We start from the raw sequence: 144,179 nt of genomic DNA on the forward strand, positions 1-144,179 counted from the left end.
TGAAGCCTTTTTCTCTTAACTTCTAACACTCAGCAGTTCCTCTATGTGTAACAAGCTGAGCTATAACAAATGGTCTCAAAGCCTACGATGATATCTAGTGATACATCCTATTGCCACACCCAGCTCTCACAATATTTATGGTTGTCACAGAAAAGTAATACTTATTTCTACTTCATCGGCATACATGGCACTCATGCAAGCACACAAACACAAAATATTCTTTTCTGCATTCTATTACAAATCTTCAGGTGCAGTTGCTAATTATTTACTTGACAAAAAATACAAATAACAGGATCTCACACCAAAAAGAGTGAAGGAAATTTTCACACTGTAAAAGCTCACAACAGTCACTGACCAAGAAGAAATAATTTTAGCTCAAAACTGATTCTTTTAGAGAGTATAAGAGAAAGTGTGTAAGAGAAAGTAGGAGATCTCTTCAAAATCGCTTGCATTTCAGGTTGCACCCTCTTGATGTGTATGCTAGCATAGCAAATGGCAGTCTAATCTCGGTTATCCAGGAGTTCCAAGAAACTCAATCTCATTCTCCATCAGCTCATTGAAGCTCCTGGTTCACGTACCTCACAGCAAGCAACCGTTACTTATTTGCACATTTCCACAGGACCAGAGACAACATAGGTGCATTTGAGCGCAGCTGCACCACAAACTTTCCATGCCAGGTCAGCAATAGCCTTGGGATTTTTTCATTCCATACTAAATAATATAACTCTCTCCCCTCTCCATCTGTTCACTGTTTTGCATTTATTGTTTTACCTATCAAGTTTTTGTTTTATCTAGCTTTTTCTGTTCTTTGTAGTACTACATGGTCAGCAACCTAAAAAGTCATCAGGCTTCCAAACTCTATTAAATAGTGCCCTTATAATACGCTTTTGCTGTGGAAGGAAGTGATGTTTTTACTGCAATAACTCCCAGTCCTTTCAGGTAGGAGCTGTTCATACTACCTCAAGTTCATTAAGACCTGGTCTAACTTCCATTTCATATCACTGTAAATTGAACTAGGCCTTTTGAAAATCTTGTTTAGTTTAAAAAAGAGAATATCAACTTACCACATTTGAAAAGACAAAAAAGCAGCAGAAAGGTATATACCTAACATACTGCACCCCTGCCTTTTCAGCTCTGGAGATGCTAGTAAATAAAAATGTCTCAATTTTTTCAATTGAAGTTATTCTATTAGAATGCCTATTTCAACTCTTGGCAGCTTTGTAGAAAATTTCTGTTCCACAGGCTCTCAAATGGTCATTATGAGGAAGTTTCAGCCACCTCTAAATACCTCGTTTTCTTACTGATCTGACTGAAGACACTAGAGACTAGAAAGGGTACAAAAATGTCTATAAGTTGCACCATCATATTATGGCTGCAGAAAAAAATGGGTGGTTATCATATTAGTGCTCTCCAACCCTGTGTTTTTATATGGGGAGTGGTGGAAAAAGTCTAAAAGAGCCTTCTTACTCCTCCTGTTAAATTATAGTACTGGCAAGCATATACTCTTTGGACAAAGCACACTGGCGTTGTTCACCCTCTAATGCAAATACTGCCTTTGCCAAGAGTGTGAGTGATGGGTTATGACACTGGGACTTCGTCTCTGCTGGCAAAGGCCCCTTCTTGGTCATGTCATTTACATCTAAAGTTTTAAGGAAAATTAGTAATAGTTTGTACAGATGACAAATAAATTAGGATATTATAACTTGCAATTATGCAGAAATAAATTTAGTTAGGAAATTATACTAATAATGCCTCGAACACTTTCTGGCAGAAACACCAGGAGAAACTGTTCCATAACACAGGGATAATTTCTGAACATTACATAATACAGAAAGAAATTCATGACTTGCAGAAAGACACCTCTGCAGAGAGGCTCAAGATGATTTAATTTTGTTCAATGGCAATGGAGCAGCAGCAGTGAGCTCTGCTCTTGGGTTACTACCTCGACAACAGTGACTCTGTGAGCTAAACAGAGCAGAACAGAGCCCTGCTTCTATTGTGCAGGTATTTGCAAAAACAGCTGGTAAAATTATCTACTACCACGGAGAACTGCGAGCAGGTTCAAACTGGGATGTGACAACTTCCTGACTTTTCTTTTTTCTTTTTCCCCTTTTAATAATTCTACACTCAAGGGAATCTCTTTGGCTTTGGTCTCCTACACTATCAACATAATCCCAGAGAAGAAAAGACTAGTATCAGGGAATAGAAACTATATCTGAAATTCTGTTTTAGGGAGCAGATCTAAAGAGAAAGTGTGGCTTTTATTTTCCCCTTCTATTTTTAATGCAAAAAGTCTTCCAGGCAGCTGAAACTTAGAGAAGCGTAATTATACTCAACAGAAAGTTTAAACCAGAAAAGAAAGCTATGTAAAATGGATCATAGTTAGGTAGAGCTCTGAATACCTCACAGCACATATTGAACTATGGAATGGGTTTCCTCAAAACAAAGGGGAAAGTCTGTCACTTCGGATTTGGAAAAATAAACTGTGGGGTTTAGAAAACAATTCTGCAGTGCCAAGAGTAGAAGCTGGAAGGAATAGTCCTAACCTCTCCACTTAACGTCTAATGTTAAGATTGCTTTTATGTGATCATTATGGCATGAAGCACATTGCTTCATTTCTTTCTAAAGGTGTCATCATCTATGTCCTTCTGCCCTAAAAATAGTTTTAGGTATCATTTACCTCTGTGCCAAATGTAAATTAATAGGCATTTAAAAAAATTATGCACTTCTGTTTTATCTTATTTTTTAAGTTATGGTGTTCTTTGGAATTGTGCTATTGACAACGAAGAGAATAAATAAGATCCAGAGAAATTCACTTGATAAAGCTGAAATACAATGAGTGCTTAGAAACATGGGGTTTAAATTAAAGAGAAATCTGAAAGGTGTTTAGATTTTTGCTTTACAAACATGGAGAATAAAGGTGAGGAACTATATTATTTCACATCAATATACCCAATCATTTAAATTTTACAATATGTGGAAAGCACAAGTATTGTTCCAATAAAATAAACAAAGAAATTAATCATCCAGAAAGCATGATTTCGAAACCTTTGTATTCTCCCAATATAATTAATGACAAAACTCTCAGAAGAAAATGTAATAAATTAAGGGTTCCTCACCTACCATTCCTTCAGCTCCCACTTACCTCCTTGTTCACTGTATTCACTTAGGGAAAATAACAGTAGGTGGACCAAAATGAAATAATAAAGTGAATTCATTTTCCCTGCAGTGTTGCCTCAATTTAGGTTGAAATCTTTGTTAACACTTTTGTCTAAAGACAAAAGTAGTTTTTTTTACTTAGAGTTTAAGTTTACATTCTGCTTCCTTTTTGAAATGCTGTTTTATTACAGTATTCTGTTAATTGCTACGTTCTCCTTACCACACTCAGCCAAATGTAGTTTCTACCTCATTTTACTTAAAAGTGACTTGGAAAGTACCCTAGTTTTATATGCTTCTTACCTGAGATGTTTCAGAATCAGCTATTTCTCTTAGAAGACCAGAAGTTTCTGGTTGAACTATGCTCTGCAATGTCCCCTGATGGTTAAATTACTTGCTAATTTCTACTTTGCAGCATTTCTCAGGCTCAGATAATTTCCCCTCAGTTCCCCTCTTCTTTCCAGTTCTTCTCTCTCCTTAATTCCTTCAAGTGAGCCAGAAGCTGCTTAGGCCATGGTTGGGGGGGGAATTTAAAGATAATAATTTAAAAAAAAAAATCAAAACCAACATGGAAAGTGAGGGAGTAGCATATGAAATGGAGAGATTTTAGAATTAAAATTATTATGGAAGGTTATTATAGACCAAAACAATATGAGAAACTGTGGTAAAAGGGAATATATTCAATATTTTTCCATTACATTTAAAAATATTTTATATATATCCATAATCTTCTTAGAAAACAGAAGGCTGTAGTCTTATGAAAAATTAGCAGGATAAATGAAAGGCAAATTTCAATGCCACTGATAGATAAAGTTGTTGCCAACAATGCTGTCATTCACAGACACAGAAATAATAACTGATTAAAAGCTTAATTAAGTATAAAATATTTTCTACTCCTCACTCTGATTTTGTACAAACATCTGCCTTTCTCAACTCGATTTACAACTGAAGACAAAATCAGCCTGTCATCTTTGCCTCCATCATATCCATTAAACCTTCTTGAGACTGGTGATAACAGCTGCCTTTTATTTATCACCTAGCATTTCTTGCTCAGCCCAAACCAAAAGCGTGCGTAAGCCAGCAAGTCCAGCAGACTATTATTCACTGCTAAACTCAAGGCAGCACTGAACCAGTATATAAGAAAAGAAAGTCCTGGGAAGACCAGAAGATCAGAGTATAAAATCCGAAGTAGTAACCAAACGCGGCTGGCAAGACTGTTCTAACAAAAATGCCTTAAACTGATATATTTTTGGGTTAACTGTTGCCGAAAACATCCATAGGAAGGAAGAAGATTACTTCAGTCCCCTCTTTTTTCAAAGAAAAAGGATTTACTACAACAACCAGCACAGTCTCAAAGATCATAGAATCATAGACCAGGTTGCTCAAATCCCCAGCCAGTCTGACCTTGAACACTTCCAGGGAAGGGGCATCTTCTCTGCACAACCTGTGCCAGTGTCTCACAGTAAAAAAAGTCTTCCTTTTGTCTAATCTAAGTCTACCGTCATTGAGTTTAAAAACTTTAATGATTGAATTCATCATCAAAATATTAAAAATAACCTTCAAAACCCACACATTCTGGCTGACTGGATCTGAAAAATGTAACAATAACATGTCACACCAGGACAAATAAAAAAGTTTCATAGGCTTCATGTTTTCCAAGCAAGAATTCTAAATGAGAATCACACACTCTATCACCACTGAATGCTTTCCAGCATGCTGGAAGGCTTCTCATGGGAGATATTTGCTGATATCATAGAAGGCTTTTCTGAAGATTTCCAGCATTCTTATGAGGATTCTAAAGTTCAGCAGTGCTTTAGCAAAGTCAGTCTGTAAATTCCAAGGTTTCTGGGATAAATAAGGGCTTCTGAGGTCTGGAGAGCAGTGAAACTCATGGGAGAAACCAATAAAACTGACAGAATGCCTTATGATCTTTTTATTCCTTGCCCAAATGTCTTGCCTTATTTTAGATAAGGCAAAATGGTAGCTGGAAGAATACAGGCTTAGCATAACTGTGGAAGTACTCACATGTGAATAAAGTGAGGACTAAGAAGGATGTAGTGCATGACATAAGTGACAGCACAGTTTCTCATATATAGCATCTCTTCAGTTTTATAAAAGTTGCCAACTTGAAACTTTAATACAAAAAAATATTAATACCATAAGCTTCTGTCAAACAGACATAGTGAAATGTATCAGATCTGGTCAGGGAAAAAAAAGGGGGGAAAAAATCTCCCCCCAGCAATCTCTCAACCTCTGGACTTCCAACAGAATGACCAGACACAGGAACTTTGTCCATTTCACTGGACAAATTAAAAACCTCTTTCAAAAGGTTTCTCTGAAATACTTCTCACATCTACCAAAAAATTGTTTCCTTAAGATATACTTTTTTTAAGCACACAAATACAAATAACTAATCTAACAAATCATTATCTTAATACTGCCTAAGACTTCAATAAAGACCAATGGGCTCTGTACACTGGTGGGCATGATTGCCTATGTAAGCGTTTCATATAAAGACCCTATTTAAATAAGGAGTTGGATATAGTATCTCCAACAAGAGGTGATTTCTTGATCCAGTTATTTTAGTGAATATAAAATTCTGGCATTCTGCAAGGAACCACTGACAATACAACAGAGACCAGAACGTCTCTCTGCTGGATTCCATAAAACAAAATGAATACAGAACCAATTCACCAACTGAAGCTTATATAGTTCCCAATACCACAAGTAAGTCTAAAATGTACTCTGTGAACTCTAAATATTGCATTTATCCTCAAAATATGTAACATTGCTGCTATGGAGACAGATGACACCAACAAAGTGAAACACATCCTTACTTGGTATATATCTACAGGGGATAAATATTAGTTCCAATACAGGAAAGCCTATACATTTATTTTGCTTATGTAGGATCTCTTAAAGTCTGATTTCGTATTTGCCTAATCTCAACAACACTTTTTTAAAAAATAATTATACTAGAAGAGAGGAAATAATTCTGAAAAAATATTTTGGATTCTCAGATGACATTTGCGTACTCTAATGCAAATTCACACGAGGTAATCTTTAAGGAACAGTGTGCTTCAGATGAAAGCTATGACAAATGTGAAATAACTTTATAATAGTTTTCTCAAATGCAATACTTGACTCTAAAATTAGTTTGATGTTTCTGTAGCATGCAACAGCCTGAGTACAGCAACCTAAAGACCGAACTGAAATCAGGCGCATAACACAAAGTTCTGCTGGTGTAGTGGTATTAAGAGTTTAAAAAAATATATCCCTAAAAACCACAATCCTAATGGACATACATACGGAGCAATCTGCTCTACTCTGCCTTTCTAAAGTACTTAAAGAGACAGTTTTTGCAAACTGCAATGAACTCTTGAAAGCAAATTAGCAAGGCAATATTGGGCTATAGCTGCTGCACATGTTACTTCTCCAAAACTGCTCTGAGGGGTAGAATGATGTTAGATATCTAGTAAATATTTTATTCAGTGTCATAACTCAAGCCAAATAAAGTAAAATTCATCTACTACTGTCAAATACAGTCACTTCTACAATAATTTCTTGGCAGTAAGAAGAGCAGATGCCCTTTTGTCATGCCCAAATTAGTGTTTTCTGTGGGTATATGAAACTTGCAGCTTACTTGCCTATCAAAATAGTGACAGTATTATTCTGGACATGGGGAAAATTTGAATTTGATCTGGCCATGTGCCAAACCATATGAGATCCATGCTGAAACAAACTTAATGAGTATCCAAAACAAGTGGCCAGTAATTGGCAGCTCTGCTTCTGTTGTAGCGAATGCTCATTAGGAAGAAAGACTAAGTCAGCTCCTTCATTTATTCAGTTTTTGACCCATAATTTAAACATGCCAAATCGTTCCATTTCAAAATATAGGACAAAAAGTCTGTATGTTCTCACGTATGGAGGTGGCAGTTCCCAGAATATTTACAAGTGAAGCAGTCAGTTAATATACTTTGCCATGCTTTCAATCATCTGAATTACATCTGACACTAAATAAACAACAATGATAAATAGAGATGAGAAGCTACCTGTTTCAGAGGACGTATGAGCAAGTTTTATCATTTCCCTAAAACGTGTCTGCAAATTTTTTTCTTAAAAAAAGGGTACTGGAAGCCCTGTGCTCACTCAGTGCTCCACAGGGTGCAACCGTTGTGTTGTTTGTGCCCAAGGACCAAGGAAATGCAACACAGGGCAGATGTGCACTGCCGTATTTACCACAAGCCAGATGTAGTCAAACACTTTACCATTCAATAAACATGCTGAATCTAGTGGACAATTTGAAAGGAGCCTGTATCAAGTGGCATTTGGAAAGAAAACTCAGTCAAAAAGCAACCAGATAATGAAGCACGATGTCATACACTCAACAGAAAACAAAACCAGGCCGCTTGTCAAGTGGGAGACAGGCCTCTTGTGGCTTTTAGACAAAAGAGAAGATCTACCCCCACAATTGATGGTGATGCAGAGAAGAACGATAGCAATTTCTGTAACACGCTTCTGCACCAGGACTGATTAAGTGCTGAAAATGGATTTGGAATCAGCTGGTAGTAAAGCAAAGTATGCAATTCCATGGTCCAAAATTAAATAGCTGAAGCACAGTAACAACTTGATTTCCAACAACTTTCAGTGATAAAACACACACATATCACGTGCATAGATTATTTGCCTGTGTGGATCCATCAATGAATGTTCTGTTGGAGAGCCCTTCCCACAGCTTATATCCCAAAACTTCCCCAAAAACATTCCTGTGACTGCTTCGGACAAGCTGCTCTCCTAGAAAATGTTTATGCACGTGCTAAAAACTACTTTACTGTCAGTAAACACACAGGACGTTTAGAGCCTACATCTATGCCAGAGAGTGCTCCATAAGCACCGTACATGCTGCATTTCATTGCTCACAGACTAAAACCTCACAATCATGTGAAATGTAGCTCAAAGAACTGCAGATGGACTGTACTCAAATGTATGAATTTCTGATGCTTTCCATGAGCTAATCAGATCTGTGGGCTGCTATCCAACAGGTTTAGCCAAGCACAAAGCATGAAAAATTTAATCAAGAGACTGTTTCTGTAGCCACTTCAGCTGAGCTACTGAATGCCATCCTCATCACCACAGGAAAAAAAAAAAAAAAAAACACAAACAAAAAAAAACCCCAAAACAAAACAACAAGAAAAAACCCCACAAAACATCAGAAGGGTCAGAATTTTGTTATGTCAAGCTACCCAGCTGCTGCGGACCACGCTGCAGCCCAGCAGGGACCTTCAGGAGACAGAAGCCCAAGAACATCGCAGAAGACATGTCATTCTAACATCCTCCCCCACATCTTCAAATTGTTCAAAACCTTGGTCAAACTTCTTGTGTCAACATGCACTCCTGCTTGAATCTAAGCTCTCTGAAAGCTCGTTATTTCAATTCAATCACAGGAAGGAGAATGACAGTCGCTCCCAAATACACACTGGTAGCACAGGGTGGCTTAAGCAAGCAAAACCAGCCTGTGTCAGTCATTTGCTTGTGAGGCATGACACGAGTGGATTGTACGTACGAAACCTGTGTGGAAGGACTGGGGTTTTGTTGTTGTTTTTAATAAACGGCCTGAGTAATTATCAGTACTTATATTTAAACAGGGTTATATCAACGTCCTTCCTCAGTGAAACCCTCTGGTCTTATTCTGTGAATAAATCTAACACCTACTCTCAGAAGAGCTCTTTGTTTCGATACTTTGTTCGGAGGGGTAGCATAATGCTTCTGGGAAAGCATCTTTTTTTGTGAGGATAAGCTTTGTTGGCACTGTAAAACTTTGGGGACAACTACAGCACGAGTTAAGTTTGTATGATTCACGGGTTCTTTGAAATTCAACAAAGTAAGAATTTGATTCAAAAAAAAATAAACACATTACTGGGTATATAACAGGTATATAAACACAAAATATCATAAGAATAATTGTCGCACTAGATATAATAAGGTTCTAAATATAACAATAAATGACAGTAAGAAACGCACAAAATAATATCTATTGCTAAAATGAAGCAATGACAGCACAGGACAAACACCTGCCACTGATTCTGCACCAACTTATCTAAAAGAGTAGCTGGATGTTTCTTCATCTGCAGACCTATTAGTTCTAAATACAAGTTCAATACAAATACAGAACAACCTCCCAGTAAAATAAATTTTATGCACAGACTACCTCTGTAGACCAGCTGGCTTTTCAGACTACCATTAGTCACAAACATACCATTTGCTTTTGTGCAACTAAACTTTTTATCCTTTATTTGGGGACACAGAACTCAGAATATTGGATTTCAATGACTTATTTTTAGTAGCTTTAAAAAAAATTCAATTACGTTTGCATCACCAGAAACAGAACAAAGAACCCATTTTGTTAAAACTCATAATATGTCTTCTTTTAAGAAGGAAAAAAGCATTAAAACAATTTCTATTGACCTCTTCTATTAAAAGAGACACTGACAAACACAAAGTACTTTCATCTTGAATTACTACCACTCGGTGTTCTAACTCTGACAGAAGTACTATTAGCTGAAAAAGTAAAGTGTTTCAGATATTTACATGTTAAAGTGTAAATGCATTTGCTTACGTAACTCCTCTGTTTTGGTACGTGTGATGTATTAAACATATATTTTCAGATGTAGAACTGACAGGCCGAAGGAACAGGAGTCCTTTCTTCAGCTATGTGAATGCCTTATTACGAACACAAGCACAGGCTTCTCCCCAATTTCCCACCAATATTCTGTTTTCCAGCTTGCAGAGGCCCACAGACAATAAGATAATTGAATTAGCATATACAATGAATCCAAAGGCAGATATCAGTGCCCTTATGTTATTTTCATTATAACAACTTATTTTATATCTATATTTATCACTTTGATTTTTGAAGCATGATCTCAAAAAGAGAAAATGTTTCAAAGAATTACTATAGAGGTTCTAAGAGTTCGTATTTCTTGTAGCTCCCTTATCAAAATAAACACGTAAAAAGTAGTCAGCAAGCACAATTGATGAGAGGTATGACAGCAAAGATATTTAGACCAGATCTGTATCAGAAACTTTTGCCTGAATAGCATCCCGCACAAATACAGGGTAAATAAAGGACATGGCATATTTTGCCATACCTCCAAGAGCAAGTTTTCTACCTACACATTTTCTAAGTCTGCTTCAGGGAGAACTTACCAGTCAAGAATCTATTCAGATTTTATTCAAGAAGCTGCCAACTGGGAATCCAAAAATTTCTCAAAGGGTTATCATCTTTGTTTTTTGAAAGGTGATTTGATAGGATTTTGCATTTCCCTTTGAAGTTCACGACATTCCTGCTTGCCCATTTCTCCACAACACCAAGGTCTCACTGAACAACAGCAAACCCATCCAGTGGATCAACCACTCTTTCCAGTTTTGTATTTGCAAACTTGCTGAGGGCACACTCTGTCCTGTCATCTAGGTCACGACTGAAGATATTTAAACGGTACTGGCCCCAGTATCAACCCCTGGGGCACACCACCAGTGACTGGCCTCCAGCTCAGCGTCATGCTGTTGATCACAACACTTGGAGCCTGGCAGTTCAAGCAGTTTTCAGTCCACCCTGCCGGCCACCTATGCAGCCTCTGTGATTTCAGTAGTAAGATTACCACAGACACAACACCTCAGTGTATCTGTGTATTCAACACAGGATGATTGTAATGGGATTTTGGAACCAAGAGACACGATGAAAGTGATTTCTTCCAGTAGTAGCTACATAAAAATTACATTTGCAATTAAGGGTTTGCCATTCTTGTATGATATTAACTTTCTGGCACTGCTTATTCATTTTCAGTATTTTGTTTGTGCATGGAAGACTCCTGCGCCCTGAGGAGTTGCTGCAAATGAAGAAGGGATTTTTGCCTCAGTAACTATTCAGATTTTGTACTTCTACTAGGAAATGTGTATGATCTAGGAAAAAAACATTTTTCCAGTCATATTTTTTCACCTGAAATCTTAGGCTGTTCTTAAAAACAGGATCTGATTTTCTAATCAAATGATAAATAAGTGAAACCAAATGCTAGCTCCCGAACTCCCAGATTTATTGACAAAAGATTCTTCCAAAATAGAAGAGAGTTTTGTACTAAATCCTTCCCTAACTGTGATATACACTAATCATTTAAATGTCTTGTATTTATTTTTTTCCGAAATTTGTAGCTAATGATCTAGGCTTTGTATACAGAAATTATGTGAAACTACGGGTTGCTCTGAAAGACTGTTTTGAATGCATATCTAGAGCAATTCCTGGTATAAATTAATGCATTTAAATCTCACATGTAACACCCCTAGCTTATTGAGTGTTTCTACTACCTCATCTGAAATACCGTGTGCAGTTTGAGGCACTGCAGTTCAAGTGCAGTGGAAAGAAATAAGAGAAGGCAGAGGTCTAGGGTGCATCTTCTATGGTGCTTTAAAAAAAAGCCAGGTTGGTTAGATCAAAAAAACCCCAAAGAAACAAAAAACGTCAAAACCACTAGCAATGACAATAAAAAAAAAAGGCAGGTATGGTTGTAGTTTTCAAGCACAAAAAAGGCTTCTATAGAGAGGAAGAAACTTCTCTGCTTCCTATACTGTAGTGTGTAAGAGACCAAGTCATGAGTTTCAGTTCCAGCATGAAAGATTCAGCTCAGCCATCGGAAAACACACATTAATGGCTATTCCAGTAAGCAGTGGAATGGCCTGCCTGCGGCTGTTCCGTATATCCTCTTCTGCTTTAGTCTCCCAGCACTCCAGCTCTGTCAAGCAGCAGTTGCAAAGAACTGCTGTTGAGTCTGTGAACATACTCGACGGTGTAACTGTACTACAGTTACACAGCAAAGCCATCCACAAATGTTCAACTAATTCAGGCCTGTGTCACAGGGGCTTGGATTTACGCAGTTGGTCTCTTCCCTAACTTTTCAGTTTGGGTGATGTTTTTGTTTGTTTTTTATTTTGCTGAAGGCCAGGTATGCAAATATTAGAGTACTATAAACATTTTTTTCATAAAGATGGTTCACTCAGTTTTAAAAGCATTATATTATTGTGATATTTAGCTGTTATTTCCTTGGGAAATGTTCAACTTCAAATATATTTCAGCTTAACAAATTCAAATCCCTTTAGTAAACACTCCTTAGAGCTTGTCCATATCTTCTACAAATTTTGTACGCATTTAGAAGTTTTCTCCTTTGTTGTACCTTCATAACTCTTTCTTCAAAATATCTGTAAGTCATACAAAGACGGTATTAATTCAGAAGGGCTTGACACAGTATTTCAGGAAATTTCAGCCTGGATTTCTGTTACATGCCTGATCATATTCAAAAACAGAGTCTACATCAGCTGTGGTTCAGATTATAAATATAATGAATAAAACTGTTTTGACTATGGGCAGCAATGATTGTGAATAATCTCAAATTTACGTAGTATACCATAAGTCACTGCCACCTTTCATTCATGTGAGTATGTACACATTTATTTGTTTATGGAAAATAGTTCTTATAAAAAGGTTCCCATAATGCTGCAGTATATGCTACACAGAGAAATTGCCCCTTTGATCTGCATAAATCTACATGTTCATGATACTTTCTTTAATCTAAAAATCTCCCTCTTCTTTATCACCTGCTGAGAGTTTTCAATTAAAAAGTTACTGGAAAAAAAAATCTGAGTTAAGAGGAAAAAAAAATTGTACATTTAAGAAACTCGGGGAAAATAGCTCTAAGAATTTTCTTCAAAATAGCCATAATTTGATAGTCTATTCTAATTATGAAGACATTACAATAGTTAACCTAATTAATGTTTCCCTAACTATTATAAATAATAATAATTGACTAATAACTATTCACTGGAACAATGTATTGAGAAATTAAAGCACATTTCAAAATAATCTTTAAGAGATCATAGCGGTTTTTTAAAGATCGTAGATACATCCTTTTGTAGCAATAGGGAAAATGGCCTTGAAATTCCATTAAACAGATGTTACGTTTTTGTCTAAACAAGAATGGAAAAGAGCACATATTATATTTGCCATATATCAAGCTTTTGTTTTATTATCCTCTCCCTAAATTTTGTATTTTGCCCACTGAAAGCTGTGCTTGCAGCTCTCACATAGCAGTTTTACTGAGAAGCATCTGAAGTTACCAAAGGTCACTCTCAGGAGGACGTATTACTTAGTGCTTGCAAACAAGACTTCCACTTAATGTATCTCTGCATGAATTTGATCCTACGAACTTTGGTCACGATTCAGCAAAACCTCTAAAGAACACGCGTCATCCTGCTGCCCTTGGTGGAGGCTAAGAACTTACTGCACCCCACTGAGTAAATCCCATTCTGTCTTTTAGAATGAGCAATGGGGTAATCCGGGAGGAACTGCCTCATAAATATAAGGATATTAAAAATAAGCAGGATGACTACACATGTTGTCAAAAATAACAGTAAGCACAAGAACTCTGGTGAGCTAGATCCAGCAAGATGGAAGAACAGTTACCCTGGAATTTATTATTTTAATGTTCTTTTAAAGAAATAATAATTATTTCATTGCCTTTTAGCTTCTGGACCTCTTATATGCACTGGCAACATTCTCAGGTTTTTTTTCTGCCACCACGAGAGTGAAAAGTTTTCATTCGTGAGTGTCAACTGACCCTATCAGGTAATCATTTGAAAGTCCAGAACCTAAGAGAAATATGTGGTGTCACAAGTTCCACCATAAAAAATTAGAAGAGTTAGAAACAGCTATTTACTGAGGGTCATATCAGCATTCAGCCCTAATCAAATGGTATCAGCTATTCAAATGCAGTAGAAATCCACTTAAAGAATATTTCTTTAATCAATGGATTGACAAGGCCCCAAGGAAGCTGCAAAAGGCAATCAGCATATGCTGGCAGGGAACTGGAAATGTAATTACAATCCGAGAAAAGAACATTTCACTGTATCCTTCAAAATGAAGCAAACTCTTGTCATTTGTATGAGGTCCCTCTTACCAATAAAAGACACAGAATCATCATTCTTGCATGTTTTCATGTTAGTCTCTAGTAAATCCACAAGCTTGTGAAATGGGGGGGAAAAAGGAAAATAAGTTTTGAATAAAGGTGTGCTTGAGTTGGAGTTAAATTTGTGAGTCCACAACCCATCTCCCACAATACTTGGGAAAATCTGCCACACAACTTGAACACTCGTAAGACACTTTTTAATTGTGCCACTGCTTTCAATAATACGACATTAAAGAAAAAGATAAAGCTTGTTCATGTTGACAATATGAACTTCCAGTAACTCAGATCCTCTGTATTCAAATACAACGTTCCCCGTTTTATTCCCGATTATTGTATGGCTCATTAATGGAAACAAAGCCCACCATGACATGAAAAAATCACTTCAGTCTGATAAAATGAAGTAAAGCTGAATTCAGCAGCAGAAGTAGCTTAGCATGCTTCTGAGTGAGAAGCTGAACAGTAATTACTTTTATTTATTACAAAACCTATTTTATGATTTTAATACATTTTCAAAAATTACACCTCTGAACAAGAGAGATACTTTCCTACTGAGAGGAAGCCTTTTTTTTTTATTTAGTATTTTCCATCATATCTACTTTGTAGAAATTTTAGGGCAACTAAAATTTCAATTTTCTTCATGTTCAAAACTTAAGTCTAACTAGAATAACCTGCAAACCAGAAATTATTAAACAAGGAACCAGCAAACAAAACAAACAGACCCAGAGGGGAAAAAAAAAGACTTTTTTCACCTAGTTGCTTACAGGTTTTCAGCTATATTTCTGGAGTTAATTTTTAACTAGGCAGATTTAGTATTAGATCCTTTACTGAAAAGTCACTGAAAAACTCGGCATCAAAAATACTGAGGCTATGTATTGAGTTTCAGGAAATAACTGAAGAACAACATCAGATACTCAGTGTTCAGAGAGCACTGGGAATGTTTTAATAGCAAAATATTTCATGCCAAAACTGTCTAGTCAATAAAGCCTAAACTCCAAAAGTTGGTTGTTTTTTTTTTCTTTGTCCCATGCCTCCAGGATGCAAAGTTCAAGGATAACTGGTCCTTCCCAATAGGTTAAACACGTTTTTTTTTTTCCTCCAGTTGCTGCTAGAATGGTTTCCCAGAAAGAGTGATCTGTCACTCACTCTTCAGCACCCACAAATGGACTGGCGCTCTCTCCATCCTCCAACATCTTTTAAGTTCTCCTGCTGCTACACTAAAGAGTCTTCTAGTTAAAACTTCTACTCAAACCTCTTGTTAACCACCACTTAAAAAGCAAGATGTGGCAGACAAACTGTTCCAAAGTCCAAACCAGTCAATTGCTGTGGAGCGATGGAGAACCCATGAGAACATCCCTTGAGCTAACCTGAAACAGGGCAAGGATCCCACCTCGTGGAGCCATAGAAGGGAGTTGGAAAGCCCTTATGGGTCTCAAAGTTACACTCCAAGCCTTCATAGACAGCTTCTGAAGAAGCTTAAAAGGCAGCTACTGATGGAAATGCCATTTCTTGGCAGGTTCCCTGAAAATAAAAAGCAATAGTAAATTTCATTTTCAGTAGCCAGAAAGCAAAAGTCTGATTGCAAAATACCCTAGTGTTGTTTGAGTAGAAATGAGATTTTTATACAAATTAAGTGCTAGTGATGCAAGAATCAATTTCATTCCCTCAATCCCTTATTTTATGCAAATCAGGAATCTTGCTAAGTTTTGCTGTTCTACTTTTCTTTAACAAAAACTTATAAAAAGAACACCCCTTCCTCACATACACACATTTTAATAGCAACAAGATGATTTTGGAACTTGGTTCCCCATTTGTTACCAGGGAAACTGCACTGACTTGGAGAGATTCACAGGCCAATTATTTCCTAATCTGCTTGGTCATAAAAACACAATCTAGCACTCAACTAGTAATATGTATTAAAATGCAAAGTCTGGGATTATCAGTGAGCTCAGTCTTCGTTTTGACCCTGTTTGGTTCTTACATTCACAGCAGTACCCTGCTGTAAAACTGCTGCTAAACCACTGTGATTTGGTGAACAAAGGTCTTGTACCTACTCTGTGCGATGAAGCCAGCAAGGACCAAAATCCTCCCTCCTGAGCACAGAAAAGATTCTCCTGTCTCCAGAGTCAACCTGGGCAGGTGCATCCAGCCCTCATGTCCCTGTACCACATCACCAGTGCTCCTGGACCTGAGGCTAGCAGAAGTTACTCAGTTGGGATCTGAACCTGATGCTACAAAGGTCACTGCTCTATTAGCCTTAACATTTGGGTTTGCTGAAATGAAAACACTCACTTGGCAACCTGCAGAACAGTGAGAGAGAACTTACAAAGTCCTACAAGCCCAACCCTAGCAGCACTGTTTAATCTCCTTTACTGAAGGAGAGCTATCCTTCACTCAGACTTGTGAGTGCACATTCAGTCATTCCCATACTGCCTTAAATTAGTTAATCCATGGACCAGCATGGACAGAGTCGCAGGGGCAGAGCCTGCAGCTGCTGGCAGAAGCCAGAACCACCTGAAAGCTTCTCACAGCTCTGCTGGGTCCCAGCTGCAGTAGCCTTGACCATGCCTTATGCCCGAGATAGTAAGATTAACAACTTTGTACCCTGCCAAGTGCAGCAGAATGTGATATTTACATTAGAGAATGACAAAGGAAGATTACTTCATGTCACAACAACATTATAGAAACCTGTCTGCTCCTAACTCCTTCCGCTCACTCAAGAGAGGATGTGTTATCAGTCTAATCTCGCGGGTAAGTGATACTCCATCTTCGCTTTGATAGAAACTTGTCAGAACCTGACAATGTGCATTTAGCATTTGATTACATCACCCATTGGTCATTAAGGAAACCACAGTTGCATCTTCCTGTTACAGTCTATCTGATTAAGTTATATGATACATCCCCGAGCATTATTCATGTCCATATACACACTAGAAGCTAATTTCCTTTGCTGCATGTCATCCGGTTTTTATTAATGTCTCCTCCAAAATGAACTTTCGAGTTCTATTTTTTCCCTTCTCATACCTTCTCGCAGCTCAGTCTAGATATCACACACACATTTTTATTAATTTATCTGAAGAATATACCAGTATTTAGATATATTAACAAATTTTATTACATACTTTATTATAAGTAGGTTTAGTCTGGGTTTAACTGCTGCTTCTCCTTTGTTCGGCGGTGTTTAATTCACAAGTACTTATTCTGAGCAAATTCGGGTTTGTACCATAAAGGATTGATGCAACTTTTACAACATACTGATTTGCATAAATGTAACTGCTGATATTAGAACAGGAAAGATTAGCCAACGCTTTAGAGCAGCGACTGAGAACATGAATACTGTCACTGTAACGTGCACAGGCTGTAGAAAAAGAGCAGTGTTTTCACTGTAACTCTAATAGTTTAAAAACATAAAACATACACAAAGATGGGAACTTGATATTTCAAATTAAATTAATCTAGTTATTATGTATTTAAATGTACCTGAAAATGCTCAAAAACCTAAACCAGCATCTCCAGTTGCCAGAACTGCAGCACAGCACTATAAAATAGATGACTTAAAGCAAAATATTTACTTTTCTTTCAGCTGAATCCGATTCCTACCACAGATGTGCCAGAACCAGGATCCCTCCCCAGGAGACGTTGGATGCAGTAGCATACTCATGGTAAAACCTGCATCTAACAGGTTGAATCATCCCTGATCAGCACTTGAGAAAAGAATTTGAATGAGAGAGAATTTTGCTCTACTGGTAGGACCATTTTCTTGTCTCTGCTTGCTCTGTGTACTAACACATACACAAAACCAATGAGAAGTTCACACAAACAGTGAGACCAATAGATACAATTTCTTCACATTCGCCCTTGCCAAACCATACATGCTGTAAGTGCCTGCAAACATCCAAATGCATCTGTACATATGCATATAGACAACCCTTAGTTTGACCATATCTCCTAAATTTTGTCTCTTTTGAGCTTCGAGTTTAGATTTGGAGCAGACTCCCTCCATTAACTTGATAATTGACGTCCAGCTTCTTTCTTGCCATGAAAATGGCAGAAATGAGCCATCAGGACAGGTGGAGAATATGGTAAAATAGTCAAGAACTTGACAGAGAAGCCAATCTGTTATTTCCATTATGGGTAGAAGTGAACAGGAGACCAAGGCAAACTTGGAAGGTTCTTGAAAAATAACTTACTAAAAGATAAAAACACTTCTAAGTGATTTCAGTCTTCCAGGATTATTTATACTTCATCTTGGATGTGAGCATGGCTCATTTGAGTCTTCCTTCCATAAATATGCACTTGTCGTTCTAACAGAGATCTTCCTAATCCCTTTGCTATCCTGTTATTTTGGCTAATTCCAGATGCATCAACTACACCTACAAATTCTGTTCCTAATTGCCACTAAAATTATATTTAAAATATGCTAAAATAATAATTGCTAGCAAAACACGTATCAAGCTTATATTATAAAATCGCATACTATTTTTTGACAATTTCACCAAATCGTGCTACACTACACTATTTATAGACATCTACAGGGTTAAAAAATGATTTATATAAGATGACAACAACGAACAATTACTCTAACAGAACCGTGAGGGAATACGGTCTTCAGTGATGAAAACTGTCTGAACCTACTTCATCTCATTAGTGTTAAATTAATTAGGCTTCATTTATTCATATGACGTTAATAATTATATAGAGCCTATAATTGTCAAAGTTTCAGAAATTCTTGGTGCACTTTGGCAGGAGGGAGGGGTTCAGTAGCCCTGTAAAAAAGAATAATATAAAATTCGCAGTCCCACTTTAAAACACCACGCTAATTTTTATTCTCATCCTGAACTTTTAGACTCATAAAAGCTTCAAGCTTTATTTTTCCCCCTACAGTCATAGAACAGTTCAGTTTGAAGTACAAAAAGCACATCCATAATGAAAGGCTTCCATAAGAATTACGCATTCTTCAACTGCATGATTGCTGTATGATTCATTATGTTCAAAACCAACAGAAGATATTACGAGGATACCATTTATTATATGATTACTATTATTGAATTCTTGGTATTTAATCTTTGCGCATTTAGTATTCCACTTTTTATTTAGCTCCTTTCCTCAGAAATACTGCTTGCATGTTACAACAAAAAAGGAAAAAGAAGGGGAGGAACAAGATTAATATTTCTCGGGAATGTGCGCTATTACTTTGATTTGTGAATGCATAGGAATAAAAAAAAATCTTCAGGTACATTGGTCTGTTGGGTATACATGCATTAGAATTTAGCCTAAAGGAGGAAATTAAAAATAAAGTATGAGAATTAAATATGCTTTCAAAAAGGCTTATTTTAGAAAGTCTATGTGAATTATATTTTACACAATATAAAATACCTTTGTGAGATGTTTAAATGTCAGCTAATTCCTGAGAGAAAAAATATTATGATGCTTAAACAGAATGAAGGAAAACAAAAGAGGATTTGATGTATTTGCATGGCAGCACAGAACACCAGAAGCTTTTCTTGACTTGGACTGAAAGAGGGTAGATGCTTACAACCTGCAAAGCTCTGTTTTGCAGAGGAGCAAAAACAATGGCACTGGAGATGTATTTTAGAAAGGGATTCAGGGAAGAGTCTATCATTAAAAACGAGAACAGGCAATCCAGCAGTGCTCTCGTCTGTTAGCCCAAGCACCTATGAATACAGCTGCAGCATTGCCAAGAGAAGTACCAGGAACACACTAGTTGTCACATTATTATATTTCCACTTTGACCCTTGCAGGGGTCTGAAAAATTGACAAAATGGCATCAACTTTTTTAAAAAAAAAATATCTAACCTGTCAATCTCATCAGACAGCTTTCAGTAACAGACTTTTAATTACATGTACGTGCACGTTACACCATCTGACTTGCAAAGGTTCTAGGGGTGAGCATGAGCTGATGTTCCCAGCCATGCAAAAGCCTTTTTTTTTTAGTAGTTGGAGGAACTGAAAAGCAGAATAGATGCTATCACTTGTACAGTATTCATCACAAAGCAAAACTTCTGAATATTATAAATCTGGCTTGAAATACCGGGAAAAAAAAAAAAGGCCAAAAAAAAACCCAAACAAAAAAGCACAACCTAAAAAAACCTCCTTGTTTTTCTGGCAAGTCCTGCATACAAACACAGCCCAAAACACGAGCTGGTGAATGGAACACCACATTTCATTATTCCCATCAACCTTCTGGACAATGTTACATATTCTCAGAGGTACCTTTCACCACATTACAATTAATCAGCAAGGCTATACATATATACATGGAACTCGGATAACATTCCTGAGTGTTGTTTTTGTAATGAAACAAACAGCACGGTATCAAAATAAGATGACAACTAAACTTCTTTTCCACAGCTTTGTCCTGATTTGGAGCAGAAAGATGATCTCAGAAGTGTTTTTCAAGTAAAGAGAATTATCAAATGATTGCCATCTCATAATTTAAATATTTAATTTAGTCTAACTTTTTTCCCTGATTGGCTTGCATTCCAAAATGAGATTGTAAAATTTTTGTATATAAATTTTTGCAAACAATAAGAAAAGGATTTTCACCCAAAAGCATCAAATACAATGTGAACTACTAAAGAATTTGTAAACTAAAGAAAACATTGAAATTGATCTTTAATTAGGGGTGGTTTCAGAGAATTGGCAGTTTTCTGTGAGGATTATTCCCAAAGTCCTAGCCAGCCTAGAGCAAAACAAAACATAGCAAATAAGGACTGAACTGTAAGCCTTCTCAGCCTCACGACAGAGGAAGAGAAGGAGAACAGAAGAAGCAGCACACAGACGGTACTATTTGATAAGATTTCTGGAGAAAGCTATGGATTTGTTTCTCTCAGTAATGGCAAAATTGAAAAGCCTCCACTGGAGGTTGTCTGGCTGAGTTCCTGTAAAAATGATTAATTCAAGACTGCTCAGACGGTATTGTTATTGATGTGTTGGGGCACCAGGAGACTTGGACAGGCGTTCTTTAATTATTTACAATTTAGGCAAATAAATACAATTAAGTAATACGTATCTCTATGAAATTCAAATTGAATCTCAGATGTACCTAAGATCACCTTTGCTTAAAGTTGATCTTTGTTTACAAACTGATGACATTGATAAACTTCTAAAGATCTACTAACATGTTGTTGAAGCTGGAAAGGCTTTAGTTGTAGGAACTTGGAAAATGCTAAGACAATGTTTTGATCAGTATAAAACCCCAATTTTGTCAACAGAAAGTCAGACAAGTTCTGTGACAAAGAGATGACAGAAAATAAAGGAGAAATATCCAAAGGCTGAGAAATCTGGAGTTTGCACGATGCATTTAAAATGTATGCAATTTCTTATTTCCCCTTTTCAAAGTTTTTGGGCATATTTTAGCACCAAGTGAAGAGATTACTTAACCCAGACTGAAGTGCTTTACACAAGCGTATTTATCACTGCAGAGAATCACAAAATCACAGAATCAACCAGGTTGGAAGAGACCTCAGGGATCATTGAGTCCAACCGTTGCCCTGACACCACCCTGTCGACTAGACCACGGCACTAAGTGCCATGTCCAGTCTTTTCTTAAACACATCCAGAGATGGTGACTCCACCACCTCCCTGGGCAGCCCATTCCAATGTCTAATGACCCTTTCTGAGAAGAAATTCTGCCTAATGTCCAACCTGAACCTCCCCTGGTGAAGCTTGAGGCTGTGTCCTCTTGTCCTATCGCTAGTTGCCCGGGAGAAGAGGCCGACTCCCACTTCACTACAACCTCCCTTCAGGTAGTTGTAGACTGCAATAAGGTCACCTCTGAGCTTCCTCTTCTCCAGGCTAAACAACCCCAGCTCCCTCAGCCGTTCCTCGTAGGTCAGACCCTCCAGACCCTTCACCAGCTTGGTCACCCTCCTCTGGACTCGCTCCAACACCTCAACATCTTTCTTGAAGTGCGGGGCCCAGAACTGGACACAGTACTCAAGGTGCGGCCTCACCAGTGCCGAGTACAGAGGGACGATCACTTCCCTAGACCGGCTGGCTACACTATTCCTAATAGAGGCCAGGATGCCATTGGCCTTCTTGGCCACCTGGGCACACTGCTGGCTCATGTTTAGCCAGCTGTCGATCAGCACCCCCAGGTCTCTTTCCACTGGGCCGCTTTCTAACCACTCTTCCCCCAGCCTGTAGCGCTGCATGGGGTTGTTGTGGCCAAAGTGCAAGACCCGGCACTTGTTCTTGTTGAACCTCATGCCGTTGGTCTCGGCCCATCTATCTAACCTGTCCAGATCCCTCTGTAGGGCCTTCCTACCCTCCAGCAGATCGATGCTCCCACCCAGCTTGGTGTCATCTGCAAATTTGCTGAGGGTGCACTCAATCCCTATCATCTATAAAGATATTGAACAGCACCGGCCCCAGAACTGAGCCCTGGGGAACACCGCTAGTGACCGGCCGCCAGTTGGACTTTGCCCCATTCACCACCACTCTCTGGGCTCGGCCATCCAGCCAGTTTTTAACCCATTTAAGAGTCCACCCATCCAAGCCCCGGGCAGCCAGTTTGTCTAGGAGGATGCTGTGGGAGACAGTGTTGAATGCCTTACTGAAATCTAGATAGACTACATCCTTACATGCCTTACTGAAATCTAGACAGAAGCAGAAGTGGTTCCAGTTGAAAAGGGATGGCTGTAACTACATCATGAAAAGTAACAGCATAGAGAAGGTACACAGAAGTATATGCACAGCCACACAATTTCCATCTTTTTCCAGAATAAAGTATAAACATTCACTATCCTGAGTCTGATCCCCCAAAGGATGCAAGACTGACTTAAGGATCATTATTTATTTCACTTGTTTGATGAGGTTTTTTAATCTTTTACTGTTCATATATGCTAGCTCCCTTTGGGTACTCTCAAGACCAAGCAATTTTTTTTTAAATGACAGCTAAAGTTCTTACATTATAACCTGACTCCAGCACATGAGACATTCTGGAAAGCACTAAGCATTGTGAAATCTAAAATGAATTGCCTAAATATTGCAATTTAAGGTTTCTTCAAACACATTTAGCTAAGCAAACTGTTAAAGAGAGATGAGTGTGGTAGAAGGCAGAAGCAGCTCCTTAGAGTAGGGTGGGGTTTTTTTGTCTAGACTCAAAGCCAAAGTTCACTGAGGTCAAAACAAAGCTTTTCTTCAGCTTCCATAGAATTGAATCCAGATTCTACTGAGGCAATTGAAAGAGATTTAAAATACAATACATATAAATACTTTCTTATTTCTCCAACCTTTTCTATTTTGCTGTAAGGCCTCCTCATAACCTTTTGTATGTCATAGTTGACAGAAGAATTAAAGCAAGAAATGGTCTGTTTAGCAAGTTGCAATGGCAGAATATGTATCCTCTCATGCCAATGCAAGTATGATAACTGAACACTGCCATGTGCACTTCCAATCTGGTTGGGCATGAGCTATAGAAAAGTAAATGATAGAAAGACCAAACTGTAGAGGGAATTAAGGAAAAAAATATTCTTAATAAGAAAAACACAAATCAATCATATTAACAGCACAGAAGATATTCTAATTAGGGGGAATTCAGCAATTTCATGCAGCTACTTTGAAGCGAGATTGCCATACAATTTACTCATTCAAACAAGAGACCACCACATGTAGTTCCAGCTATCTTCCTTGTCCTTCCTCAGAGTGCAGGGGATGACTTCTTTCTGCTTTCCCTCTCCCCAATTCCTTTGCTGCTGAGGGTAACTGGAAGCAGCCGGCATTTACAATCAGAGTGCTCTGCGCAGCCACGGAGGGAGGCAACGACAACAAACAATTTGTAACAGTGACAACTGTGGTGGGTGAGTGCCATAAATGCTAAAAAGAATAATGATAGTTTATGGACAAATAAATTGAGACCTATAATGGTGTGAAGTGAGGCATCTCAGGGAAAACAAAGAAAATGAAGTAATTTGAAAACATTGCCCAATTTGTGGGTGCATGGACACGAGCTGAAAGCCCTGCTGGAGAGATGCAAGTCACATGGTTGTAGAGGCACCTCTCGCTTGCTTACTAAAAGCATTGAGTGCAGATGGAATAGACAATTTATGATGATACTTTTCCTGAGCAATCCAACAAGGTGGAGATAGTTTTGTACCTCGGCAATAAGACAGGACACAAAGAAGAGATTCTTTCTACTGCAAACTCTATTCAATAGTTTCCAAGTTGAGATGGAACATACAAGTGCATTTCAGGGGGGTTCTGCTGATCTACACTATGTTTTGAAGTTTCTACAGGCTAGTGGATGACACATTTGATTTTCATACCTTTTAACCTCACCAGAATCTAGGAAAGCTTTACATATCTATTTCCTAGCTACAGTACTCTTAGTTACCAAAATATTGTATTGTAATATTGATATACAGGGCTAGATCTTCAAACGCAGCTCAGAACTAAAGACTGAAGGACCCCATCTGCTGCCCTGATCCTGTGGCTGCTATACGACTTAACTGATGGAGCACAGTTCCATATTCCCATCTCCAGTCCAGTGGAAACTGTGTGCAAGCATGAATGGAGCACACAGTCATAATACAGTTCTTCATAGCACAGGTATCACCTCTACAACTTTTGAGGACCATTTTGTGGTTGTATGATATAAAAGCAGGTACCCTAATGGATCTGAGCTATCACTATGTCTTGGTTTTATCTCTCTCTAAAATAAAGTGTAAAAATGCACCGTCAGCCTGTTCCTTCTGAGATTCTCCTTTTCCATTTCTATCTCTATTTTCAGTGCTTTTCTATATTATACACTATATGTTGAGATATTTTCTGATCAAATTCTTAAACTTTGGAAGATGTAACAGCAACACCACATCTGGGCAAGTTCAGGATTCTTAGCAGCACCTTCAGACTCAGTGGTCAAACAGGATGAGTTGTCAGCTCTGCTAGCTTGCTCAAATGTCATGTCAGTTCTCCTCTGGGACAGATATTCCAGCAGTAGTGCCTTCATGCCACTGTACCAGACAAAATCTTTTTAAAAGATTCTCTCTGATGTGTAACCAAAGGAAAGCACAGGTTCCAAGTTCAGTTAAGCACGTTGTAAACTTAGTAGGTTTAGCTCCAGAAAGCAAACACAAGTGACAGCCTGTAAGTCAAGGTATCACTTTGGAAGGGTTGCTGCAAGAAAAAATACTTGTGAGGCTGGGAAACTATAGATATTGTGGATTTTTCAAGTGAAAATTTGAGCTCCTGAAAAGCACCACTGCCCAAAGCTTTGCTGATAACAGGACAGGTATTAACAACTTGTGCTTTGTCATGCCACCTTATCTGTCCCAGAAATAAAGGAAAAAGGGGGGGAGGGAGGTATTTCCTTTTCCTTTAGTAACATTAAGCCCAACATTGAATTGCATCTTCTATTCACAGCATGCCATCTGGACTTTTAATATGGAACAAATCCTCCACTTAAAGCACTCTCCCTTCTTCAGCCTCGGTACAAAAGTTCATGTCTGGTGATGCTGGATGCACAGAGCTGGCTGCTGTTTATCCCACACACCCAGGAAAGTAACAGTGTCCTCCAGACTTAACTCCCTGCTGAACACAGGTCAACCTGGGTGAGCAAACTGGTGTTAGTTGTGGTCACCAGTTAAGCCTATAAAAATCTTCTACATAGATCAGCATCTGGCAAATGAATTAACGGGCGTGCTACTTAGGAGACAGTACACAATCTTTTTCTACCCCATTAAAAAATCTCCTCCCTTGAGCAAGAGTTTAGTAATTCTGTATTTTGCAGGTCTTTCACTTTCAAATTTTCAAAGGGAGTTTTGAACTCAGTCTATGAAGGATTAACACATGGTTTGAAGACCAACCAGTATTTCCTAGGTCCATGTCGAGAACAGCAGCACAGAGCAATCACTGTTACTGTTGATTTAAATGCCTCATTTATTTCTTCCACATGAAGAACTGTTAAATAAAGCTGTGCTTAACTAATGACTTAACACTAAAGATGTCAGGAATTCTCCTCTCGCACAGAGATAGACTGTTACTGTATACTGTCCCCTACACAACCGTTTTATACAATTGGATCTCTGTCAATACAGTCAATGTATCAGTAAATACATACGATAAAACCAGACCATGGCACATTTAAAAAGAAGAAAACAATAGAAAAATTTTCCACTGCTCTAAAACAAAATATGAGATCAGTATAAAGTCCTTGCATATTAAATTGTGGGTGAAGTCAATTTTTAAAACTCATTCCTTTTTTTTTAAGTGCTGGTAGAAATGTATATTTTAAATACAGGAAGAATAAAGATTAACCATATTATTACTCAGTGAAAAGAGGGTAATATACGTATTTGAAGGAAAACTTTTACTGTGTTATTCAAATCTGTATTTTTCACATATGCATCAATGTACTACTACTTTACATAGCTTAAGTTTTACAGAACTAAGAAGATATAGTTTATACAGATTATGCATGTAAAGTACTGATTACAATTATTCTAAAAGTGTACTAGACATTGAGATCAAAAGCAAGGGGAGCCATGGGCTACTCCCTTGTCATTCCTAGCTGGTATTTATTCAGCCTATTCTTAACCTCCGCAACCCTCCTTGGCTGTGTCCTGCAGCACTACACCATGGTTATCACCAGAAGGCTGGGTTTGCTATTGTGTTTTTTCCTTAATGATAAACTATGAACAGAAAAAATAGTAAATCCATTACTACTTGTCTTATGAACCTTAAACACAGAAACAAATTATTTTCTTCCTCTTTGCAATAGCCTTTCACATACTTGAAAACTGTTACACTGTCTCCCCATGATTTTCTCTTCTAAAGGTTAATACAACTGCAGTTCTTTCCATTCTGGGTTGCTCTTTTCTGGACACCAACCAATAAATCTATATCTGTCTTGAAGGAAAATCATTGTATTTTTACACAGGATCACTTCATGCATTTTTGCAGTCTACAGTGTTTATACAGCCTAATAAGGTATTTACCTTTCTCTCAGCAGCATGACGCTGTTGAAGCACATTCTGCTTGGAGAGCAGGAATTGCAGTTCTGCTCCTTCACTGACCCACGGGGTACTGGCTTACCCAGCCAAACCTCACGTCAGAGGTAAGCACAGGTATAATCAGAAGACTGCAAGCTCTAGACCTATGGCAATGTTTTCTTAGGGGGTTAGTCTTAAATTCAACCTCTGACAGAAGAACGCGCAATTTCTTGCAAATAGAGAAGGAAGAGAAGAGATAATTAGGGAAAATCAGACTAATAGATAAGCAGAGCCCCGAAAACTCTTGGTTTTCCAGTCAGATAATCTCTTTCCATCTGGACTCAGCCCGTCAACCTGAAACAACTCCTTTAAGGCACTGTCTGCACAAGTTATGGTGTCTTTGGATGGGCAGCATTCATGACTGATCACATCCTACTTCCAAATCTGGCCATACATGCAACTGTAACAGGGAAGGTGAAATTATGAATAAACTAAGCTTTATTGAATTTTTTGGGAGGAAAAGGAAATCTGGTGGAAAATTTATTGGCATACAAATTTGTATTTATGCAAATACACATTTTCAGAACTAGCACAAAGAAAGAAAAAGGTGCCCTCAGGGCGGTATCTGTTGTCAGAGGGAATTAGGTGATTTATAGGAGCTCTCATAGCTGGGGCAGGTGGCACAAAGATATTTATAGCCATCTTCCCAGCAGAACAGGTGTGCTTTGTGAATAAAGTTAATTTCACACAATTTCATTAGGCAGATTTTCACAGATAGGGCCATGATTCATCAGATCACTTTTTCTATGATTATATGTATTTAAATGCCTTACTGAATCAGGTTACTGCATTCAGAGTCAAGCTCAATGCTGCAGTCAACAGCAACTCTGTCATTGCCTTCAACAGGAAAGAATTCCACATTATTTCTTCCAAGACCTATTCAAATGTTGTCTCAATACACAGACACATCTGTTCAAACTTTGGTCTTGAAAGAATAAGCATTTTGTATTTTGATTCTGATATTTTTGTTCATGTGCAATGACTAAATGAAGTGTTAGGTACAGGATTAGATGGAATTCACTTCTATAAGCAATCAGGTTAATTTATTCTCTTCTAGGCAACATTTATACTTAAATCTGGCAGAAAGCAGGGTATTTTTAGCAGTTCAAGACACCCAAGGGAGCTTGGAATTTGCTTTATAGCATCTCCATGGTCAGTGACCTGCATATTTGCTCTGTTACTACCTGTGTTCACAACTCTTAACACAGACTGCCTGTATCTCAGAGAGAGCTGCTCCAGAAATGGATGAATCCAAAGGCAGGTTTGGTGACCACTTCACATCACACATGGCAGGGGGAAGCAAAGCATTTTGGTTGCCACACTGCTGTAGCCAGGCGTTTTTAGGAACAATGTGGATTAAAAGAATAAGTACTGCATAGTGCTGGTTCCTTATCCAAATATTTTTGTACTTGTAAGCTAATCTGAGTTGTAAAAAAACCCTCAATTGCCTTGAACAAACATACTGATAACTCTGACACTTTAAAAATTAAAAAAAATATTCTGAAGATTTAAATAATAATTTCCAATTCATTAATAACTTCAATCTTAAATTATTCCTTTCATATTTTTTCCAGCTTCTTACTTATTTGAAAGACAATGGGGAAGTCATCTTCCTCTAAATATTTCCATCTCCTCGCTCATCAGAATGATCTTAAAGCAGTCCTGATAGATTGATAATTTATTTTCTTTTCCATGTGCAGAGAGCTGATATTATAAGGAATGTCTCAACAGATGTCCCCTCTGAAGTTATTCTGGCAGGTTGCACAAGACACAAACTGGAAAACTTACATGTATAGGCCACTGTGCTATATTTCACACAAAGATAAATTTAGATATTTTATACAGAGGTAAAACTAGAGCTGAGATATTACCACTGCAAGGCTTTACCACCATTACAACAGAACTCACAAACCCAAAAACCTCAGCTGGCTGATAGGACCCAGTCCTCTGGAAGGACACCAGTCTGCTCTGCCTCTACCAAACATGGGATCCACCTGTTCTTAACCCATTGGCTCGGCAAGAGCTGCTAAACCGGCACCGATTTCTAAGACAGCTTCTCATGCTGAGACGGCATCCACAGATCCTGTACGTTTGGATATGGAGCTTCACAGGCCAGTTGCCCTCTGGATCCTCCCTGCTGTTTACATACATTTTTTCAGAAAACTGCCCACCTTCTTTTGGACAGTCTGCGCTTCGCATTTAACCCCTTCAGATGTGGTGTATAAAGTCTGTTACAAAGTTTAATTCTTAAAAGTGCAAATAAGAACAACCTATAAGCATGATCACTCCTGTCTCAGTTTAGTCAAGCCTGATGTGAGGGACCTTAATCTCTTCTCAGAGATATTCCCTGCTTTGATTTTTTTTCCTTAAGGCAGATGTATTTTTGCCATTACTTAAAATTTCATCCTTTTTCTCAACCAAGAACAAGATAAATGATCCATCAGGACACCAAGTCATGGAGAGATAATCAGCACAGAAGGATTCTCAGATATTGTAAAAATGGGGGTTACACTACAAGATTAATGTCACAACAAATGGCAGTTTTACCGCTCAAGGTAGACATGGCCACGTGATCACATTTACAGCTCTGATACAAACTCATTCCACTAACAGTCTTACATTTCACACAAAGCCAAGAGTACTGCATGGCACCCCCATCGAGTTTAGGGTTTTCAAATAGCAAATACGAAAGCTTAGAGTCTCTTCAGTTGTGCAATTTATACTGTGTAATAACAGACTCTTGCTACATCAGAGTATCTCACAAGGGTTTAGGAAGGAGTTAAATGATTTCCTATCCATAAGAAAGAGAAAAGTGGTATAGTCATACAGCTAATGGAAGAGCCACAAAAAGACCTCAGTCTCTCAAATGTAGATATGGGCTCCTGCGCCACAAAGTTACCAGTTTCACTAGTTTATTAATTTCACTAGAAGGACTAAATAAAACTTCAGAGATGAGAAGTGATCTCCTTGTACTATTTCCGCATCTTCTGTTCTACTTTTATGTATATACACACCTAAAGTATATTGATTAACTCCTGTTTATAAGACTTCCAGAAGTCTTCAGGATTATTTCAATAGTATCTTGCATTAATAAAATTATTCAAGAGGATAATGGATTGAATTTGCTGTTACTTAAAAACAAGGCAATGCATATTGGATGACACCAAATGAATGACATTAAGAATTCCTTCCTGAATCTAAAGACAGGATAAATAATAATTTAAAAGAGAAAAAAAATAATCACATGCAAAAATGAACTGAGGAGGTACGAAAGACTGGCTTTTTTTTTCATTAACAAGCATTTTCCAGGCCAACAATCATGAAGCTCTAATTCAGATTTACCCAAAGAAAAAATGTGCTTTGATTTTTATTTTCCAAAAATTCGATATTTTCTTTTATAAACTGAAGTATATATTCAAGGGAGGTATCAATGATGAATGAGGATAAGGTGTCTCTACCTTGAGGCACTTCATTTTTGCCATGATTGGTGTGATAATAACAGTGAGAATTGTAGCAATAAATGCAATTCTGTTAAGGCAAAAATGTGATTGCAAACAGTCATTGTACATGCACAATCTCCTACATTTATTCTAACCTTTTCTGTCATATGCTTTAGTGCCAGATTTTCTCTTACTTTCATTACACACTCTTACAGTCTTTTTCTTGCCTAGTCCCCAAAATATCCCTTCTGCTTCCAAGAATAACCAGCACTGAATCCAGCAGCTTGGATTCCAGGCCTTTTCACCTTCTTTCACATTTTCCCTTTTTGTCTACTTCTCATTTTTAATGACATCAGTACTGAGAATTATCAGGTATGTCTTAAAATCCAAGTGAATCTTTCATCAGTCTCTTCTGGACCATCTGATTTCATATTTCATATATTCCAAGATTTTGATAGTTAAGAAGCTTCCCAAGATACAATGTAGTTTTTTAAACTCAATAATTCCCCTGACATGCAGATACTTGAGGCTACTTCTGAAGATACTGTCAGTTTTCCTGATAAATCAAACTTCTAAAAATGAGAGGTCAGAGACAGTTCACAAGATATATATCTCTACAACGTGTAAAAGTTGGACAGGGATACAACTAGGATGGAAAAAGGTTGAGTCATTTTGAAAAAGTAAATAACTAGCAAACGAATAAAACAAGCAAAAACCTAACCAACAGCTCAAGTAATAATGCTTCCAGAGCTTCTGCTCCGTGACATGTCTCCTTCATCTAAATTAAGGCATGAAACCAAATTGCTGAATTTTTTTTAGTTCTGCTTAGTTTTGTTATATTTATACAGCCAGTGCAATATAACTGATAAAATTACAAGCTTCTGAAATTATTATTTCATTTCAAATAATATTTGAGATACGGGTATTCTCACCAATTTTTAAGTGCTTAATCACATTTTTACGAGCAGGTGGTTGTTTCAAACTCATGGCAGATTTCTACATGCAACATACATTTCAGATGCATATAGAACGTGGCAATTCCAGAGGAGTACTTTGTGTTTACAGAAAAGGACAACCAAAGTGTTTTTTCACTACACTGTATGAGTGGACAGAAAAATTTCATCCAAAGCCTTTCAGTTATCATCAAAAGGCAGCTTTTACAAGTGAAAAATTCCTTTTTTCTATTGAAACCCTATTTTTTACTCACTCTGCAGATGAAGGTCAAAGTTGAAATATATCTTGCTGTGTAATGAAGTCATAATAAAAATATGAAGTCGTAAAAAAGAAAGTGATCACAACTACTGTAATAGATGCCCTGTTTACTCTGCAGATTGCATTACATCATGTAAAGCTACGTTATGATACATGCCATTGCTACCTACAGCAGATAATAATTTTGACCTCTCTTGGGAAATGACATCTTCAAATATTATATTTATGAACAATATGGTGCCAAGACTGGTTGCCTGAAAAAGCCCATCACATTGTTAAATACAAAAATACTGTCACCATAAAAGTTGATGGAAACAACTTACAGTGCAAATAAGCCAAAGGCTTATAGACTGTCTATCTTTCTAGTTTGTTACAGGAGAAAAAGGACAACACCCAGATCTCAGTGAAAAGGAAACACTAATGGAAAAACTAAGAAAGGAAGTAGTACCCACATGAAAGTGATGGGTTATAGTACAGAGGAACATAGCCTTAACTAAACGAGGTCAAAAAAGAATTATGCTATTTCAGAGAAGTTATAACATGTTTAAACTACCAAAGTTGTATTATAGTGGAATACATTTTTAAACCATTTGTATGTATGCCTTTGGATACAGATGATGTGATGTACCTATGTGTTTACATTCAGTCAACAAGGGCAAATTGAATGACTTCTTTATGCAGTTTTATAGACTTTTAGAAGTCCTCAGACAGAGTGACCGTGCGCACCAAGACTAAGACATGGCCCTAGCGCAAAAGTTTAAAAACACCTTCAAAGTGGACTGAATGCTATTTCAATATGAAAAAAGATAAGTATCTGACTCAAATACTGCATATCAGCTATTTGTGGTTTTGGTGAACGGAGATGATATCTGAAGAAAGATAATTCTACAGCACAGCTTGAGTAATTTCTTTTCTCCTCACTGGTTTTAACTTCACACCATTCATGCTTTGACCTCTTCCCTGACCTGCCTGCTCTATGGAGTGTTTATTTTGTACAAACATACAGGTAGTCAGTCAATTCTCATAACTAATCCTATTGCCTGGAAGTGCTTCGGCAGTGAGAAAGTTGAGCAGTGAGCCATCCCTGAGGCAATTTTTTTTTGGTAGTATTTCTAGTAGATGCAAGCAGGAACTTAATGTTTGGATTCTGGTCCATCAAAAAGACACTATCACCACAGCATTTAGCACTTCATACACGGGTTTGGGTTTTAAATAGGAAAGAAAGCGTGTTCACACACTAATATTTAAGGTTTTTTTCTTGGTTACTCTCCATGGCTTCTCCCTGCCTCCCTTCTACCTCCAGCTCCATCCCAAAACCTCAAACAACCAAAAGAAGACAAAAGAGGGCCCTGCTAAAGATGCAAAGATGCAGAATGACTTATAACAGGGCTGGGTCAAAGACACATGTTTTAGTGCAAGCCTACCAGATTGCTCCAGTCAATTCAGTAGTATTGTCTCAGGACAGAGTCTTAAGTCTTACTACTGAGTACTATCTCCTGACTGACATTGTGCTACATGAGGCAAAACAAGCACAAATAAATATGAATCACCTGCAGAAACTCAATATTACTTAACTTCTCTCAGAGTACGTCACAGAACATTACAGTTTTTACCTTACCAATGTATAAAGCAAAGAAACAACTGGCTGTAGTAGATGGCAATAGCATTGCTACCTCCTAACTACCCTGCCAGAAGGCAGAGCGGAGTGATAGGTGGTATGAACAGCATTATGCCATGTGCAGCTCAGCACAATCTCAATGCTGCGGCAGAGCACAAGAATAGCTTTGAAGAAGCAACCATTGTCTCCAGAGAGTAAGACACAGTTTAGGCCACTATTTTGATGCCTTGGTGCCTACACACTAGCTCCCTAAGGGAAGTGGAAGGCTCCACTTATGCTCCAAAAGAAGGGCTTATGTCCACCCCCGAATGACACACCTGACCCACTGTGTGCACATTCAACCCAGCATCCCACGAGGAGGCGGCCCACCAGCTGCCCTGGCCTATTCACAGGCTTGGGAGACTTGTTTAGGGCTTGACTTAAGTCATAACATGACCTCCTTTACTAAAAATAATCTTATCACAGAATAGAAATCCAGAATAATTTCTTTTAATCAGAGGAATTGGGGGCAGAGATGCTGCACAGTCCTTTGCCACAATGGGTAGAGCATATCAGAGCTTTTTATGTATTGAAGGCTGCACCGTTGCTGTGACCTCTGTGCCCCTTTGGGCTTCTGCATTCCGGTCAGAAACAAACTCTTCCCCCTCTCCTCACAGCACCCACATGCTGGGCAGCACTTTGTTAAGAGGTGGTCTAAGGGATTATTCCTTTTACTGACTTTACTTGCAGTTCACATAAGGAATTCCAGAATTATTTTTTTTTAATAAGTAACAGCTTAGGTTTCTGCATGCAGCAAACCACTTTATACTGAAAATGAATTGGCCATGAACATTATTAAGAACATAAGATGCCCGTGGTCCATCTTGTCTTGTGCTCTAAGAAGAAATGCTACTTTGGAAAAGTCTGGTAGAAACTTGTTTTTTAATAACTCTCTTGAAGGCCTGTTGGAAAACCAACTATACTGCATTCATGGGAATCTCTCTCATTCACACGTTGCTTGACTTGCATAGCAACTCAGTAGTACACAATTTCCCCCTACAGAAGCCACGCTGGCTCTTTCCTAGCAGACTGTGTTTATTCACATCCTCAAAGATGTCGTTATTTTATATTCTACCTTTCTACCAGCCTCAGAAAACAGATTCAGCCTGTAGTTCCCCACAGAGTCCCTTTTGTGAGAAAGAAGCGACCAGGAATTACACTGGCAACCTGCCAGTCCTCCAACGTTGTGGCTGTTTGCAACGGTCAGGTAGAAGCCTTAGCCAGCCACTCTGCAATCTCACATCTGGGCTTTTCTTGGGTGAATGCCACCTGACCTGGTGAATTACTGACAGCTAAATTACTGACAGCTAATACATCCGTTTGGTCCAACACTTTCTGTATATTTACACAAACTCATCTAGTTCAGCTGACCCCTACCCTATTTACTAGAAAGAATGTCTCAGGTGTAGAAACCTCCCCCATGTCTTCAGCAGCAAAAAGAAATTAAAGGAATTCACTGAACCTCTCTACTACAGCTTTACAATTCCCGAGTCCTTCCTTACAGTTTGGTCATTAAGTGGTCCCACTTGTGCCCTGCCTGACTTCCTGCTTCTGATTTAAGAACCTTTGACTAGAAGCCTGAGCACCCCTTGTAAGGTGCTCTTCAAATTCTTAGTACTCTATTCCTGTCTACATTTGACCTCCCATGATTTATAGGCTTTCTAGTTCTCATTTGGACAAGCTTTGTACTTTTTAAAGGAAATTTTTAAGCTTTCCCCTATGATAGCCTCCTTGCAGTCATGCTCAAAGGAGCTGGATCACTTTGATGGTGTTTTTGTTTTGGTTTGTCTTTTTTTTTGGTTTGTCTTTTTTTTTTGTTCTTCTTTTTTTTTTTTTTTTTTTGAAATGTAGTGATTTACCTGGGCTTCTAATACAACACATTTGAACACTGCAGGCTATTTTCAGGCATCTTGCTTTTCAGACTACTAGTATATTTATTTTACTAATTGCAAAATTCAGAATGGCTTTTTTTTTTTAGGTCTTAACATTACAATTCAGTCTTTTACAGTGTCCAGAAATTTTCTCTCTACATCTCATCGTGATGAAACGTTGACTTAGCCTGTACGCATGTAGATAAAATCTGTTGCTATTACCAAGTGTCCTAAATTCACAACTTCTGATTTCACTTCATATTCCCTGGTCACTGTGGTGGTCCTGAACAAGAGTTTGTAGTACAATCCTAGTTATTTTTATTAGTTAATTTTTATTATTTGAGCATGCAGAAATCCTGTGCAAGGCCTTTACAGTGTTTCTCTGTTTCTGCGATATTTTTAAAGCATTACCCTTCTATGCTATGACACTCTGCTGCCTGTACATACTATCACAGAATCACAGAATGTTAGGGATTGGAAGGGACCTCGAAAGATCATCTAGTCCAATCCCCCTGCCGGAGCAGGATTGCCTAGACCATATCACACAGGAACGCGTCCAGGTGGGTTTTGAATGTCTCCAGAGAAGGAGACTCCACAACCTCTCTGGGCAGCCTGTTCCAGTGTTCGGTCACCCTCACCGTCAAGAAGTTTTTCCTCATATTTAAGTGGAACCTCCTGTGTTCCAGCTTGCACCCATTGCCCCTTGTCCTGTCAAGGGATGTCACTGAGAAGAGCCTGGCTCCATCCTCATGACACTTGCCCTTTACATATTTATAAACATTAAGGAGGTCACCCCTCAGTCTCCTCTTCTCCAAGCTAAAGAGACCCAGCTCCCTCAGCCTCTCCTCAGAAGGGAGATGTTCCACTCCCTTAATAGTCTTCGTGGCTCTGCGCTGGACTCTCTCTAGCAGTTCCCTGTCCTTCTTGAACTGAGGGGCCCACAACTGGACACAATATTCCAGATGCGGCCTCACCAGGGCAGAGTAGAGGGGGAGGAGAACCTCTCTTGACCTGCTAACCACACCCCTTCTAATACACCCCAGGATGCCATTGGCCTTCTTGGCTACAAGGGCACACTGCTGGCTCATGGTCATCCTGCTGTCCACTAGGACCCCCAGGTCCCTTTCCCCTACGCTGCTCTCCAACAGCTCTGCCCCCAACTTGTACTGGTACATGGGGTTGTTCTTGCCCAGATCCAGGACTCTACACTTGCCCTTGTTATATTTCATTAAGTTTCTCCCCGTCCAACTCTCCAGCCTGTCCAGGTCTCTCTGAATGGCTGCGCAGCCTTCCGGTGTGTCAGCCACTCCTCCCAGTTTGGTGTCATCAGCGAACTTGCTGACTATCCCTCGTTCCTACAAAGCTGGTAGTCTGGCAACTCTGTACCCCATTGAGCAGTATCCCATTATCATCCTCCTCCTACTGCATCTGAGATGTGTATCATACCCGGATGCCATCTGACAGCCAGTGTTCCTGCTCTCTGTCACACTTTTCAGGCTCCCAACAGTGGTACAGAAGAATTTGCAGGTTCCACCATTGCCCTGCTGGTTAATAATGCACAGGTCAGTTAACTGAAGGCCCCTCTCTGTTACTGGCACTTTGTTTTTTTCCCTTCCTTCCCCGTCCCCCGCCCCGCGCGCCTTGGCCTTTTCAGAATCAAACTGAGTGTTACCCACGTCCACTCCGTAGGTTGTATCAGCAAAAGCTAGCTGCTTCTCCCTGCATGTTGGTTTCTAATTAAAGCGTCCATCCATGGGTTTACCCTCCCAGAAAAAGACATCTTTACCAACACAGCAGTCACCAGCTCTCCCTATACCTCCCAGTAACTTCTGTAGGGTCTGCTACCTTTACACTTGCCAGGAAAGTTAGCCTTCGGCCCCCTCAGATGTCAGCTATGCACATCAGAATCATATCTACCACCATCACCACGACTAGCTCTTATCCTTGAAAGTCTCCCCTGTTGCAAGAACATCCTCAGTGCAAGACAACACTGTTGGGAAACTCAGGCATCCTCTGATACTTTAGGGACATCTTTGATTCTCCTCACTGTTTCAGGCCAGCTACTCTCACCACAAGAGAGCACACAAGTTTTCTCAACACTAGAAGCCTCCTGCACTGCGTACACACACTTGCAACCCCCGCCGCCGTCCCCAAGCAGACATTTGCACACACCACGCGTTGCACACTGTTCTGCGCAGCCCTCAGCTCTCACTCTTGCTGGGCCCTATGGCATCAGAAGGAGAAAGCTGCTTGGGTTTTGAAAACTTAAAGGTTCACTTCTTTCGTCAGCTGATGTCCTCCTTACCCTAAGCTACCCAGGTAGCTAGGTAAAGCTAGCAGCAATAGGTACACTTGGGCAGGGAGAAAAACCTCAGAGTATAGAGGAAAACAAAAACTAAAGCAGCAAGCTGACCCGAGGACCCCTGCATTGCCAGGAGAGATCCCTAGCAGCCCCTCTGCTGTCCCCACACACTACTGCCCCGGTCACTCAGAGACAGCCTTCTTATCCTCTCCTGGACCCGGAGAGGTCACTAGGACTCGTGGGGTAGTAGTGCTTCTCTGGGCAAGCCCCACACTCCAGATGGACCCCCCTGCATGCACCCCCTTCAGCCATGCGTGCGGAGCAGCCTCTGAGGGGACACTCACTCTTGTGTGCCCAGGTCACACACTGGTTTCCCAGAGGAAAGAAGTTACACGCTTTGCAGCTGTAGGTTTACCACTAGCATACCTGATGAGTTTGAAGAGTCTGTTACTGTGGATGCACAACTGGGAAAATACGTGTCAATACGGTGGTTCAGCGGGTGTCACAGCTCTTTACTAAACCAGCACAGCTAACTTTCTTTTTTCAGCTGTAGTCAAGTAAACCACTCTCCCTAAGGAGCTTAAGAGGTACCAACCAAAGCAGAGCTGTCTTATTTCCACTGCAACAAAGCCAGAGTATGGCACTGAATAGAGCACTTGGTTTGCTTCTGTGCTTGGGTATGTAATGCAAATTTTTAGGACCAGATTCTTTCACCCAACGCCTTGTATTTAGGGCTCATTTAAGATTAATCATCACCTTTCCCTTTTTGCAACCGCATGACATTATTTTACTCATGTTTTTCATCATACGCCATAACCCACAAACTGAGTATTTTTTTTTTAATTATTTTGTCATCTTAAAAACACTAAAAAAATAACACACACTATATATAGACGACCATTAGCATTTGCTTTCAAGTATGCCACTGACAGCAAAAGTAGTATTCTCATCTTCCCTCTTTTTTTTTTTTTCTCCAGACTTATTTCATACTTTTGTAACTATTAGAACTTGAAAATAAACTTAACACATCTGTAGGCTTACAAGCATTGCTAGTACTTGAGCTACTTTCACCATTGCTCTTCCTGGATCTTGTATTTCAATCATCATTATACAGGCTTTGTTGATTCAATATTGTCTTTTATGCACTATGTTTGTAAAGCCTTATTAAAGTTTAATGAAGACATGAAATTAGATAATATTTGCATGTAAAATAAATCTGTAGTCTAAGCAATGCAAAGTACCTATAATCATCAAAACAAATCATTCAGCACAAGAGACAACAAAAAAGAGAATGGAAACCAGGGAAGGAGAATTTATACAGAATCTCTTCCTGGAAATCAACTACCAAAGGTTTACCAGCCATAATAATTTAACATACAAAGCTCTGTTTATCGAATAAGAATTGCCATTTATATAATCCATTTTTTCTACCTTAAAAACCCCTAATATCTGTAAGACTAAAATGCAGTAAGTGCTTGTCCTAATTTTTAATTATTCCTGAGAATATAACCGCAGAATATATCAGTAATGGATAAACTATGATGCATGTGGGCTAAGTGGCAGATGGAAGATCCTTTACTGAAATGCTACCCATATTATGGGATAAAAAGGAGGAAAGAATCAGTATCAATATATGTCTAAAAATTAAAAAAGGTAACGAAAATAGAGATGAAGGTGCATATTCTTTGCTCCTGTACTATCTGCAGGAGATCTAAGCAATTTAAGACATAATTTATTCTAAGATCAAAGTTGTCCTAGTTCAAGTCTCTCTGCTGGCAGAAATGATTTTACCCTAGCAAATTATTTTACTGTTTTTGTAGTAATTCTCAGGAGATGTGTTTTTATGTTCCCTCAATGCAGTAGGCGGTTACTGTAGACAAGGGAAATATTTTGGCTGAGTCAAAGCTAGATCAGAAGCCTGCTTCTCCTTGAACACAGGTAAAAAACCATTTGTTCTTAACCATTATAAACAGAAATGATACTTCCAGTAGCTAAGGAAGGAGAAGACAGCATGTCCCCAGTGAACTGCCACTAGAATTGAGCCAATGCTGCAATACATTATCTATGAATATTCATTTGAAGTTTAAAAACATATTTGCTTTGATTACAATTTTGCATCCCTTTTGTCTTTGCTTTTGGCATGTTCTAGTAAATTACTGACTAGCAGAAATGTTTGCTGAAGCTGTAAATTTTAGGCAAATACTACAAAATATTTACTGAAAGTGCCCTTTGAATTTACAGTTGTGGTTATAGCCAGCAGCAATCTGATTCTTGAGGTTAATTTAGACCTGTCAATGGAGAAAACAGCAGGTAACCCACATCTTTAAATTCCTACTATTAAAATCAACAAGAAACCATTCATGAGTCATAGTGACTTAATTGCATTGATACAGTAAATAATTTTGGATGATAAGTACTTCAGAACATGCAAATAGTCCAAAAAAGTACTACCAGGTAAAGATGCTACAACCTTTGTCACGCCAGTAGTTATGCACAAGGCTTTACAAAGTTCCCGCTGCTGGAACTGCTGCATGAACGGCAGCTTCTGCCATATCTAAACAGACACTTTGCTGCTGGCAATTTTTTGTGACTCATTCCCTTCAAAATCAGAAGCTTTCATCTTAAACTTTCATGTTAACATGACTGACAAACACACACTAGCACGTAACCTGAATGTCTCGGCATTATTCAGAAGGGCTCAACTGCCATCTTGAAACACACAGGTAAATCCACCTTCCCATGTAAAATGGGGTACATAGTCTGTTCCTAGAAACATCCACAAGTTGTACTTAAATTCCTGACATGGTGGTGAAGCCTGGGATTTCAACTCAGCATATTACAATCGTTAACATCATTTGGGTTTTTCACTTGCAATATGTGCAAGACTTGTTTTTCTAAGCTGGGCCACTTTTGAATCCTCACTGGTGGCAGGAGGGAACGTATCCAGTGATGTACCCAGTGGTCTTCACCAGGCCCACGTTCTCTCTCGTTCCCTAACAAGTACTTACGTCACAACTCTCTCTGGCCAACCCCAAATACCCTCAGGACTGGACCTAGGTTAAAGAAGAGTACCTTCCCCTCTCCTCCTCTCTCCAAAAATACATGCTATAAAGTAATTAAGGTAATCAAATATATATGTGCTTTTTATATATATATATATATATATATATATATATGTGCCTGTGACGATGCATGGTAGATAGCCACTCCAGCGGAGTCTCTTCCCTGCTTAGGAAGGTGCCTTGCTTACATACCTCTTATCAGCAGTATTAGATGCTTCAAACTACTGTTTCTTCTGAAGTCATGAAATGTTTTGACCTAGCAACATGACTATTGTCAGAGCAGGAGAGCAAAGCTCTTTAGGAGAGGGGTCAGGTTTGTAGAAAGTCAGCCTTTTATACTGTTAGGTCTAAATAAGCCTTTTTTCAAAAAACAACCACCCCCCCCCAAGTTAAAGAATATCAGTACAAGTTTGCATTGGAGTATCCATGAAATGAAAGTGAAGAAATGATCTTCAAAGACTCAGTCTTTGATCAACACAAAACAGCATGAGAAACTACCATTTGCAAAAGATCAGGAATGGGGAATTATATTAATCTCCTTGGAATTGTATGACTTTGGGAATAAGCAGCTATTAAGAAACAGGAGAAAGACTCCCTCCAGAAAAACATTCAGAGTTGTAAGGAAATGGTTGGAAAATAATAAAAATGTTTGTCTTAATTATTTCTCAGGTAAAGGAGGTCAGAAATTTGAAATACTGAAGGACTTTTAGCTGAAAAGTTCAGCAAACAGGCAGAAAGCATTCTGCTGTGTCTGTATGCACAGGCATGTAACACTAAAGAAAAACCATGAAGCAAGTAATGAACCTTCTTGGGACTATATATGAGATTATTTCTACTTTTCAAGTTACAGCACTTCAGTTTTTGGCTTCCCTTGTCTAAAGCTATTTTATGACTCTAAATGAAAATTTATATTTTTATTGGGATGGTTACACAAGCAAAAAATTAAACTCTCTTCATCTTTGGTAAATAAGCCTCCGAGGAACTCTTAAAAATCTTACGGATTTCTGTCTAGCAAAAGGTTGTGACAAACAGCACTGCGAACAGAGTAACTAAAAAAGGTAATAAAGATAATTCAAAGAAACAACCATACTTTACAAAGATGTCTTCAACATTTCCAGTTTTTGAATATTGCAAAATGCAGCTACCGATTTCCATAAAAAAAAAGAACAAAAGTAGTCTATACTTCCATTGGTGTTTAAACCCATGAGAAAATACTCACGCCTTAGCATTCTGATTTCATTTTTATAAGGAACAAAGTATATCCTATTGAAAACACAGTATGAATGGCTGAAGGAGTCAAGACTATTTTTTTAAGCTCCTAGTTTTCAGCGAAGACACATCTCCCTTTGTGCAAAGGTTAGTAGTGGAAGGGCAGATTTTAGCAGGGTGAGGACCATGCAGCTTTGTCCTTCTCCAAGTGCTTTGCTGATAGCTCTGCCAACACGTGCTTGCTGCAGACATGCTCCACATGCGAGGCTGGACCCTGGGCCACGTGCCCCTTCCACCTGCCAAAAGTTTTCTCACCAGTCAGCCTGGGCAGTCATGTCAGGACTCCAGAGCAAGCCGTGGCCAGGTCAACAGTTTCCTCTTTGTAAGCAGGGTCTGTTTCCACCCTCTGGCTGCAGAGAATTTTACTGGGCTGATAAGATACAGCATTAATTTTCAGATATAAAAACCAATCCAACTTATAGTCATAGTATTGTTGTTTTCTTATATTCCAAGATGCATGTGGGAAAACTGTGGTTCGGTTTTAAGATTTCTTATAATTTCTATTAGTCATCCTACATATATTTCATAGCTTCTTCCAAGAAAGTATTTTTTAAATAATTACTTTATTAATAGGAAATTACTCCTCCATTTCCTGTGATGTTATTTAAAAAAAAAATAAAAGAGAGTAATAATGGATCTAAAACTAATTTCTCAAACTTATTTTATATGATCCGAGGTTAATAGGCTTTATGTCTTTCAAGTGATTTGCCCTACCTGCCTATTTTAACATAGTGCAGAGTACTGATTGATTTAATTTAAAACTGCGTATTTTCTCAGCTTTGGTTTCCTATGACACAACAGCACCTGAAATACATCAGTACAGCATGACCTGACAGAGCAGAAACAAGGTCTCATGCTGTGCTCTTGAGTCACACAGCAAGGGAGACACTTGGGAAGACAGAAAGCTGTTATGGGAACCTGTGATCCACATCCAAGTGAGTGGGGACTTTGTCTTTGGCTGAGAAACTTCTCACTCATTAGGAAAAAAAGTTATATAAATATAACTATTTCAGGTCATACAGGTTTTCATTCAACCAGATACACCTCAAACATGACAAAAACTGGTTCCATTCAGGGAAGGAAAAGCTTAGGCCACAATTTAGCCCAGATTTAGCAGGAGTTTTGAACTCATACTGATACCCCATTTCTCACGAGGCATCACCAAGCACAAGGCATACACAGCAAGCGGAGGATAGCTCTGCAGTTTGTAACGCAAGAGATCTACCATCTGGTTTTCCTGTTTCTGCCTCTCTCCCCCATCATGCAAATATTTTCACTCAGATGCCTAAAAACAGGCATGTGAACCCATTCAGAGTAAAGAGAAGAAGAAAAAAGCCTCGTTCATTTTTTTTTTTTCTTTCAAGATCACTTGGCATCCTTTCTCATTCTCAGAAAAGCTGAGCATTTGAGGTATGCACAATCTGGAACTTGTGTTTGTGAAGGATACATGGATGCACATATTTCAGAGCTCTTTTGAAACCAGGTGCATAAAATAATAATATATAAAGAAAAGTACCAACTGTGGATCTGCTGTGAAAACCATTAAAAAGGATTTTAAACCTACATTTTTCAAGTTCCTTGTGTTATAACTGAAGTTCATTCATTCCTGTCCTTTCAGCTGGCCTGGACAATTTCAAAAGCCTTACCTCTTCAAGCATAAACCAGTCATATACATTTCCCTAGTCACATCTCATTCATTTCTGGTTCCTGAAAAATCTTCAGATCCAAGTTTCTCTAGAGAAATGCTGGAATCAAGTAAACAAGGTTGTGTTCTACACCATTTCCTATATATTAATATATAAGAATATATACTTAATGTTTACTTTAAACAAGCAGGTCTAATGCTGATTAGCTTTTGGTAAGCTAGGAAGTAAATTTTTCCACCCACCACCCTTCTGATGCAATCTCATTACTGAAATAGAAAGGGGAGATGTAAAGTTCATTTTAAAGGCGTTCAGTGCTTTTAGAGAAATATCTTCTCAGAACTGTAGCTTGAAGGCAGGGACATCATTCCCTTGGGAATACCAGAAATAGGTACAAGAGGGTGGAAAACAGGCTTGGGTCCTAACATCTAGAACAGCAAAGAGTCATAAGAAAGAAATGACCATGAGGAGTCATAGAGTCTTTCCCAGCTGCCCTCAGCTTACAGTCAACAGACATGTTGTTTTACAGGTGTTGCAAGGACCAGGCCAGCAGTGTGAACCGCTGGAAGAAAGGGACTATGAGCCGTATGATTTACATGGAATATCGCATAGCTGTGTAAGTTCCCAGGTACGGATATGAAGTTATATGCTATCCATACCACATTCACTAAGCCTTTTCTTTTTCCAGTGCTGGGGTTGAGGAGGGGAGGTTATGACAGAATTTTTGAGAAACTAAAAGGATCAAACACTCCTCAGTCTGAATGAGTTAATGCACTTCATATCTTGTTTAGTTAGTGATCTATTTGGTCCTTTGAATTGGGGAAATTTTAAAAGACTTTTCGGGCAATCTGTGACTAGAGATAGTAAATGAGGTCATGTTCTACACCATTTGTTTCTAATTTCTTCTTGTTTAGGAGTATCTCATTACTGAAGAAATGAAGACTGATCCAGCTGAGGTAAGATTAGATGTCAAAAGAAAACCTAGAGCTGTTAGTAGTGACTACAAGCTTTCTTTAATTAGCAACTGCCCAGGTAATACAATACAAGCAATTGATAATAGGTGTTAAACTGTTGTTATTATTCGGTTCAGATTGAAACTCTTTTCCAGGGTAGCTTCTGATACAAATGAATGGCCCAATTACCCAAGTTTTAAGAAGCACAAAAGCACAGCTATATCCACCATTTCACTTCAGTGGCAGGACTAGAAATAGAGGGAAGAATATAGGGAAGAAATCAACCGGCCATTAAGGAGTGCTAAAGTACAACTCTATGTATCCACATATAGCTTACAAATATTTCTTTTTCTGATTCAGAGTTTGTCAGTTTTCCAATAAACTTAAGAGTAGTTGAGAGCAGCTATACCCTTGACTTTAATATTCTTTTATTTTGCACCAAATTCCCAAAAATAGGTCTATTAACCATCACTCAAGGACATTGAGGTGTTGTCTTTTTCATCTTGGACCCTGACAAACATTTTAAACATTAGCCTGATAAACAATTCAAATTCTTGTTATACTTGTGTACTCCATATAAAAACTTTTTTTAATACATTATTGAATATATAAAAGACTTAACTATCTATAACGAATGGGGGTGGATATACCATCAGGCATTAAAAATAATATATGACAACTCAAAAGAATTAGATACATTCAATGAGAAAACAAGTTTCCAAAGATATCTCTAGAAATAGAAGAATTTACAAGTGGTCTACAAACAAAATGATGAGAATATGGAGTTTTGTAACATCTTCTGTTCACCTGCCATTTCTAATTTCACAAATGAAAATAACCACTAGCTGAGTAAATACACACAATGTTTTACTAAATAGTTTTGTTCAAGTAGTCATATTTTGCATTCAGAAGTCCTTTAGAGCTATAACATTAAAACAATCAAGAAAACCAATAACTTCATAAGCAAAAGGAGAATTTCAAGAAGAATTTACAATTACTGAATAAGAACCTAAAGGAATGGCTGCTTGTTTTCTAAGCATGCATGACAGTACTGAAAACTGCCGTGGAAATTCACTTCAAGGTGAATGTACACTAAACCATTTCCAACTGGAAGGTGTTGTGGTACAGGTGGAGACCTTTTGCTCGCTTACAGGAGTACTCCATTTATACGGGTGTCATGGTTTAACCCCAGCCAGCAGCTCAGCCCTACCTAGCCACTCACTCCCCCACAGTGGGATGGGGGAAAGAATCAGAAGGGCAAAAGTGAGAAAACTCATGGGTTGAGATAAAGACAGTTTAAAGGTAACACAAAAGCTGCATGTGCGAGCAAAGCAAGGCAAGGAATTAATGTGTTACTTCCCATGGGCAGGCAGGTGTTCAGCCATCCCCAGGGCTCCATCACGTGTAACTGTTACTTGGAAAGACAAATGCCATCACTCCAAACATCCCCCCCTTCCTCCTCCTTCTTCCCCCAGCTTTATATGCTGAGCATGATGTCATATGGTGTGGGATATCCCTTGGGTCAGCTGGGGTCAGCTGTCCCAGCTGTGTCCCCTCCCAACTTCTTGTGCACCCCAGCCTACTCGCTGGTGGGGTGGTGTAAGAAGTAGAAAAGGCCTTTGTAAGGAAAAGGCCATGTAAGCACTGCTCAGTAGTAACTAAAACATCTCTGCATTATGAACACTGTTTTCAGCACAAATCTAAACCATACCCCCATACTACCTACTATGAAGAGAACTAACTCTATTCCAGCCAAAAACAGCGCAACAGGGAGTCAGATAAGACTTGGACAAAGCTCATTTTGCAAAGATATTAAAGATTTCAGGTACTAGATTTTACACTTGTATTTGTTGTCTTGATCTATAAAAGGAAGTTATTGTTTACATACTGTATAACAACAACTATAGAGTTACCTGACTATTGAGATTTCTGACTGTTTACAGGATCTAAGTGAGGTGGCAACAATGAGGTCAACAGTGAGGTGGCACCATCAGTCACGGAAAACAATTATAAAGCTTAAAGTCTGGAGTAAACAGGATGATGTAGGTACCAAGGACACTGCTCTTCCATTCCACTTTTGCAAAACAGTAAACTGAGCTCAAATCATGAAAGTAAATGTTGTAACAAACTAAACCAGAATGCTAAATTATAGTAAATCAATGTAGAAATTACAATATAAAGACAAACAACACCCCAGCTTACTGAATATTTAAAATGAACATCCTCAAGAATTGACATATTTCTTAAATATAGCTGACTTGTCACAGCCTTTTCTTGGAAACATATCGAAAATTGTCCTCCTTTCTTTCCTGCTAAAATGCAAGTACCTGCTACAGAAGGAGGGAACAAAGAAGCACTGTGCAGCCCACGTCGAAAGACCAACTGTCTGGGCAAGATATTCCATGAAGATATATGAATTAAATTAATTACTCCCTGGAGCAAGCCTTGCTGGGAGATGCAGTCATGTGCACACAAGGGAGATGGAGAAAAATACAAATGAGCTCAAATATATTTCAAGTATTTATTACTGACAGAAAAATATTGACAAATCTTGAGACTGGTCAGGACATCAGAGCCTAGAGAATACCAATTCCTCCTAAGTGTTAGAAGAGATACCAGTACCAGTAGCTCACCCACATGACAGTGGCAGGTCTTTGGTACTTTCCCTTAGATGAGTGCAGAATTTCCCATTCAGAGTTTTCTCCGATTCCACTTAATCCTTAACATCTAATAAAAAAATGCACTGAGGGCATGGGAGTAAACTTGTAACACGCAGTTGTATTTAACCAAGAGGTTGTTCCCTTGGAGATACATAAATGTATTTCTCCTTAACAAGGAATTAAGCTAGTTCTTAGAGATAGTATTGTCAGGGACAGAACTCTCACAGGACAAGAGGAAGTTTGCTGAATTGAAGTTTTTGGTTAAAATTGTGCTCAGACAAATGCCGTGCTCAATGGTGTGTAAGAACTTCCATGAGATTCAGCTATAGGAATTCAGGTTTTCGTCGAAAAAAAAAACAAAAACACACAACTAAGCACAACAAATCAATGAAAAATTGCTCAGATAATTACAGATAGAAAATAAAAAACAACCCTGAAGATTTTTATTCACTTTTTTTTAAATAGAATTCTACAAAACAAACATATAGATTAAAAAATTACCATGAATGAAAAGGCTGAATATTGTTAACCGCAATAATCACAAAATTCTTAGTGTTCATTCTGGTATATGTATGTGTAAATATTTGGAAATTAAAAAAAACACAGTAAAGATGGAAAAAAAGGTGGCAGGAGATTGGGTGAAGCGCATATTTCCTTTCAGATGTATTTCCTTGCAGACAGGCATTCTAATTAGAGTGTTCAGTTCAGCTAGGTTCAGGGAAAACTGCTGCAAATAAACTGGAGTTTTCCCCCTGTTTATCATCTAGTGTAGATAAGAGGGTGTGCACGTGCGAGTGTACACATGCGCAGCTCTCCAATTGAAACCAGCTTTCCTGCATGCTGCAGACATTCATTTTTAAAGCAGTAGGTAGAGTACATAATCTAGTGATGATAATGTAGAACAGCACCACATCTTCAAGTCCTCCAAAAGAGGGCACTACTGCAGGTTATTTTACATACTTTCTAATTACAAGATGCTTTACAGTTTGCCTGGAGAAGTTTTAAGCACCGTATAAACTACCATAGCTCCCAGGAACCTCAACTTGGCCGTGAACTTTATGGTGTTCTACATTGTAGAACTGCAAACAGATCGTTCCCTGTCATTCTGGTAATACATCATCATTCTGAAGGACTTAAACTTTTTTTTATTCAATTTCTAATACTTAGTAATCAAAGATAGGTCACAGGTACTTTCCCAATTCTACATTAATTTACCTGAGTGTAGTCAGGTATGATCTCAGAGGATGCATAAAACCACGAAAAGAAAAACTGAATGTGTATTCTCCAATAGAAAACTGCATACACCATCAGAACGCCAAGTTCAAACAATATACTAACCATACAAGATTAGTACAGAGAAGTTCAACATTTTGAGAATAAAATTATCTACCTTAATATAAAGGTCTTCTACTCCCTGCTTGCAATTTTTGATACTCTTCTCTTCAAATACCCATAAAGACAGAAAAACATAGGTGTTGATAATCCACTACCATTGCAGAGCAGCCACAGCTTTAGCACACAGAAACCCTTCAGTTCTCATCGGTCTTTTTCTTTTAAAATCTTTCCAAGTGGATTCACATCGGCATAGAAAGTACTTTCTACACCACTTGTGTCTGGTTTGTCTTATTCATATACTACAAATAATTTCTCGTAGTAGGACCTCCCTCTGCAGTTATCAGACATTGTAAGTCTTCCAAGTACAGTTACTCTTCCTCACAGATTTTCTAGAAGTTAAAGACCTACAGTACAATATTTTAAAATATAATACAATAATTTCAAGTGCTCTGGCATCTTTAAGGGGCTGTGTTGGTGCCTGGCAAGTGCTGGCTGGGTATGGGACTGCAGAAAGGGACAGGTAGCACACCCATCAGGATCCTGAGCCAGCACCCACCTTCCCTGCAAGACTCGGCCCCAAGGCTCTTCCGTCTCTTGCTTCCTTGCTACACACTTTTGCACTTATTGCTGGTGGAGCTTGAGCATCCCCTGCCTCAGGGTGGTAATTGTAGGATTTCCTACAGGTCAGCTGTGTGGGGTGGGCAGGCTGTGCCTCTCTGGGGTGGGAGGGTGCCTAGGGCTACACAAGTACTCATATGGCTCCCAGCATCTCTGAAGCTGGAAACTGCCCTTCATCCTGCTGCAGGAGGGATGTGATTTCAGGGGTACAATCCAGCCCTGACTTGCTCAGGTGTTAGAACTGGAAAGACTTCCAAAAGTAGTGTCAAGCCCCCTTAGGTTGTAAAAGGTCTGGTATGGACAACATTTCTGGGGTGGTGAAATGCACATGAATGGGTACTCGAATCAGACCTTGTAAGTCTTCCAAGTACAGTTACTCTTCCTCACAGATTTTCTAGAAGCTAAAGACAATAATTTCAAAAATCCAGAATTTACTTCTACCTCTCAGCATATATCCCCTGATTACAACAGCATGGTAAACCGAATAACCTCACGAGGAAGTAACGCATTGCACCTGCTGAAGTTTTTAATGTGAATAATGATGTTCATTTATGGGATATTATTTATCAGAAACAGAGCACTTTTCTTCCACTTATGGTTAGAAATACAAATTTGCAAATACTCATAATGGAGAAAAAATATATCAGAGACAAGTTGATCAGCTCAGAGATTTTACCTGTGAGATTACGTCTGTACGTTGTGAATATAAAAGAAAGCTACCAACAAGTAGTAAGGAAATGAAAACACCCCACTAGAAGATGAAATTCCAGAAATATTTTTTTCAGCAGGAAAAGAGAGGGTACTCACATTGTCTGACTAGGCGGCCAAAACAGTTGTCTAAGCAACTGCAGCGAGCCATATCAATAGCAGAGTTAGACACTTCTCCAAAGCCGATTCAAAATACATAACTTACCAGCACATCTAACTTATTTTCCCCTCACAGTGTAAGCTGACTGCTAAGGTGCAGTTTATGCATAGAATAAGTTATTTCTGCTTTGACTTACACTGCGAATTCTCCCTCTCTTTACTGACTGACTGCATACAGGACCTAGGGAGACCAAGACTCCCTGCTACTCCATTTTTTTTCTTAGCAACAGCATGGGTAAAATGCAAATCTACAAAAGAAAAGTCTTTCCAATGATTCATTTTTCATTTGCTCTAATAGGAAGATATACATAAAAATAATAATAAAAAGGGCAACAAAATAAAATACTACAAGGACGATACAATTATCACCTTGGGGATAGCAGAAAGAATGAGCCAGACACGACAGATGTGAGTTGCGTCACTTAGTGTCTAGCTGCCAGGCTCCTGGATACTAAAATGGTGAAAGAAGCTTAACAGAATATGACTGGAAAGGTAATGGAAAGCAGACATGAACCTCTGATTGATTGTTAGCTAAAACACTAAATCAGACTTCAGAAAGGATGAAGAATATTTAATTCTTCATTAAAATAGTGCTGAAAGAACAGTGTCAAACTCAATTCACAGTTAGCATTTTAGCTAATTACAGTCACATTTAAAAGTACTACAACTTGGGGGGGGATTGAAATTAAATTTGTGTAAGGAAGCATGGCAGTTAAGCAGTGATTATCAAGGAAAATTATGTGGCTTCTGGGAAGTAGTGAAAGCATTGATCCCAAATAACTTACCATTCATGGGTAAAGGACTATGCACATTTTATAGTTCCAGAGAGTATTGCTTTGTCTTCAGTGAGACAAGAGGTATGGCCCTTAACATACCACGGTAAGACCCACACATCCTGCTATAATAAGCAGATTGCAAAGAGTGAACGCAACAGAAGCTTGAGCCTTTCCTGCACCGGACTACGTGTTTATGCTAAATCATGTAGAGTGACTCCTATTACCTCTATTAAGACAAGTGAAATCTTATTTTCCTGTTCAGATGACAGTGGGTGTGTCTGCACAGGCAGACAGCACTGTACAGTAGGAGCAGAACTGCAGAGAAAAACAGTAGGTGCTGACGACTCAAACGGACATGACATACATTTTGAGAGATTTTACTTCGAATTTTCTACTCAGTACAACTGATTGAATGGTTATTAGTGGTTGGATGTACAAGACGGACCCACAGAACAGTTCTCTTACTTTGAGCCTATTTGCATTTCAGTCCAGGTCAGAAGCGAGTCTTCCAATTGCCACCTCTTATTGTGCTTCTGTTCATCCTGCAAATAGCCATGGGACATACAGAGTGGATTCCTATCAAGTTAAACTAATTAAACACTCAGTCCAGGAGGGTACCTGATGAGCCCCAAACACCAATACATATTCAGTCTACAGGAGCAGATAAGAGCTAATGACAGAAACATTTAGTTAAGCTAAATCCTCACTACTAACTGTCCTGCTATAAAGATCTACTGCTCCCACTGGGCCACGCTACTTGGTTAGTATGGTCACAGCCAATGCACTTGCCTTAGACTAGCACTACTTTCTCCAAAAAGCACTAAGTTATAAAAGAAAAGATGAAATGAAGAGGAATAAAAACTGAAGCGCAGCAGACATCTAGCAACCCTTACTGCTTCTGCAGATTCCACCCATTTGGATGTTTAAATCAATGCTATGCAACATGCAAGAAAGTCACAGCTTGTGGAGAAGAATGTGGATGTGATTAGCAACTTTTTATAAAAAAAATTAACTCTTTTAATTAATGACTTCTGGGGTAGAAAGCAGAAAGCAGACATTTTTCAGCTGCACTGTTTAATTACAGGACCAAGTTGATGGCAAAGGTTTTCAAGGGAAAATATAATTAGCACTGACTCAAAAGGCAAATAACTTCTGTTTCCCTCCCACCAAGTAGGCAACAGCTTTAAAGCTATATTTAGACTTTAATAAAGCCATTTCCCAATCTGAATTTTATAGTGAAAAAAACACCAATGAAGTGAAAGTTAGGGAATAATACGTTCTTGAACACAAGCTAAAAATCTGGTTGAATCTAACAAGCTCCCTCTAAGAGATATTCAATTGTCTTTTCACAGCAGCCAGTCCCATTCTTCAGGTTCCTCCCTGACTTGCATTCATCTGTGCTAAAATGTGTGAGAAGAGAGAGACCACCCCCCAACTATGGAAATGGCATCTGTGTGCTTTTCAAAAAAATTTCTGCTATTAAGCTTCTACTCCCACTTCTAGCCCTCTTCTCACTTTTAAGGTAATAGGAATAAACTCGACCAAAACAAACAGAACCCCCTTTTTGAAGCAAGACCTGTGTCATGCAATCATATTTTAGTGTCAGAAACTTAATTAGCATTGATGTCAGGCAAAACAGCTGCCATCATCTCCTCTGCCCCACCGTCACCAAGTAAACTGTGGAGCAAAAGGTCTTCCTTAAAGGACACAACAATGTTGTAATTACTATCAGCTACTATTTGTAAGTTGCATACAGTTTATGAAGCCAAACTGATGACGTATAAGGACCAAAGATCACTGACTACTTAGAATCAAGTCTTTCTGAAAATGTAAGATCTTACAGAATCATTGAAGTTACATACTTCAGTACACCCATCCTAATTCTTCCTCTGCTCAGGTCTTCAAGAAAATCTATGGGTATTTAAATATCCACAAGAAATATATTGATAAAAGGAGTACATTGATACAAATGAGAAGCTTTTGATGGCCAAATCAAATCGTTGTAAAGCACAAAAATAAATATCTTTCAGTTCTTTTACTGTCCTTTAGTTCTATTCACATCCTGATGCTGTTAAAATGATAACAAAGAACTGCCTTTGTCAGCTGATAAGTAGATAGCACAACAGTCATGGATCTTAAGAAGTACTTGCTGGGAAAAGTGAATCCTTCAAGGGAATGTTTGCTTTCCTTCTGTTCAATAAAATGCAGGAACAGAACCACTTAACTTTTGTTCTGTTTGTTTTGGGTTTATTTTGATTGGGTTTTTTTGGTTGAGGTGTTTGGGGTTTTTTTGCTTAGGTAATTTCAAGTGTCACTGGTTAATTCTTGGCAGACAGTGCAAGTACATTTTTAGTGACATGCTGAAGTACTTAAGTGAAAACTTCAAACGCCCATAATTCAGAAACCTCAATTCCCTAGACATACAACACAAACCCAAAATATTTAACCTATGTTATTTTAAAATAATTTTAAACCTTCATTTTTTTCATTAATCTATTAAAAAAAGATTGCACAAAAGCCACTTTTTTTTAATTATCTTTGTAACTAGAAGAATACAGAATGCAGAATGATACAAGCTCGTGAAAAGACTTCCCTGAGATTATGCAGTGTCTTGCATTGTTACTCACTGGGAACCAGGAAATAAAACTTTTAAGATAAATGTACCAGTTTTAGAAAAAAAGATTCTACAGTTCCCAGTCCCCTGGCACCGTACAACAATAACTGGACAGAGCAAATTAAGCTTGACCACCACTGAGCAAAGATGTGCAGCTTTTAATTAGATAGCGTGGGGGTGATGACTACAGGCCTTCTGGATAGATCATATTTATTGCGCCATTCAACCTTTAGAATATTGAGCAGTTTTGTGAAACAGAAGAGCGCCTAAACTCACCTTACAGTTATAAAAAACATTTTATCCTAAAGGTTCCTATAGTGTTTTAGGGACTTCATAGGGCAAGTAAATAATCATCTGAAAGAAGAGAATCAGTGGAGTCCTCAAAATGCAAATAACAAATGAGAGGAAGGTACAAAGTGAGGCAGTTCTGTTTCCATATTTCCTGAAACTGTACCAGATGGCCCAGTGCTTGCCTTTCATTAACTAGTGTGCTGGGATAAAGCTGTGTTAATTAAATCACTAAACTACCACTAATTCTCTGTTATTTACTAATTCAACCAATTTAATTTTTTTCTTTTTGTTCAATACAGCAAATTCTAATTAAGTCTTGTAAAGTTGAAAGGATCAATAATTAAATAAATAGATGAATAATGATACGCAGTTGTCTGTTATAACATTAGCAACAAAATACAAGTTCAAGGCACAAACTAGCTTACATGGAAGGAACATTTTACACTAAGAAGACCCCACAGAACAAAGTATTCAAGGAAGAACTGTATAATATACTTGCTAGAGCATTACAAACGCTGCCAACACACTAATCAAGATACAGGCTGTTTACCACTGAGCTGTGCAGCTTTACCCTGAGACAACCTCACAAACGGTACAAGTCTTTTCAGAACCTGACTTTGTGGCCCCTCAAGTTACAGAGCTTCAGATTCCCTGTACCAGCCAGAGGTAAATACATAGTACTCCAGGCTATAAAGAGCAGATCTCATCTCTGCTCAGGTTCCCTTCACTATGAAGTAAAAGTGTGTCAGCAAAGTAGCTTGAGTGCCAGGCAGTCTTGTTACCCCTTCCTCTCGCTTGGCCTTTTGGGGAAAACAGCCAGCTGAGTAAGCCAGAACAAGCCACCACCTGCCCAAATTCTTCCCAGCAATTCAGGGTCTTATCTGAGTGTTTCCCTTTATTTTGCTCTCTGCTCGCAACAAGCAATCCTGGGAGCGCAAAACATTGTTCATTAGGAGCTGTTCCTTGACTCAGCCATAGCCAGTCAAGAAGACCTTTCTTTATCCAATGTGCTAAAATTTGAGAACCAGCAGAAAATCAGTCCATAAAATAATCAAAGTTGCTCTGTTCTTTTTCCCCACACAAGGCCTCAGGCAACACTCCGGGTCCCTGCCAAGGAGGTACACCAGCATCAGGAGGAGGTACACCAGCACCAGGACAACAAAGCCCCAGCCCAGCAGGCACACAAAACCCTGGAGGCTAGGGAGTGAGGAGCAGGAAGCAGATGAGGACTGTTCCTGTTCCAGAAGGGCTAATTCACATCGCTTAGTTAAAGTAATACAGCATAGTTCAAGGTCCATGTTTAACGCACGTATTAAAATTCCTCAAACAAGCAGACAAAAACCTTCTTCTAGTTGGAGTGCCAGCTTATTTCATAGGATATGAAATCATCGCAGCATATGAAATCATGTAATGAAAATACTTGTGAACCCACAGGAAATACCAGGAAATTTTTTATTACTCTATACTTACTTCTGAAGGAAGAGAATTGCGCAGGAAATTGATACATCAAGGAAAAAAAAAAAAGAATTATAATGATTACAACTGACAGTGTTTGCATTGCAGCTCCATCCATAGCCAGTACCCTTTTGCTACACATCCTATGCATGGGAAGACATCCCACCACTAAACGTCTTTAAGACTGACAAATACATGAAACCACTATAGACCAAACCAAATTTACCACCAGTACAAGAGAATCTTCTGTCAGGAGACAGAAAATATTATTAAGCAAAAAAGTTTGCCTAAGAAACTATTTTCTAAAAGACTGGACTGTACTGGAGGACTGTTGAGTGGATAGTGGGAATAGTACCCGGGGTTAATTACCAACATTTTTCTAGAGAAGAGATTATCAGCAGCACAGAAAATGGATAACTACTTCCTTAGGTAACAGCTGTGGTGCTAATACTCTTAAAAGTTTGGCAAACAAGGCTCCATCAAATATTCATGCCAAATGCTCAGCTATGTGTATGACAGGTGCAACTAACCTGTCCAGTTTTTAATTCTTTCCATATTTGTATTTATGACTCTTAATTGTGTAGTCTTCTGATAGACTCACCCGTGAATTAAGCCAGTGCCAAAGAACTAGAAGCTAGACTTGTTCGTTTGCACCCTAATAACAAATTATTATTTGACTCCTAAGAAATGGTGACGTTCTAGGGGATGTATTTGGTCAGGTTTTTTACTGTGGCTTTTCTTAAAGACACATGCATGTATAGGGCACATTAGCACCATTTTTCTTCTGAAGCATCAGTGAAAGTAATGCAAGAGCAAGCATCTGAATTACATAAAAGGATGATTTCTTTGGATGGTTTCCCAAGTGATTGGTTCAAGAATTTGAGCTGTCAGAGAAACCTCTGAGGCACAGAGCCTGCTCATGCAGATGGGCAGACTGCCAAACCCACAGTGTGTCCATCCCTTGGATGAAGTGCATGGCACTTCTGCCATCCTTCTTAAACTCTGCTTAGAAAGCACAGTTCTAAACTCCAGGTGTGCACTGAGAAATTACTCAAGGCTAACACACTGATTAAATCTCACCCCTGTTGCCTTTGAGGGCAACACATCAGCCTATCTTCCCCCCCACCCCAACCCTGACTGAGTTCAGTTTCTAGGAGAGCACCTTCCTGCCCCAGCAGCAGCGGGGCTGAGGGGGTCAGTCAGGCTCACTGTCAACAGAACTCACAGAACTACAGAAAAGTTACTTTTTGGCTGTGTGCTGTGCAGATGTAAATGCTGAAGAGCATCCGTTCTCAGAGTTGATGCATAAATCTTTAACACACAGATTCTTTGAGAATGATTAGGAGGCATATACACCACAAAATATGAACTCTGACAGCTTTTATATTGGCTTTAACAGAAATACAAGTTGTAGCCATTTCTAGTTATATAAACTGGCATTTCTCAGGCTTTTTTTTTTTATTTACCTAATTAAGCATCAAGTCTTCATCAGAAATTCCTTTTTCCTGCTTATTAATTTCTTTTTAGAAAGGCTTGCTTAATAAATGCATGCAAGCAAAGCAAAAGGTTCAATGTAAAACTCCATTCATGGTCAGATAGCTCTTCTTTTAAGAGAAGACAGCCAATATAGTAGACAGTACGCACACGAGACATGCGTATAGATATATATGCAAAAATTAGAGAATCTCGACTGCAGCCTGCATTCACAACAGAGCACCCAAAGTAAGAGCAATTTAACGTGCAACTATTCCATCAGACAACCAACAATAATGAAACAAGGCTGATTTATATTGTATTCTGACTGGTGACATTTTTGTTCGGCTTTTCCTCTGGAAAAATTCCTGGCCTGGATGCGTCCCTCTCTTGGGAAGAAACTCTGGAAGGAGGTGAAGTGTGTGTAATTATACCTTCTTCCAATTGTTTGTGACACTCAAGCTGACCTGTACCTCTTAACTAAGGAGCTTAGGAGGGTCACAGTCTTCAAGGGGTTATGCTCTACTGAATATTGAATAGTAGGTCTAAAGTGTTCCTCATCTGTACCAATGCTCAGAAGTCAAGCTTAAAACTTTTCAAGACTTATTTTAAAAACAAGTTTTGTTTGTGGGTTGTTGCGTGGAGTTTTTTTTCTATTTATCTTTGAGATTTTCTTTGTGCAAGACAGAGGACTGTATTTGATGTATTTATTTCTTACTACTGTTCTGGAGGTGGGATTATCAAGAAACCAGCTAAAGTTATTGGAGAATATTTCCAATAAGTTTAGTCTTTGAGGAAAAGAAAGTGTGTGTTCTTGTACAAAAGAAAAATAGGTAAAGGGAAAAATACTTCGGAAGGACAACAACATACATTTGGCAAAGCACTTCACATTTCTTGTAGAAGACATGGGGAAAAGGAGAATGAAAAAGTAAATAGAAGAGGGGAAACCTCACTCTTGTCCACATGCCCTCTGACTGAAGGAAAAACAAGCCAAAGATATAATGAAAACAATCAAAAAATAATTCAATTCTCTTGAGAAAGTAATTGTATTGAATCTGGCATATTATGCACTCAAAATGCTGTAATAAAAAAAAAATCACTAACGCATTCCTGAATAAACTAAATGGTCATCATGTATCATAAATTTGCTTTTTCAGTCTTTTACATGCTGGCATTTCTTTTAAATCTGACTCCTTAGATTTACAGTAACTGTCTGGAGATTGTTACATTACCTGTTAATTGTATTTCATCCTATACTATCAACACAAACTTCCTATCAGTCAAACTGTGCTTGGGAACATACACAAATTACTTCCAAAGCTATCCAAAGATCATCCGAGTACTGGGAATGCACTTGTTTATTGATTAATGTAATTATCAGGTATCAGATTTGATCTGCGCAGAATTAGAGAGAGAATTCTGTTCCTCCTTTGAAACACACGTGGAAATACTGTGTCACAACTATCACTAGTGCTCTTCTAGAGCAGAAATTACATTGTAACCCTGAACTGCCTGAGTTCTCCTTCCTTCTTGATCTTCAATAAAGCATTTCCACTTGCTCATCTATAGTGAACAGGTAAAGAAATTAAAGGCCTAACTAAATTATTTAAATCATTTAAGTTATATGTCCAAAACCTCTAGTTTATCAAGGTCAGAAGGTCTGTAAAGCAATAATGAATAAATCTGCCTTAATCAGAAAGTAGTCCACTCTTTCTCAGCTTGACATTTTCTGCTTTTTGCCAAGTAATCTTTGAGAGCAATAATTATGCTTTTGTACTATTATCAGAAAACTGATATTTAAAGCCTCCTTGTATGCACTGTAGTCTGTACCAAGAATTCCTTAGACGTCAAGCATTGTGGGTACTCAAACTCCCCATGCATTCCACATCTCATTTAGAAATATACGGTTTTAATTAAAACCAACTTTTTCCTAACCTGTAACAATCTCACTTATTAATCTTTGACCCTATACACCCAAACTGTCACTTGCTAAATTAGCTGTCTGCAGCATCATTCTAATCAGATTATTTTAATAGCTTGCTATTGGCTCCTTCGCAGTCTCAAATAATTGCTTCACATAGTTGCTGTGATTTTTTTCAAAAACAGAGTGTAATTCTGAACTATACGCTGATTTACTGATTGTGTCAAAGTATGAATGACAAAAGGATTCACTGTGTCACACAAAATGTGGTGTTTTACATACCTTGCTAACAGGTCCCTAGACACATAAAACTCATTGGTAGTCTAGGAATAGCACATTATATTCATCAAAAATTTCAAATTTCTTCACAATAAATCCTACAATATTATGTACTATTTCAACACACTAAGCAGCAATTAAAAATTCAAACCTAAGGGCTGAACCCATCATTGCTACTTTTTGCATATCCACAGCTACAATTCTCATCCATAAACTGTTTCTTACCTTCATATATTAAATGAATGTACGTGTCCTTCTCTTACATATCTTTTTCAGTTCGTCAATACACACTGGTTCTATTTACAGACCAAGGAAGAAACTAAATCTATCTTGTATCCCCTAGTACCAGAATATAGTAATTCTGCCATGAGGAAGCAATGAAAAGCAGAAACTACAAACATTGTACACAGTAAATTAAGACATTTATTTTGAGGAGACTCATTTTAAAGACAGATCTTACCCAAACACAAGAAACAGGTATATCAAGATATGCAGCTCATCAGTGGACATATCCTGGAACAAGGAACATATTGACATTTTCAAGATCTGAGCTATATTACCCTTCAGGTGAAGAATTATGACTGACTTTCATCAGGGAAATACAGAGCTGAAAGTGGAGAGAAGCAGCGTTCTTCACTCCTGCCTCTTGGACACATTTGCAAGATGGAACTACCACCAGTGGAAACCTTTTTTTAGCCACCAGGGAGAAGAGTTTCTATTGAGCATTAAAATGCCAACAAAGTTGACTTATAAGTTCTTCATTTGATAAGTCTGTCAGAGTTGTGACTAAAATTACTCTCCCTGGGAAATTTTAATTTCCCATAATAAAACAACTGTCTAGCCTAGTAAAACCACATTCATTGTGGAGAGACTATAATTTGGTAATTATAGTTGATCAAAAATCTTACTTTCCCTCCCCCACCCCCATTTACTTATAAGAATTAGAGAAGATGTTTGGTTTTGCTTAAGTTTCATAAAGGAATATGTGATTTAAAAATAATTATATTTCTAGAGGAAAAGTAAACACAATCTTGTGCTAAAAACATAGCTCTGCAAAAATTAACAGTAGGTGTGTGAGGATAGATTACTTAATTATTTTTCTTCCAGAGAAAAGAAAAATATGGTAGGATGGACATTTGAAAAATCTAATTCAAGTCTAAATCTAAAACTCCAAACCAAACAATTTCTTTATTCAGTCTAATTAAACTATCCCCTCATTAACTCTACTAGTACAAAGAAATAGTTATTTTAACTCCAAAGTACTGATTTAAGAAAATAATGTACTATTTGTATTTCTGCTTCACAGGTGGAAGCAACCATTGAATTGCACTGCTAGCTGTTTGTAAACTGATTTTGTTAAAAACAGGCTTAGTGCTGCAAGTATTTTAATCGCAGGTTGTAAGAGTGGAGAGAAAAAGCAAGCTTTATTGTGAACAAAGCAGCCTGTCACACTGTTGTGCCCTGAGGGTGAACATAATGCTAGATGCTTTATCAAATAAAATAAAAACAGCTTGTACCTTTCTTACATTAATTGGCTCATGATTGAACTTTAATAAACCCACAACCTGTCTTTAAAAGTTTCCTTCGAATTTTTAAGCTTTATCTTTTCATTTAAAGTTTCCCTAGTTAATGGAATTTCTGAACAAATTCGGCGAATGACAGGGTTTTATTGCCATTCAGTGCTTTACTCTGTTTCAAAGCATTTCAACCCAGTATACACATCCTTGCTCAAAATATTTTTTTATAGTTTTCATGATAATTCTCCTTTATCTTTTCAACTAGCTCTTATGTGTATTTCTACTTTTACAGCTAACTCATGCAAAGGTGTATTATTTAAATGTCCTCTAAGACAATAGTAACTACTTTGAACACATTATAAAAGGAAAATAAACAGGGAACCAATGGAAAGTAGACATTTTAAATAACCCGTGCTCTAAAATTGCCTGTTTCTTGTCTCCAGCTCATACATTTAGACAATCAAAGATATCTAGTACATAAACTCCTAAAGCTAGGCCAGGTGAAACTCCTAGTTTCTGTGTATTTAACTTCAGATTCATCCATTCTGAGGAAAAAAAAAATTTCATCTGCCTCTCAGTATAAGTCAATTTCTAGAATTAAACAGCTGGGAAATGAAAATATAGGTAGTCAAAACAGAACACGTAATAGAAATTAACTTCCACCTTAACTCTAGAAAAGTAATCAGCGTATTCAGCCTGGTCATGATTAGTGAAATGGCAGATGAAAGGAAGGGACTTTACAAAAAGCTCACATACCTCTGAATTATGATGTTGTAGCATCTATGGACAATAAAATAAGTACAATGAAAGTTCGATGTAAATCTCTGCAGTATATTGCACTAATGCTACTGAATCTTCTCTTTTCAACTCAATATATAAAAAATTTTATGTTATGGAGCTTCCAAATCATATCACTGTTGACGAGACCAGCCATCACAACGACACAAAGTCTTTAAATTAAACTATTAAAAATAGTTTATTCAGTGGAAGACCAGGTAAAATTGTATCTGCTATGTAGAGAAACGTATTCCAAACCACTCAAGATACATGGCTACTATCACATTATTTTTCTTTTTGGCAGGATTTCAGAAGAGTCACAAGGAGTGAGGAAAGAATATAGAAGAGTCCGAGAACTGCTATCATCAAGTTTCACTCCAAAGACTCAGTATCCTACCCCTTTTTGTGTCAGATGAAATTTATCTGGTTTTCCATGCAGCTTCACCACTATCCATTTTATGAGGCACTTCAGTTGTGCAAATTATCCCTTAATTTCTACAGTTTGATATGTGCTTAGCAAAATTAGATATCATTAGCTTTATAATGCCACAATACACTTATTCTGCAGATTTTAACTGTTACTACTGATTGACATGGATGAGGAAAACAAGTTTGCTCGGAGGCCCAGGGTTTTGACTTTTCTTAGCTCAAAATTTCTAAGAGTCTACTAGAAGACTGATCATTTTATAAAAGTAGGTGTGATGGTCAGAATTTAAAATCCAGCCTCATGAATTCTCAAGTCTTTGTGAAGTGAAAGCTAGCTTGCAATATGTAGCTACTGCAGAATCAAATCAAGAAAGTTCATACAGCCTTGCATTGTTTTAAGACAGAGATAAGACAAAGTTGCCATCTCCTCAGAAAAGAAATTCAAAAGATCTAAGAAAAGATTAGTTGTGTTGTTTGTTGAATAACCCTTTAAAATTAGATAAGTTTGGCGACATTTGATTACAAATTAATGGGAATGTTTCCTAGCCATTTGAGTGCTGATTTTTGAGTTAGGAGTATGAAGCCATTATTTTCCTATGGCTTTATACTGGGAGAAAAATATGCACTTTTTGATCTCTGTAATTGTTTTTATGCATCTCACTTGTACTTTGGAGCAAAACACAGCACATTTTCTGAAGGTAGCATTTAATGTCAGTAATCAGCAACAACTACTGTTTCAAAGACTAGCAATTCAAACTATGTTGAAATAAACAAAACAGCTCTAATAAAGAAAAACTTAAAATAGCTTTTCCTCTAATTTTAAGCCAATGCAAGCCTTATATTGGTATGAGTTTGTGTCATTACATCATGAACATCTTCACTTCATCTGCACTCCACAATTACGCACCAGACAACTAAGGCAAATATATAACAAGTCAACTAAACTGACAAAAAAAACCTAATCACAAAAATAAAACTGCTTTTCAAACACCATGGCATCTGTAAAAGATATCCCACACCTTCATACGTTCTTTTTGTTCTAAAAATATATGCAAAGGCAATACTCCATTATAAATCTATTTTTGCCAACAAAGGATACATTAATGAATCACAGTTACCACTGAGGTTTCACTTGTTGACTAATCCCAACATTCTGGTAGCGAGTTTACAAAAGCCTCAGTCCAAAATAGAGTGATTTTTAAACAATGGTCAGAAGACAGCTGACCATATGTTCAGTTGTGCTTATTCTCCTCAAATCTGTATTTGTTCCCTCAACCGTATTTGTTTTCCCTGTTATTAAGATTAAGTCACTCTAAAATTTGCCTTTTTAATCCCCAACTCATTAATGCTGGAGGATCTGGCATGCTAGTAGTTTGAATAACTACTGTGTGAGGTAATATAACTTGTAAATTTCTGCATTTTTGGCTTTTGGTTCTAACTGCTATGTGGGGAATTTTACATGCATAAAAACACTTCTATGCTAGATCTCTCTCTAAAGAAGTTCACGTCATCTTGTTTGTAAAATGACTGTTACACCAAAAAGCTTGCTGGCATTAGTTCATTTTCCTTTATTACAATCACTTCCAAACTTCATTAGGGTGATAGCTATTGTGCACATCAACAGTGAATTATTTTAATAATCCAGTTATAATTTTGCATTGTCTATTTAACTTCTTCAATACTTCCTCAGATTAAAGTTTTGATGCTGTCATCACTCTATCCATTGCAAAATAGTTAGCACTCCAACACTTTGTCAGCCCAGAGAAAGGATTCATGGAGTTCAGCTAAACTGAACTATTAAATCCCCAAACATTAATCCTTTTGATTCAACAGGAGCTTTAGAATGAAACAAATACTCTTGTTCAAAAAATTGTGCATGCAGTCTAAGCACAGTAGAGTATACTGAAGATCAACAGTGAAGTTTTGTTTGCCCATGCCAATGTACATCATAGAAGCACAGAATGATTTAGGTTAGGAGAGATGTCCAATGGTCTTCTATAGTAAGGCTCAACTAGAGCAGACTGCCAAGAGAGATGTCCAGTGGAATATCTCCCAGGATGGAGACTCTGCAACCTCTCTGGGCAGCCTGTTCCAGTGTTGACTACCCCCCTGAGGTAAAAATAATTTTTAATATATTCTGTTGGAATTTCCCATTTTCCGACTTGTGTACGTTGCCTGTGCACCTCTAGGAAGAGCCTGGCTCCATCTTCTCTACAACCTCCAATGTTTGCCTTTCTCTGGTCATCAGGAAACTCCTCCAAACTCCAGACATTCCAAAGATGATAGTGGCCTTGCAAGGACACCATCCATCTCTTAGCATGCTCAAATGGCTCTAACTCAGCTTTACTATCGCTGCATCTGCTGCTGCTAAATCACTTGCCTCACCCCCCATCTTGGCAGCAGGCATAGCTGCCTTTCCCAAAGAGCCTGTGTCCATCCATTACAGCACTTCAGCCATGAGAGCTATATCGCCACATCTTTGTAATCCCAGTGAGATGATAGCTGTGCAACTGTGCACAGATTCCTAATTCCTTTTGTTTGCTCCTTGCATTGCACGCATTTGTGTGCAGGCATTTGATATGTTCTCCCCTTGTCTCTGCTTTCTCAGGGCAAGCACCAGATACTTTCTCATGCTGTCTTACAGCTATCCCTCTTCTCCCATGATGCTAGTGGCATGGGTGCTTTTATTCTGGCATCTAAATCGGGAAGTTAGTTTCTCTGGAGTAATACTGAAAGCCTTTTTAGATGAGCTTTTCTCTTTCCAGGATGTACAAGGCTTTTGAATTAATGAGTTGTATGAGGTACTTCGGAGGTGGGTAGCTGAAGGAGCCCACACAGAAATGTCAGTGTTATTTCTAACAGCAAATGCCTACTTAATGCTAATATTGGACAATATTTCCACCACCCCACAATATTCCTAATAAACTGTCTTTATTATTCCTAATAAGCAGGCTGAAGCAGCAGAGGATTCTTGGTCATGTATCAACGCAAAAATATTGCGGAACTAATTCATTGTTCAAGGAAGAATATGACAACGTTTTAGTTATTCAAGAAATAGTTATCCAAGAAATAATATAAAAATTAAAGGTTCATTAACATGAAAAACCATGAACATATGAAAGTATATCCGTAACACACAAACCTAAAGAGTCAAAGGCAAGTCAATTTACGCTTCACCTGGAGTGATTTATAGCAATGCACATACAGATACAAATAAATAATCTGGGAAAGGAAGAAAGTGGTTTAGCAAACTGAACTATTTTAGTAACTGATGATAAATCTCTATCTGTAACTGATAGAAAACTGGTCCAGCATCACTGAAGTCAGTGGAGCTATGCTGAAACATTCCTCCAAAAGGTCTGATTCCCACTGTCATTCCCCCTCTAGCTCCCCAAGATGCTGCTTACTTTTGCGATCATGTCTTGAAATTATTTTTTCTTAGTTACTTTCAGCCTAACTCCTTTTACCCTTTGCTCTGTCTGAACTTAAGAATAATTTCAAGATCTTGTTTAACAACTGAACCCATAGTCTCCAATATTTATTAACAGAACCAGAGTAGAGTCTTATTTTGTCTGATCAATAGCAGTTTGAAACAATTAGGGCTCAATGAACCACAGCATCACATACCTTGCTAGCTACTATATTGTTGCCTGGCAAACTCAAGATAATGCTTAATGCATTTTAAACATATACTCAACATAGATATTCTGTTATCCTTGAGGTCATTGGAGCTACATAGTACAAAACAAATGTAATACCTTGTAGTAAAGTATTCAGGTGTAAGTAGAAGTCTAATACATCATTTGAACTGAGAGGTATGCTTTACTTCAACCACTTTGCTGAACAGTGGTCTTCCATCAAAAGAGAAAGCTCATTGGTTGAAATCATATAATATGGCACTTACTGATACCACTCTCTCAATGGAATTCATCCCAAAGATAAATCATTTTTCTAAACATCACTATTCAACTTATAAATACTGCATAACAAATTCAACTTTGAAATTGGAAGTACGCTGCCGCTTATAACAATAGTTGATTGTCATCCAAAGTTTAGAAAATAGAAGCTAAGTATTTTGTTCCCTAAAACAATTTACCAGTAACTCTTTGTTGTAAAAATTGAATATATTACTGGATTATGTTGCTGAATTTCCCCTCCAACTCCTCTCTAGAGGAAAAGCCAGGCCCTTTTGAAATGATGGAAATGGGAGTAACAGCAAAGGGCTGTTACAAGTATATTTTTCTAGGCAACATCCCTACTACTTACTAGATTATGGTGCAACTTTATTGTGCAACCACAACTTTAATTAGATGTGACCAAAGCTTGAAAGCATTTGGTTATGAATACAATATTACTACTGTTTCAAGGCAGAACAATTCTTACATTCTATTTTTTTCTCCCAGCAGTTCTTGACAGTAGAAATGAAATAAAGCTGAATCATCTTAGCATTGGTGACTAACTCAAAAGATTTAAGAAATGAAACATCAAAAATTGTGAAATTCAATACAACAAAGGCAAGACAGAAAACCACTAGAACTGAATACAACAGGACCATGGCAAGTCTGGGCTTCAGCCTTAAATCCTAAATTCTCAAAATTAGTGGCTCTCCAGTATATGGAATCAAATGTACTGTTGAACTACAGTAGCATCAACATATCAATAAACATTATTGGTCTAGAAGACTTATTTTTCCTTCCTTACTCTAAAGGTATGATTCTTCAGTCCACGAGGAAGATGTTTGTATATATAGAAGAAACATCCCTTAAATATTTGTGGCTCACACAAGAGTATCTAGTGATTTAATTATAAAGAGTAGGGGAGGAAGCCAAGGCATAATAGTTTTAAAACTAAAAGAAGGTAAACTTAGACTAGATATAAGGAAGAAAATTTTTATGAGGTTGGTCAAATGCTGGAACAGGTTGCCCAGAGAGGTGGTAGATGCCTCATCCCTGGAAACATTCAAGGTCAGGTTGGACAGGGAGTTCTGAGCAACCTCATCTAGTTGAACGAGTCCCAGCTCACTGCAGGGGGGGTTGGACTAGATGGCCTGTAAAGGTCCCTTCCAACCCAAACTATTCCATGATTCTATGAAGAAACAAAGGCACTCCTGTGGGTCTCCCATTCATTTTATGATTTCCCTGTGAAAACTGGTTCAAATCTGAGCATATGTATCACCATACTCAAATGTTGGAATGAAAAAGAGTGAGAGAGGGAGCGAGTTGGCCACTCTGAAAACCAACGAAGTAGAAGATACTTTATGTGTAGGAGTTTAAATTAGAACTAAATCGAATGGAAGCTTATAAAAATGCAACATAATGCTTAATAAATCTAAACAGAGTTTCAGCTATTGTCCACTTGTATAACATTCAAACTGGGTTTGTGTTATAGTCCAAATTCACAAGCCAAAATAACAGTTTATCAGTTTGGTAAAATTAGTAAAAATAAAGTTATTAGAAACATGATTTTTGAACTTTTTACTTCTTCACCCAGCTCCTAGACACCTTCTCAGCTTGCTGTTTGGATATGAGCTTCCATTCTCTCATTTCTAGGTCAGATTCTTTTTTTCTCTCTTCCCTCATTGAACTCAACGTTCTGAGCTTGTTTCACAGATGGTACTATCATTGTTTGAAAATGAATATACTGCTCATGAAAGAGAGACAGCTGACAGCATTGGAAACCAAATCTCCAAGTCATAGCATGGAGCAACTGGCCAATGATTGTACTAGTGTCTGCGCCAATTCTTTTTGCAGGCCTGTTCAGGGTATATAATTTGTTTTCTATCTATTCTCTGTTCTGCATGCTCTTATTCCACAGGAGCAACCTATTAACTTCAAAGATGTGAAACAAGCAATCCTACAGAAACTAGTGAAAATGCTTGTGCATATAAAAAGTCACATGTTTAAATCTTTCATTTTATCTTCTGAGACTTTTAGTAGGACATCAAGTGACAGCCACTATATTTTTTTCTTAGATCAGCACTTCTGGCAAATCGGGACACCAGCTCCATTTCCACAGAGTATTAAACACCAAGCATATAGCATAGCTAACACAATAGCATCTGCTATTCTCCAATATATTTGAATCCAAAAAGCTACTTCTGGAGAATTCTATGTCAGTTTCCTATATTACTCAGCTATTGTTTCCCATTGTACAACTGCTACTTCTAGAAAATATTAACCTTAGCAATAGCTACTGTGCAAACTTCCATTTAAGCACTGGTTCCCCATCCTTGTCCCATTAGGATTCAGGAAGCCCAATCGAATTTCCTAGAACAAATGGGATTAATATTCCGTCTCCCAACTCTTTCAATCCAGGACCCTTTCCCTCAAAGAAAGCTAGCAAACTTGGAGAATTAACAGTAAGTACCTACTAGCAGTCACTGAGTGGTTTTAGCTGAGACTGTTTTTTCCATCTGGGTGTCCTTCAGTAACACAACTCTATAAAAAACCGACACACATCCTGTCTTTAATAGGAAAAATAAATTTATCAATTTATAAATAATTTGACACTCTTAAGACAAAGGCATGATATCAAAGGATGAGAAGAAAAAGCAGAGTACACCAGAGTGGCACAGATTTATTATAACTGGGGCTCTACAAGCCATTGCTAGTTACAGTGCAAGAATGCAGAGCACTGACTCACCACTGTCAATGGCTGTTTCAGAGCAGAGTGTGGTGGAAGCATCACATTGAAGTACAAACACTTACTTCTAGCTTGGTTTTTTTTTTATGAGATAAGCATAAACTCAACACCAAACACCTGCTTCATTATATCTTTTTACTCAGCATACCCTCCCTACATCCTTTGTTTTCCACAGGATTTCTCCTATGAGGTTTCACATCCATTTCTCATATATCTTTATGACAATTTACAGACATCACTTTTGGAGTCACATCATAACACAACCCTTCTACTTACGGTTTCAAACAAAAATAAGGTTTGATCCAGGCTCCCTTTAAGACAAGCTGAAAGAGCCTTCTTACCTTTAGTATTTGTGACTATCATATAACAGCTATGCACAGCAAGATGCCTTGTCTCTAAAAGGCTGGTATAAAAGTAAGTGATTGCTCCTCCTTAGCAAAGCTAGTTAGAAAAGTCATGGGCTTGAAACACAAGATCTGGGATTTCTCCTCTTTTGTGTCTATTTTACTGCTAACCATCTAAGTTTATGATAACACATGGTATTAAAGAATAAGGGCAACTGGTCAAACAGACAAAATCCACTGATGGCTTGACTAATAACTCACAAAATCTGCTATACATCAAATTTGAAATAAGGAAGTTGGTCATTGGCAGTGCTGATGCAAGTAAGCAGGCTGCAGCCAGACAGCTGCTTATTTTCCAGTATGCACTGGGCAAAAAAGCAGACAGCTGCAGAGGTGTTTGAAACCTAATGTTTCCCAAAGTAAAGTACCTCTTCATGAAGAAAAAGTCTATAAAGGAAATCAGGGACCCGCTGAGGCAATTAATGAGTAACCTGGGCATATTTGACAGGAAAAGACTGCTTTCACAGATGGAGATGACATACTGAAGGATGCAATCTCAATGGGTCCAAACCCAAAGCAAAAATCACCAAAAATAAGAATTGAACAGAATAGTGAGGGCATCAGACACAGAAAAAAGTATTCACTAACCTTTAATGAGCAGATGTTAATTAGACAAGTGACCAGCAAACACTTTCACACACACAGAAAGGTAACACACCACAAGGTATTAGAAGTGGAGTAGGAGGTAGCAAAGCCGCCCATACAGCTCAAACTGTAGACTACATGACGCAAGAATTGTGTTGTACACTATGAAACAAACAAGCAAGCTCTTACCACAACAGCTAACAAGTGAATAAAAATATGAAAATAAATGGCATAACTCAGGAATCTTTCACATGGAGAGCAGCACTAATCTGCAGGCAGGGTGATCAGGTGTATAGTAATAAAATCCAGCCAAGCTCTAGCTATATGCCTTTTTTAAAAGGGCACTGCCTAAATCAGAGGATTGCTCCTATCAGTGCAGTCATGTCTGATGAAAATACAGCCTGTGACGCATGAAAGCAAGACAACGATATCATCTGCAACCTGAAGGAATCCTTCAAGCCACTCCTTGTGTGCAAGAAATCTGTGACTCTGTCAGAACCACAATTGCAGCTACCAAGTGAAATAGCTGTAGCTGTAATCATAGCAGGCATATTCACTAAAGCCGGGAGAGAAAAAAATCCAGAAGGGGTTGGGGGGAAATCATAGTATGTTATATACTATTATTAAGCAGGAGTCTCACTAATGACAATTCCAAACATTTATTTGGAATATTTACTGTTTGACCAGTACTTTGGCCAGGTACCATCAGGGACAAACACATTCTCCAGGACACTGCTCTTTGATCACATTTTAGGGATGTGCTGATCTGTGGCTCTGACAGCAAGATCTGACTTTGAAAAGCCTTTTTAATAATGATTATGGTAATGAGAAGCAGCTTCATTTACTTTTTCCCACATGAATCTCCATTACTGTGAACAACCTAAGCCATGACAATACTAGTGGTGAGTAGCCAAGCAAAAGCATGAGCCATGATCTAACAAACCTATTAAGAAAGGAAAATTAGTAAGATCACATCTCAGTACCATGGTACTCACTCTTTTCATGCAGGTATACAATATATACATATCAGCTTCTGCACTTCTGTGTTAATAAAGAAGCTCCAGGTTTAACCTGGATACCCTTATCTCTGTTCACATCTGCAGTGCTGCTCTTCTTCCCCCGCTGTTTTCTCTTAAAGGATGCCAAGAAAGCAGCGTTTAAGTCTTTTGTCTTCTCTTTTGCAAATCCTGCACTGTTATCAGTTCCTGAGCAGAGAGGGTTTCCTGCCAGGCACCATGCCCAAAGCTTTGGCAGTCACAAAGGTTTTAACTCATTACAGGACAGACTGGAATTTCGCACTGAGCAGAAGCAAGATTGGTCACAGAACCCAACAACTTGAGAAGTTTAGCAGAATTTACTGAAATAAATCTCGAATTGTCATTCTGAAAAACCTCTCCTACAGATTTTCTCTCTCATCATATAAACCTGCTTTTTCCTCATAGCACTCTGAGCAACTTGGCGAGCATGGCGTGTCAGACTTACTGGGGAACCAGGGAAAGCACCTCCCGCTCTAACTGAAAGGCCAGTCATCTCCTCATACACAGCTTCAAGCAGCACCAACAAGGCTCGGATGTCTCATCACTGTCATTTCTATAGGCCCAACTCAGCACTGACAGACCTGTGTTCGCTTTGTGCTGTTACAGTGCATGGCACTAATTGCTAAGCCACCATCAGAATAACTTACTGTAGCACTTAATGTCCCACCCCTTCAAATTAAAACCAAGCTGCTGATTGATAATTCAACCATAATTTATACCAAATCTGAATTAGCATATACTGTGAAATATGCATTTGGCTAAAGTTTTAATGGTTTTCTGAAAAAAATAAAGCAAACATACAATGTGGATTCAGATTAAAATGGTGTAAATAGAAGTTAATGAATATTATTACTCAAGTTATTAGAACTTTCTGCTTGAAAAAATTTAATCTAATATTCCCATTTTTAGCATTGCCAACAGCACTAGAGCATGCAGTTCAATAGTTCAAAGTTACCAGCTTTATAATTGCTTTTTACAGACCTTAAAAAAGGCATTTATGTTTCAGGATATAACTGAACAGAATGAATTACCCATAGTCACTTCAAATGCAAGAAAAAATTATTACTGTGCTTAGGTACTTACATACCTTTTCCTTTGAGGAATATGAGGAAGAATGAAAAAGCATGGTAAACAAATGAGAGAAAATTCTGTAATTGAAGAATTAGGAAGCCTTGAGCCTATCCTATTTTTAAATAAAAAAATATTAAGTTGAAACATTTAACTGATAACACAGATTTTCACTGAGAGATGACATTACACTGAATTGCTCTTTAAGTAGTGTCTTCTATGCTTTGGTAGTCAATAGCACATGACAAGAAGGATGCTGTCACCCTTAGCCTTGTATCATTTAATGCAGCTCACTTGGGGCAAAAGGCATTGCTAGCATGCTGTCTTCAGGTTAAATGATATTCTGGCATATTGACAGATTTGTTTTAACTTTGTCAGTTAATACTGCATGCACAGAGCATGCCACGGGAAGGAGGGATTATTTTGTTCTTGTACCAAGAGCTTTCTTGTTGACTGTACCATCAGATTTACATTTCAGTGATGGTCACAGGAATACCTGACTGACCATCTATAGGAAGGGCATGTTGTTTTCTGAGCACCTACAGTGACTGCTTAGTTTCCATTACTGAAAACATAAAATTAAAATAACAAACCCAAATGAAATAGTCTAGTCTATTAGTGCCAGCAGGAAAAACACCCTAGGAAACTAGTCCAAGAAGTACTATTTCAAAAATCACATCGATAGTATTTTATGGGAAAACTCAACTTTCTTTAAGCTTACAAGCAAACCATCTGGTCCTCACCAAAAAGACTTGTCTTCCAGTTGTCAGTATAGCCTGGGTCCGTTCATGAAAACTCCTTTACAATATTCAGAAAAAAAAGGATACAATTCTTAATACAGATTTATATTAAGTTCATTGAAGAGATTGTCCAATCAATCAGCTCGGGGTCCATATTGACCAGTCTGAGCTCCTTCACATAAAGTACTGGCCTCAATTCTGCATACACAGAAGCAAGTACCTATTCTCTGCAAAGTCACAGCAAATTGTAGGTAAATCACACAGAACAAGTGCAAAAAGCAAATTTGTGGGTATCCGTAATGAAGCAGTAAGTTGCAAGTTGCAAATTTATATCTGTGACTCTGCCACTAGACAACAGTCAAACTATAAATGATTACTTTAATCAAATATATTTTTCCAGTCTGAATTGCTCACCATTTCACATTTGCATAAATTAAAGAATCTGAGAAATAGTTAACACAAAATATGTAGGAGCAGATTGACACAAATTACTATCACATAATCAGTCCAAGTTATCTCAAAGGCCTTGCTCCAGCCAAAGCCATTTGGCTTCCAAATCCTAAAGGTTTTCCAAGATTTATGGAATTTCTGGGGGATTGGAGGAGGTAGAAAAATGAAAGATCATCCTTGACCTAATACTGCTTTGGATGTTCTTACTTCACTCATCTATATCATACTGAAAGTACCATTTATAAAATGAAAAATCCATGATTTTCAGAGAGGCTATTACTGAGATAATTGCCTCATAATTCTGTGTTCAAATGCCATCATCAATGGCTCTGTGAGCTTTTAGGAAGGAAGAGAAACAGTTCCAAAGAGATGGTGGGCCTTTCTTTCCTGCATCTGCCATGAAAAAAAAACCTGAACTGAAGGACTTCAGAAATTTGAAAAGAAAGCTGTGAAGCAGAATAGGGACCACAGAGTGACTTTTCCATGGAGTACCAAGATTGTATGCTATGTACCAGAAAACAACATGATTCAGTGTGTTGCCCCCCCAGTGTTGTTTGCTTTTCAATTTTAGCACGTTTCTATGCAATGTAGCAGAAATGTCAAGACCAGCTAAGCCTAAACTGTTTAACCTCTAAGCCTTCCTCACTATATAGACCAGTAAAACTTGCATTGACTTCAACGGAGATTTGAACCAAAGAGCCCTTTTGAAATTATCTTTAAGGAAAAGCTCAGATTTTTCAAAGTTAACTATAAAATTCGGAAGAAAATAATATTTGGGAGGCGTATAACTCCTTTTTGTTGTTTTGAAGTCTCATCAGTACAGACTGGATCAACACTTCAACGTTGCTAACCACTCCTGAGAAATTGCTTTAAGGGTTTTCTTTATGGTGAAATATCCAAGTATTACTACTTTCCTTTCAGACCACTGTACATCATGAAAGGAGAGCATGTATGTCTGCATTTCTGTCAAGAGACTTGGGATCAGGCTATTGTCTCAATGGTCTGAGAAAATCTTTTTCTGTTTGGGTACACTTCTGACATCAGCAGGTGATAGCTTGCCTGAACGCGCTGAAATCCAGAGCACTGATACAAGAGTGGAATTTAATTATGTGCTCAGTATTCACTGAGTGCTCATTATATATCAAAGCCTTCCAGGGACAGATTTTTCATTTCACTTACACCAGTGCAAATCTCAAGTATGTACAGTGATTTTTTTTTCCCCGTGTTTGTAAATTGCACTGATGTAACTGACAGCAAATTTAGCTGAATATTTCTGAGACAGTGCACTTGAACAGCATGGCCATTGCACACAGACTGGCCATACAAATAGGAATGGTTCTGTTTGAGGAGCAATATATAAATACCAATCTTACTTGGAAACACTGACTTTTAACCAAAGGTCTTCTGCCAAATGTACATTTAAAACTAATTAAGTACTCTTTGGAAAAGCTAAGAAAAATCTACTTATAAAAAACTTAGTTATATTTTATATCTTTTAATATAGAAAATTCTCCATTTTTTTCCTCTTCAATACAAGGATACAGTAAAGCAAGTTTGGTTAACTTCCAGGTATTTTAACTGATTTTATTATTTATGTGGGTGTGCAATGGAAGGATAAGAATAAGCAGAAATTACCATTTAATATGTTAAAACATTCCTCCAACAGACAATTACAAAGAGGATGATGATGAAAGATGCATTTCATTCTAACGGATAGAACTGTATCACCTGGAGGAAGGCTGGGGGCTGCCCAAACTGTAAGGAGGTCCAATTTCAGCAGCTTTGCACAGACAGATGCTCCCAATCATGGAAGATTCAAGTGCAAAAGTGCAGACAGAAAGGGAGCCAGTGAACTCCAGAACCTCCAAGGGATGAGGCACTGCTGCAAACACCAACACAGGCTCCTCTATTATTACAGCTGGATTAATGTTACGGGGGAAAATTCCCCTTATATCACATAGTATTGTATCAGTGTCATAAAAGCCTGAGGCTAAGCTTCCCAAGGGAGAGAGCTCTAAAGTGAATAGACTTGAAAAGAATGTAATCCTAACTAAGCTTCCTGTAGCTCATGTACAGACACAACAGCAGTTCTTTAAGAAGAGCTATTGAGGGTTTTTTTGTGGCTAACAAAGCAGAAACAAATATGAAAAATCTTGTACTTTCCTGAAATTATGAAAAAATTATGAAAAAGGTGAACAATACCTTGACAAGATCTCAAAAGCAGTAAAATAGACAAATCTACAGTCAAATACAGATTATATTGGATTTCCTTATTCTATAAGGAATTTCTCTTAAATATGAGTATTGATATTCACATTGAACTTCCATGTTATCCTCGTTTCCTCCAACTGGTCTGCAGAATAAAGAAATACAGAAATGACTGGTTTAGATCAGATCAAAGGACCATCAGGTCCAGTGAGGAGGAACATGCAGCTTCTTGGAATTCACTGTCATTGAAATCAGGAAAAAAAAAGATACACAGCTCACTGCCCCTTCCAAAGTAATTAGGATCTACTGCTTTTGCAACATAACACCATACAGTGAATCATTTTGTGCCTTTTCCCTTGTTTTATAAACTCTCATCACAGTCTCCATGCCAGAGGACTGGTCTTTTCCCAAGAAACTCCCTTTCACAAAAAAGGTCTAAAAGGGTTTCAGACACACTGGTGAGTTTGAATTTTATCTCTGGTAAGATAACATCTATAATAACAAATAACATAACTGAGCAAGTGGAAAAACACAGTTTGTTATTAAAGTGCCAGGATGGTTTCTGTAGGGGGAAGTCCTGCCAGTCTTAAAAATTATATGAGAATGTCTAACAACATGTGGACGAAGGGTATTCCATGAATGTAGCACAGCTGTACTTCCAAAAGACCTTCGAAGTTCTTTAAAAATAATTTCTAGTAGACTGGAGAAAACATCCATTTCTGGACTGAATGTTAATCAAAGGATCAAAAGCAAATACTAGGGCTTAACCACTGCCGTACAGGGTGAAGGCAAGTCAATAGTGGCACCCCCCAGATACTGGTCTCTGTCAACATCTTCGTCAATGACCTAGAAAAGGGAATGGGGAGAGGAGTCCAAGCCTTTCCAAATCAAATGCTGCAGCTAACAAGGAGGAACTCTAGAAGGACCTGACAAAGCTGAGAAAGCAGACAAAAAGGTGACAAACAAGCTTCAGTGGAAATAAATGTGTGGGAGTGCCTCTAGGCACCATAACCTAATGCTGGACCTGACAGTTCCAGATGACAACAACAGAGACCTTGGAGCCACCACTGACAGCATTGCAAAACCATCCACCCACTTTGTGGTGGCAATGAAAAAGGTCACAAAATAAGAGTTGGGTATTGTTGGGAAGAAGTTTTAAAAGCACCAGAAAGCAGCATCATTTTGGTAGGATATTGAGCCCCAGCGCACTGAGTGCAGTGTGCAGCTCTGGTCATCTCAAGGAAGACACGCTGGATGGAGCTGGGGAAGGTACAGAGAAGAGCAACTGAACTGAACAAGGGGAGGGAACAGCTGCCATACAAGGAGGCACTAAAAGGCTGAGGTTCCTTGGTCTGCAGGGAGGAGGCTGAGGGAGAGATGTTTAAGGTTTCTAAAATCATGAAGGCAGTGGACGTGGAACTTTGTTCACTAAATCCTGCAATACTTAGACTAGAAGGCACTTGTTAAAATTAACAGGAGGTTGGTTAAAGCAAGTAAAGAAAGTCAATGTTTACACAGGAGGTGGTGCTCTTCTGGCATTTGATAGACAGATTAGGAGGTAAACAGTGTCAGCATGTTAAAAATCAATTATTCAGGGATAACATCCATTCATACATACCAAAAGAACTCAACACTAAGCATCCTCTAACATCCCAAACAACAGTTTCAGATGTGTAAGCTATGAGGACACAGACATCACGGTCATGTGATGCACGCTTTCCCTAAACAGCACCTTAATGCCACACGACACTGAGTTAGATGACCAGCACTGACACAATAGGACACTTATTGTTTATGTCCTCAACAACAGTTTCTTCCCATAAAATACAAGACAGTGTCTGAAAATGTTTCTTTCTGTTGGTTTGATATTTATTACATTTAAAATGCAATGGCTCTCCACCCCCTTTTTCTTGCATAAAGAGAAAAGAAAAACACCTGATTCATATTTCTCACACCATTCACCGTTATATGAATTTCCATATACTGCATTGAACATCTTACAGTAAAGGCTTCCTATTCTCATCCTCTGAATTACCTCAAATTCTTCAATATATATTACTTTATATAAAGACAGTACAACTCTTCCAGATGGTTTTACTTAACAGACATTAAGAAACCGATTGTCACTACACTACATCTTTCTAAACTTGCAAATCATAATTGTGTCCTGAGCAGAGGTTTCCACTGAACTGTTTACTAAGACATCCAGGTAGGCTTCCTAACTACACACCATTTAAGCAATACAGTGTAATTGTTCCCCTCCACTGCTTGACCTTGCATTTATGAATACTGAACATCCTTTCTCACACAGGTATCTCAAATATCTCAGTCTTGTCTGGCAAAGAATAATCAAACAATAATCTTCTGGACTTAATCCTAACTTCTGCTTTCTCCTTTTCAAGATCACGAGTAAATATTAGATTTCGTATGGAAATCTAAGGTATTCCTGTCCCATCTATTCTCTCCCTTACTTTTAGTTGTTTTCTCATCCTTCTCTACACAAAACTACCATGGGTCTTCCATTCGTCTTGTTTTCCATTCCTAAATGAACTAAATATTGGAAACTTTTTTTTTTAAGGTTTATATTTTGGTTTTGGTGGGTTTTGGTTTTGTTTTTTTAAACCTCTTGAGACAGCTATGCTTTCTGATCACCGTGAGTCGCTATCAGTTCTGATTAAATTATCTGTAAGCTTATCACCTCCTATACAATTCACAGATAATTGTATTTCTCAGCCTTTCAGCATAAGCAGACTGGTTAGCTGTCCACATGCTAAATTAGGCTATCAGTGTGTGAAGCCAAATATAATCTTTGTTGCTTTGGTGAATGATGACCTATATGCTTAGAACAAGGATAGAGTGGCATGCCAAATAAAATGTCAAGAATTTAGTTTATCTTAGCTGAAATTAATTTTGAACATTTACTTCAGATAGGCAAGAAATCAAATTTTTTTTGAGGAGAAAATTCATAATCACAACAGATTTACATAAGGATGGCCTACTCCCATTTCTGTAAGAAATACAAATTTTTGAAACTATATTTTAAGAATTGAGTTGGGAAGTTATTTTCAGTTACAGAGTTTTTTTAATTGCATTTTGTTTCTCATGTAATACTGAACAAAAACCTTATATTGCTGTAATTCATGGTAATAAGTATCTTGCTTGCTTAAGTTTATCCAAGTATGGAGCATATGACTTCAGTGACACTGCTGGACATATGAAACAATTATAAAGATGCAGTGAACTGAGAAACTCAAGCCAGCTTTGGATATGTGTGTTTTACAAATGGATACAAATTCCTTAAAGGAAGGTTCATTGTCAGGGATTTTCTTCATGCCAGATGCCAGCCGTGCACAAACTACTTTCAGTGCCAGTCATGAAAATGAGAGAAGATGCCTCCAGTAACAAGCTGCAGCTAGAGTACTTTGAACTCATGGACTTTGAGCTATATTCAGTTTTGATATTGGGTTGTGTTCTGCCTCTCCCTAGCGAGAAAAAGTCGCAATATATTAATGAACTTTGGAAAGTCAGATATTTCCATGGCTGCTGTTTCTGTCTTGCAACTGTGTTTTTTCTGCCCATTTCAATTAAAGAAAATTCCACATGTAAAAAGAAATGTTAGTTATCAGTGTGATCCATACAGCTTAGAAATACTCTAAGTGGTTGTTCTATAGTAGCTCTTCAGAAGAAAAAAAACCCCACACAAAAACAAACCAAACAAACAACCATGAAAAAGAAAGGAGTCCTTATACTACGTATCTGAAGTCCAACTAAATAAAAACTGAAGTAGAAAATAAACATTAGAAGAGACTGTGACAGGTCAACCTTTTAATTTAACAAAATATCCATAAATGCTTCTCATATTAAGTTTAAAATAAACTCTGGAAGTGTGTTAACTTTAATGACTACCGAAAAGAAGGGTTGGACTGAATTATCCTATATACTCCATATTATGGTAGTTTGTCTGAGGAAACTACATTCTAAAAGAAATAACACACTGCTTGAATTTCTAAGCAAGATTTACTAGCAACCTGTGCTAAAATAACATAGTCTCTATTCCTTCTCAAGAAATCGCATCTTTAGTGGAGAACCTGTATTATGATCTGGGCATCTGGTCCCTTTTGATACTTTTTATTCTTTTCTTAAACACCAAACTATACTTTTGGTGGTTACAGATTCGTACAGGTCCATTTTCAGGAACATGTTTAAGGCAGGCAAAATACTTATGAAAGGAAATAAACAAAATTCTGCACATTTTAAATGCAGGTACAGAATGTAATAACAAACTGTAGGTAGGTGCCCCAGCATTCTTTGTGGGCCTTATAGAACAAAAGCAGTACTGCACTTTAAGTGGCATTCAGCAAAGGTGAGAGGGGTCTTACAGAATAAGTGTAGTTTAGCACATCACATGGTATTAAAAAAAAATATACAAACTACTGTGTCTTACGTGCACGATTTCTAAATGCTAATCAACTTTAGGATTAAACTAAAAATCCACATCAGAAAGGAGAAAGGATGAACAAAGCAAGATAAATCTTAACATTTAGTAATACTTAAAGCCTGCTTGTTGACGTTTAACTCTGATCTATACAAGATTCTTGATTGTATCTATGCTGCACCGCAGGCGTGCTCCAGTGTAAGCCCTATAATCTTGCTCCCCAGACCAGTTAGCTCAAGGCAAAGACTTACCTCCACTGGCAACTAAATGCCTACAGGAGGCTAGACCACACTGATCTTGTCCTTCCACACACACGAAGAAGCTGCCAAGAAACATATCTGGACCTGGGAGCCAGACAGAACGCCTGGGACGTGCCTTAGAGTCAGCTAGTGTGTGGCATCATACCACAGCACAGCAAACGTCAGTTATCCAAGTCACTTCAATTAAGTGGACTTAAAACCCTGGAAAGAGACTGGTTGCGAGTGTCACAGCAGTTTAACTCTTCTGTATTTGTTCTGAAATGAATTAAGTATTTTCATTTAAAGAAAGTGGGAAATAAAAGCTGAAAGAGCTGAAAGCCTGCCAGAGCTCACTATAAAAAACTGAAATTGAAAAAACTGAAGGACTAGTTGCATGTCTACAGGAGATGAAGTTTTTTATTAATATAACTATATATACAGTTGTTATTTATCTATTTGATTAAATATTTATGATTTTGGGGTGAAAAAAAAGAAGAAACACGGAAAAAAAAAGTACTTGCCATCATTCAGGTTAAGAGAAGATGGCAAAGAGTACATTTAGTCTAGTCATTCTAAGAATAGAAGCTCATAAACTATCTTCACTGCTAGATAGTTTAATGGCCTGCAGAATATATCTAACTATGTAGAACAGAAGCCTTAAAGGGAAGGAAATACTCAGGGAAAAATATGATCTAATTAAAGTGTCTACAAACATGTTTCAGAAATGGGAGAGAATATTTAATTTTGTCAGTAACATCTGCAAAATGTTTTAATATGAGATATGTACAACCCTTCGGACTTCCAGATTTTCAGAGTATATCAGAATGTTTTACAAAATACATTAACTGGTACAGCAACAGTTTGAAGCAATGCACACCATTTCAGGGGAAAAAAAAAAATCAAGAAATTGTGACCGTTTTTACTTTGCATCAGTGTTCATGACCTCTGCCTTATCCCAATGTTACTTCATATTTGTAGTTATAAAGATATTGTAAATTGTAAAGATGATATAAAAGTACACAGAATTCAGTTTTCAAAATGAATTTTTGGTAGCTTTATTTTCAGAAGTGGTCTCTGGCTTCTATGATTTGGTGGTGGTTTTTTTCCTTTGATGAGGGATATTTCTTTTGCTTGAGACTTTCCCTGTTATTTCACTTTCTTTTTCCTGAGGGCAGTATATCAGCTTAAAGAAAACACTAAGCTGTAAGTGTACGTGTAGTTAAAATCTCTCCATTCTTCGTTATTAATTGCTATAAGGTTGGACAACACTAGAGGTAACAAGTCAGATGAGAACACAAACATACAGACCCATACTGGCAACATGAAGAGGGTGTAGGTTTTATTAATTGCTCTAGTACAAACCATGTTGAGCACATTCTGAAAGAAAGACGAGATTGCTTTAGCTACAAGCAAAATCTTAGCAAGACCATTTTCTCAAATACTTCATTCTGGAAACACGCAAAATTCAAGTATTATCACCTTTGTTTAATTTTTCGGTGTCAAACAGCAATTCGGGACACACTTTCGATTAAACGGATCTCCCTGGGGGACTTGGGACCTGGGTGGGGATTACCACACTTCATGCAGATGTGGTCAACCACTCATACAGAAGCAAATGTAAAACGTTCCAAGAGATTAAGTAGAGGACACAGAGGCCAGGGCCACCTGCTTGAAGCAATCCATAGTCTCCTTAGGAGAGTCAAAGATACGGGTCACAGCTCTTCTGGCAACTATTTTGCAATCCCTCTACCTACATACAATAGAATTTTAGAGCAAAGCATTGTGCTCAGGGTGTAGTAGGATTTACCACTGCAGGATTGCTATGAATTCCTTTAGAAAAACTTACTACCAGTCCAACTTCAATTAAAAGTTCACTCCACTGATTGCCGTATCTTCATATGCTGGTAACTCAGGATATTTGATATTGGTTCATTCTCATACTAAGTATTCCTATAGTTTCTTGTTTCCCAACACTTTATAGTAAGCAAAATATTTCTATCTTATCAAACACTTCTCACTTAGTGTGGAAGTCACTGACCTCTTTTTTTGTCCTGACTGTTTGAGAAAAAGTACGATTTCTTAAGCTACCAGCAAAGCTACATAACTCACTCCTAAATCACTGTGAGCTCCAGCAGACTAATTTAGAACAGCTCAAAGGACAGTATACAAAAGTTGAACTTCCACTCTGTCTGAAAACAATGGTTCAAACCTAAACTAACTCAAATACAATATACGTGAATGGGAGCATCCATGAGATGAGCTTTTAGACTCACTCTTTTTTATCCCAATAAGCAAAAGGGAGCAGAAGGGCATATCCAAGGTGCATTTCTGGTTAGTCATAAACAGAAATCACAGAGGAGGAAAAAAGCTATGGAGAAAACCTGCTTCCCACGGATAGGATCTTCTCCAGTTTGGAAATGAGGAACATTAACACTCTTGATAAACAAAAGTGTTCTGTTTTCAGAGCTGTCAGCCTGGTATCCTCTGTGATCATTAACTCAACTTCTATTTCACATTAAAAAGAAAAAAAGAACAAAAATCACCTGGAATTAATAAAGTAAACTGTAAATTTGTTCTGCTTCCTGCAAGGTGACCATTTGTCACACATTCCCTACAAGCCTGAAAATAAACTTCCCGAGCCTGAAAGTAAACTTCAGCTGTACATAAGGCTGAGCACTTAATGCAGGAGCATCTGTTCCCACAGATATTCCATTTAAAGTGCACTGTCATTTCCAAACTGCAGTACAGGTGTCCTGTGCCACCAGTTTTATCTAGAAGCTTCCTGCATATAGAAATATTTTCTCTCTTGTTACTTTTAGTTGCATCATGTGGAATCACACTGAACAAAATATTGATTTTTAAGATTTGTGTAGCTTAAGCATTAATGCAGTTGGTAACACTTCTTACTATATTTTATCTCACCCACTATGGCAATTTTATAAGCTTAAATATGTTAGCTCCCAGCATATGGCATATTAATACGCATGTTGTGGGAGTAATGCTTTCAATTTATCTACCAATAGTTGGCAGTGTTCACTCGATTCTTTACAGGCATGACAACAACTCAAGAGGATGCATGACAGCAGCTCAAGAGGACAGCCAGAAATGTCACACTGTCTGGGCTAGGGTTATATGCTAAACTTCAATGTTTTATCCAGGCACATTAAGTCATTCCATAAAAATTAATTTTAAAAACCTGCAAGGATGTAAAATTTCCATGCTGTTTCCCTATCTTTTTAATGGTTCAGACTTAAGACATTATCTTGTATTCAGCTCGAGCACACCTCAGTACTCCTGGTAGTGTCCTTTTTTGTGTCATAGTTCCACTTCCTTCTTTACTATTCCTCCTAATTTATATTCCCATTAATATAATCCCTCTTAATACTAAAAAGAAGATAGCAGTAATAACCTGGACTACTTGTCTTATTCTTCCCTGATATTACATCAAGTGGGTTTGCCCAGACAGAAGCCTGTGGAGCATCTCCCACCTTAAGATCAGCATAATTGAAGACTTTATCATCTTATTATTTTGGTACATTAGTTTATATAATTTTAAACAAACACCTTTTGCTTCATTCAGAATCCATGAGGTCAATATATAGATGTTATCAAGGGCAAAGATAAGTTGGCACTAGCCAATTTTGAAAAATCTTGATTGAAAAAAGCCTTTGAAGACTTCCATTTAATCTGATGGTTTTGTGAATCAGTTGCGAGCTTCAGTTCACATTTTCCTTCCTCCAGTGTTTCGCAGAAATATATACAACTATATATTTCTGTATCTATATATATCAATATATATTTCTATATTTTTGTATTTCATTCTTTTGGTTAAATAGATATAATTTCTTATTTTTCTCCACTTGCTAATTTTACTTTGACAAGCCTTGACAGATGACAAGAAATCTTCTCCTGTGGCTTTCCCACATTCCTTTTGGGCCTGATTGCACATCCACAAATAAAGCTGTGATTGAAGTCACCTGCTTACTGACAAAAAAAAGTCTAAAAAAAAGCTACATAGTTTTTCAAATTGCATCCAAAGAACTACACACAATCCAACGCCATGAACCAGTACTTGCTTCAAATCAGAGAGGTGCTAACTTTGTTATCAAAAGTGCAGACTGTCACAAAACAAGTAGAAGAGAAGGTTCTGGGGAGACCCTACTGCAGCCTTTCTGTACTTAAAGGGGGCCTACTATAAGAAAGGTGGGGATAAACTTTTTATCAGGGCCTGTTGTGATAGGACAGGGGGTAAATGGTTTTAAACTAAAAAGAAGGTAGACTTAGACTAGATATAAGGAAGAAATTTTTTTATGATGACGGTGTTGAAACACTGGAACAGGTTGCCCAGAGAGGTGGTAGATGCCCCATCCCTGACAACATTCAAGGTCAGGTTGGACAGGGCTCTGAGCAACCTCATCTAGTTGAAGATGTCCCTGCTCACTGCAGGGGGGTTGGACTAGATGACCTTTAAAGGTCCCTTCTAACCCAAACTATTCCATGAGTCTATGATTTTTTTTTTTTTCTTTGCGACACTGGACTTGAGACAGGGAAAAGGAAAGAGAAGATGTCTCCATTCTCATCAGTCTTTAAACTTTGCCCATCAAAAAGCCAAATGCTCTAGGTTAGCATCTTCTGGACCAAAACAGCAAATACATACAAGTGAGAGACAGCATGAGCATAGGAAGTTAATCAGATGATGTGGTGCTGATCCCACCATAAGGATAATGGCACAGGAAACACTACAAAAATATGGTGGTTATTACTAGCAAGTAATAAAACCCAAGCAACAGTACAGGCTGGGGACCGACTGGCTGGGAGCTAAAGGGCTACCAGTACCTATATCAAAATGGACATGGAAGAGGACAGAGAAAGGAAGGACTGTCACACTTATACAGTCATACAACACCTATTCTATACTATTTCCCACGTAGTATTATATTTCCTTATCTCTTAACATTAGACTAGAAATACTCGGGAGAATATATCTTCCTTTCGTTTCCTTACAGCATTCATACAGACAATAACCCAATGCATTTCACTTTCATGACATATATTGAAGTTGAAAGAGTAGTGTGGGGACAGACATCTCCTTTCCCTGTTCCTTTCCCATCGTCCACTACTGACACAAGCATTTTAATTTGGGCTACAGTTTTATATTTGCCAATGTTTGTGAGACAGTGGGAAGAAATACTGTGATTTTAGATCAAACTAAAACCACCTTAAGACTGCTCTACTTCGGACCAGGGCAGCAGCTGAAAGCTGAAGCAAAATGTGCTTTCACATGTCATTGAAGTAAGGTGTGAAATACAGACAAGCGCCCTTTTGTGTCCCCAGACATTTCCTAATAAGCGAGCCAGCTGACTGCCCTTTCTTGCTTTGCTTTGCTCAAGACACGACCCATCAAGAGCAGACAAGAAAACATTCTTACAGACAGTTTAACCTATATCTAAGCTTCAGTGCAGGTGTCTCTGCAGTCCCTGCTTCCTACACATCTGGAGTAGAGAACCTGCTGCTCCTAACCCCTAGCTAGCATGACCTGCTTTACTTGCACAGAAAAGCAAAGGAGTAAGTGGAGAAACAGCACATTTATGTTTGGTTCTGAGGTGCACAGGAAGATACATACCTCGTACTTCTGCAGTACAGACACTGCTGTTGCCTGTATTATTCTCCACTGACTAGTGTTTTGACAATTATCATTTCACCCATGGAATTTGCAAGGCTTACAAAGTAGAAATGCATTTGTCCCTGATATACTATGTTAAAATACTTCATCCTGAAAACATACCACTAGCAAAACAAATCTTTAAAATACATACCCAAAGCTATCTAGCATTCTTACTTGACCAAATAAGAGATTGTCTTCTCACCTTATATCATCACAAGCTGACAGTTAATACTCGTCTCCAGAACTGTAACTACATTGGCAATTCATTTCAAAGCTTATGACGTATAACAAAGAAAAAACTCAAAGTGGTTGGTTCTTACAATCAAGGGCATGAGTTATTTTAAATACCTGTACAGATCCATCACACATGATCACGGGAAACGTAGGCGAGGCATACTGTACCTATAAAAAAAAACCTGAAGGGGTCTGGTATCATAAATTACTAGCAATGACAATGAGCCTTTACTTGTAACAGTTTGCACTAAAATTTAACTATAGCTATAATGAGGTGTATCATTCGAAAAGCAAGGGAGAAGTTGCAGTAGACACACAGGACTGGTAAGCTGCTGGTATTTGATTTTGTAGACATTTTTTCAACACTGATTACAAAGAAACATTAAAATTGGTTTAAAAATTTCATATAAATTTACTAGGATAGACTCAGTGGAAATTTAACAGAATTTATGTAAAGCTTTTATTTTTTTTTCAATCTACTCAATTATGCAGTGCCACAAAGAAATAAAAAAAAAAAAATGAATGCCAAATTCCCAAAATGATGTTACCCAGAAGAGTCTTATTATATATAACAAATGTGAATTAGTCACTTGACAAATGCAAGCGGTAGCCCTTGACACAGTCCTGATGCATGAGCAAACACTTCCAGGAACCCTGTCTGTAGCCATACTCAGGAAAGATAACCAGACAGATTTTAAACACGTTAGTTCAGCTAGAAGAAATAGAAACGTGGAACAGGGCATTCAAACGCGGAGCAGTCACGAAAGTGTTTCTGCTCAGGAACTTATAATAGCATTCCTGTTTCAACTCAGCATTTCATCAACTTGGATTGGACACGGCAAAAACCTTGCAGTTAAAAACAACAGCTTCTTTCTCAAAGCAGAGGTGGTAAAGATAGGTTCAATAAACATTAAACAAGCACAGAAAGACCTACATTTTCTCATTATTCTGTCTCAGAAGATATCTGGTAGCAAATGAGTCCTTCAAATTGGACTCATCATTACCAGGAGTTTTACAAGACAGCTATTGTGTTGAGCTAATTGTGCATAGCCACGCAGATTTACCTTAAAACACAAGTGCTCTCATCACTTCCTTTGGATTTTAATAGATTTGCTGTCTCTAAGTGAGAGCTGCACAAATAAACAATGATATTAAAGGTGCATACGAAAAAAGCCTGAAGTTTGGTTTTAGCCTTGTACTGCAGGTAAACTGAGTCAATAAGTATAACAAATAACAAACACTGAGCAGACCCAGAGCACGTACATGAACAAGGGAGAACAGTCAGTGGAGGTGCCTGAGCACCTCCCCTCAGCATCTGAGTGCTGCACATCAGCAGCAAAAGCTGATGGACATGATGCATTCTGCTATGCACGGAGCTGCATCACTAATGCTGTGTATTCACACAGAACAGTGGAGCTATACACCCCAAGGTACTGTATTTATTTACATCTTTCTTGACAATGGGAGTCCAGCCTAGAACAGCACAGCAACCTCCTGCTTCAGCCTACCACCCAATTCATTTCTCCCTAGAGACTGCCCTTCCCTCTCTGGAAGGGGTCTGCCCACTTTGACTTTTGTATTGCTTTTTCTCCTTCCTCAAAGTTATCTAGCACTTACCTACCCATCATGAAGGCAACAACATACAATTACACTGAGCATAAATGTCTGAGCAGCCAAAGAAAAATCCCAAGCCTTCATCGGCACATATACAGAGGTATTAACACTTTTCCTCACCTAATTCATCAGGTTCTGGCCATCCCACTTTATGCACTTTACTCCAGAAGAGAGCTAGCATTTATATCTCTGCAAAATCTGTTTAAAATTACCTGCCCATGAAAAGTTTTATCTCAAATGATAATTAGATACAATGTTCTTCCTTACACTCTAAACTGTTATGGAACTGGAACTAGGATGCTCGTTCCCTACTAGAATCTACAACACCTTCACAAGAAGCAGATGCCTCAGCTCCTCCTGAAACATATAGGAGTTGTCTAGGTTCACAGGGCATGAAATTCAGTCAAGTGAGTGGAAGACAAACCGCTCATGAAAGACTCCAAGGATAAAGTGTGTCTTAAGCTAGAAGCCAGATTTAGGCTGAAGCTGGGCAATAGATTTGACTGTGCAGATTTGGGGCAATTGTGTCAACAACACCCTTCAGGGATCTAGACTATCAGTTAAAGAGAGAAGCTTAATCTTTACAGGGGGTTTGAGCACCCTTAGTATCTACCCAACTCTAGTTCTCTTCAACTACCGCCAACTTTTGGAGATGGAAATACGGCATCTGTCTGAAGACTTCACAAACTTTGTTTTCAATGTAATGACCCTAGTAAGAAACCACTAGGGGATCTCAGCTGTTAATTGAAGGCAAGATATTCTCTAAACTGTGGTTATTGGCATTCTTTGCCCTCATCATCAGTTAACTCAAGAATATCAACTGTACTAAACAGGTCCAAGCGCAAAGATCTGTAAAGTCTTTTACATACCACTGCAAAGTGATTTCTTGCCATATAAAAAGAGAAGACAGAAACACAATGTCATTCTCAACACTACAAAAATGATGCTGCTTTGACAGCCCAGTAAAATACTGTTCTTCAATTTTAAAGGAAGATACGACTGTCAGAAAAATAAGTTTTAGTGGCAGTGTAGGAGAGTAAAAAAAAAAAAAAAATCACTATCTGAATGAATATTCACATCTTGCATGTTAAAAGCATTAATCCGTGATATGAATTTTTAAGTAGCTAACCACTTTTCTGTGCAGCATCACGATACTTTCATCCAGGAAATAGACAAAACTATCCTTGACACTTTAAACACCTCACAAATAGTTCCTAAAATAATTATAAAAAAATATTCTTCAACATGCATTATAGTGTAGTTCATTGGTTCAGTAAATAAGGTGCGTTCTACGTGTTGCATGTGTACTGCACTAGTCTTATCCCATGTAAGAACTGTGGAGATCTCAAACGCAACCAAACCTACTGAACTCTGCAGTACCTCTGACAGTAATCACCTACAAGTTGCTGTTAAAGCTCTAAAAGATCTCACAGAAGTAACTGCCATTTCAGAAATCATGAAAAAGAATGAGAATAAAGAAAAACTGCACAATGAGTTGGACTCACCGTTACAATGGCATTATAGAAGCGGTGTTTAGTAGTACATTCCAAAGGACAACACCTACAGTACTAGAGGTTAAAAGCAAGTACATGGATTGACTTTTTCCTCTAACAGATGTCAAGTAGTTTAGACCATCTGGTGCAGAAGAACTATTACTTATCTCACAGTTTAAATGCATGGGAGAGACGTAGCTATTGAATTATTGTTAGAACTATAAATAACCACCATCTTACCTTATGCAAGACTACTAATTTATACAGTCTGAAGATATCCATTACTCTCTCCTGTCCTCAAAACATGGTATTGCCCTTCCCTAAAGAGAAATTTCCCCTCAGTATGCAGGGTTATTCAGCATGTTTGCTACATCTGGGGGATTCATTATACTTTCAAAGCAATATGAAACTCATTGTTAACAGACTTTTTTCCTTATTGCTTCTTTGGGAAGAGAAAAGCAGGGGGAGCATGGACATCTCATATGAGTACTCAGAGACTAACCACGGAGCTACCCCCCTTCTGGGGAAGGAATGCATCTGATGTGAATGCAAAGAACATCTGTTCTTCACAAGCCACCACCTTCTGCAGGTAGAAGGTTATCAGGGAGGGAGTACTGTTATCTACTCTACCATGAAACCCCATCACCAGCAAGAAGTTAGGAAGTATTTGATACAGAGAAGTGCTACAAACCTGCTATTAAGATCTATTGACCAATGGTGGTTCTTACTGCCTCACCCACTCTTGGCGATTTCCAGGTGACCAGATGCAGTAATATGCAATTACTTCCCTTTCACTTACACATATACAAATATGTTGAGACAGAGAATCTTCACAAATGCTGTTCTTGGCCGTGCAGAAATCTAGTAAATTCAGGGGGACCTAGACAAGCTGGAAGAATGGACCAATCTAATGAAACTCAAGAAGGACAAGTGCCAAGTTCTTCCCTTGGGAGGGACTAACCCCAACAACAGTACAGGCTGGCGACACACTGGCTAAAGAACAGTTCTACCGTAAAGAAAAGGATTTAAGGGGCCTAGCGGACAGCACAATACAAATGTCTACAGTGTGTCCTGATACAGCATCCTGGGCTGTATCAACAGAAGCATAGCCAGTTGTTCAAGTGAAGCAATTATTCTTTACTTTACTCTTATCAGACTGTCTGCACTTATTGCATCCAGTTCTGGACACTCCAGTACAGGAATGATATCAATAAATTCAAACAAACAAGTTCAGGAGGGCCACAAAAATAGTCAGTGCACAGAAGCACACGTCCTTTGAGGAGCTATTGAGGCAATTAGGCTTGTTTGGCTTGGGAAAAAAAGAAGGCTTGGGAGGGAACTAATAGTAGCCTTCCGGTACTATCCAGTACTAGGGGGCTATCAAGAAGATAAAGCCAAGTTCTTCATTGTGGTGTACAGCAGGAAACGAGAGACAGCAGGCATAAATTGAAACAAATTATTTTCCCCTACAAGGGGAAAAAAGTCACTACAAAAATAATTAAGCAGAGAAGCAGGGGCCCAGAGAGGTTCTGCAGCCACTATCCTTGGAGGCTTTCAAAACCCAATTGGACAAAGCCCTGATGATCCTGAGCTGACCTCATAGCTGACCTACTTTGAGCAGCAGGCTGGGTGAGAAACCTCCAAAGCCCTGATGATCCTGAGCTGACCTCATAGCTGACCTACTTTGAGCAGCAGGCTGGGTGAGAAACCTCCAAAGTCCCTTCCACCCTGAATGATTTTGATTTTTGTCTCTATTGGCTCTTCAGCCAGGAGCTTACAAAGCCACTTCACTGTTTTAGGTTACCAGTTTCCTTGCTCTTCAGTAACATTCAGCTCTGAGATGCAAAATGTAATATCATTCTAGTTGGAGATTTTTTTTTTTTTTTTTTACAAGCTTACAGTAAAAAATAGCTTTCTGACTGTAAGCAAGTATCTATAGCAAATTTCAACAATAAACAAGTTATACTGAGTTTTTTTTACTCTCATCTTTGCTACTAAAAATAGGAAATACAAACAGTCCAATATTACAAGCTGCAAAGTCTGAGTTTTCAGTTTTGAACTTCAATTTTAAACCTCTTCCAAAAAATTCAGAACACATACATGTTTTAAAATTTTATGTGGAAAGGGCATTGACTAATTCTCAGCAAGTATTTCTATCTACTTACCTAGTGCAACTTACCACAGCACTTGACTCTCCCTAAAATATGAAATACCATCACCTTTCTCCTAGGCTGAGCAGTAGCCCAGCCACAATCTAAAAAACCCCATCCGCAGTATTCCTCCCTTGTCATAGACCCAAGTGGCATTGCCCAAGAAAGTAAATTTCTGTTCTTCCTTTGCTGACTTTGACCCTTGGAAAAAGAGAATTTCATTTCCCGATTTGGAAAATTGGATGTTATACAGAGCAACACCAGGAATATTTCATCTTTTGCCAACAAGCACGTTAATAAAAAGATAATCCTCTCATGTTTATACCAAGGCTGAGGCAATCCATGGTACTAATGCAAAATCCCTCACTCACCTTATGCCATGTTAATTATATAACACTATTAAAAACAATACAGTAAACTAATTACTGTTCAGTCACTTTTCTTCCACACTATAAACTAAATTACTGACCCATGGATATAGTCTCTCAGTGCAGTTGAACTGTTTGTGTATTGTCTTGCCTTCCAGGCTGCTTAATTTTATTTAAAATTGGAGACACCAAACCCTTAAAGATGCCTTCCCCCATAGCTGTGGTAAGGGCTCTTAGCATGTGGTAAGTTTTTGGTTTGGTTTGTTTTTTGGTTTGTTTGTTGGTTTGGGTTTTTTTTTGGCGGGGCAGGGGTGTGTGTCAGTGGAGATGGCAGCAGTGGGAGGAAGGAATAGGGGTAAAACGGCATTAATGAGTTTTCTCCTTGATTGTCAGAGCCACTATTGAATTCTGTTTGTAAAACTTTCTACAAAATTACTGTAGAGCTTTCTGAGATTACATTGGTACAGTACTTCTGTTTGTAACAGCAAGCACAAAGTGAATTGCACCTATTACTTCATATACATACATCATTATCATTGTTAGAGAGACACAATCTGGGATCAGGCAACATTCAGCAAAATGAGCAATTGACAGAATGAACGTATGACAGAATGAACACAAGCACAGGGGAAGATATACGTAATTGAAGAAAATGTGTTTAATAAAATGCTCCATTCCACAAACTTACAAGAGGCAACAGAATCAAAGGCTGATGGAAAAGACTTGCTAAAAGCTCATTCATCCTTCTTTTAAGGCAGAAAAAGTCTGTACATGAAGTGTTGCTCTGAATTCAGTGTTTTGCATAGTCTGATTTTCTACTATTGAAGTGTTGGGTCTGTCTCACCAGGGTTATGGATTTGAGCTCCAGAGGACTGCACATGACCTGGGTTTCCACTAGAAAGTTGCTCATCACCTGGTATTTATAATCTACACTTACAGAAATCATGCATGGGGAGAGTACCAGTGATGCAAGCCCACTGCCTCCACATTTCCTCAGAAGCAAGTTCCTGCAAAATAAGGAACGATCTGCAGAAGATGACCGTTAGCTTATATAAAAAAACAAACACCTTTGGGCATGTAGTATTCTGCTGAACCATCGTAACTAAAGTATCATGAAACTTGTATATTTGAGGCACAGCATGAAGCAGAAAGAGTTCTTTTAGCTTATGAAAACAGAAAGTAAACTTGCAGAGACAGATTTCATTTCAAAACAATCCTCTGTAGGATAATGAGAAAATAGAATCAGCATAAGCTTTCAAAATAGACAGCAGGGTAAAACCATGCTAGCATTTTATGTTTTGGATTACTGAATATTGAGTTCAGAATATTAGAATAAATATTGAATATATTTCAAAATATTGGTGTGTTGGAAGAGCTGTATATAGTCACCATATTCAATGCTATTTATGAAAGCAAATGAGTGTTCTTAAAAGGGTTATATTCTGAAACTGAACCTGAAGACATGTATTCATGCATTATTCTTCTATTTGACAGGTAAGTACGAAAGGCATTAATATATGAAACACTGTACCACTATCATTTTTTGTAACATGATACCAAATCTTGACATCCATTTTTGAGGACAACAGAAAACTTTTCTACTTGGAAGGTAAGAAATGCAGTATGGGATTGGTTTCAAGCTTCTAAGGTCATTAAAAAAAAACATATGTTTTGAAATGGAAGTATTTAACATAAATGAAAAATTCTCTGGGTACTATAAATAGCATTAAGTCTATTCTGTTGATTTATGAGTAAAAATATCATAAATACAACTATATGTCATATTTGCATGCAAAACTTGTGTTTCAATGAAACACACTGCAGAACTTTCAGCAGAGAGACTGAGAGACACTTTAAAGACAGCAACAAAATGAATTCATCTCATAAGTTTCATTTGCTCCAACAAAAACCAAAAAGACTGAAAAAAAGCTCAAGACGTAGGAGAGAAAACCCTCAAAACTGAATTGTGGTTCACAAGGAAGCCAAGTAAGGGACACAGGAGGCACAAGAATCCATGACGTGACTTTTTTGGTGTTTCTACTGCATTTCTCTCATTTGGGATATCCAAATTCAACTTCCACTAAAGTGTTATATGGCCAAACCTTAAAATTTATTATTATAAGAAAATCATGACTATCTCTGTATTGCTTAATCAGAGCCCCATTTGAATCCAATAGTAATATAGTTGATTCCCATGCAAGTATTCACTACAGTTCATTCACTCAGAAGCCAACCAGGGTTCTTTGCAGCAAGAGACAGTCACATAATACAAAAAAACCTCTGGAGAGATTCCTGATGTTACTGACTTCCTCCCAATAAAAGTTAACAGACTTAAATATTTGAAGATCTCGCACAGGGAAGCCTTATCCCAGGAATCTGGGATTTTTTTTTCCACCTAGACAAGTAGCTTTCAGCATTTGTGTGAGAGGTACCCCAGTTGAACACATGACACGTGGGCTCATGGCTGAAATTCCAAAGGTAATTTTTTTTAATATTTCTACTTAATATATCTATAAGTTGGATTCACCCTTTTCTCTTTGTTAGAGTTTCAAAATCATAGCTTTTTTTTTATAGCACACGGAAGTATTTCAAAATTTCAGGGATCACACAAAAAAAAAAAATTTATTTCCTTACTACTTCTGTGTCTAGGATTTTGCCTTGGTTTTGTAACAGGATTCAAGCCCCTATTACAAATCTTCTAGCATCATTTTTTGGAAATAGACTAAGTTTTAAAGAAAAGAACTGAACTCTTTATTTTTCAGAATAATAGTTATAGAATCACAGAATGGTTTGGGTTGGAAGGGACCTTAAAGACCATCTAGTTCCAACCCCCCTGCCACAGGCAGGGACACCTTCCACCAGACCAGGTTGCTCCAACCCCCATCCAACCTGGCCTTGAACACTGCCAGGGAGGGGGCACCCACAGCTTCTCTGGGCAACCTGTTCCAGTGTCCCGCCACCCTCACAGTAAAGAATTTCTTCCTAATATCTAATCTAAATCTCCCCTCTCTCAGTTTAAAACGGTTACCCCTCGTCCTGTCACTACAGGCCCTTGTAAAAAGTCCCTCTACAGCTTTCCTGTAGACCCCTTTCAAGAATTCATTAGATATTGACCTCTGCAGAAGTTGCTTCAAAATCAAACTATTTACTTCCTTGGGAAACGGGATAAATTGCTCTCCAGCTTTCAGCTTGCTCAAAAATACCAAGATAGTACTTTGCTATTTCTACATGCCAAGTAAGCACTATGTGTCACTTCATGCTAGATTTTACATCAATTAAGAAAAGTGTATTGCTCACTTTTGAAGCACTACAGGCTTATCTCTTTCTACTACCAATGATTTACTCATTCCCTAATCTTAAAAACGAGATTGAGCTTTGAGATATGTTTTCTACATCTTGATATTTACCTCTTGTTTTAATCTTAAGGCTTTGGAAGAAATGGCCTTTGGTGAATGCCCAGGAGCTCTGCTCTTTCAAAGCCCATCAGTACTTGTCCTACAGTGGTCAGGTTCTGGTAATCAAAAAATGCTATTCTATCTGCTATGTGCAAAAGAGAAATTTGGCTCACTAAATAGGGGTTTTTTTTTCCCAATAGTAATCAAGTGGAAAAAATTACTATTTTGTTTCAAAAATCTAATCCAAATACTATACACTCCACTGTGACAAGCACTTCAAGAAATCTTTGAAGGTCTCCATTCTTTATACTTATGTACCAGACATTTGGCCCTGAATAATCAAATAAAGTCCCATTTCCTTTAAGATACTATGCATAAAAATAGCTAAAAAAGTACAAAACTCCTTCACACAGAACTTATTCCCAGACAAGTGAAATCAGTAAGACTCTTATCAGTTTGGTTAGGTGAATTCAAACCACTTCAATTTAAATTTTTTATATTAAGATCTCACTATTATTCTATTTATTCTTATTTCTTCCATTACCACATTTTATTACAGTAAGTATTTGTACACATATTTGAAGCATACTAAATTTTATTAACTTCTAGAGTAACTGGGATAAATGAATGAAATTATATTTGGTCATTAAGCTTTCCCTTGCAATCAACAGATGACTTACCATTAGCCTCAAAAGCACAAGAGACTGTTTAGCACATTACAGACATGCCCAGCAGGTCGTGTTCCCCATAATCAAAGACTGGTTTTCACTGAGTTTTCTTGCTCTTTCCACTTTACTTTAGTGGTGTTCCCCCAGTTCGTTAAAAAGCACATTTATACTTATTCAAATAAAAATTTTACTTGAATTTTTAAATTAGTGGAGCAAGGGTCTTCAATATCATATTCCTTCCTTCCCTTCTGCTAAGGGAAACTAATATATAGCTAACCAACATTTAAAAAAAATCTAATTAAAACTGAAAATCTAGAATATAGATAGCTTATGGTAAGCACAGGAAAGTTATTTTTCTATTATGATTATTTGCAAGAGTTGAGCTCTTTTTTTTTTCCTCAATTAGATATCAAACCAAAATAAAACCAAACTTGCATGTTAATAATAAAAAAGCAACATGAATAAAGAGCTCCTTTTCAGTTTGTTACTTTAGCATTGTACTCTACCCTGCCTGGGGAAATAACCATAAGGGTTTTGCTTTGTTTCCTTCTTATACTAATACTGAATCATAAATGCTACATATAGTCTTGAATTTTAAAAAGATGCAAATTTTGCAAAGTAAGTAGTCATCACCTCCCTATATTTGGGCCTGATGACTTATTCCCAAAATACTAAATTGCTGCTCCAGGTGGAAAAAGTTTGAAAAATACTGTGTACTCTGACAGCCATGCCTTTAGCAAAAAAAAAAAAAAATAAAAAAAATCCTCTAGCAGCATCCCATTGTAACAGTGTAAATCATCAACTTTCAAGGTGCTGCTTGGAGTTACAAATCCCTGAAACATTAAATCAGTCTCTGTCCTATTCCTGAAGTTGAGGTCAGCTGATCTGCTCTCACCAACAACCCTAAATATGTATGTTTTATTGCCCAATGGCAAGGTTCTCTCCAATTCCCTCACCCCAATAGTCTGGCAGAGTCCACGTTTACAAGCCTTCAGGGCACACTGCAGGGCTTATCTATTTATTCAGGCTTTCACCTGAGGGGTTGGCTGCAGAGCAAAGAGAAGGCTGGTAAGTTCTCTTTATTTGACAACGAGGTCATTGTTATGTATTAATTTATGTACATGTGCCTAGAGATTATGACAGGCACATTTCATACAATAACAAACAACTTTAGTCATATCCTAATTAACTTTGACTAAATAAGAATAAAGAATTCTCCAGGTCTCCATTATAGGTAAATTCCTGTAAAAACTAGCCATGAATGCAGATGCTACAAAATAGAAGAGCTGATCAGACCCAAAATTAAAAGGAAAAAAATGTGGCTTTTCACACAGTGAGATATACATGTAAAAATCTAAAGCCAATTTCTAAATTTTACGTCAGTAAGTACATGATTGTCTGTTTGGTACTATCAAAGCCTTTCCTTCAAAGTCCTTTGAATTATTTATTATTGAATAACAAAAGAAATTTTTCTGCCCTCTTAGTATAACTCTGCGCATAATTTTGCAAGTGTTCAGAAGTTTTAGAGATATTGTAGTTCACTAGACTTGGAATGAAATAAAAGGAGTTTCTAAGAAAAGAGTATCCTGAAAAGGAGCACAAAATGGTACATTCATGGTGTTATACTGAAATAATACAATCAATACAAGAAATCAACTGGAAAGTGAAGCTCATTGCAGAATACTTTCTGACAAGTCTAAAGAGACTTTCCTGCAGGTGTTGGTTTGACCTGTTCCTTGAAGAAACAAGAGAAGCATGTTAGATTGCCAAGTTCAGGGCACAGCTTAGATATAACATTGTTTTACGGAGGGGAAAAAAAAAAAAAGGAAAATGTATTTAAGATGACACACATCAGTTCTACAAATGGACATCAAAGAAATGTAGTCTTATGGCACCCATTTTCTCTTGTGGTTAAATGATTTAGACAAACTTGTATGTTACTTGGCAATGCCAAGTATCAGTAAAAAAAAGGTGTTGCTTCAGTGACAAACTCTCCCTAACCTGGGACTGTTCATGTCCCAGGCCAATGTATTAAACTACAGCAGAACAGCCATATTCAGCCAATAAAAGGTTCTATGAAGATTTTAGAGAGGCCAAGAGAAAACCCTATAAAAATCTCAGTTCTCCAATTGCAGTTTGTCAGAAAGAATTAAAATGAGTCGTTCTGGTTTGGGTGGCTGGACAGACCAGTTTAAGAATTGCTTTGCACTGATGGAGATGCAAAGTGACAGAAATGCAACTGAGGACCTTACCGAAAGCTATAAAGTGACCAAGTACCAAGGGCTTATAAAAAAGGCTAAGAGAACCTACAGTTGCAAAATAAGGGCTCATATTGTGTTTAGAAGCTTATTCAAACCAACGGGATAGCTCATCTCCAACTGATACTATTACCAAAGGGAATGCAAGGTTGCACTTTTACTGAAGAAACGAGATGGAAGACTCTGATTTTCACACGTACTCCAAGAATGAAATCACACATATGCCTCCATGATGAGCGTGTTTCAAATACCTTTGAGAAGTATTGACAGCAAGTAAACAGAAAACAGCGTGTACTAAGAATAATACAAGTAGACCAGACCTCAGGAATAGAACTCATTTTACATGGAGGGAAATAAATGCTGCATTGTCACAAACATGAATGTAAAACGAAAGCAGATAATATGCTCAGCAGGTCACACTTGAAAGCTTTCTCTTCCAATATCTAGATTACAGTAACATTCCTAAGTATGACCTATCCTTTTTACAGAGGATATCGTAAATACGAAGATATCTTTATCTTTAATTAACTAATGAAAGTTTTTAAGCTTTACTAATCTGTGGCTGGCTGATAAATTTGTGGTTTATGCCATAATATCAAAACACATTTTATATAACACAGAACCCATTCAGTCATTTTCTCCAGTTCCAGGTATCCATTTCCCTTTCCTTGATACATGAAATGTGTTTCAGAAGAGGCAGAGTAATCAGAACTGGGAGCTGGAAGATTTGGAGTGAAAACCTGTGGGCATTTTCCCATTTGTCACCCTTGGGCTCTGGTAGTGACTTATGGAGAATGTCATGTTTCTCTACAGACTGTAAAATGAAGTTCTTCCTTAAGCACAAACAGAAGCTCAGGATGAAGAATACAAAGATGAGTTTAATTTTCAGACCTATCTTCTACCTCCATGGTAAGATAAAGCAGCCCATAGCTCAGCTGCACAATCTGCTGTGTGCCTGCTTCCCAGTGTAAGTAGGGAACAGGTGGATTAAAACTGTATTGCTGGCTCGGCTACAAGTGGCATGGAAAAGCCACATAAGATTTCCTTACCACGAACAATTATCCCATCAGGCTTAGGGTCAACTGCCCTGTATGTGATGTAATGATTCTGAGAAGAAAGATGAGGTTAATGGTGTAAACTCAACTTTTCAAAATGAACTTGGAAGCCTGCCACAGCAATTTCAAAGTACATGAACTTTTCTTTTTGACAAATGCTAACATTTTATTTTTGTCTTACCACTAAGTATGGATTTAATAGTGTTCATTTACATTGTTGGGCTAAAGCCTTATTTAACAATAATGAAAGACTGAAATACAAAATCCCCTGAGTATCATTGGCATTGATAACAAAATATTTTTCTGATAGTAATTGGGTAGTATCTTGCATATAACTGATAAAGTTTCCAAAAATGTAAAGCTGGTTGCAGAAGAGAGTTGTTTACTGTGAAAATTTCCCTGCTTCACTTCTAACACTATTCACTTTACCCAGAAAAGTCACTAAATCACTAAGATGAACTGTATCTCATCATGAGGTTGAGGTTTTTTGATCATCACTTATTTTATTTACTCAGAACTTCTGACATAATTGTCACCAATACCGAAATGCTAAAAGTGATTATGTTATCCAGCCAACATGGTTGGAACGGAAAGAAAGGAAAAAGCTGTTTTTTCCAAGGTTTAGGAACATGAAGTCCTTAATCTGTCTACTTGTTTATCATGAGACCACTCTGTCTTTGTTGGGGGATGTGATACCACACATAACAGATGGTCTGCCAAAACCCTATCACGTTTGCTTCAATTATTTGTGAAAGACTGCAGAGGGGAGGGAGGGAAGAACTATGATTATACAATAAAATCTGAAAGGAATAACAAAGCCAGGTACTAAACCATAGCAAGAACGATATGCTGAAAGAAACAGATATTCATGCGCAAGTTGCCCTGAAACTGCTCCAGGATATTCCACTTCAACAGAAAAGATGAAAGTACAGAGCCAAACAAGCAGGATGCCACCACAGATAGTTCCATTGTTCATTCTGCCTACTTAAATTTTTTAACACTCCAAAGGCACATACACCTGACTTTGCATAGTTTGTCCATAGAATTACTGATTTAATATTATGAGAACATATGTAACAGATAAAGATACACCACTAACTGTAGTAATAAAGTCTAATTGCAAAAGGATCTAAAGGGCAAACTTGTAATGGGAAAGGAGGCCAACCAACCTGTTATACAGAAGGCAATGCTCAGCACAACCAGAGTGTGCTTTTTGATTCTCCTAAGCCCTTAAGAATGCTTTTTCGTAGGCCAAATGGTCAATGAGCTCCCATACAGGAGCATGTGTAGAACAGACTTACCAAATCCTCCTTCATTTCCACGTGTCTTACAAATCTGCCGGCACCACTCCACCAAAACACAAACGCCGACAATGTGGTATTACTTCAAATGTTTAAATATTAATGATAAAGCAAATACATCAGAAAAGATGTGGCAGAGATTTATAAAAAGATGTTTGTATATTATTTTCTATTTTTTTTCTGAGCTAAAAGGTTTTGACCTCAGAGCTGCACAAATTTAGGGCATTTGAGGTGAGATGATTTGATTACATTATGTAATCAGACTTCCTCGGTATTACAAACAGCCGCACTTTTACCCGGCTACCTCTCCCTCACTAGATGCAGTAAGTTACTTTTGTCAAGATTGTCCTCCTCAAGGTGCCAATACTTCTGGAAAAAGACACCAAAAACCAGAAGAGCAACCAAATACTTTTGAGAACACGTTCCAAAGATTACTCTCTCATGTATGGAAAAAATTCACATACTGATTTGCTTCAGTTTCTTTCCTGCCACTGTCCATTGGCAAATGCGCCACATTCAAAATTCTGCAATACCAAGTGCTTTCCTTGTCAGGATACACTGAAAAATCACAAGTGATTTTTCATATATTAGATAAACTATATACATGCCAATATAAACAGATAGGTAACAGCTTAAATCTGATTCTCTACAGGAATATTTTCTCTATCCAGAACTTCCAGAAGGAAGCTGCTTTCTCCACCTTACTCAAGTCTACTCTTCATTTTCAAGTAGAGACACTAAAACTCTCATTAGCTTCATTATTGATTTCACCAGTGTCACAAAGGTAAGTTACTTCTATGTTTGTACTCATATTTGTTTGTATATTCAAGGATAATAGCAAACTTTGAGTGATACTCAAATCAAGATGATGGTTAGCTATGAAGCCCAGAGCCTCTTCCATTCATAAGAAGTGAAGGAGTATCTTTGTTCTGTGCTGTGGAGTTCTACCTCCATAACGCCACGCTGGGTTTTACTAGCATGAAGCTGGGTTTTACTAGCACAAATTGTTTGAACTGGTTCCAATTTCTCAGAGCAATCTAAACTACACAGCCTGGCTGGCTCTTCAGAATTATTTATGCCTCACTATTCATTCACTCACCTTTATTAATCCCCTACCTCCTTCACCTTTGCTTTAGTTTCAGATCATTGTTATATTTATTGAAGGACACTGAACGTAGTACCAGACCTCAAAATTCCCTGTAATTATTCCTTCTTCAAATAAGATTCCTTTCCATAGCTGTTTTGAACTATAACAACTATTCATCTCTTCTCAGGTGTACTTAAGTGATACTGTATAGGAGTAAATGTTTTTCCTCCCCAGAATGCTATGCCGCATGAGATGAAAATATATCACATACCTTCACAATTAGAAATATTTGCCCCAATTAAAGTGTCAGAGAATAAAACGAGCTTATTTCAGAGGGCATTTTCCATAAATCCACAGACATCATTAATCCATATTGCCTTCTCTATTAATTCACTTAATCCTAATGCCAACTGACTAGACTACAGCTGCCCTGGACATCCAGCTTGCTTGTTTTAAACATCAGAATGACAGCAGTGCTTCAAGCCTTTTGGATTCTCATTCTTAATCAATTAGATCTCAAAGAAATACTCTGGTCAGAAAAGGACATTGCTCACTCCAATCTGGCTAAAAAAAATTTTCAGTAAGTTTCTTACATGCATATTAGAATTAGTACACTTAGAAGGGTATTCACAGAATCTTAAGTGCAACATACTTTGCAACTGGTACTACATAAGCTACCCAAGCTATTCTGAGAAAAAAAATTTATGCCCAAGTAGCATGTCATTGTACATTAAATCCACACTATCACCATAGATTTGCAGCCTTACAGGAATCAGAGAAAAAAGCTAAATCCTTTCCATTGCATCTCAGTACTCCTTGAAGCAATCAACTACTTTGATTCCCCAGGTTTACCGGTATAAGCAAAAGAGATGCAAGAGTGAATTTTCTGTGCTACTCCCCTACCTTTATATAGATCTACTAAACTGAGCTATTCCTTTCATAAACAAAGGAGTTAATAAGTTATATGACCAAAAATAAGGTTGTTAGAAAGAACTGTAGTGTTTACTATCAACACTAGCAAAACCCAAATTTCTGCAATAACTAAATTATGTTCTTGGAGGTTTTAGAATTTGTTTCACAGGTGTTTGAGTCCTTCCTAAGTGAACAGGGAGTTCACACTGAAGTCTTAACCCTCCATTTAGAGATAACTACATCTTGCATTTTGGGGTGAAACGTGTCTGAAATCTGAAGTTCATTTTAAGAATTCATCCTGCAAGCTACATACAGTAACAGATCTCAGAAGTTACCGTCAGGTGGTACATTCCTGCACTGTATTGTGTGGCTCATACAAATGAAGATTTCACCTCTGCTAGTGAAAAGGCTGCTTTCAAGTCAGAGTACTACAATGTGGAGACCTCCCTGATGGTACATGCTCCATCAGTCTACAAAACCCTTACCCAAAATGAATCACAGCTTTCAAGTTTTGAAACAAAGTTTCACACCCATAAAAGGCTTAAGCTTGAGTCACCTTTCCCTCTTCACTACGCACACCTCTTGTTTTGCTCTTTGACATGTAACACTCATCAACACTTCTCACCATTTGAGGCAAAATTCCATAATGGTATGAGAGTGCTCCAAGAGCATATACTAATTGTCACTACCTTAAGACATGTCAAAAAGGAAATGATCAGTTCACTGTCCATTAACTTCACTATGACCTCTTCAGATCAGACCCTCCCCTAGAAGAGACATCAAGACAACTTGAGTTTCACACTAGTATTTTTGGTAAGAATAATGACATTGACAGAAGGTGCTGAAGCTGCAGTAGGTATAAAGTTCCCTACAATTGATTCTAGAAAGCACCAGTACAAAGCAGCGTGGGAATCACAGATAGTGATGAAAATTATTTAAACCATCACATGATCTATGAATAACACAAATTCCTTCCTCTCACTGTTCAAGAGGTGTGGTGATAACTGCAGCTTTTACCAATATGTACGTTGGGTATGAAATCAGAGATCTTGGGAGCTGTCATGGAATGTTGCTTCCTGCTTATTTGCCTGGCAGTGAAATCCTTCTTTGGCCATTAACAAATCCTTTGGGAGAGCCAGGGACAGCTCAGCTGAGCTAAGTTACCTGTGAAAAGGATGGCAGCAACGTCTCTGCAATTTACAATTGTCACAACTGTCACTCTTGTAAACTCAGTCTTTTCAGTGTCTTGTTCAAAACAAATGTGTTCCATCACATGTGTCATTGCAGTTTATAATTATATTAAATCCTATTTTTAAGTCTTCATTGTAGGAGGAAAACAAAATAGCATCTGCACTTCAGTTATTTTTTACATGTATATGTGGACAGTTAACTACAGAGTGTTAATGCTTAAGTATATGTAAGTCATGTCTATGTGTAATACTCTACAAAGAGAGCATTCAGCATTTTCCACTCCATTTCAGAGTAAAAAGAATAAAAGTAAATATCAGAGCTATGTAACATCAGAATTCTTTATAGCTGCCCTATTTCAGTTGTAGATGTGCACTTTTCCTGTCTGTCTACCCTTATGGAGGCTGTACCTACTTTAAACACTAAGAAATTCAATAATTCCAAAGAAAATTTAACCATAACAGCAGCAGCAAGCCATTATGTTCCACCAATCCATCATTTTTATAGAAAAAAAATGTATTTTCTTCACAATGAGCAATTTATAGATTCAGAGAGTACATCTGGAATTTATATTTGTAGCCTATTATTTCACAAAAAATAGTTCTAGTAAGAGTAAGGCTAGATAAATATTGGAAGAGGTTGACATTTTGTGTAGATTATTTCTAAGATCTGAAAATAATTTGATAAGCATTGCACCAAACAGAACAGAAAAATCTGCAGCTGGTAAGTTGACTTATTATTTTAAAAGAAAGCATATATTTCTTAGGGGAAAAAAAAAGAAAAATCTTTAAGGTAGGTGGTTTTTATACCATTTGCTTGCATTTAGTTTCAAGAGTATAACCTCTTATGATCACTAAATGGGTAGGACAGTTTTCTGGTGATTCACATTGTGTCACTTGCTCACAGATAGAAACTTGTGGCACAAAACTCAACACATAGTTAATAGTAAAAACATATAGGGATAGCTACCATTTCTGCCTGTGAAATCAGAGAATAACTGATTCCCCCCCCACACCACCACACACACTCTTGGCAGCTCTTAGGAATCCTCCAGGGAGTCACTTACACACAGAGAAGTTCTGGTCCAAAGGTATCTCACGCCCTCCCAGAGAAGACAAGTAGCCAATGAAAGCTTCTGTAAAGCCAGTTTCATCATCCCCATACTGCACACACCATCAGGGACAAACCTGAATTATGAGATTTCCTCCCAAAGACAGATTTTTTGACTCCTATGCTCCCTTAGCAATTAAATGAGGTGCTGCGGGCTGGTTTGGATTTTTTGCAATCTTCACAGGTAAATCACGCACTGTCCATGCAGGAAATTCTAGATATTCATTCAATGGTTTTAAGGATATATTAAGTCAAGCAGTAGCATTCTTTAATTTTCTGTAAGTTGGGGGTTAGGTAAAAACACTAAGAGCACCCTTTCCCCATGCTTTAAAAATATTATAATTTCTAAGCAGCTTGACACCCATTAACCAATTCAGGCAGAAAGTGTGACCCTTTCCAAAGGCAGTCTTTTCACAACAAGACTTTCTCCTCCTGTTCTGAAAATAGATTCTTATTTTTTTGTGAGGAATTCTCATGCTGCAACTAGATACTCAAGAAAAACTGACTATTTATAGGAAACAATGGATAAAATTTTGTCTTCAGATTTCCACAAACAATCTTTTATTAGAGGATATTTTGTGTTAGATCTTCTTAAGTGTATAAAGCCCAAAGCTGAGGGGGCAAAGAGCAGTCTTTTGGTTTGGGTATTTTTTTTGTAGTTTTTTTTCCTTGTGTTGTGTTTTTGTTTTGGCAATTTTTTTTTTTTTACTCTAGACAATCCTTTATTAAAATATGAAATTAATTTCACATAAAGTCAACAATATACAAGTTATACTAATGAAAATAAATATATATTAAATACAAGAGTAATACATAGATTAATCTAGGTGAACAGTCAAGGTGTTATTTCCCAAATAAATGGGTTCAAATTGGTAAGTGAATTGGAGTAATACCTTCAAAGAACCTACCCATAACTTTAATTTCCTTATTCTAAAAAAATAATCTTCCTATGTATTTTCAAAATTATAGGAATCAAATAATTTGAAATTTACCTGTTGGTAAGGAGTGTTTTCAGGTATCTTCCAGTCTGTGCCTATGGATAATTAAAACTTTAATATGAGGAAAAAACAACAGGAAACCAACCTGCATATGCCTTCAACATTCTTATCCGCTTTTGATACACAACCTCACTTCTTGACCTATAATAGTTTCCTAATTTATTAAAATTGATTCTACATCATAGACACAGGATGTGCAAACCAAATATTATCTCTAGATTTGAACAATGAAATAACAGTTAATGGTTAAAAGTATTCCTTTTCCACTTTACCACTGGCCTTCTGGTTTTCATGTAGACCAAGAGATGAAAAGTCCTTCTCCCACAAAGCACACCTCAAAATGAAGATCAGTAAAAAAAAAATACTATGCAAAAACCTGTTTTTTGGCAAGGTTCTCCATTATAGGGGCCTACTTCATCGAAGCTTTGAGACCTCTTCTGAAAAAGTCTATACTAACTCTTCTGGCTGAAATTTCTCACTTTTCAAACTTGAATAGTTTCATTAACATAAATATGTTCAATACTTGAATGAATAATAAAATTCTCATCAAAGCATCAGTACTGTGCAACAGCAACAGTGTCTGGTTTGTACAATCTCCAGTAAAACAGTATATGCAAAGTGGGGGTACACTGGCATACATTAAAAACCCAGAAGGTACTATTCTTGTGGACATAGAAATCTCAAAAATTCAGTGAATTAAATCAATAGTCACCCTAAATAAACAAAAGGATGCTATCCCAAGGCGGTTATGGCAGTCCTAAAATTGGCATTTCCTGTTCCAAGTGTCTTGCTTACAAGACTACCAACTACTCACCTTGTGTTATGCACAAACCTGCGACCTGCTACCTAAACCATCTACAGGATTTAATAAACAGTAGTTTCACCTTGCTGCTAGTAAACTAGTACTCAAGCTACACAAGGTACTACTGACAAAGAAAAACATACAAATAAAACTTTTCTTGACAACAACATATTCTGACACACAAACGCAAAATCTTCAACTGAATACTGATGGACTTTTAACTGGCATATTTGACTATATTATAAAACCTTTAACTGCAAAAAAATATTTGAAAAATGTGCCTTTGAATCGCTGCAAGAGGATTGAGATACAGTAGATGTGCTGATTAGTCACAGTTATTAGAGATCCTGTAGTATACTTGCAAAAGAGAATGTTAACTTTTATTTTCTAGTTAAATTCTAACTTAGGTTAGGAAAGTTCACCTGCTGCAATTCAATTTCCCACAAATTTACCATTAGATTAATCCATCTTCACTTCTTTCCAAACAGCCTCTGCTACAGTGTCATAGTGGCAGAGATGACTGCATATCAGCTGTACAGTGTTAGATGTGCAGTAGTATTTGTTCCAAGTAAGAATCCACTTATGGAGCAGAATTCCATTACACTTACAAGGACCATGTCAAAGAGTTTACAGTTGCAGGATCAGCATAAGCTTTGTTTATAGCATGCAAAAGATACAGTGGAAAGATTAAGACCTTAGACACATGTGCTTTTGGCTTTATTATCATTATCTTAGCAATACATAGTGCAGAAATATACTTGTCAGTCACTACTGAACAACACCAGATGCATGAAGCAGATGAAATTAGAGGCCATGCCCTCAATGGCAAAATCCGAAACAGCTTTGAAGGCTTCAGGTTAAAAACACCCAATAACCCATGAAGTGCTATTGAACTCTCCTTCCCCAATTTGGATTCACGTAACATGGTGGATTTGGCTGCAAGTCTTGACGTTGCTTAAGGATGCAGCAAGCTTGAATTCTGTAAATGGCACACTGATTTGAGCCTACCTGCATGCTTATATCTGGGTACAGAGACACAGATCCACAAAAGTCATTAAGGATCTTATTTCTGCTCTGTAGAGCGCAACCACAGGTTTGTGTATACACAGCTGAATGAGCAACCTCGTCCACTCAAAAAAAAATTAAGAAAATAAGGTTTTTGGACCCAGCAGTTGTATTACTATGTTCTCTATTACACTAAAACATCTTGTTGCCCATAAGCATTTGGGCATTTTTTTTTTTAAATCCTGTTAAGTTTTTCATAATTCTTTTATGATCTCTCACCACTTGGTCTTTCACTGTATGTACAAATCCGTTTGGCTACAGGCTACAGACAGCACAGCTTCCAGGCACCAGTGTTCCATAAATAACAGGAAAGGGGGAAGAGGGCTGAATATAATTTATTATGGGATTAATTTTCTATTTCCTTAATAATTAGTTGATAAATGAAATAAGGAAGATTTTATTGATATTCAATTTTTTCATCCTTCTATTAAACAGTAATTGAAAGTTTCACATCTCAAAATGCTCAGGCAAGTGCAACTACTCCTATGAATAAAATATTCAAGGAAAATTGTAAGTTCCACTTCCATTTGACTGTTCTTGGACCACTGTAACACATGGCAAAGCACTAAAGCAACCCAGGGTAAGCATCCCTAAAGGCTGGAGAATGATTTAATGATAATAACTATTTCATGTATTGAATTTGCCTCTCCACATACAGTACAAATATCAGAGATCTAAGAGGGTATTTTAGAAATTCTTGAAGAAGAGAAGGGGGGAGAGGATAGGACAGTTCCTAAAGGACAAGAAAGACTAAGAAAGCAACTATTAATCCTTGACTAGATACACTGAGATTTTTAGAAATTGATCTGTTAGAGCTTGTTGATTAGACAGCTATGCTTGCAAACCTTGTATTTTATCTAGGAATGCAGCATTAGAAGATTTTTATTGTGAAAAACACATTATTTCATAAATATTTGTTTAGGTCACTAAACTCACTGTTAACTACAGCTTGTAAATAACCGAGAGCTGAGCTTGGTTGGACCAGCCAAGGAGCAATGAACAGACTTCTGTAATATTGAGCCTAGAATAAGAGGCCAGAGCTACCTAATTCCTAGACAGATGGCAACAGAAAGTTGGTGAATGGGTATGAATTTTCAAAACTGCAATATTGGTAATATAGGGAAAGCCTCCTAAGCTCAAGCACATGCAGCATACATTCCTCTAAGCTTGGCCTGCCAGGCAAAGCAGGACACATGGGCTAAAAATAAAATAGAAATTGTGGCTCACTGGCACTCTACAAGTAGCAGAGTAAACAGAATGATTGCCAAGGTTTTTCCTCTCTCAGTTTTAGGCATATGCAGCTGGCACCAATGCATTGTTCTCATGCACCAAGGGCAGCAGATGGAATGAATTACATATTTCAACAGCCCTTGACATCACATCAAACACCTTGGCTTTTAGTTTTAGAAGAGTAACTCCTGGGACTTTTTTTTTTTCAGCTTTCACCATCCAAATAGAAGTCACACACAGTTATTTCCTTCTTTATAGGACAATATAGCCATGCCATATGTTGCAGACTTGCAAGTCTTGCATAGTAAAACAGTAGCAAAAGAAAATTTTCTGGTTGAGGCTTTCTATCTAAGACACTATTCAGTGAGCAAGGTGTTATAGGTAAACTCTGAAAGAACAGGCTTTACAATGCCCATGGTGGGACAGAAATTATAGGGTGTTCAGCATTTTTCTAATAAATAAAGAAATTTCAAGTCTCTAATGTTCGCAACTTGGCCAAACTGATCAGCTGTATTTTAGAAACATTATCAATTGCTTTTGATTGATTCCTTAAATTTCATAATTATAGCTACTTTGGGCAAGTGCACCACCTGAAGAGGTGGGGACCCTTCCCCTGAATGAAGCTGATCACAGTGACAGGCTCGGAGCAGTGTCTGGCACAGCTGTACATGCCCCACAGTGCATCTTCGTCCAGGAAATGGAAAAAATCTCTCTTTAGGCACTAAAATCAGCTGAATGTGTGTCCCTGAATCAGATCATAGGAAGTGTATGCTCACATCTGCATCTGTAATGCTAAGTACAGGCTAGACGACAAGCCTTCTCCAGCACCTGACTTCCATCGTTTGCTTGCTTTCCTCTCCCAGAGTGATCATCAGACAGACAAGAGGAGTCACTGTTACCATCCACTCTACGTATGTACCTGAATCATCTTCCCCTGCACCCTTCCTCCTCCTCCTCCTCCCCAGCCCTCCAAAATTATGTACTTCTGCAAGACTCAGAGACCAGCCAGAGGCTGCTTCAACACAGAATAAAAACCTCAGCACAGAGCAGACAAAGAATGTGTTGTGAGGAGAGGTAAACTGGGAGGCACCGCATCTGCACAGGGCCAGGGGAGCACCTTTCCTAATTCCTCTGAAAATCTCAAAGTGATTAAGGTGATTAAAGTTTTCCTATCCTTAGAAGCTTGCAGACCTTCTGTGTTTCTGGAGGAAGTTATCAAGAGACTCTTTGCTTTTATGTTACCAATCATTTCTCTTCCAGTCTCAGGTTTTCAGCAGATCAAGTGAACACACTTGGTTATGACCTTGATTCCCTCCACTTCTGCTGAAGTGTGATCAGTGCTGGCTATTCTGCTCTTTTCAGATAACGAATAGCTTCTGAGACTTTCAGACTGTATCAGGCCCATATCCTCCCATAGCTTTTTAGCTGGAAACTCTGCAGGTACAAGTGACTTTGATCCCAGCCAGCTCAATACCTCTTTGAAATACATGACCTAGTCACTACTAACTCTGATGTCAATCTCTATCATACTTGGTATTCTCTTTCCTCCTTTCAAATATGAATAGCACCATTTTCCCCCTAAGGCACTTTACTTGTATTTAATGACTTTATTTTTAATAACTACAAAGTTGAGCTTAAATCTGTCTTTTATTCTACCTTAGCAAAAAGAAACATTCAAGCTACAATACAAATTTTTCTCTTCTCTGCATATTTTTTCTTCAAAACCATTTTTTTTTTTTCTCCTGGGAAAGGATATCCCTTTCTCATCCTTATCAACGGAAAAAAGTTTTAATATCTACCCTTTGGAAAGCATATGCCTAAGAATTCTCTCTTGTTCAAGACCTCCTATCTATGTTAATGGATTCAGAGTAAATTGATAGTCTGCTACAGATCCATACAGAATTAGGTGCTTCCATGCACCTGCTTCAGTCCAAAGGGTACCCATTTTTTCCAGCTTTGTTTAAGACATTTTCTCACTTCGCTTCTTCCTATTTATTCTAGGCCTCTGAAGTTTAGCTCTCTGCCTAGTTTCTCGAGGAGAGCTGTGAGAGACAGGATTTTTCTGACAAAGACGAACTACTTCAATTCATCTCAGTTGTCCACTACCCTAATCTCTCAATTTCCTTAAATCAGCCACTCAAAGTGAATAGACTAAAATAGCTTCCAGAAAGAGAATAAGAAAAAACAAAGCCCAGCACACGTATATAACAAAGCTGCAAAGAAAATGGATTGCTAAGCAAAAAAAAAAAAAAGTAAAACATCAACTCAGCCTACAAACCCAGGGAGAAATTAGCAAGATGTAGGCAAGATGCATCAGAACTGAAATGACAAGACAGAGTGAGATTGAGTTCTCAGTCTGTATATCCAGAGCAACTTTACTTAAGTGTTCCAAGGAAAGTACTTATTTGTCATCATCACTGCATCAAAATAAACTGATGTTAGCCTTTGTGTTCAGTACCGTGCTAATCTATTTGCTAATTTCTGTGTAGTTCATAACATGTGATGCAATTTAAGATGTAATTGAAATAGAAAAATCAACTGTCACACACAGTCTTTAATTTAAATAGCGGATGTGACAGTGTATCCTGTTCCTTTTCTAGGAGTCAAGCACAGATATACATTTTTCTTCTTTGCCATTGATCAACTAAATCACCAGCTGTTTATGCAGAATTGCTGGCAACCTTGGAAGTGTCATTTGTCTTCCAAAGCTCCATGAACTTGATTCACCCATTTGTTTAAGAGCAAAAGCAGCTAACAATGTGAATGTTTTCATTATTAGTACATAATAAGGCTCAAGAAACAGCCCCTACTCTTGCAAAACTTCCACTGAAGAAAATTATACCTGCTGAAGAACTACAGCATTCAGGTCTGCAAGTTGAATGAAGCATAAATCTGGGTGAAAGTCTTTAATCACTAGAACAATCTAAATCTTTCAGCTCACTAAATAGCTCAAACCATACTAAGGTCTTGCACCTGGGGCTTATTATAGGCAAATTTTAAAGTTGTATCAAGTGTGCACAGGTGTGCATACAAGCAGGAACATTGTGGTGCTTTCCCTCACACTCTAAATACTTTTTTAGCACCTTTTCGTTATCCACATTTGATCCTAAGGGCAAGTGCAACCATTCAAAATTAACTGCAGCTTTTCAGGGATGCTGAGGTACATGCATGTCATTGTCAAGTGTATAAAGCACTTAGATTCATAGGTTAAAAAAAATCAGCACTAACCCAGGTTTTCAAATAATATTGACAGAACATGAAGAAGTGCAATATGATGTAGGTCAAACATCAACCCATGCAGACCAGCATACCCATACGCACCCCGTATATTCTAATTTTTTACATTTATGACAAGGACACATTACCTTTTTAGAAGTGCCTCATCCTTCCTCCTTCATAGTTGAAGCTCTGATCCTAAATGAATAGTCCATTATATTTACTCAATCCTTTTTTTTTTTCCTAACCTTGCATTACAAATATAAAAACATTGTTTTAAGGGGATCTTTCAGAACATTACAGTCACTTTCCCATTTTAGTATGCTTTGAGATCCACGCTATTGTTCAGAAATTGTAAGGCAACCAAAAAAATGCTTAGAAGATACTTAAAAGTTGCTATAGTTGGCAATCATAGTCTAGCACAGCCAAGCATGCCTACTGATTCTTTACATGCCATACACATGCTGACATGCAACAACCTGTGACACTGGCATCACATTTACGACTTCCCTACAAGAATATTATTTTGCCTTTTGAAATGCATATCAACTTAGTTTTCTAAGTCATCCTGGGAATATTGTCCACTATCTCCCATTAACTTTTGGTAACAGTCCATTCTCAAGTCATTCACTTTGAAACTTTTTAACTGAACGTGTGCTGGCTATACATTTGCTATGTGCTCTCAGATCCTATCTGGAAGCCAGTTTTGCTGCATCCAAAACAGAAAAGCAAACCTAGCTTAAGATCTCACATTCCCATACAAGACCTTCACTAGCAACAGTTGTACATGCACAATCAGATCACAACCGATAACCTAGCTAGATTAAGTTGAACAGTCGTGACCTACACACCAAGTTCAAAACCCTCATATTTTATGGATAGGTCACAAACATTCTGACTTTAACAGATCTCCAGTGAGATATTTTATAGTAGATTGGATCACAGTCTCAGAAGTTACACATGCATGAGAGAAAATACATATGCACAAAGAGTCGAGCACATGGTACCTGTCTTTTTCAAAGCAGATTATTCTGATGCGGTCTGACAGAAGCTACATCTAAGCTGTCTCCTTTTCAAAGGCTCTCTTACTGCGTGAAAGTCAACAGATGTGGCAATAGAACAACATTTGGAAAGACTGAAAAACCAGGCATAGACTGTTTTTCTCTTCCTTCTCTGACACACAACCGCACAGCAGTCATCAAGTAGAGCCTCCTGTAAGCCCAGTTCTTTGGAGAAGGTATTGGAGCAGCAGGGAAAGATAGAAAGGGAGTGGCAGGAATATACCATCCTGTCTATAAAATGAACTATGAAGGAAGCATATGCCAGTGCCACCAAACTATCATGAACTAGGTGGTGGAAAACAGACAACAGTGGGAACAGACAACATTTTTGAAGACACTTTCAAAGATAATTTACAGTTACAATAGTGATCCACAGGACTGAGAAATTATACCTGTCAAATGACTAATTGGTGATAAAACCATGACAGAGTGAAGCTGTTTGACAATAGCTGTCAGCATGATCACAAACAAAAAACACCAGCTAAATCCACAACAGTCCCACACAGCATATTAATAAGGGAGCTGGGACAATCCTTCAAAATATTCTGCAAGACTGAGGTCAAGGGACAAGTGATTTCATTTCAGGTTACAATCTTTGCAATAATTTATTAGCTGGTACCTTTTTGTTGCAGCACTTGCAGATATAAAACAGATCAGTTTCTTACAAAAAAACGCACCAATCTCTTCTAACCATACACAGCACCTTCAGTCTGAACCTGGACAAATAGTCTCCTCAGATCATAAAGGAAAATCATCTGTACTTAAGATAAAGGATTTTTTGGGGCCTTAATTGCAAAGTCCGTTTTAGAAATCTACTGTTATGCTTTTAATCAAATTCATGCAACCCCAAACACTGCAACACAAATCTAATCACTTGCTTTGCAAGTTTAGTACCTGGAGACACTACAGAAGTTTTAACAACTATGGGAAAAATGTTGCAGCCCATGACTTTTTGTTACTAAAGTTGCTGCAGCCAAGTTTTACTGTAAATTGATGATTTAGCTTGATTAGATGTTAATATGCAGCTTGATATATTATTCATGAGAATGAGTCACAGACCTAATTAGAAACATGACATGAAAAGCTTTTGAGTCCACAATCTGGATTCTCCCTGACATGAAAGATTTGACATGTGAATAAATTTTCACTTACTGAGAGAAAAGAGATAAATGACCTTTTACATCTAAATGTAAAAATGTCACATTGGAGATGCATCACTTGCCTTTCAGAGTTTGGGAAAAACCAGTAGAAGCATCCAATAGAAGCCCTTCAGAAACATGAAGTATTTACCGCTTCATCCCTTTATATCTGCTTATAAAACATCTGTTCCATATCCCTGTCCAGTCATAGACAAAAAAATAGAGAGGTTTATAATCCTCTGCCAGGTGAGCATTTCTGGAGCTTCAATAAGGTGGCCTAGGAACAGGTCTCATTCACACAGCTGAGCAAAGCCACATCATAGCTACACAGTCCTAAGTACCTGCATATCCCGGCTGGTGTGGTGTTTCAGCTTTCCAGGCTTAATTGATGATTAAACTAATCTTAGAGCATCATTATTTCACTGTTTTGGCTGGAAGTACCACCTTAGCTAAATTAGTAACAATAGATTCAGACAACAGCAGAAGGGAGCCGCCATTCAATTAATGATAATGACTAGCAGTGGTCAATAAGTGTACCTGGGAAAGCATTAGTAGCACATCTTATTAGGGGACTATTTGGTGCAGTGGATTAATTCACTAATTATTTATTTCTTAGGGCATAGGCCAAAAACCAGCTTGTTATATGTAGCAAGTGAAGTCAGATTGGTAGCATAAGCCTGACCTATTTGCCTTCCTGAAGGCTTTGCTGTTTACCCAGGATTGATTTTGAGAGCCCAGTCTCCCACACTTGCCTGTTTCCTTGCATGCTTAGCTGTCCATCAAGGCATTCAGGCCTGCCAAATATTATTTTGAGAAAGATTATTGCTGTTAACAAATGATTTTTTTTTTTTTTGCAAGTTTGGGTTCCTTATCTCATTACATGGAAATTGGATGACTTAATTTCTACAACAATTATTTAAATTCTACAGTCATATGCTAGGTATTATCTTATGCAAAATGAGACCAAATCTCAGATATAAAAAGATGGAAGTGTCACTGGATACATTTGAAATAAACATGGTCTGTCAGGCAGAGAAAGAATACCATGAGAAACATTTTCTTCAGTTTACAAAACAAGCCACCACAATATACTAATTATCTGTCAAGACAGAAGAAAGCATTTTAAAAAACAAATTAAAGTTAAATGGGAATTAGTGTGAACCTTACAGAACACCAAAAAAATGAAAAAATATCACTATTCCTAGCCAGAATTGATCTAATCCTCATAAAACTAAAGGTAAACCCCATGTAAGCAAGGCTTCTGAGTCCAGAAAAACAATCTGAAGCAGCATATAAGCAACTGAAAGCTCTTTCTAAGCTTGACAACATTGAGAAGTAGAACAGCACGGAGCAAGAAAAGTCATTACTAATAAACAGCCAACAGATTGCAGTTAGATGTCTTTGTGTGAGGGCAATACTGAAGGAGATAGGAAGGAACGGGTCAGAATGTACTAGTTTCCAAAATTAATAATTCATTAAAAATTTCACTCAAGTGAGCTATTATGAAAAAATCTTGAGAACAGCAGCGTAATGCCCCAGCATTGATGATCTCAATGTCTTCACTTGTACAGGATCAGCCTGAGCCATATTTAAGGTACACATTCACATACACATTTCACTTGCCTCAAGTTGCTTTTGTTTCCTGCAAGCTGGAAAACGATAAGCACTGTGGCAAGGATAAGGGGCTACTTCATTCTGAGATATTCTTGAATGGTATTACGTGTCAGTGAGTTGAAAACATAACATCTATTGGTGATGCCATTCATTCCCCTCTGAATGCAGCAAGGAACAAACAAGTGCTAAGAGGATAGAAGCTAAGGGCACGCAGGCATTGTCTCAAACTACAATTGCGATACCTGGCCTTGGAATATTTTCAACTGATTCAAAAAAAAAAGCCACTAGTGACAACCTTTTATAATCTGCCATTGTTCAGTGATATCTTATTTTCATCCTTAGTGAAAAGACAGGGTTTTAATTAATGAAATTCATATTCCAAAAGAAAACATGGAAAAGACTAGAGGTTGCTGATTTTTTTTGATTTATAAATCAGACTTTAAAGCTTCAGCCACCATTGTAGAAATTACCGGTATGTTCATGGTCCAGAGGCAGAGTTAAACAAATTGAAAACCCATATTTATAATGATAAAATGCTCCATTAAAGAAAGACCATGAAACCAAAAAGAAAATAAAACACAAAACAAATCAGAAAAGTACATTAGACTTGACAACCTAAGCCCTATGAGCTCAATTTCAAAGTCTTTCTCATCTAGCTCTAACATTCACCAAACGCAACTCCCCCAAAGGATATAACTCTTCATAAGTCTTAGTGAAGATAAAAGGAGCAACTCACACCCTTGACATTGTCAGCAATAGCAAATAGACCTCAATCTGCCACTACTCAGATGTGTATTTAGTCTATAGAGGGAGCTCTTCTCTTACCATACATCAAAAAGCTGCTGCTTTATATTCTTCTCGACTGAGTGGAGTCTCCAGTGGTTAAGAGCTGGGGAGAGACCAACATAAAAACCCCATCATTCTAGGAAAGGGATTTTTACAAGTTTGCTTAGCTTTTCTGGTATGCTTATACAGAATTGACCTCAAAGAATCACAAGATAAAGGTTTCAAAGCATCAGTATTCTGCTGGAGGTTGCCTGTTATGGCCATTTTCAAACTAAATCTAAAAAACACTAGTAGCTGATGCCAATGTACCGTAAGTCATTACAGTAGAAGAGTATGGCAAAGCTGATGCTGAGTCTGGTGCTCCTCCATTTCTTTCTCCCAGCAGTCCATCATTGTCCTTCCTTTACTGACCACCTCTTAAGAGAATTAAGGAGGGCAGACAGACAGTACAATGAGTCTGCCATATTTGGAAAAAAATTTTTTTTTGTTTTGTTTTTTTTCTTCACCCCTCCTACACTTCTGTGCTTAAGCAGTACAAAGGAGTCAAAGCTCAAGCAGGAATATTGGCACCAAAGCTTCCATCAGAAGCATATTTTGTGCTTACAATACTCAAATAAGCATTCCTACTGATTCCAAGAGGAGGCTGAACATGATTCTGTAACACAAAGCTTGGAGTTTTTATATTAAATTATTTTTGCTGCTAATAACAAACAAGGCAATTTCAAGGAAAGATAGATTCATACAATGTTCCTAGATTCATCAAGCTATTGGCATAGTAAGCACCAGCACAAGAGCTCTGTCTTGCTCAAGCACGGAAGTGTATAGAATGTATATAAGCGAACATAAACCTCAGTTTATTCTTAACTACATGAAGTCATTTGCCCTCCCTTCCCCAGGAAAGATTCCAGTCTTTCTTTACTACTTGAAAGGCAGAAAAATTGAACATAGCTTGTAGTAGAAATACTGTCTCAGTGGTTCTTGAGTATAAAGGAACATGTACAGCATAAACCACTGCTTTTTACTTATAAAAAATAGAACTATTTTTACTAGATTTCATTAAAAGTATGGTTGAGGAAGGAAACAAGGATAAAATAAACAAATAGGCAGTAGGAATGCAACTGCCTTACACTTTCAGTGTCTCTTAAGCAATGGACAGACCTAAAACCAAATTACCCTATTGCTTTCTTTAAAAATGGCAGGACTGATAACTCAAAGTTTTACAGTCAATTACAGCATGGGAACACAAGTTAGAACAAAATATAATTTTTTCCTGTAGTGTATGATGGCAAAACAAAGTAGGAATGTTTCACATTTGTTTAGTCTGTCTATTAACATAGTCTTTACAGCTTCAAACCCCCATCCAGTGAAGTATTTAACGGACACCTAACCTGAACTCCACAAATAGCCTCATGCAAGTTCCACCTTCCCCCCACTCTGTTCTAATTTCATTCCCCATGTAGTGACCTCTCTTTCATAAACTGGCAACATACTCAAGTCAATAGGACTATTCATGCCTTAAAAGGAAAGAATCTAGATTGATGCTGTAAAGCACCTATTCAATAAACCAAGGAGAGATTCTTGAGTACAAACATCAGTTCTAATGGAGCCACATTAACTGAAATTAATAGTGAAAGGAATAACTGCTATCAAATCACACTGAGCATTTACTGCAATGAAAGTGTCATGTATTTACAAAACAAACAGAACAGTAACTGAGCTCAGTGTTTGACTAAAAAGTGAATAGTATCAATGTTTTGACTGAAGTGATCCCTCTTCCCTTGAAAGAGTAACAATAATATTGATAGAGGTAGATATATAGTTTAGGCTTTCTAGTTCTCATTTTCCACTGGCTACTCACAGTCATCTGTAATAGTCAGCTAATTATTATGAAAACAATCTCAACACAGAAAACAACCTCTGTGCAGAGAGATACAGAGTCACTGAAAACATTCGCTTCCCCCATCCTCTGACCTTCTTCCCAACGAGGAAGCAGAAACAGTCACAGATAAGAATTCAGTGATGTAGCTAATTTAACAGTTCAATTCAGAGTGTTTTGTGAAGAAGTTTTAGATTGGAAATTATAAATTGACCATGCTATATAGAAAATTTAGACTTTTGAAAGTAGTTTCAACATCAAGCTCCTTTGATGATGCCTTCTGTCCCAAAGTGAGCCATTTAAATAAATGAATTTCCATTTCAGCTCTTCCAAATTTCTATTGCACTTAAATTATAAGATTAAATAAACAATCATCTTTAACAGTTCAGTGAAAAAAGTTTCTACATCAAATCATTCTAATCCCTTTGTTAATACAGTTTGCTTATATTTAAGTACACCATTTCCCCGATGATCAGATATAACCAAGATTCCCAAAAGTGCTTAATCAAGGAACTTTCTAGAATGATCAGTCAACATCACAGTATCTGCTGCAGAACACATCCTAAGCATTTCAGTGTAACATCACCCCAGACTCTATCTGCCCTCAATTTATTCAAATCAGTTTCATCTCAAAGCTTTTATATAACAGAAGTAGAATACGCTCCCTTGCAGGCAGCTAAATGGTGATGTTATAGTTGACTTTAGAGTGCTATATAAACACTTGTATGTTAAAATAAAGCTGGTTTGCATTTGTGATCATTTTCTTTTCACGTTAACATTTCTTTCAATACACAGCAGCATTCACATACAGCCAAGCTACCATAAAGCAGAGCTTGGCAGGAGCAGGGGGTACTACAGTGCAGTCACAGCCATCTGCCGACACAACTGGCCATAAATTCAAAAAAAACCCAAACAAAAAACCAATTAAAGGTCATTGGCCTGGTTACTGCTAATATTAAAAGAAAACAATTATTAAAGATGACACCCAGGAAACAAGCTTGCCAGGGCCTCTTCCATGATCTCCTGTAACTTGCCTTTCAGAGCAAACACCAGGGTTTGAGTTGCCAGCCTTTCAGAGACTGGAGGCTGACAGAGATCAGGTTCAATGTTCACCAGTGTCTACTTGAATTATCTCAAGCTTTCAATCTGTAAACCCAAGTTTGTGCAATGTGATACTTCATGATATTTCCTACGATCAAAATTGATAATTCAAATATACTCATGAGAACAGTCTTAAGATTTACTGAGGACAATGGAATGGCTTAGAAAGCAAACTGAAGAACTAAGCAGAAAAACAAATTTGACAAGAACAGTGGGAAAAGGTTAAGGTGATAAAAAACAATTACATTTGTGTTTTTATTGCACCCTTATTAGCTACCCCATGGTTATTACAAGATATAGCTAATAGTCTATTCAGGTTGACAACCTAAGTCAAAAGTTTATTTTTTCATTCCTGTCACTGAACACTTGAACTTCATCAAGTTCTTATATCCCAGGTGAATCTTTCATGAGTAATATTTGAAAATACATTCTTTATCAGAAAGAAAAGGCATAGTTGCAAGCATGTTATAAGTGCGTACAACTCTCAAACTACTAGATTAATTCCTGAGTCTATTTTTATCTTTTACTCTTGTGCTTATTGTTGTCTTGTTTCATATTCTGTTACTACTTGTAACTTACATTAATCCTATCTCACTACAGTGCAATAACAAAGCAAATAATTACCTAAGGGATGAAAAGAGTGTATCCCTCAGTATCTTGCATAAGAATGAAAACTAAACATTTCAGGGACTTCAGCAACTAATTTCTCTTAATAGAAAAGAGCTTTGAAGATTTCACAAATTCTAGCTCACATAAGAAGCTCACCAAGGGCACTAAGCCAAGGAAAGACACATGCACACCGCCACCTTATCAGCCGAGGAGCAGTACCCCTCCTGAACAGAGACTTAGATCAGCTGGTTTAATTTAATGACAGGGAGGGCGAACACTGACCTCTCTCCTTATGAGCTGCAGTTCTAAGATAGGCAAAGAGATCCAGCCTGCACCCATAGGTTCACATTGACTGTCATGCACAGACCCAGAGTACTAAGCACACTCCCAAGCCAGATTCCTCAGGACACCACGGTTGGGAACAGGCTGTCACTACAAGAAGCTCCTGCTCTAAGAGCAAGCTTAAGGGAGTAAGAGCAACTAAGAGAGTAAGCTGTAGGCTAGATGGCTGCCAAAAAAAAAAAATTCACCTGCTTCTCACCGCCAGACAGTACATAGACCCAGCCTCCTTCCACAGACCCATGCCCAAGCAGCATCAAGGCACAGGCACTCAGAAGGGGTCCCAGGGGGAAGAACCACAGGGCGCACGAACAGTGCTAGCAGCAGCACTGGCTGAAAAACACTGAAGTTTAGCCTGGGATTGTTTAGCCTGGAGAAAAGGATGCTGAGGGGAGACCTTATCACTCTTTACAACTACCAGAAGTAAATACCAAATATGAAATCCGGTTGTCTTGCACGTCACCAACAGCACGTGAAACCGCTATAGTAAAATATTACACAGACAATTTCTTCCCTTTTTCCTTTCAGTTCCAAAGAAAGCCTTATCTAAAGCCTGGCTGGCTCCCCAGGTAGCTGTGTTAATGCTAATAACACTGACCAGCACAAATGATTGCAATCAGGCTACTACAATCTTCTGCAGAGGAGGGCAATCATGCAGATCAGATTCCTGTCAAATTGTTATCTAATTCTAGTAATGTCCGTCTAGTTTGCATACCCTTATTTAGTATTTTTTTTTCCAAGTCATCACAGAACTGATAGCTGCAAGGAGAAGAGAAAGAAACAACATGTATGGTCCTTGGGTAAGAGCTATCAGGAACTGCAAATAGCAGATACTATCTGTATCAGCTGTATTTTTTTCTCCTCTCCACCAGTGTCCATTTCACTCATCCTGTTAGCGTGATTCAGGATTTTGCAGTCTCAAATACAAAGGGCTGATATTTAAGAGACCTACAAGAAAATAAACCTTATCAGACCTCTTTTTTTTCAAGTGGAAAGTATAAAGTACAAGATGAAAGCAACTAGAGAAATTTTTAAGCCTAATTTTAGAAAAATACAGTATTAGCATCAGATTCAAAAACACAAGAGAGATCATTTATTGCCACACAGATGCTTACTGTATGTGCCTTTCAAGGGGATAGAGATCCAGCAGCACCAGGGAAATGCTCATGGAAATGTTTACTAGCTTGAAGTAAAGAGACAAACTAGCCACATGAAAAGGAGAGAGACACTTCTTTTACATTGTGTGTACGTGACCAAGTGCAAGGACTATTGGCCACTGGGGCATCCCTGGGCTTTTGATTTTAACAAAAAAACAGGAACATATTAACTTGTGTTCATGAAGATTGTAATTAGTCTTTGATGTTTTTGAGACAGCTCCTGAGCAGGATATGGGGAGACTGCATTACATGCACTCGAACACATGATTTATGAAAAACTGAACATTTAACTATGAAAGAGGACTACTTAGCTGCTGTACTAAATGCAGCATTTACCAACAGAAGAGGCATGTTAACTCCTCCGTCAGAGATCTACTCTCAAAGGAACACATATTTCAACCTGAAAGGGACATTGTAGTTTTTAAATCCAAGTTATTGCTAGCTAGCTTTAACATTAAAATCAGATTATCCAGATTATATTTTTCATAAAGAAGTAGGTGCATGCTCAAAAACAAAACAGAAATTCAACAGGAATTAATTTTAATTGGTAAGAGTCTTGTTTTCTGTAGCATAAGGTCCTCAAACACGACTTGGAAAGGTGAAAGCTAATGTTTGAGAGGTGTCACAAAGCTGCACATCAGCAGCTAGGGACTAGATTTTTCATTTATTTGGACACCTGCAGATGGGAATAGTTACTTGGTGTTGGTCCAGAGAAGCACAAGCTGGGTCAGAGACAGGAGCTTCTGATGGTTCCACTAGCACCTAAACTTGTTAAATATTCACCTACATGCCCAGACACCTACATATACCTGCCTGCGTAACTGTAAGACTTTCCAGTCTGCTCCTTATCCCTTCTCCCACCATGGCACCTCCGAGCTTCTTGTCCTCAAAGCCCTCAACCAGGCACCAGCTGACTTCCCACCTCCACAGGCACTAACAACTTGCACAAAGTGAGATGCTGCTGTTAATTAACAGATGGGCACCTGCCCTCTCCATAGCAGCCGTGCAGGCTCCTGACAGCCTGGAGAACAGTTCAGAAGTGCAGATGAAAAATAGGAAGAGAAATATTATAACATTTCTAAATAATCTGAGATCAGTAAAAGAGGTATTAAGATATTGAAAGACTTGTTTATCCCCTTTTAAGCTACTCAAAAAAAAAGTAATTATATCCTACTTAGTGAAGGACAGACAGTTTTTGTGCTGCTCTTGCCCAGCAGATTAAGCAGAAACTACTGTGTGTGCTATTTGATCAGTCTCCTTGAGTATTTTTCCCCCCTTCCTGCAGGACACTACTCACGATTTATATAAATATCTATGCTTGAAAACACATCCATATGAGTGCATGACTTGCACTGGAGCAGTTTAAAGCACAGTTTTCATTGTATGATGATGCACATATCTGCCCTAGAACAGGCACATTTTATGTAGTTCTAAGTACCCTGCCAGCACATCTGCTGCTAAAGCAACCATTCCAGCTCTGCAGCAGCTTAAGTCTGCTGAGATGGAAATGTTGCTTTATCAACATATAAGCAACAACAAACTAATGACGACAAGCCTTTTTTAAAGTTTGATTGAAGGTTTGGCAAGCAGGTTTGCCCACAGAGGGCAGGTGTAAGCATGCCACATCTACCTACGGTGCACCTACAATTTCAACTTCTTCATTATCACTACTCACACGACTAAGCGAGCTAACAGAGTATATGAAGGGTTATCATGTATATAAAGTCACAGAAAAAGGAAAAGAGGAAGAAAATAGGGAAGACTACAATGCGAAGCATGTTGGAGTGTGGCAAGGATAAAGGATTCAGAGACAGAAACAAGAAGGGACTGTATCCTTTGGCTATAAGCTGCTGAAGGAAAACTGCAAGTACTGGCACATTAGAGCTCATCACCCTGACCTGCATACCTTGTCCTCATTACCATGATCCAAGTAAGATTCACTTCCTGGAAGAGCTTCCAGGACTCCATCACCCTTCCTACCTCCTCCCCAGCACTCCCCACCTGGATGGAGAGCTGCAGATATATCAGGGATTGCCTTTTTAGCCATAAGCATTCCAGACAGCCATAAAGCTTCAAGAAAAAGGCATCACACAGTGTCCAGGAAAAACAGTTTTTCAGAGATGGAAAGAAGGAAATATTAAGGTTCACACCTATGCTGAGTTTTAGCCTTTCAGTTGTACATTGCTTTCCTACCAAAAGCAGCAGGTGAGAAAGCCTAAGCAGAAAAGGGAGGGAGGAGAAAAGCCACATAAACAAAAACATAGTTCTGTAAAAGAAGAGAAGCAGATTCCATCATCACCAGGCTAGGGAAGAGTGGTTTTGTTATCAAAAAACCAAGACATATGTTCTCCCACTACACTTAGACACTGTAATAATAAAGAGGCACTATAAAACCACTGCAGTAAATTAGGGAGTTGGAAGAAACAAACAGGGCACAGGTTAATGGTATTTATATATATTTTGGGGAAGATGAGCAATCACAATTTGCATCTCAGCACAGGGCCAGTATTTGCTAAAATCTTAAACAATAATCAAGTCAAACACAACAGATCACTGATGTTCCTACCTTTTACTTTCCATACAGAGCAAAGGGCGGCAGCAACTACAGCTCGGTTCTCCTGTGGCTGCTCACACTGCACTGCAGTTATTCCAGCCACACCAGCATGAGAGCGGCCTCAGGTTGTACAGGAGTACCCGAGCCAGGCATGAAAGCGCATTGCCTCCCAGGCAAGGGCAGCTCAGCACTCTGCCTCAACTTCTCTGCCTTCTCGAGGAGGGAAACAAGCACATCACCCCCTCCACAACAACTAAAATCTATACCTACCAAAACTTTCATATACTAGATTAGAAGAGTAAACTTCCACAGAGACCTCAGAAAGCCCATTCCCAAAAAGCAGCCCCTACTCCCAGGACTAGCCAGCCCCCTGCCCCACTCACCTTTTATCAGCTCCAGCTACCACCCCCACTTTCCTAATCAGGTCTTGCACGGGGCACTGCACCCATTTAAAGAGCAATTCCCAACACGTGAGTGGCCCAGGTTGCAGCAATACAAAGCACTAACGATAAAAATCCCCTGAGTTACAGCTGAGGTGACCTAGCTCCATGCTCCGGCCAGGCACAGCTCCTGCCCAGCTCTGCTGGGGGCTGGGGGGGGTGGCTGGACCAGCTCGGGCCGGTGCGGGTGGGCTCCCCTAGCCTGCAGCTCCGAAACAGGGGCTGGGGGATGTGTCTTCTGGTGTCACAACGGACAAGCTCAGATGGCTTTGGGCTGGTGTCTGATTTTCTGCAGCTCTGCTGTCTTAGGGCACAAAGTGGGCTTTTAACCCCCTTTCCAGTATGGCAGAAACCTGAGGCGAAGGAGAATTGTATGAGGAAGGTGCTCTGAAACCTCAGAGCGCATGGTGAGACGGATGGAGTTTTGATGGGGATTTGCCCGCACAGTTTCTGGGAAAAAAAGAGAACATCAAAAACACAGGACGAGTTTTGTATTGCAAAAATGAGGTTTTAGTAGAACATAAACTAGATATATTTTTAGCATCAAGAGCCTAGGTGTGCTGGGCAGTGCAAAATATAAATAGAAAATTTAATAAATAATTCTCATCTCTGCTTGCTACGAACTCACTGAGTCCAGAGTCCTTTTGAAAAGCCCCGCAGCCTTGTCAGCTGGAGCAACACCCCAGTCCCCTCTGGATTCCCGAAAAGAGTTTTTTCACCACCTCATTCAGCAGCCTGCAGCAACCTGCTGTTTTAGATATTTCCCACTTGCTGCTTAGGCCACACGTTTCTTGAAATTCTGCCCTGCCCTGCCCGGATACCTGCAGTGATCTGTAATTCTTATTCAAAGTGGGCTCATCAGCGTGTCTGTTAACAGCCTTTCCATACAAATAGGACTGGGCTGGTTTGTTTTCTAACAAGCTCACGTGCATACCAGAGATTTCTTTCTAAATTCTTTCACTGACATTTTTACTGTGAAGTAATTCAGGAGAAGTTTACCCATCTTACTCATCTTCATCAAGACAGCCCACCTACTTCAGTGATAATCGTGAACGTAGCAAAAAGTTCACCAAATCTCATCCCACTTGCCCAGGATGACTAGCCAGACTCCCTCTTAGCCAGTTGAAGCCTGTGACCTTGAGTCTGTGTATTTGCCACACAGGAGCACTTACACAAGATGTAAACGTTTCTCTTTCACCAGCTCTCCTTCTGTACTATAGTACCCATACATTTAAAATCATACTTCTTGCCATGAGACACAGAGCTGCACCTCAGCAACTTACAAACACAAATGTGTGCTAGAGGATATAACTGAAATTCTGCCTCTGGGCAGCTTGCTACCAAGCAGATTTTTATCTATAAAAATGGATCCGTGGTTCCTATACATTTGGGGAAGATTAAACAAAAAGTGAGCCAAATTCCCCATGAAGATCTTTGATGAGCTAGGTAAATACTATTGACTACTATCATAAAATGTATCTGTTGCATTTCCTTGGAGATGGTGTGGTTACAGGACAACAGAGGCACAATCAGATGTATGCATGGTACATACATGCAGACTTCTTCACTGACTGTATTAGATTTTGCAATTTCCATTGTACAAGACAGTAATAAACTGACACTTTTGTGTAGCTAAATGAATACATTTTTTGTTAGTTCAACAAAGCACAATATTGCTGCCCCGAGAGCAAGAACATACTGGCCGGAAATATGCCCATGTATTTGTAATATTGCCAAGCACAGCTGCTCTTTTTAAAATACCTAGTGGTTTTGGTAACAGCTAAAAGGAAAGTAGACTGGACTGTACCGTTGTTTACTCATAGATCTGTTGCATGGAAATCCTGGATTCTTTAGCGTGTATGCTTGTAATTTTGACTTTTTCTGATAAGAAAATGAGAGGATAAATGGGGTAAGTTCAGCCACCTGAAGTTACATATTAAGGTTTGCAGCAGTAAATCAAATACACAAGAAAAGCTTTTTTACATGAAGAATGCCGGAGCAAATTAAAAGAGATATTGACACAAATAACCAACACAGGAGAAATGAAGAGTATCTGCACCATAATAGAGGCTATGTGAAATCACACTCTGTATCAAGAGAACATAATTCATATTTCTGCAGGTAGATATCATGTATTCAGATCTTATTAAAATACCTAATACCACATTTCAGACTACGTTCTCAGTCAGACTCAGAAGGAGGCGGGGACACCAGAGGAAGATAGATGGATTTTCAAACACATTATTAATATATTACTGAAGATAGTAGCCCTGTATTTAGGAAACATTTTTCTGTGGCATTCCTTCAGAAGTACCTCTATGGCCCTGGAAGAAGTCCTCTTCCAGAGTCACTAGTCAGTGGGTGAGATGATAATACGATCCAAATTGGGGCCCATCCCTGTCCCCAGCGAGGTGCCCAAAGCCCAGGGCTGGGGCTGCCCCTGGCTGCCCCCGCCTGGCCGCGCTCCCTGGCTGGGGTGGTGGGACAGCCGAGGCTGCGAGGCCACCCTCACTGCTCCCTGACACACAGCAGTGCATGCGGAAATATCCAGCTGCTTTTGTTTTAAAATAGTGGTGAGAAGGGCTACATTTCTGTTCCCAAAATACAAAAGCAAAAGAAACAAGGTTAGTGACAGTGATGACTTCAGAGCACACTGCAATTTCGTCTGCCATGCTGAAGGGAGAAATGGGACCGAAGGAACAGAAAGGGTAGGGAAACACAGCAGTGTGTTACAGGGCAGTCTAGAGAACACAACAAGGCTTGAATAGCCTGAAAACATACAGTGTCACAGCTTCTCAAGCAGAAATCCTGAAAAGATGTACTTGGAATCAATTTGTTTTGTCATTTGTTTATTTTAAATTTTCTGATCTCCTGATAACTAAAAGATCCAATCCATCTTTTTTTTCATCTATCTAAGAAAAACTAGAGCCTCACTTCAATTTTGTTTTGTGGTCCACATTGTGTCTGCAGTAGTAAATTACTTATCACACACCAAAAATCCCCATACACTATGTTTGCACTGATGGAACCTGTGCCAGCCGTGCCATGGTTGTTACGTGCCCATAAAAGCCTCCAGCCAGTTTGACAAAGAATGGCTGTAGCTGACTTTGAAGGACTGGTGGTAACGAGGGGTGGAGGAATCAATCCTTCATTGCTCAGTAAGAAGGAAAACAGAAGTACTGAGCTGGGTTTAGAATACTTCTGCCACTATGGATTTACTGCATATTGTAATACAATTATGTACAACAGGAATTCAGCACACTGATGAAAAATGGCAGCAGAGGGCTGAATAAGCTGCCTCTAGCGCTGAAGGGCAACGGATTAAACGTTGCAAGGATTTCAGTCTGTGATAGGGTAAATAAACAAATTACAGGTAAAATAAGTCTACACACATCCACGTTCAGAGAATCTGACTTGTGTCTGGATGTTGTGTGCATAAGAATCTCTAACCAAATACTGAATTCTAATTGACTTTCACAAGTCAATTCATACTGGATTTCACAAAGGCAGTTGTCAATGCTCTATGGTTGAACAGCTTATTGAATTAGGAGAAAGTCACTCACTGTCTGAGCAGATTGCGTTCTGCTAGTACTGGTGAAACAGCTAACAATCCCATCAAATATGACTTAGCAGGGAAAGGATTTATAAAAATTCCATTGTAAATAGGAACATATTGTTCTGATTTTACTGCCGTTGTTCTGTGAAATTAGGATGACTTTTATAAATAGTGAACAAATGAATTTTTGTGTATTGAACAGAGGAAATTATTTTTTCTTTACAAATGGCCTCACAGGTTAAACACTTTGTATATTTCAGAAAGCTATAGGAGAGCTGTGGCAAGTTCTGTTTAAATCACCCTAAATGATGTATAAATCGCCAGTCAGCCTCACCTCCATCCCTGGAATGGTGGAACAGCTCATTCTGGATGTCATCTCTAAGCATGTGGAGGAAAAGGTTATCAGGAGTAGTCAACATGGATTCACCAAGGGGGAATCATGCTTGACCAATCTGATGGCCTTGTATGAGGACATGACCAGCTGGGTAGATGAGGGGAGAGCAATGGATGTTGTCTACCTTGACTTCAGCAAGGCTTTTGACACTGTCTCCTGTAACATCCTTATAGGAAAGCTCAGGAAGTGTGGGTTAGATGAGTGGATAGTGAGGTGGATTGAGAACTGGCTGAATGACAGAGCTCAGAGGGTTGCGATCAGCGGCGCAGAGTCTAGTTGGAGGCCTGTAGCTAGTGGTGTTCCCCAGGGGTCAGTACTGGGTCCAGTCTTGTTCAACTTACTCATCAGTGACCTGGATGAAGGGACAGAGTATACCCTCAGCAGGTTTCATAGAATCATAGAATGGTTTCAGTTGGAAGGGACCTTAAAGATCATCTAGTTCCAACTTCCCTGCCACAGGTTTGCTGATGGTACAAAACTGGGACAAGTGTCCGATACACCAGAAGGCTGTGCTGCCATTCAGCGAGACCTGGACAGGCTGGAGAGCTGAGCGGAGATGATCCTAATGAAGTTCAACAAAGGCAAGTGTAGGGTGCTGCACCTAGGGAGGAATAACCTCACGCATCACTACAGGCTGGGGGTTGACCTGCTAGAAAGCAGCTCTGCGGAGAATCACTTGGGAGTCCTGGTGGACAAGTTCATCATGAGCCAACAACCTGCCCTTGTGGCCAGGAAGGCCAATGGTATCCTGGGGTGCATGAAGAGGAGTGTGGCCAGTAGGTCGAGGGAGATTATCCTCCCCCTCTACTCTGCCCTAGTGAGGCCACACCTGGAGTACTGTGTGCAGTTCTGGGCTCTCCACTTCAAGAAAGACAGGGAACTACTGGAGTAGTGGAGGGCTACAAAGATGCCCAGTGGATGCTACAAAGATGCCAAAGTGGCCCAGTGGAGGGCTACAAAGATGATCGGAGGACTGGAGCACCTCTCTTACAAGGAAAGGCTGAGGGAGCTGGGTCTGTTTAGCCTGGAGAAGAGAAGACTGAGGGGGGATCTTATCAATGCTTACATATACCTTAAGGGCGGGTGTCAAGAGAATGGGGCCAGACTCTTCTCAGTGGTGCCCAGCGACAAGGGTAAGGGGCAATGGGCACAAACTGAAACAGGGGAAGTTCAATCTGAATATGAAGAAAAACTTCTTTACTTTGAGGATGACAGAGCACTGGAACAGGCTGCCCAGAGAGGTTGTGGAGTCTCCTTCTCTGGAGATATTCAAAACCTGCCTGGATGCGATCTGTGCAATCTGCTCTAGGTGAACCTGCTTTAACAGGGGGGTTGGACTAGATGATCTCCAGAGGTCCTTTCCAACCCCAACCATTCTGTGATACTGTGATAAATCATCTCTAAATTGTCTAAATCACCTCCAGCTCATAAGATAAGAAACTCGTTTTGTGAGAAGCAGCTACCTATGCATTTTCATACTTGGAATATTCTGATGCTTTGAATAATACATGAACATTTGAATGCTTGTCTTCCACTTGGGACCCAGATCACCTACTAGTGTTTGGGGATATTGGGGCTTGACATCCAGCTCAGCAGCTTGCTTTACACAGTAGCCGGTTCCAAACACCTTAAAGAACATCAGCTGTGATAGTCACTTCTTAATCCTCCTGTCTCCAAAGTTAAATTATTTAAACAAATAGTATAGGCTTGAGATAAGATGTAGAATATGTGTTTAAAGAAGCTATCAAAATGGCTAGGTGAAATGTAAATGGCCTGTGATAGAGTGGAAGTCAAACTAGGTGCTACAATGGTACCTTTTCGCTATGGAAGCATGAGTCTGTTGTTACTCAGAAAACACATACTTCATTGTCAGGGAAGAAAGAGATGCCACAGAGGAAAGAAGAGTTTGTAATAGTGTGAACCATCACTGTTCATTTTGCAAGTCAGGACAGCCTTCAGTCATGCTTCTCAGTTTCACATTGAATGCTCTCATTTGTGTTTTCTTTTCACTAACTCATCTACAAAATGTGGAGAACCTGTATAGCTTACGTCAACTAATCCCTCAGGCTTCGGAATACTGCAGAAAACAATGCACATCACAGACCCTTTATCCTTTTATGATATACATCTTTAATATGCATTATTATGGCATACAATAAACCTAAGTTTAGTGTAGTCATGCATACAGAGCACATGTCATCAGTCACTGAAAAGTGGGCCTGTGCATATTTAAGGCTGAGTGGGTGGCTGTTTTATTTATGACATGAATATGACAGCTCTTTTAATGTAGTAGGTGAATGCAGTAAATGCTGTTTCAGCACTAATGATTGTATACCTTTGTTTAATGTTGTCAAAGGGAAAAAAAAACATTTTCCTCATTATTTGTTTTTAAAAATAATCCTATATATTCTACTGCATAACGTGATGGATACTGAAAGCTGTGATGACTTTTTCAACTGTTGTCTTTGAGGAGGTCTGAGAGCATGGTTAACATAGTTGAACTATTTTCACCATGTAAGAAATTTCACTCTATTTTTTGCTTTCCACTTTCATTCAATTTGTTTTCATCAGGTACCAGCTTGCTGTCCAGCAAACCAATCTCATTTCATATTGATTTGTGGTGAGACAAAAGGACAGAAGAAAGCAAAAAGAAAAGGAAAAAGCCAAACAAAGAGAACCCCTTGGCCTCTATTCCTTCCCTTCTGTGGCATTCTGGCTTGGCTGAAAGATAAGCACTGTGATATATATGCAAGGAATTCCTCTGATATAACTGGTATAAATTTATTTCTAGCCCTCCTCAGTATGGTATTTGTTGACTAGATTTGGCTAGTTAACGTTATGTGACAGCAGTTATGAGTCAGCAGAAGATATTTTCTAGCAGGCACTTGAAAAACTCACATGATAAATAGCTGGGGAAGAACAAACACATGTAGCATGTTTGTTTGCCCCTCCTCTCTGAAATGTCTCATTACTGATATCCTCCAAGCTCAAACATTCACACCATGCTTATATTCAGAATAGTTTAAGCCTGTGCTGTGCCTGTTTATGCGCTGTTAGTATAATGCTGCCACTCTGCTGAGTGATTTTGAACACTGCTGATATTGAAGCGCTCTTCAAAATAAAGGTTCTGATCATATGAGCTACTGAAATGCTCAGATTGTCACAGCTCTTGAGGGCAGCTGTGCTATAACATGTCAGAAACACATTTAACACACTCAAGGGCTTGCAACAAGCACCATTTGGAATCGATGTAAGTATGCAATGGGATAACAGTTCACTATAGTGTAAGAACTAAAATTACCAGATATCCTCGTTATATTGCAAGTAACTTATGTGCAGAAAGTCTAATGTGGAGAGAAAGTGAAGCAATACTCTTGTGGATGGTTCAGTTTAGCAAAAGATCATTTAGCAGAAAGACACATTATGAGCAGTCAGCTCTTTACTTTTCTTCTTCTGATGCGTGTGCTTGTGTCTGTTTTATCTTGAAATGCCGTCCATCAAAACAGCTTTCTAGACAGAATTTCCTAAGGTGGAGATCTATAAATCAGTTACAGATTTGCACAAGATCACTCTGACTCAGCTTTGAATCTGACCTAAAAGTATGTGTTGTCATATGGAAGCAAATTACAGTGCAGCAGTAAAACAACAGAAACATTGCTGAGAAACACTGGTGCCATTCTTGCCAGTGGGGTGCTGCTGAACATCATATAAAAATGACAGACCAGAAACTGGGGACTACAAGAAAATAGGAAACCAACAGCTTAGATTGTCTATATTTATTCAAAGGGATCAAAATATCCTCCTGGCAGGCTTAATATACTCGTCTTGATTGTCAAAAATCAAGGTAGTTTGGCCCATTGTTTTTTCACACAGAGGCATGACTGCTATTACAAACCACACCATATTAAAAGCATGAAAGGTACTAAGACATACTGTATAATGCTGCTTTAGCATGTTGTAATCTAAAACTTTAGTTTACCTTGCTTTTTAATTTTATTGCACCATTAACCAAGTCTTCAAATAGGGAGTAAACACTTACAACAAACTTTGTTATTGGATAACAGGCTGCCGAGAGAAAATGGAAAGTTTAATGACTACTGTGCCATTCCTCCTCCCATTGCATACAAGGCAGAAAATGTTATATGCTGTTGAAGTAGAATTCTTCACTTTAAGGAAAGTGGAAAATATTTTAAAAGTAAGATTTAAAAGTTAATATTCCCTTCGATTCTGAATCACCTGGAAATTTGAGCTGTCTTTTTTTTTTTTTTTTACTGTATGTACATTCTTTTCATTTTTACTCTTCATAGAAAGAAAGACAAGAAAAGTGAAGGATGGGAGCAGGGACATCAGCCTAGAATTGGAAATGCTTTGCATTATCTATATAATCTCATATTCATTATATGCAAACACTTTAGCAATCCATCAGCTCTGAAAAATCTGTAAACATTTAAAAGATGACAGCTTTAATTCCAGTACCATAAATTCCAAAATATGTTCCCAAATGTAGCTCATGTCCATAAGATATGAAGACAATAAGTGTTGTGGTTTGGTTTTTTTTTTTTAAATTACATTACATTATTCATAGTCAGCAAAATATTTATTTGAGGAGGAGAGGTTGGTTTATTTTTCCCCCAGGGACAGAATAAAACCTCTGAGGATGGCTGAGAACAACAATAGCAACAAATAATTTGAAGTGATTCAAACTCTGGAGAGTACTCTGTCCTTTCTATATCCTCTCCCCTTCGGTACAGGGTTTGGTACAGTAGCTGGTAGAGAACATTACTGGTTTATTCCTACTGACAGGGAAACATTAGCTTCACAGTCCTGGCATGTAAACATGCTAAATCTACCAATCTTCCGATGTCAAGACGCAGGTATATGGACCTGCCAGAAAAAACCCCAAGCCATCCTTCTACCGTTTTCTACCCTCATTATCTTTATTTTGAAGGAGCAAAGCCTGAAAACCTCTGTTACTGAACAGTACATCTGTACAAACACATAGCAAATATGTGATGTTCTCACTCATGAAACTGGAATACAAAGAGTGCCTTTCAGATATACTAGCCTAGTTTATCTGTACAAAGAAAATAAATGGTTTAGATCCACATTACACCTTCTGGAATTCTCTGAGCACCATCTGGTTTTAAGCAAATAATTGCAATTCATAAAGTAATATACCTACAGTGATTTACAGAGAACAGTTCAGACCTTTATTCCCAAGTACGATGACAGAAAAATACATACTTTTCTAAATCAATGCTTCCTGCAGATTCAGAATCAATGCATATGTCCTTTTCTTTCTTTAGTATTGTACCTATTCCTAAATTGGATTAGATTAAATAATATTAGATTGATAGATAATACAATGAATGTCTTTTGTCTCAATTTGACTAAATGACATTTACAATGCTCCTAAAGCAATGCTTTTTCATTTGAATCTTCATGTACAAAGCTTGGGATTCAACTAGATTTCTATTTCCTCTTTGTCCTGCTGCTATCTTTGATGACATTTATTTGGACTTATGAAAATGGAAGAAGGTGACATGGAATTCTTTCAGATCAAAAGTAGGGAGAGAACTGGGGAATAATAAGTGGACGATCTCCATTATCACTTTCTCCCCTTGATACATGAAAAGGAAAAAGCTCTGATACAGAGAAAGTAAGGGAAGGCTCTTTACTGACAACTGTACTCATCCCTAATGAATCAGGATGGTATCAACGTTTCATCAGGTGCTTGGGCTTTCATAGTATAAATGTGATACTTCTGGTGTGATGATCAGCTGCATTGTAAAAACAGTCCTCACTGTTTCTTGCCTGGTAATGTAAAACCAAAAGATGATGTGTTTTGACTGAGCGTCCTGCTATTTAAGCACTTCAAAAAATCATCTGCCTCAGTTCTTCCATTAGCAACAAGTACCTCAGATCATGGAGACTTTTGTATTATATACAATGGAAGAAATAATCCAACCAAATACAGATGGTTTGGTTTTATTCTGCAGTGGTGCCAGTAGTTGGCATTTATGATATCCCTCTTAGTATTATTCTTAAAGGTGCTGATTCTGAAAGACAGAATATCTGCAGATGAGGTTCAGAAGTAAAAACATTGATCTAAAAGTATTGTGAAATTAATTCTTTGAACTGCATCTCAGTTCTGGTAAGTAAGGCATAACATTGTCATCTACAACCCTGAGAAAATTGCTATATAGAAATACTTGTAATATCTCAGATGTTATACAGATATTTTGCTAGTTGTAAATCTGAAAATGATTGGATTTCAGGGACAGGAAATTACGTGATAAGGTGAGTTAAGAAGCAGTTTCATTTATGGTGTATTCAAGCTGAGATATCAGGATTTATGAATGGTGTTGGAAAGGTCTGAAAAGTTTTCACAGAAACTAAGGAATAGTGGTGTGCTTTTAAGTTCAGGCCACTGTCAATTCTTCAGTTCTGTCTTTTAATGTAATATTCCAGTCTTTTGTTCTTACGACAACTGCCACCAAAACAAAAATCAATTATTTAGGACCAAGCATTTGTCAGAGTGGTTGTGACTGGAGGAAAAAAAAATTTAAAAAATTCACATTCTTCACAGATTGCCTGTATGATTTAAAGGAGGAAGGGCAAAATCATGGGAAGCAAAAAGAAGTCTGTGAGGTTTTTTTCCCCCGTGGCTTTCACCAATGGAGGTCTAACAAGCCTGAGATCAAATGGTTTGGAGAATTAGGCCATGGTCAGAAATATGTTGGTCAGATATACTGCTTATTAACCTGTCCACAAACACAGTTAGTTCTTATCTCTGCATTTCTCTGTGGGCCTCTTTAAATTGTAAATCTAGCCCTGCAAAGAATTGGACAAAGTATCACAGGTAGCTTGAAGCTAGATCCAGAGTTGTGGCTAAGAAGTCAAGGCAGCAGAAGCAACACTTAATTAGGTGTGGCTTCATCATAATTTAGCGAAGCCTGTGTCCTCTAACGAATGTTTGGTATATCCCTCGATATCAGCAGGCTTTGGGATACCCCAGCCATTCCTTTCTCTCCTGCAGGTAGGATTTCTTCCACAAAGAGCTAGGGAAATTGTAAAGTCCTGTTATTTCTCTACATGATCTCAATACTAACCTACAAAAGAGAATGTACCAGTAACTGGCTAAATGGAATTTAGATGCATTCAGGCTACTATGATACAAATTTTTTTTTAACACTAGACACTAAAGTATGCCTGTAAATCTAGCAATATATTTTAAAAGATCTTTATGATATTTGCAACATATGCAGGATAATTTAATAATTTTAGACAATAATTGCAGTCTTATATTCGAGGTAAAAATACTACAAGAACAGATGTTCTAAGGATGTAACAGACTTTTGATTCTGGTGTGATCTGGAAAAGGGTAAAGGTATGAAACTAAAAGGCAATTGGAGAAGGTTGGGAGGGAAAGCAGGGAAACAATCACCAATCATTGCAGAACCTTTTAAGTGATAATTAGCAAGAATTCAAATAACACCCCCTCCCAAATGATTTTTTCATTCCTAGCCACAGAGATTTAAACTGATACCAACAACTGTTACAATTGTTCTCAACATGTAGTTTTCAATAGCATTTTAGTACTGGCATATTTCTAATATCAGCCGACAAGCAGATTCATGTGAGACAGCTGGAAAGAGAATCTTTCCCCTGGTGAAGAGTTCAACACTTTTGTATGTAAGTATTTAAAGCTGAAAGGTAAAGGGTAGCTAAGGTTATTTAAGAAACCTGCTGTCTTTTTCCCAACAGGGTAGCATTCAAACATGGCAACATAGAGCATCAACTTCTACTTCAAGTCTTTTGGGGGGTGGCATTCCCTCAAAACTTCAAGGACTAGAGAATCCTAACAAAATAAACCTAACTTTATATGCAACGTGGCAGCTAAAAATTGAAAGACTGATAACTTTAAAATGTTCTGATGCACACACCTACTACAGTTAAAATACTTTAAGCAATTTAACAGATAGATTTGACATTTAGATTCTATTTGACCTATTTCTTATCAGTAATGTTAAAAAAAATACACAGACACACATTCATTTCTCTGTTGCGTTCCCTACAGTTGGGAGCCTCTCTGAGCTGCATTTCATAGTTGCAAATAAGAGATTATGCACAAACTAGGAGTGCTGAAAAATATATTAAATGTGCTTTTTACAAGCACTAGTTTGAGAAATAAAACAAAAAAAGTATTCAGATTTCAAAGCAAGCAAGGACTCAAAATATTAAGAAAAAAACCCTTATTTCATCCAGCTTTCACCATTATGTTTGTAGCTTACCACAACAGTATTGGTCTACTGCGGCATAAAGCATATCATTCTGAAAGGATGACTTAACAGGTATAAACCAGCAAAGCTTCTCCAATTTCAATGTATAAGTTTTGAGGAAGAATCTGAGAAAAATCAGTTAGAGACTAGCTCTCCAAAGATACTCTGGGGATAAAGCAATAAATAAGAAATGGCCTGGATTGAACTGTAATAGTCACCTGATGATCACTGGATGGAAGCCTCACAAATTGTTGGGGTTTTTGTTGAAGTCAGACATATTGACCAGGGCTCATTAAATACTATAGTGTCCCAAAGAGAAGGCTGGTCATGCATAAAAGCATTTCTGTAATGGCATAAGAAGCTCATTTAAAAAAAAAAAAAAAAAAAGCAGCTATGCATCTATGGTTTAGAATTAATTGAGCTTTTCCGGGGGAAATTCAGAGCAAGACATTACAGAATGATTGAAGACATCTGAATTCTCTTTGCTTACCTCCTGTGGAAACCCTAGGGATTCATAAGAAATTAAATGTTAGGCAATGCCAGTAGAGCTGGGTGAAGTCTCCATCAGTGTCTTCAATGGAGAGTTATTATATCCCTAACCTGTTTTCGTAGAAAAATTTAAATCATTATTTGGGGGTGTGGGGAGTTGTTGAAAATACTTTCTGCATTCCATTTTTTAATAGTTGTTTTAATCATTAGTTTTAACTTCTCAAAACAAAAGACTTCTTCGCTTTCAATAAAAATTGTTAAAAATTTTGAATTATAACTTGTCTCCTGTTTTTTTTTCTAGTTTTCTTAAGTCATAGTTGAATACGTCATTTCTTGCTAGAGTCATTCAAAAGCTATGGAATAAGACAATTAAATCAGAACTCCTTCTACTTGCTCCTGTCACACAGTTCTGTTGATGTAGCAGTCTTGCTGTTTCTACATGCTCAGTAGTCCTTTGGCTCTTCTTTCTCTCTCTCGGTACACCACAAATCTTTAGAAGCCAGAGGTCAGGGCCAATACACGTGCTAATATATTATGAATTAGTTTCTTTCCTCACCAAAGTATACATGCTTTACACAAAGTTTAAATTTTTCTATTTACCTAGTGTCTTTTAATTAAGAGAAACCTATTAAATGATATAGATGACTTTGGTCATCACTTCTTTTATGTGACTATGTTTATTCTCTCCAATACTCCAGGTATTCAGAGCGAGCATAGCATTATGCCAATTTCAGTTCTAGAAGATCTTTTCAAAAAGGGAAGAAGCAGTAGCAGTAAACAGTGTTTACTAACTACCTTTAAAGGAAACAAACATTTTTTAAAGGATTCTAAAAGTAAACTTGATTGAGGGCATTTGTGAAAGTGCTAAACAAATTAGAAGAACTTAATAGAAAATTTTAAGCACTTTAAAAGGAAGAAAATACGTTTTTCCCCTTGTACAGTAATCTTGAAAAGCCTTTTAAATAAATAATGCTATGACATTTGATATAATTAGGTTCAAAACTTATCATGAAATGCCATCCATTTAAGGGTTTCTATTTAAAAACTATCAGGGCTTTGGATGAGGGGAAACAAAGAATCCTGATGAACAATTAAACAAATGTCATCTCTTTACTCGATTCACTTTTATTTATTTAGTGAAGAAAACATTAATAGAAATTCAGATACATTAAGACATTATGATAACTCTAGTACATGAATAATGCAAATAGCATAAGAAGGTTAATTACTTCTCAAATGAGCAGTTATTGTTTAACATTCTTCCTTTGCAAAATGCACCAACTCATTTGAAAACAAAAGGAATTCTTTATTTTTTTTCTCTGCAGCTACTATCGAAATGTACATAAGCATTTTGACCTGTTGGGTTTGAAAATAATTATCAGTCACCTATCACAGGCTGAAGTCCAGCATTCAAAGATCAGGAATACATCACCAATGAAAAAACTCTAGCCTTTATGCAGCTTCAAAACCAGACAACTATATCTGTGCAAAAGGGTTGTGTGACTGCTAAATGTACTTTTCCCCAAAAGGCCAAAATGTGAGCACCATATTTGGCTTTCAGATAATCATGCTGCTCTCAAAGACAATTAAACCACAACAACTGCTCTCTTGGTTTGGTATTAATGCATTCTCCCAGTTGTTTTAACACTGTATGAGATCTAACATATGAAGTCAACTGTCTATGTCACATTCAGATAACTATCTGAGTTGACTTTTCTGCTTTAAACTGAAGCAGAATTGATTGAGAACTGGGATTTCACCATCTCTAGTAATTCGTTAAGTACTCGTAATAAGAAAAAAGTTTCAAATTGCACTGCCACGGAGCAAAAGTTGAGTTCTGTTGTTGCAGTGAGATCAGCATTTCAGCAGCTGTCACACAGAGTCTCAGATATGGTGATGGGATAAAATCTCAGATGACAGCTTTATTTATAATCCTGTGTATGACTAAATATTTATTAATGTTTATTATTATTAATTATCTGTGGAAGTGGCCTGCAGGCCTTAATTACACTCAGTGCATAGGTAGAGGATTTCCATCTGTACCATGACAACAAAAACATATGCAGACTCCTCTATCTAGGCAAGAACAGCCTTGGATAAAATGTTAGAAGACACGGTGCATGAAAGTGGAAAGTCTATGTCCACATTTCCAGAAACTCAAAATGTACTGGTTGGCTCTGAGCTAAAAGGTCAGCCTCTCATTCCTCATATATTTCTTTACACATTGTTATCCTTAGTCCCATCACTGCACTAACCCTACGATTAGGGACTTTGGCATACCTCTCCATATGACCTATACTGTATGAGCTTCTCATTGATTTTTTATTTTAAGTTGTGCTTTATTTATCATCGGCCCCTATGCCCAACAGACACATACATCGCCTTGATGCAGCTCTTCTGATGGGCAAGGTATACCTCTGCACGTAGTCTTATGGCCCTATACGAATTACCATTCTTGACATATAATAATTAACCTTTTCATATATCCTCATCATAAACTTCAGACAGCCTTGAACAGGCTAACTTGACAGTGCAAGAAGCACACTGAAATTTATTGCAATACTCCAACGCTGCTTTTTTCCACTTAGGTCTGCAGCTTGCACTTTTCCAAACTTGCTCCTACCCAGCTGCAACAGGAAAGCATTGAGTCGCTCCCATCTCAGCACTGTCATCAAACTGATGACACATCAACTTGTGTCCTCTGAAAATGCACACCTGATTATTTTGATCCCCTACCATATATCATCAAAATCTATAGACACAGTATCAGCCCAGTGCACAACCAAATGGAAGCATAAGCATAGCCTGTGAGAACATCTTCTGGAAGAGAATAAATGGGGTGGGAGGGGGGATGCGATATTACAAGTATATCCTATATTTATCTGATCTCTTTCAGCTATCAAATTGCTTTTATTGTTAGGCAGAATACCAGTGTGTGTGGGGGCCTCAAGAAGCTGGAAAATACACCCTTTTTTTCTTTTGGCAGGTCTTAGACAGTTCTGAATTAAAAAAAAAAAAAAAAAAAAAAAAAGAAACCACCACAAACAACCCAACAACCTTCTAAAGCCTGCTTGTTCTGCCTGATGGATCAGATTGTTATAGCAGAAGAAACTGACTTTTCCTGAACGCCCTGAAATAATACTGTTGTAAGAGCCACATGAAACATCAGGTTCACCTCTTCAATCACAAATAGATGGATACATATGGCCTTTGTGCCAGAATTTCCTGTGTAACCTAGCACTAGCTTTAAGCCTGTCACCAGCCTCCTCCAGAACCATCTGCACATGTACTTTCAGGTTCTGAAATCCACTTAATCCACACCAAAGCATGGGTTGCAGGAAGTATTCTGCAGTGATAGAAGTGTCTAGGCCCTGTTAATAAGACACAGCACACTAAAGATGCACAGCTCTACCTGCAGATAACCATGTTTTGAGCACTTCCACTACCCATGTACCAGAAATTCCTCAGGTAGTAAAACCTAACAGTTTTAATTTTGAATGTCACCTTTATCAAGGCTGATGGCATTCAAGTTTCCAAAGCTATGTTGTCTTGAGCTCCTTGCTGGCACACAACATCAGTTTCTAGAGCCTGCTGGCAGTGGTTCCCCATAAGCCTGCCATCTGCACCTTCACCTCAATCACCAAGGCACACGCGGAAGGGACTGCAACCACCCCAGCCACTAATCCACTGAGCAAAATGAAACTCTAAGTCTGCATAAGTGAAATTATTCATAAGGTGCTTGATTAAAATACAATATTTTGTATGACCTTCTGTATTTAATGTCTGGTTTTCTATTTTTGATGTTATGATAGAAGAGAAGAAATACAATTTGTGACTCATTCATGTTTCTTCATTAAAACTTTACTTTTTAAAAAAAGACTTTGTTTTCCCCCCTCACATTACAACTTAAAATACTTGGACTCTTAAGTTATCTTATTAAGAAGCATATTTCAGTTTTAATCAAAACTTAAAGAATTTACTGAAGAATGGACTAGAATAGGATTATGTTCTTTCTCCACTACAGACATTGTGAGGAAGTTACTTTGACTGGACACTTACCTTAGGTATTAACTGAGTAATTTAATTCAAAACCTAGTAGTGACTTAAGGCATTTCAGAGTTATCACAGAAATTCAAGAAGCAATAAATAATATGATATATGATTAAGGACTAAATTTTAATGCATTTTGCGTTAGGAGGAAAGGTGCTAAATAAATGTGGGGGGTTTATTATTATTACTGGAATATTTATAGGCTAATATGTCCAAAACTCAAGTTTTATCAGATAGCAAACTTATAAATATTTTTAAACATTTACAGTGTCATAAAAAAATGTATCTACCTGCAGAGTTAGCTGCTCTCCATGTGACTGTGCATGGCAGAAACAGACCTCTGAACGATGACGATTTCACTCATGGTCTTTAACATTCTTGCTTCAAGCCAATGCCTTGGAAATGAAGCAGGCTGGCATTTATCCTTAGATCTGGAAACTAAAAGAAAGATATGGTTATTGGACAGATAATTATAATCAATGAGGCATTCCTCAAAATTCATTTTAAAGTCCCACAAATGGTATGCTTCATAGTATCAAAACAGAATAAACACATTTTATGGCAGTAATCTATATCTTTGCTACATGTAATTATAGTATTCATGTTAAACTACAAATATACTTAAAATATGTAGTATAGAATATAGCACATTGCATGAAATTTGTATTAAAAATACTAAAGTAATAATCGTGTTACTATGGACAGGTTACAATTTTTTATCTACGTATATACACACACACACTTCCTTATAAGATTTTACCCTAACTTTAAAGTCTTTGTGTCAGTCTCGAGTAAAGAAGCAGCATAAAAGTAATCACAGAGCAGTAATCAAAGCAGAGTCTACAAAACATCCCTCCTCAAATGCTGCATGTGTCAACAGCAGAGCATGGGGAATTATTAGAAGAAAAAAAAAATAAAAATCTGGAAAAAATATTTTGAGGAACAGCCTGCTAAATTCATAAAAGGCGTGCCAAGAGCCAAGCATCACAGCCATGTGGACTGAACAAGGCTCCCCCCAGCAAGAATATAGCCCTGTAGCATGTGAGCAGGGCAGGGATGGGGAAGGCAGCTGGCTGGGTGTCCAGGTATCACCTGCAAGCCTGTAGTAAGGGGGCTGATCCAGGGTCAAGCAGGGAAGCCAAGCTGGCAGGTCAGGATCAGGGCATAGAAGGTACAGGTATAGCTGCAATGCAGGTGGAAAGCAAGGGTGAGAGCCTAAGCTTAAAAGCAGGTGGGGAGCAGAGGAGACATTGGCCTTCTCTGAGCCATCTCACCACCATACACCTCAGCTGGCCTCGAGCCCTGGCAGCTAAACCCCAGGTGAGGCAGAACATGCTCACAGCCCTGAGAGAGTTTGATAGAAACTAGAAGTGTAAAAGAACCAAAAAAGGAAACAATCAAAGGCCATTGCAGGAGAATTAAGTTAATTATTTGTATTGTTTTCTCTAAAGAGGCAATTAGGAAGGTTCCCACACTGGAGACAGTCTTCAGAGGAAATGAAACTGTTGAAAGGTCAACAGAAGATACTCCAAAGCAAATCAATAATTTGAATAGTAACAAATAGCCAGGATCAAGTGGTATCCACACAGCAGCTCTGTTGTGGATCTATTAACCTCTTGCTTAAAATCCACTTTAGTATGAAAACAATTGGAAATTGTGAAACTGGTCTAAGCAAAAGGGTTCCAGCATGGATCCATATTATTACAGATTGAGAGAAGTCTTTTTTAAGTATCAGATAAAAAAACACTCTCAGAACAGAAAAATCCTGTGTAAACCCATATTATGCAGTAAAACAGATTCCATTACTTTCTTCCCTCTTCTCCAAGTCAGTGCTTGCAATTTTTGAAGAAGCCCACAAAGGTATGAATAAAGGTAACTCTTGCATTTTCTGGCAAGATCCCTCCTTCCAGGCAATAGAACAGAGGATCCTCCACTAAAATAATTGCTTGTGAAAAACAGTAAACAAGAGTAATAGGCCATCAATGTTTACAATGAAGAAAGGTGGCCAGAACGGTACAAAAAGATCCAATGCAGATATTACTTCACAACACAAGATCTAAAAGCATCTCCAAGACCTAACTTAAAGGAGATGGTTGAGTTGCTAGCTTAAAGCAATAGACATTTTTTTCATTTAATAAATATCTGAATTCTGTAATTACCTGTGAAGGACCAAAGTACAAAAGGATTCAAAAAGAGATGGAACAAGAGAGTAGGCCCCTCTAATCGCAGTAAATACAATTGCTACACGGTTTCACCCATTCACTAGTAGCCACTACAGCTCTCTCGGCAGATATGGCACTAAGCTTCTGCTCCACAGTCAGCTCTTGATAACAAAAATCAGCTACAGTTGTGTGTTGCCATGACCATTGATAAAATGGGAATCATCACAGAGTTAAAAGTCAAAGAAGTAAAGGGAAACTTTGCACCTCCAAAGAATTCTGTCCAAGAATATGCAAAGAGTTTCATTGATCAATTCTCTTTTTTATGATGGAATTTTTCATCTATTATTACCATGAAAGAAATGAAACTGGTATTCATATTTTATAATGTATTATCTCCCTCTCTTGTGAAATTCATTCTGAATATAAATATTTATAGTATTAGCTAGATCGCTAGAAAGTATTTCATGTTTTGCGGCTACTTATATAAAAGAAGTTACAAAGGACTTGTTTTCAGGGCGAGCAGTAGAAATAGTTCACCCTTTACTGTAAACATGCCTTTTTGCATTTAGTTCCTTAGGTTCCTGTCATTTCAACATGCTTTTTGTCCTTTTAGTCTGGAAAAAGGATCGACACTGTTGTTTGTACTCTGACATCACTCTCTCTCTGCCCATGCAGATCCCCTTGTAAGTTCAGGGGCTTAGTTTGCTTTGCTGTTTTCCTTTCTGATTCTTGTCAATCTCCAGGATGATGTACTGTGACAAATATCACCTTGTATTAACATCTTTCATGTTATTTGATTGAACAAGTCATAAAATGAAATGATATGCTATTTTCCAAAGGAAGCTCCCTGTCAGAATTATGATTTACTCTTAGGTTCGTAATCACTGATTTTTGCTTTAACCTGTAATATTTTTTTCTAAGGTTTCCTAAGCTGCAAGCAGAAAAGAGCTATTCAATACTTCAAACAAGAGAGAAGCTAACTTCTGTAAAAGGTCGTAGTAAGATCCACAGTCACACTGCTACTTAGAGTTACTAATCAAATGCAGGATGGAGAAATCTCCCATCCAGGCTGACTGTTGTCCTTTTACAGATGGTAGCATACTTGCAACTTGGTGTTCTTACTGGACTCCTTACTATATATTTCTAGTTATCCTCTCCATTTTAGGCTTAATTTTCTTTATTTCAGTCCATCTGTCAGTTAAGTTTGCAAGCAATGCCAGTGAAGTGACGTATTTAGGTGTTTTCCTAACACAGTCTCACCACACAGGCCTGAAGACAGAAGTAAATGAACAAAGTCTTCACTCAGAGGTGCTATTCCAGGTTACAAAAGGTGAAAGCTAGCTCCTAAACACTTGCAAGT

The sequence above is a fragment of the Nyctibius grandis genome, chromosome 9 (assembly GCF_013368605.1).
Source record: "Nyctibius grandis isolate bNycGra1 chromosome 9, bNycGra1.pri, whole genome shotgun sequence".
Lineage (NCBI taxonomy): Eukaryota > Metazoa > Chordata > Aves > Nyctibiiformes > Nyctibiidae > Nyctibius > Nyctibius grandis.